Source organism: Geotrypetes seraphini, chromosome 2 (assembly GCF_902459505.1).
Source record: "Geotrypetes seraphini chromosome 2, aGeoSer1.1, whole genome shotgun sequence".
NCBI lineage: Eukaryota > Metazoa > Chordata > Amphibia > Gymnophiona > Dermophiidae > Geotrypetes > Geotrypetes seraphini.
Window position 1 is genome coordinate 284,301,838 of NC_047085.1, and position 144,179 is coordinate 284,446,016.

The window sequence follows — 144,179 nt, forward strand, 5'->3', positions numbered from 1 at the left end:
AGGAAGACAGAAAGAAAGGAAGAAAGACACAGGGGCAGGGAGAGAGACAGCCAGCCAAAGGGGGCCAGGGAGTGAGACAGACAGAAAGAAAGATAGACATATATTCTAGCACCCGTTAATATAACGGGCTTAAAGACTAGTAGTAAATAAATACAAATCCTCTTTAATTGTTAGTGGGAACAATTAGTTTCATGGTCAGACCTCTTTTGCCAAGAGCATTGTAATGCAAAGACACATTCTAATGATCCCAGAATGCCAGAGCAGGGTCCCTCTTAAACCTCCCCTCCCAATACAAGCCCCACTCTCCTTCTTCATGTTCAAACCCCACTCCCCCACCTCACAAGTAGCCCTTGCCCCCTCAAATGGCTACCTTGATATAATTGGTAGTCCAAGAATGCCCAGTATAGCATCTCATCCAAAATGGCATCTCTAATGATACTCATGCATGACTATTGCTAGGGGCGTTGTAATGGGGGAGGCTACAGAGGCCGTGGCCTCCCCAATAATTGCCAGTTTTATGTGCCACTTTTATCCTTGGTAGTCCAGAGGTGCAGCGGGCAGGAGCGAGCTTTTTGCACTCCTGCCCACTGTTAACCTGGTTGGTCGCTGCTGGTTTCTTCTTCCGTTGAGTGCAATGAGCAGGAGTACGCTTTGCTCCTACTTGGTGCTCAACGGCTTCTTTGATTGGCTCCTGTGAATTTTCACGAATCATGAGAATTCGCAGGAGCCAAAGAAACCGCTGAATGCCGAGCATGAGTGGCAAAGCCATAGATTTCTATGGTACTTTGTGAGACTAAGTGTTTTGAAAATACTGTATACAGTATACTCGAATATAAACTGAGATTTTTGGGCCAAAAGATTGCCCAAAAATGGGGGCCTTGGTTTATATTCGAGCCTCCTTCCAATAATGGTTCTTTTTTTCCCCCTCCCCACTCAATGACCAATGCTGTCTTCTACTCCCCCCAGATGTCCAGCACTGCTATCCCCTACCCTCTCCTGATGACTGGCACTGATATCCTCCATCCCCTCCAATGATTGGCACTCCTATCCTCCACTGCACACTCCTTCTTCCCCAGATCAACATTGGACTTACAGTTCTGGTGCTCAGGAAGCTGATGCCAATGTTCTGTGCTGGGCTGGTGAGGGGCCTTGAGTATCTTCACATGCTCAAGGCCTGCTGGCTCCCACCCTTTCCCAGATTCTCGAAGGGAGTCCAGCAAGCCTTGAACATGTCAGACACTCAAGGCCCTGTATCAGCCCAATACAGAACATTGGCATTGGCTTTCTGAGCCTGACCTGTAAGCTATGTTGCGGGGAGACCCATTTCGGGATTTTGAGTTTACTTCCGGAGACGTCTACGACGAATTATCAAGACTCAAGGTGAACAAAGCAATAGGGCCGGACAATCTACATCCCAGGGTGCTCAGTGAGCTCAGGGACATCCTAGCAGAGCCGTTATCAATACTCTTCAATCTGTCCCTGAGCACGGGAATAGTGCCCTTGGACTGGAAAACAGCTAACGTCATTCCTCTGCACAAAAAGGGTTGTAGGACAGAGGCTGCGAATTACAGACCGGTGAGTCTCACATCGGTAGTGAGTAAACTCATGGAACCACTCAAACGCAAATTAGACATGATACTAGACGAGGATGAACTACGCGATCCCCACCAACATGGATTCACCAAGGGTAGGTCCTGTCAATCCAATCTCATCAGTTTCTTTGACTGGGTAACAAGGAAACTAGATATGGGAGAATCCCTGGACATCGTGTACTTGGACTTCAGCAAAGCCTTTGATAGTGTCCCCCACCGCAGACTATTGGGCAAGATGAAATCGATGGGATTAGGTGAAACACTTACAGCATGGGTCCACGATTGGCTGAGTGGAAGAACTCAGAGGGTGGTGGTTACTGGTACCATCTCTAAAACATTGGAGGTGACCAGTGGGGTGCCGCAGGGCTCGGTCTTGGGCCCGATCCTTTTCAACATATTCGTAAGAGACATGACTCAGGGGCTTCAAGGTAAAATAGCATTATTCGCCGATGATGCCAAACTATGTAACATTGTGGGTAACGGCAGCATGACGCAAGACCTGGTTTTATTGGAACTTTGGTCCTCGACCTGGCAGCTTAGCTTCAACGCTAACAAATGCAAGGTCATGCACCTGGGTAACAATAATCCGTGCAGAACGTACACATTAAATGGTGAAATCTTAGCAAGGACTACAGCAGAACGGGATTTGGGGGTGATCATCAGTGAAGACATGAAAGTGGCCAATCAAGTGGAGAAGGCCTCATCCAGGGCTAGGCAAATGCTGGGTTGTATCCGGAGAAGCTTTGTTAGTCGGAAGCCCGACGTCCTAATGCCCTTGTACAGAACCATGGTGAGGCCTCATCTGGAGTACTGCGTACAATTCTGGAGGCCACATTACCGTAAAGATGTACTGAGAGTCGAGTCGGTACAGAGGATGGCCACCAGGATGGTCTCGGGGCTTAAAGATCTATCATACAAAGAAAGACTGAACAAATTGCAGCTATACTCTCTCGAAGAACGCAGGGAGAGAGGAGACATGATTGAGACGTTTAAGTATGTCACTGGTCGTATCGAGGGAGAAGATGATATTTTCCTTCTTAAAGGACCCTCCGCCACAAGAGGACACCCGCTGAAAATAAAGGGCGGGAAGTTTCATGGCGACACCAGGAAATACTTCTTCACCGAAAGAGTGGTTGACAGCTGGAATAAGCATCCAGTGCAGGTGATCGAGGCCAGCAGCGTGCCGGATTTTAAGAACAGATGGGATGCTCATGTCGGATCTCTACGAGGGAAAGGTCATCAGAGAGCGATTAAATAGGGGGGGGGGGTCAGCGGTGTGGGCAGACTCGATGGGCCTCGGCCTTTTTCTGCCGTCACTTTCTATGTTTCTAAGCCACTATTCTTCATTGTAAGGGCCATGAATCAATGACAATCCATGAGGACCTCTTCTCAGCTTGCAGCTCCCCACTAGGTTCCAAAGTTTCCTTCAACTCAAAAACTACAAGGAGGGAGCTGGTGTAGCAATGATTCTCCAGCATTGCCGATAGCCTATTTTGCCCTGTTCTTTTACCATGGTCCACCCCCCAAAGAAATTTCCTGTTTCCGCATGGACATTCCACAGCAAAGGAAGCAGAGGAGGCTGCGGGTAGCACAAGAAAATTGCTTCTGCGCTGTTAACCTCCTTGTACTTTTCATGGTGAAGGGGGCTTTGCAACCGAGTGGGAAAAACATTTTGTGGGACTGGAGGAGGGAAGTGGAAGAAGAAGAAAGAGATAGTGCACATGGATGGATTGAAGTGGAAGGAGAGAAAGGAGATGGTGCACATAGAGGGAGGAAGTGAGAGAGAAAAGAGGGAAGAGATAGAGGAAAGAGGGAGAGATGGAGGAAAGAGGGAGAGAAGAGAGGGAAGAGATGGTGCACTTGGACAAAGGGAAGTGGGAGAGAAGAGAGAGAAAAAGATGTTGCACATGCATGGAGAGGGGAAGAGTTGGAAAGATAGATTTGAGATGGAGGCAGAAAAATGGAAGAAAACTGAATATGAAAATCAGTGCCAAAGATGGATGTAGTACAAAAAGTGAAGGAGACAACGCTGGAAGAGTGGGCCAAAAAGTGGCAAATGAGCTTCAATATAGGGAAATGTAAGGTCATGCATGTTGGGAAAAAGAACCCGATGTTCACTTACAAGATGGGGGGATCACCGCTAGGGGTGAGCAACTTTGAAAGAGACCTGGGAGTGATGGTAAACACAACATTGAAGGCGTCGGCGCAGTGCGCCACAGCCTCAAGGAAAGCGAACAAAATGTTGGGTATCATTAAGAAAGGTATCACGACCAGGACAAAGGAAGTCATCCTGCCACTATATCGTGCAATGGTGCGCCCGCACCTGGAGTACTGTGTCCAGTACTGGTCACCGTACCTCAAGAAGGGCATGGCGGTACTTGAGAGAGTCCAGAGAAGAGCAACTAAGCTAATAAAGGGTATGGGGGACCTCTCATACACTGACAGACTGAAAAAGCTGGGGCTTTTCTCCCTGGAAAAGCGACGACTCAGGAGAGACATGATAGAAACCTTCAAGATCATGAAGGGCATAGAAAAAGTGGACAGGGATAGATTTTTCAAATTATGGGGAACCACAAGTACAAGGGGGCACTCAGAGAAATTGAAAGGGGAAAGGTTTAGAACAAACGCCAGGAAGTTCTTTTTCACCCAGAGGGTGGTGGATACATGGAACGCGCTACCGGAGGATGTGATAGGCAGAAGCATGCTACAGGGCTTCAAAGAAGGTCTGGACAGGTACCTGGAGGACAAAGGGATTGAGGAGTACAGATAGGAGTAGAGGTAGGTTATAGGGATAGGATTAGAGGGCCCATCAGGATTAGAGGGCCCATCAGGCCCATCAGGCAATAGGCCTGATGGGCCGCCATGGGAGTGGACCGCTGGGCAAGATGGACCTCTGGTCTGCCTCAGCAGAGGCAACTTCTTATGTTCTTATGTTCTTATTGCAACGCCAGATCCGCTTGCAACAAGACTCAAATCCTGAAGGACCTACTCGAGGACTCTGACTCGGGATTCCTATGCATCACGGAATCATGGATCACAAAAGATGACACATTTACACAAAATGAACTCGGCTCCCACGGTTACCAAGGTCTCTTCTCTCCCAGAATTAACCGAAAAGGAGGCAGCCTGGCACTACTCTACAAATTATTCCTCGATGTCCAGCTCATCGAAAAGAGCAGCCACCTCTCTCTAGAATACTTGCTAGCCTCGGTCAATGACAACCTCACCCACTGGGTATTCTACTTCTTTATCGCCCACCTACCCCTTGGAACAAATCCTCTGATCTCGTTCTCGAAACCATATCAAACGCCTTCTTCAAATTTCAAAGATTATTGATCATTGGGGATATCAATCTCCACCTTGACGACAACACCAACAAGGATACGATTGAATTGAAGAGCTTCCTCACCTCTCTTGGTTTCCCCCCCCCCCTTCACCATCTCCAACCCACGAATAGGGACACACTCTAGACCTCATTAGCTTCCTGGATCTTACCGCCTACAAAACTTCAGCCGATGACCCTCGCTGGGAACATGTCCCCTGGTCCGACCACTTCCTTGGGACCTTCTGCCTCCCCATTTTCATGTCGCATCTTGGGGCTCCACCCCGCTCCTCTAATTCCATTACCTTTCGCAAAAAAATTTCAAGCGACCTGTTCTGGACAAAATTTCTCCTCTGCCCCTAAGCCTGCAGACTCAGAAACCAACTGGACAACTGGATCACCCTCTCCGAGTCCACCTACCACTCCCTCGCTCCCTGTTCCACCAAATCCATCTCCTACCCTCGCAAAGCCCCTTGGTACCTCCCATATCACAGAGAACTAAAGCAGAAATGTCGAGCCCTGGAGCGCAAATGGAAAAAAATCTAACTCCCCTATAGATAGACAGTCCTGGAAAGCCAATATTAAGCTCTACAATTCAGCACTAAAAAAAGCAAGGAAGAACTTCTACGGTGACAAAATCTCCAGATCCAACAACCAGAGTAGTACACTTTTCAACATCTGGCACTCCCTAACCTCCAAAAAAGACTCCACCTCTCTCCCCTCCTCTCCCTCAGCCAAAGTTCTAGCTAAATTCTTCAATGAAAAGGTCACTACCTTACAATGCTCCTTCCCACCTGCAGTCTCCTACAACTCCCTGGTGCTCACTGACTCCAACCCTACTCTAATGGTCTCTAGCCCTATCCCAGCCGACAGATCCTGGACCGCCTTTGAGCATGTATTTGAATCCCTCATCCTCAAACTCTGCCTCAAACTGAAATCTTGTAACTGTTCTTTAGACCCTTTCCCCTCCTACTTCTACGAGGAAATACCCACTCAGGCCATCTCTTCCATTACCAAACTCTTAAACGCCGCCCTACATTTGGGCCTTTCTCCCTTGAAATGGGCCATATCGCCTTAACCCCTCTACTGAAAAAACCTGACCTCGACCATTCCACACCATCCAGCTATCGCCCAATAGCAAATATCCCTCTCCTAACCAAGATGCTCGAGTCCATCATATCGACCCAACTCTCATCCTATCTATAGAGATTCTCCATCCTCCTACCTTACCAATATGGCTTTCGTCCCAACTTCAGCACCAAATCCCTATTGACCTCCCTAATTTCCAAGGTTCAACAACTTCACTCTCGCAGCAAGTTTACCGTCCTCCTACAATTTGATCTTTCTGCTGCTTTCGACGTTGTCCACCATGATATTCTAATCTACCAACTCTCCGAGATTGGCATCTCCTCCACAGTCCTTGAATGGTTCTCAAAATTTCCTCGCTCTCGATCCTACACTGTCAACATGAATGGCACCTCATCCTCCCCCTGGAAACCAATCTGTGGAGTCCCGCAAGGTTCACCTTTATCTCCTATCCTTTTCAACATCTATATGTCCTCTCTAAAACTCCTCCATCTATCCCCCCTTGAAACAATTTACACTTATGCTGATGACATCCTTGTCCTCCTCAAGACTGACTCGAACCTCACCAATCTCTCAGAGAACATATCCGCTTGTGTCTCGAACCTCCAATCTTGGGCCCACACCGTCCAAATGAAATTGAATGAATCCAAGACAAAACTACTTTGGCTCGGCCCAAAATTAGTTCAGCTACCCACCTCAATTCCACTGTCCTCCAGCTCCACTCTGCAGCTCAAATTCTCCAGCAAGGTCCTGGGCATCATTATTGATTCTATATTGTCCTTCAATGACCACCTCAACAACCTGGAAAAAAATGCTTTTTCAGCCTACACATGCTGAGGAAAGTAAGATCCTGTTTCCATCAAAAACATTTTGCCATTCTCATCCAATCCATCATCCTCTCCAGACTGGATTATTGCAATTCTATCTTCATAAGTCTAACGAAAAAAAACCTTCACAGACTCCAACGGATTCAGAATGCCGTGGTCAAGCTTATCTTTGCAAAAAGTAAATTTGATCATGTCTCACCGCTCCTATCCAAGCTTCATTGGCTTCCGATAATTTCCAGAGTTCACTTCAAATACATCTGCCTAACTTTCAAGATCCTCCATGGCATCCTTCCTCCATTTATTCCACTTTCTTGGAACTCCTCAAATTTTAATACCACCAGATCTACCCAAAAATTGAAACTATCCTTCCCCTCACTAAAAGGCATTTCCCATCCAGGAAAGCTGGGGACTTCCCTCCCCTTCAGATTCACCGAGCTCTGGAACAACCGTACCTCCCCTCTACCTTACCTGTACTTTCTCCAACTTTTCCGTAAACATCTGAAAACCTGGCTTTTCTCAAAAATGTTACACTCCCTCCTCCTCTTCTATCCTAGTCCTCTAAACATTCTTCTTTCCTCCGATCTTCATCCTTTCCTTGGAGTTCCTTTCTCATCCCAATTCCTGTAAACCGTGCCGAGCTCCACGACTATGGAGATGGTGCGGTATACAAACCTAAGGTTTAGTTTAGTTTAGATATTTCTGTTCTGTGCTCACAGCTGAAGTGCTGGGAGCAGGACCACAGAAGACAAATGTGAATAGGGATGGAGGAGTAATAGACCCTGATCGATTTTCAGAGGGTTGTGTTCGTGAGGAGCTAGCTAAAATAAAGATAGACAAAGAAATAGGGCCGGATGGTGTACATTCTAGGGTGCTGAAGGAACTTAGGGAAGTTCTGGTAGCTCCGCTGACTGAACTTTTCAACGAGTCTCAAGTCAGGAGTGGTACCAGAAGACTGGCAAAGGGTGGATGTGGTTCCTCTTCACAAAAGTGGAAGTAAGGAAGAAGTAGGGAATTACAGGCTGGTAAGTCTGAATTCTGTGGTAAGCAAATTTAATGGAAACAGAGAATGGTCAAGTTTCTGGAATCCTGTGGATTACAGGACTGGAAACAGCATGGATTCACTAGAGGTAGGTCTTGTAAGACAAATCTGATCAATTTCTTTGACTGGGTGATCAGAGAACTGGATAGAGGATGTGCGCTAGGTGTGGTGTATTTAGATTTTAGCAAAGCCTTTGACAGTTCGACACAGACATCAAATAAACTGAGTGCCCTTGGGATGGGTCCCAAAGTGACGGACTGGGTCAAGAACTGGTTGAGTGAAATACGACAGAGGGTAGTGATCAATGGAGATCACTCTGAGGAAAGGGATGTTATCAGTGGTGTGCCTCAAGGTTCTGTTCTTGGGCCTATTCTTTTTAACATTTTTATAAACAATATTGCTGAAGGGTTGTCGGGTAAGATTTGTCTCTTTGTGGTGATACGAAAATCTGCAATAGAGTAGACACACCAGATGGTGTAAATAGCATGAAGAAAGACCTGGTGAAGCTTGAAGAATGGTCTGAAATTTGGCAGCTAAGGTCATGCATTTAGGCTGTAAAAACCCAAGGAAATGGTACAGATTAGGAGTGAAGAGCTTATGTGCATAACAGAAGAGCGGGACTTGGGTGTGATTGTATGTAATGATCTTAAGGTGGCCAAACAGGTTGAAAAGGTGACGGCAAAAGCTAGCATGATTTTAGGTTGCATAGGGAGAGGTATGGCTAGTAGGAAAAAGGAGGTATTGATGCTACTTTATAAGACTTTGGTGAGGCCTCATTTAGAATATTGTGTATAATTCTGGAGGTCACACCTTCAAAAAGTAATAAAAAAAGGATGGAGTCGGTCCAGAGGAAGGCTACTAAAATGATATGTGGTCTTCATCGTAAGGCGTATGGGGACAGACTTAAATATCTCAATCTGTATACTTTGGAGGAAAGGTGGGAGAGGGGAGATATGATAGATACGTTTAAATACCTACATAATGTAAATGCGCATGAGTTGAGTCTCTTTAATTTGAAAGGAAACTGCATTGAAAGGGCATAGGATGAAGTTAAGAGGTGATAGGCTCCGGAGTAATCTAAGGAAATATTTTTTACAGAAAGGGTGAAGGACAGCTGCAGTCAGGCAGGCACAGAGGACACAGCAGGCGCAGAGGACAACCACAGCAGACACAGAAGGCATCCACAGCAGACCGGCAAGCAGGCAGCAATGGAAGCAGCAGACGGAAGCAAGATGTTGTGCTACCCAGTTTTCTGTACTGTCTGCCATATGTATGACTACCTCCCCTCTGGGAGGCGGTGTTATGTATGCGCTCGATGTGGAGAACTGGAGAGTCTGAAGAGACAAGCCAGACTCCTGGAGGGTAGAATACTGGAACTGGAGGCACTTCAAGCAATGGAGGAGGGAGACAGAGATGCAGAGAATGTCAAGACAGGGGAAGCAAAGAACAAGACAGAGGACACCATCAAGGAAGAAGTCCGAGAGCTGGAGAAGTTCATAGAGGAGACATACAGAGAGGCCGTGGAAAATCATCAGCAACAGTGGAACTGCTGAAAGACACCTACAGAGAGTGTGGACCACCCGATGGATAACCACCATGAAGAAATGGGTGACACAGCAGTGAGAACGAAGGATACGGATCTGCGGCAAGAGAGATGGACATACACTAGCGACACAGACCTGCGGCTGGAGAATCAAGAGAAGAAAGAGAGGATAGCAATCATTGTGAGGGACTCCTTCATCAGACAAGTTGACAGCCACATAGCGGGAGGAAGACTGGATCAGCTGGTGACCTGCCTACCGGGTGCCAAGGTAGAAGACATAGTGAGCCACATCGACATGATCATCGACAGTATGGAAGAAGAAGATACGGCGGTGGTGATCCATGTGAGGACGAATAATGTGAGCAACAGGGAAGTACTAAAGAACCAGCTCCGGATGCAGGGAAGGAAGCTGAAGACCAGAATGCAGAGGATAGCATTCTCATAGATCCTGCTGTTACCCAGGGCTGATGAGAAGAGGCAGATGGAGCTGCAAGCAGTCAACGTGTAGATGCGGCTCTAGTGTGAGGAAGAAGGATTCCACTTCGTGCGCAACTAGATGACGTTCTGTGGGAAGAGCAAGCTATACAGGAAGAACGGACTCCACCTCAGCAGAGACAGAATGAGGCTACTTGCAAGCAACATCAAGAGTAAAGTTGAGAAGTTTTTAAACTAGGAAGAAAGGGAAATCCGACAGTCGACCAAGAGAGAGAGTCGATGGTTCGGGAACTGATATACCCAGAGGATACCATGCAAAAAGATAAAGGGAAAGACTCACCAGATTACAGGCAAGACAGATCGAAAAGGACACAAGAGGGAAGGAAATGCAAGAAAAGAACCGGCCGCAAACTCAAGTGTATGTACACGAACGCAAGGAGCCTTAGATATAAGATGGGTGAATTAGAAGCTATGGCACAAAAAGATAACGTTGACATCATAGGCATCACGGAAACATGGTGGACTGAGGAAAACATCTGGGACACTGTGCTACTGGGATACAAACTATACCGCAGAGATGGAGTGGCTCAAAAAGGTGTGGGCATTGCCATATACGTCAAAGAGGGAATTGAATCTACTGGAAAGAACACGCCACAACCGATGGATAAGTTAGAGTCTCTAAGGGTCAAATTTCTGGGAACAAATGGCCTGGAAACAAAGATCGGCATCTACTACCGATCCCCAGGGCAGTCCGAAGAAATTGATGGAGTAATGATGGATGAGATTAAATGCAACTGCAAGGGAGGCAACGCAGCTATCATGGATGATTTCAACTATCCGGGAATATACTGGAACCTAGGCACCTCTGGCTGCGTTTGAGAGACCAAGTTCTTGGATGATGTAGGCGATTGCTTCCTGGAACAACTTGTCAAGGAAAACACTTGACGAAATGGAATTCTGGACTTAATTCTAAATGGCCTATGAGGACCAGCACAAGATGTAGAAGTAGAAGAGATGTTGGGAAATAGCAATCACAATATGATCCGCTTCGATCTGGATGCAGGGGAGAAATATCAGTCCAAAACGACAGCCACAGCACTGAACTTCTGAAAAGGGAATTACGAAAGGATGAGATTCATGGTAGGGAAGAAGATTAAGAACATGGCTCACTGTAGAGCTGAAGGAAGTGATAACAGACAAGAAAATTTTGTTTAACGAATGGAAAAGGTCAAAAAAGGACAAAAACTGAAACAAGCACAAACAAGATCAACGCAGGTGCCATAAGGCGGTAAAAGGGGCCAAAAGAGACTATGAGGAAAAAATAGCCAAGGAGGCGAAAAACTTCAAGCCATCATTTCGATATATTAAGGGGAAACGACCTGTGAAGGAAGCGGTGGGACCCTTGGATGACCATGGAATAAAGGGAGCGCAAAAGGAGGAGGACAATACAATCGCTAACAAACTGAACACATTTTTTGCAACTGTATTTACTGAAGATGTACACAGCATACTGGAACCCATCAGGCTATATGCTGGAAATGAAGACGAAAAGCTGACAGGATTGACAGTCAGTCTAGAAGAGGTGTGTAGGCAGATTGATAGGCTTAAGAGCAATAAATCCCCGGGACCAGAGGGCATCCATCCAAGGGTCATCAAGGAACTGAAAGGGACCATAGCTGAACTGCTTCAACTAAAAGCCTATCTGTCGATGAAATCGGGAAAGATTCCGGAAGACTGGAAGGTGGCAAATGTTACGCCGATCTTTAAGAAAGGTTCGAGGGGAGATCCGGGAAACTACAGACCAGTGAGTCTGACCTCAGTACCGGGAAAGATGGTAGAGTCGCTGATAAAGGACCGCATCATTGATCACCTTGACGGACACCGGCTGATGAGGACCAGTCAGCATGGTTTTAGCAAAGGCAGATCATGTTTGACGAACTTGCTGCACTTCTTTCAGGGAGTAAACAGACAGATAGACAAGGGCGACCCGGCCGACATTGTATATCTGGATTTTCAGAAGGCATTTGACAAGGTTCTGCATGAACAACTACTTTGTAAAATCGCAAGCCATGGAATCGAGGGTGAAATATGTGGATTAAAAACTGGCTGGATCATAGGAAACAGAGAAAGGGGGTAAATGGACAATACTTGGACTGGAAGAGCGTCACCAGTGGGGTGCCGCAGGGCTCGGTGCTTGGACCCGTGTCTTCAACATCTTTATAAATGATCTGGACATTGGTACAATGAGTGTGGTGATTAAATTTGCGGACGATACGAAGTTATTCAGAGTAGTTAAGACACAGGGGGATTGTGAAGATCTGCAACATGACATAATCAGACTTGAGGAATAGGCATCAACATGGCAGATGAGGGTCAACGTGGATAAGTGTAAAGTGATGCATGTAGGTAACAAAAATCTCATGCACAAATACATGATGTCCAGGGCGGTACTTTGAGAGACCTCCCAGGAAAGAGACTTGGGAGTTATGATTGACAAGTCGATGAAGCCATCCACGCAATGTGCGGCGGCGGCAAAAAGGGCAAACAGAATGCTAGGAATGATAAAGTAGGTGATCACGAACTGATCAGAAAAGGTTATCATGCCACTGTACCGGGCCATGGTGCGCTGTCATCTGGAGTACTGCATCCAGCACTAGTCGCCGTACATGAAGTACACGAAGTACTACTCGAAAGGGTCCAGAGAAGAACGACTATGATGGTTAAGGGGCTGGAGGAGTTGCCGTACAGTGAAAGATTAGAGAAACTGGGCCTTTTCTCCCTCGAACAGAGGAGATTGAGAAGGGACATGATCGAAACATTCAAGGTACTGAAGGGAATAGACTTAGTAGATAAGGACAGGTTGTTCACCTTCTCCAAGGTAGGGAGAGCGAGAGGGCACTCTCTAAAATTGAAAGGGGATAGATTCCGTACGAACATAAGGAAGTTCTTCTTCACTCAGATAGTGGTAGAAAACTGGAATGCTCTTCCAGAGTCTGTCGGAGGGGAAAACACCCTCCAGGGATTCAAGACAAAGTTAAACAAGTTGCTGCTGAACCAGAACATACGCAGGTAGAGCTAGTCTCAGTTAGGGCGCTGGTCTTTGACCAAGGGGTGCCGCATGAGCAGACTGCTGGGCACGATGGACCACTGGTCTGACCCAACAGCGGCAATTATTATGTACTTATGTTCTTAGATGCATGGAACGGTCTCCAAGAAGAGGTGGTGGAGATAGAGACTGTGCCTGAATTCAAAAGGGACTGGGCTAGGCATGTGGGATCTCTGAGAGAGAAAGAGATAATGGTTACTGCGAATGGGCAGACTAGTTGGGCCATTTGGCCTTTATCTGCCATTATGTTTCTATATTTAGGCAGAAAGATAAGGAATTCAGTTTTATCCATATTCAGTTTTAGATAGTGATACATCCAAGTGGTAATGTCGGACAGGCAGAATGAGATTTGGACCTGAATTCCTGTAGAGATATCTGGTGTGGAGAGGTAGATCTGGGAGTCATAGCATATAGGTGATATTGAAAACCATGGAACGAGATCAGTATGCTGAGAGAGCGGGTATATTGTATATGGAGAAGAGGAGAAAGCCAAAGACAGATCCTTGAGGTACACCGATAAACAGTGAGATAGTAGAAGAGGAGGATCCACCATTGCATACACTGAAAGTATGATGGTAGAAATAGGAAGAAAATAAGAAGAGAACAGAACCCTGGAATTCCAGCGAGGACAGTGTATCGAGGAATAGGTGGTGATCAACATTAACAAAGGCAGCAGACAAATTGAGAAGGATGAGAATAGAGTAGAGGCTAGGAACAGGTTATTAGAGACTTTTTCAAGGGCAGTTTCTGTAACATGGAGGGGTCAAGAATATCTTGAGAAGAAAGGAAGTCCAGGCAACAGTGGTGAATAGCACATTTGAGTTACTTGGATAGGAAGGGGAGGAGGGAGATGGGGCAATAGATGATGGGGGATGTGGGGTCTAATGAGGGTTTTTTGTGGAAAGGTATAATTATAGTATGTTTGAAGTCATCAGAAACTGTTGCAGTGGAATGTGATAGGTTGAGGATATGACAGATGGGAGGGATGACAGTGGGAGTGATAGCTCTGAGTAGGAGGGTGGGAATTGGATCAGAGGAATAGGTGGTGAGTTTGGAAGAGGAGATAAAGTGAGTAGTTTCTTCTTCAGTGACTTCAGAAAAGGTGGCAGGAGTTGAAGGGAGGTTGGCAGAGTGGACAACTGGAAGGGGTGGTGGGGAAGGTGACTTGGTTGAGAATTCAAAGAAGATCTTGTGAATCTTGTCATAAAAGAAGTTTGCCATCATCTGGGGGAAGTGAGGAGGGAATAGAAGGTGGGGGTAGGTGTACTTTGAATGTGGCGAAGAGACAGCAAGGGTTGGCACTAAGAGAGTTAGTTAAATGGTTGTAGTATTCTTGTTTGGCAAGCAAGAGGGTAGATTGGAAGGATGTTGGCATGGATTTGAAGTGTATGAAGTCAGCATGTATTGTCATTGTAGGGGGTCATGGGCTGCGTAGTGCAGACCCTGACTTGTGACAAACAATAGCGCACACTTCCCAATAGGTGGCAAGCCCTATAGACAACTTGCCAGGATGCAGGTGCTAAACCCAATTAAAAGAAGACTCTCAAATTCAACAGTCTTAAGGTTCAACTAATGATATATCTTTATTCCAAGGCATAAGCAGCATTATGGTTAAGAAAAGGAAAGAATCAGTATCACTTTCCTCAAAGGCAAAAAAATGCAATAAGCAAACATCATTAGAAAATAAGTAACAGGCAAAAATGTCCTTGCTTCCAACTCTCAGAGGACAAGCTTTACAAACACAGTCCATTGGCCTTGTCTCCCCAAAGCTCTGGTCTCAAACAGCTGGAGCCTCCAACTTTAAAAGTTGGGCAGGGAGGATTACAGAGTCTGCTTTCAAATGGCTTTTTACAACATCTGGAGGGCATCTGTGCGGATGTGACCAGCTGGGAGTATTTTAAAAGCCAGCAGCGGGAACTTCACCTGCACCGCGATTGCGCCCAGAAATCCTCCAGCTCTGCTTATAGCCCTGCTTCTGCCGGGCGTGTGAGCACCGCTCCGCCCCTTCAGACCAGCTGGGAGTATTTTTAAAAGCCAGCAACGGGAACTTCACCCACACCATGACTGCGCCCAGAAATCCTCCGGCTCTTCTTACAGCCCCGTTCCTGCCGGGCATGCAAGCACCGCTCCACCCATTCAGACCAGCTGGGAGTATTTTAAAAGCCAGCAGCGGGAATGGTGCGTTGCCGTTCGGCATGCCAACTAAGGCGCATGGCAAAGGCGCGTGCCTTTGTGCGCACCTTTGCAAAGAGACTGAGACCAAGGCCACTCAATAAGTACAACCATTTCAACTTTAAAAATCTATCTTGAAGTACTATTAGCAGTGGAATCTACTAGATTAATATTTGAACTTTAAGCTGAACTGTTAATATACTTATGTCTTTAGCTAAAATGGCAGCTTTTAACAAATTCCAACTGTTATTAGGGGTATTTTATTTAATTTGTTTTAGAAGCTGGTGTAATGATGAAAGGTGCCCTGAACCAATTCCTGTTCACCTTTCTTGGCATAGGCCAACTAAGATGAACAAACCAATTGGTTCACACCAATTTTTATATGATTGTTCTGAACTAGGTCCGCTACAAATCCCTATGATAAACACCATTCGTAAACCTTTCAAATTATATAAAAATAAAACCAAGAATAGAAATTTTAAAAAGTTATAATGTATTGAAACTTCTACCCTAACTATGGTAATTTTAAGGGATACTACTGAACACCCGATCTGTGAGAAATAAGGCATGATTGGATCATGCAAATGAACTCTGACTTCCTATTTCTAACAGAAACATGGATGGTCTCGGATACAGATGTTATTATGAAAGAAATGTTACCTCAGGGATATAAAAAAAGGGGTTGGCTTAGTGATAACTTTAAAAGAATCATTTGATTTTAATAGGATAGATTTTAAAACTATGGAAGAACTGGAAATTTTAACTTGTAAGGTCACTAATACCCAATTGGAAGAGCCATTATTTGTGACACTATTTTATATCCCCCCCACCCAAAAAAAAAAATGGACAAGTGCTAAAGAAGAATTTTTTGAGTTTCTCATTGGTAACACCTTAAGGGGATTGTATAACCTGTTGTTGGGCGATATAAATATACATTTAGAACAAGTGGGAAAACCAGAAGTGATTGAAATCAATGCGTTTTTAACAACTCTCGATTTTATAATACCTGATCCGGAGGAAGCACATGATAAAGGACACCAATTAGATATAGTTACTTTTTCACAAAAAAGAAATTCCTGACCCAAAGATTCAATAGAGTATAGGGGCCTAGGAGAAATGCATATGGTCATATCGTTATGTGTAATTTTGATTTACGTTGGCAAAAGAAGAAATCTTTTTCAAAATACTCAAGCAAAAACAGAAAGATGAAAATAATTACTAGCAGAGGCATTATAAATCCAATTGAATTTTGGGCTCATTATGAATTATTTCCCAAAATTGAGAAAGAAAAGGATTCCCCACAAGATGGGGAAAGTTTAGCAAGGAAGGGTTAGACCAAATAGCACCACTCCAAACATACAAAAAAAGAGAGAGTAATAAATGAGTGGTTCATTTCAGAACTATTAGATTTTAAACAGGAACTGAGAAAATTAGAAAGAATTTGGCATAAATCAAATAAAGAGGAAGATAAAATAAACTGGAAACAAAAAAAGAAAAAATATAAAATTTTGATTAAAAAAAAGCATTCAAAACACTATGCACAGAAAATAGGTACATCTAAAATAAATAGCAGAGAACTATTTAAGCTGGTAAATAGGTTTACAGATACAACTCGGGTCTGAGAAAAGGGCAATGAATGCACTCCATTAGTTAAAACCCTTGCCAGTTTCTTCAATAATAAAATTTTAGAATTAAGAATTAGATGTAGGCAACCTTTGCCTACATCTGATTTTGAATTCCAATTCAGATCTCATGAAAAGGAGCCCAGAGTGGACATGGTCTGGGATCATTTCGAGTCCCCAAATTGTCATCAATTTCTAACTCTGTTTAACAAATACACCAAATCAAACTGCTTGTTGGACGAATGCCCTTCTAAGATTATGAAAGTTGCAGCACCAGATTTCAAAAGGGATTTAATTGGTTAACAACTACTCTTATTAGAGGGTTATTCTATGAGGAAATGGGACACATTTTGATTACACCTATCCCTAAAGACCAGAACTCAATTGCCCTGAAGTCCAATTACAGGCCCATAGCGAGTATCCCCTTATTTACCAAACTACTGGAAGGATTGGTCAACTTGGAACTAGTGAATTATTTAAACAATTTTTTTTTAAAATTCTTTATTCATTTTTATAACTTACATCAAGTGTAACAAAAAGTAACATCATTTTAATTTCAATATATCATTTGAAATTCTATAATTAATCATACTCAATATATTTTATCCCATTCCCTCCCAACTCTTTAATATATCATAACACATTTATCTCATAATAAAACCCTAAGCGCGCATGCGCACTCTTACCAGCATGTTCCGTGATCCGTCGGTCCGTGGCCAGCAAGAGTACGCATGCGCACTTTGACTCCTCCCCTCACTCACTAAGCGGCAGCATCCTCGCTTCAGACCCGCTGACCTTCCTATCTCTCCCTCCCATGCGACCCTCCCAGCGATATGACCTTAACAACAAACCTCCCTCCAGCATTGGCAGCCGCAGCACGCTAAACAGGCTGCTTCTCGGCTTTCTCCTGCCGGTGAGTCCCTCTGCCATGTCATTGATGACATCATCAGTGACGCGACAGAGGAACTCACCGGCAGGAGAAATCCACGAAGCAGCCTGTTTAGTGTGCTGCGGCTGCCAACGCTGGAGGGAGATTTGTTGTTAAGGTCACTAGCTGGGAGGGTAGCATGGGAGGGAGAGATAGGAGAGTCAGCGGGGTTTGGGCTGGGAGGGGAGAGAAGTGGTCTGCCTCGGGTGCTTCAAGGCCTGGCTTCTTTGGGCAGCAGCAGCATTTACAATTTGCTGCTGTTGCCGGCTTCAGGCCTTCCTCTCTGGTGGGTCCTGCCTACTTCCTGTTTTCATGAAGACAGGACCCACCAGAGAGGAAGGCCTGAAGCCGGCAACAGCAATGAATTGTGAATGCTGCTGCTGCTGCCCAATGAAGTTCAAGGAGGAAAGGGAGCAGAGGGGGAGAGAATGGCTTGGAGGGAAGAAGAGATGGCAGGGCATGGAGGGAAGGAGGAAAGTATGCCAGACCAAGGGAAAAGGAAGGGGGAAAGGAAGGAGGAGATGCCATATGGAACAGAGAGAGAGAGAGAGAGGGCGGACACTGGATGGAAAGAGAAGAGAGGATAGTGAATTGAAGGGGCAAGACAGAGGGTGAACAGTAGATGGAAAGGGTAGAGAGAGGGAGACAGACACTGAATGGAAGTGTGGAGGGAGAGGAGGGACAGTCGCTGAATGGAAGTCTGAGGGACAGGGGGAGCAGACGGAAGGAAGTGGGAGGAGAAAGAGAAAAGGGCACTTGCAGGATTGAGGGAAGAAGATAGAGTTAGAAATAAATAAAGATAGACAGACAGGGGGGCCAGGGAAAGACACAGACAGAAAGAATGACAGACAGACAGATAGCGTCCAAGGAGAGAGAGACAAATTTTTTTTAAAAACCCAGACAGACAGACATCTACTCTAGCACCCGTTAATGTAATGGGCTAAAACACTAGTCATATAATAAAGACTTTCTTTTCATTCAAAGCACCTAGTGAAAATTCAAAAAATTACACTCCCCCTCCCCATTATTTCATTTGTACTAACCATGGAAATGATATTTATTTATTGTAATAATTTGTTAATGGCCCCCACACATCTTGGAATTTATTAAAATTACCTTTCTGAAGAGCTAATGTTCTTTCCATTTTATAAATATGACACACTGAATTCCACCAAAAACTATAGTTTAATGTACTCCAATTTTTCCAATTGCATGTTATTTGTTGTATGGCAAGTCCTGTTAAAATAAATAAGAGTTTATTATTTTTGGAAACAAATTTAACATTCTTAGTGAACATCAATCAGGATTTAGAAAAAGTTTTAGCACTGAGACAGTTTTAGCTTCAATTCTTAATCACCTTTACTGTCTTTATAGTAAAGGTACCAGTGCTCTGATCTTGCCACTAGATTTTAGCAGTGCTTTTGATCTAGTTGATCATGAAATAGTGCTACATTGCCTAGATGCAATGGGGCTTTTGGGAAAAGTATGGGTCTGGTTTCAGAGTTTTCTAACAAAAAGATCATATCAAGTGGTTTGTGATGGGAAATATTCTAGTTCCTGGAAAAACCCTTTGGCAGTACCTCAAGGTTTCCCATTATCAGGCACTTTATTCAATATTTACATCTTGTCCTTAGGACATTTATTGCAAAAGTTAAATCTTAAATACTATATATATGCTGATGATATTTCTATTTTAATTCCTTTGAATAGCATAGCCAATGAAATTTTAGAGCACATTTCTTACATTATGACTGATATTGAACAATGGACAATCAATTTTAAATTGAAATTAAATACAGAAAAGACAAAAGTTTTCTTAGCAAGCCCAAAGGATAAAATTACTAAAACATCGTTATACTTAAATGGTCATGATTAATTGATTTCTAAAACTATAAAAAATATTAGGAGTCACACTAGACACCCATTTATCCATAGTTGAACACACAAACTTAGTGGTGAAGTGCTTTTTTGCACTATGGAAATTTAAGACCATCAAAAAATATTTTGACCCATTATCTTTTAGATTATTGGTACAGTGATTGGTTTTATCTATATTGGACTACTGTAAGAAAATTAAGAATAGTACAGAATACGGCTGTCCGTTTAATATTTGGACTGAAGAAAAGCGATCATGTTAGCCCCTACTAAAGACTACTGCACTGGTTACCAACGGAGAAATGAATAATATTTAAGTTCTCTTGTATCTGCTTTAAATCTGTTTGGGGAATAGCCGCTACCTATCTATTATCTCATTTTGTGCTATTTAACCCTACTAGGATAACCAGAAATTGTAATTTATTTGCCTACCCAAGGATCACTGGTTGAAAATACAGGTCCTTTTTGGATAGAACATTCATGTTTCAAGCAAGTAAACAGCAGTCTTGGTTAGGCAATTACATCAATGGAGCCAGGTTGACCTGTGGCGCATTTCGAAAATAAATTAAGACTGCATTGTTTGACAGATTTATTTCCTAAACAGAAATCTTACTAAATCTAATAATTCTATACTGACTATCCTTGAGAAACATGTTGTACTTTACTATTTGTATTTTGTAAATCGCTGATTGTCCAGTTCTCTTCAATGTAAACCGCCTAGAAGTCAGATGATTGTGGTGGTTTAGAAGAATAAAGTTATGTTAAGGTGTTAACAGACTCCTTCCAACAATAATCCTCAGCTTCTCACTGAGCCAAAATAAAATATAGCAATAGAAAGTTCAAAACTTTGCAAACACCAACAGCACACTTGAAAACTTGTTCAGCACACTGATGTGCCCATTCCCCACTGTGTGTAACGAACACTGCACCAATGGTTCTTTCCTTCTCACAGTTCAAAACCCATTAACTTCAGTGAGGGAAAAAAAAGAAAAACATTTCACTAAAACAGTCCACACCTATTTGGCCACACAAAAGAAAAATATTCCTTTTAAAACTTTCAGGAAGAACCCTTGTCTCAGGCAAACAGTAAGTTGTCTCACTTTAACTTACTTCAATTTCTTTTAAATCTTTTCCTTCAGTAGCAAGCTGATCAGTCAGCTCCATGGGCTCCTCCAGGTTTAAAGTTTCCTCTTCTGAATATTGAGGAGCTTCTTCAGCTTCCAGTATTTCCTGGTCATTACCTTGTCAGAAGGCTGGGTCCCTCTCTGGGAAGTCAGCTCCCTCTGGCTTCCCTGCCTTCTTCTCCTAAGGAATAAATGTTCCCTGCTTTTCAGTTGTGTATGCCCCACCTAAACCTTTGTGAACCTGACCTGAGACTTAACTCTCTTGGGCTCTCCCTGTGGTCATCCTGCATAGTGCTGGTTTTCTTAAACCTAGTACATGGCTTCTGTTTTCTTACAATAGGTGTGCAAACAATTTCTTTCTCACTGTGCATGGTTTCCAACTCACCATCATACAGGGCATCCTGACTGGGTTCATTCTCAGAAGGTCTTTCTCAGAATAGGCAGCCACCAATATGTGAATGTAAGCTGAGCTTCTGGGGAGCTTTCCTAACCCCAGCACTGCTTTTGATTCTTAAAGGAGTCCGAAGCAGGCAGAGTCTGATTGGTCACAGTGTGTGGGATTTAAGCTGAAGACCAAGTAGCTTGGTCACAGGAGAACAGGTAACAGATGTTAGGGGACAGCCAGGGCTGAGATTTGGCATGTCTTACAGGACATGAAATTGGAGGGGTGAGGGTATCAGTGGCAGAAGAAAGAATGGAGTTATAGGAGAGGACAGCTTTATTGACATAGTAATTGAAAAGAGAGATGAGACAGTGGTAAAGAGTATGTCAGGATCAATAGCCTGAAGGTTCCTATATGCATGGGTAGTGATTGGCCAGGTTTGGGGGAGAGGGTGCAGAGTTGTGAAGGTTAACAGATGATGGTCAGAGAGAGAAAGAGTCAAGGTACAGAATTCAGTGGGAGGAGAAGAAGAGGTCAAGGCAGTGGCCATTCTGGTGTATAGGGGTGGTGGAGCACAGCTGGAGATTATGAGGATATTAGAGTGAGAAACTTGGACATAATGAGTTAGAGAGGTCATTGACATGAATGTTGAAGTCACTGAGGATGAGAGAGGGAGATGAGGGTTCAAGAAAGTAGAGCCAGGAGCCAAAGCCTGTGAGGAAGGAGGAGAAGGACTTATTAGGGGGTTGGTAAATGACTGTTTTTCCTTTGAGGTCCACTCCATCCGTCTATTCTAAACTAACTAAACTAAACTAAACCTTGGGTTTATATACCGCACCATCTCCACGAATGCGGAGCTCGGCACGGTTTACAGGAAGAAGGATGAGAGAGGAACTACAGTGGAGAGATTAAAGAGTTAGGTGTAAAGGGGGAAGGTGAGAGGCCTAAGAGGGGGGAAGTGTTACAGTTTTGAGAATAGCCAGGTTTTTAGGTGTTTGCGGAAGAGTTGGAGGGAGCTTGAGGTTCGGAATGGGGAGGTGAGGTTATTCCAGATCTCAGTGATTCTAAAGGGGAGGTATGACCCAAGTTTGCCTGCATGGGAAATACCTTTTATGGAAGGGAAGGATAGTTTAAAAATTTGGGAGGATCTGGAGGAAGTAGGGGTTGGGGAGTTCCAGATAGAGGGATAACGGCAGGAAGGATGCCATGTAGGATCTTGTAGGCCAGACACGCACATTTGAAGTGGATCCTGGGGATTACTGGGAGCCAATGGAGCTTAGACAGGAGTGGTGAGACGTGATCAAATTTGCTTTTCGCGAAAACAAGCTTAGCTGCGGCGTTCGCGCCTTTACCTGTCAGAGTAGCAGTGGGATTGAGGCAGAAGAAAGGGTTGATATTTACAAGATGGTAAGATTAAGAGTGTGTGTGAGAAAAGGTACCCTCCGTGACAGGGCAGCAGATGAAGCAGATCAGGGCAGATATAGGTCTCAGTTAGTGCTAACAGGTGGAGAGTTCTAGAGATAAAGAGGTCATGGGTGAAGGTACGTTTGTTGGAGATAGAGCGGACATTCCACAGGGCACATGAGAAGGGCAGGGTGGAAGGGGGAGGAGAGGAACAGAAATAAGATTGGTAACATTGTGGTATGGTCCCCATAAGTAGGCTGATTGCGAGGACGGGGATTAGGATTGATGTTCCCTGCAGAGAGCAAGAAAAGGATTAAGAGAAAATGAGTGAGTGTGGGAGAGACATGGGGGCTACATTGTGGTTGAAATACATACAGATAGAGTGGGGATGACTGAACAAGAGGGAGAAAGTGTAGTAGCTGTAGGGCTGAGAAAAGGGTGGGGTATAGAGGGAGGGTGAGGTGGTGAAGTCAAAAGGTGAGTGGTGTGGTGGTGGGGGGTTAAATGGTCTGGGATAAGGAGATGAGATGGAAAAAGTTAGTAGAAGCAAGAGGAATTGAAGTACAGCGGACATCGGGTAGGGGAAGGAGTGAGTAAACTAAACTCAAACTAAACTAAAACTTAGTTTTATAGACTGAGTCATCAACCAAGAGGACCTCGACTCGGTTAACAATAATGTAATATATAATACATAAACTTGACAAGGAAAAGTAGACTGAAATAGTTAATTTCCAAAATGTTTAGCAAACAAAAAAGTTTTCAGAACTTTCCGGAATAAAGCAAAAGAACCTAAACTTCTTAATGTAAGTGGTAAAGCATTCCAGAATTCAGTTAATTTAAAAACCAAAAGAATAAAGGTCTTAAAGGTTCTGTTTCTACCACTGAGAGAGGAAAATTTAAGTTTAATTTTTGAGAACTTCTGGCAAGATGAGATCTATGAACATTCCAGTCTAAAGGAATCAAAGATGCAAAAAAAGCCAAATAGGATCTTAAATGCAATACAAATGCACTTAAATTGAATTCTGAGATACACTGGAAGCCAATGTAATTCTTTGAGCAGAGGGGTTACATGATCAAATTTACTCTTACCGAAAATAAGTTTAGCTGCAGAGTTCTGTATTAATTGAAGTCTCTGCAGACTGACCTTTGAAAGACCCAAATACACTGAATTGCAGTAATCCAACCTTGACAAAATGATTGATTGAACCAATACAAAGAAGTGTTGTTGGTGAAAGTAATTAAGTAAGTAATAGGTACTTCTGAATTGAATAGTGAGAATTGTCCTGGATGCAAAGCAGATTAATGTGGTTTGTGAAATGGTGGCTAGTCTCATAAGATGAAAAGAAGAATAAATTGATAAAGTAAACTCACCAGGGAGAGTCCACGCACAAAGGGCAGGACAATGTGAGTCCCACAGGACAGTAGGGCTAAAAAAAGGGTAAAATGTTCCCCATAGAAAAAGAATGAATGCATTAATCTAGTATGGACCTTTTTAACTGCTTCAATGAATTCAGAGGAGGGACTTTGGCAGAGAATGAGTTGTCACAGGGTAGTGTGGGGCCTGGTTTAGAGGATATCTTGTCAGTCAATCAATTTGTGGAGACAGGAAAGTTGTATTAAATGATTAGCAGAAAAAACAAGATTGAAATTTAAAAGTTACAGAAAAGCAGAGGAACGAGACCACAAAGGCAGTGGGGTTAAGATGGCGACAAGGGGAGAGAGTGGCTTGATTTGGAGTGATGAGAATGAGCGCAGCGCTGGCGGGGGTTTCCAAGCCAGCACCCTACTGGGAAGGAAAAGCAGTTATCAAGGGTGAATTTAAAGAGCTGAAGTTGAGATATTACCTGGGAACATATCTTGTGTTTTTCTTTTACTTTCTTGACTTCACATTTGTGTGTCCAACAGAGCTCATCGCCTTCAGTGACAGGACTGAAGAATTCAACACTATAAACACTGAAGTAATAGCATGTTTGATGAATTCACAGTTTACACACCATGAAAACAATGGGAACTTGGGCCAATGCAGATTCCAATTCTTTCAGTTTTAACATTTTAATGCTATTTTATTGTACACTGCTCAGAAGTATAAATTTTTTTTAAATAAACTTGACATCAGATATCAAAAGATTATGGAGTATACTTGGAAGACCAAGGACATGTACTCAGAGACCTTTTCATTATTGATGATAAAGGAGTTTTATTTATTTAAAAAATTATATACCACATACAACTATGCGGTTTCAATATCACATCCCTCTGATTCTCACATATAATATAGACATGTCAAGACAACATTGTTAATCATCCCTGTTATAATAGGGATAGAGCATAAATTACAATGAACGACCTTCCTGTGGGCCACTTAGTAGACAAAACTTTCCGTCTAGTCCAAGCGCTCCAGTACTCTGACAAGCATGGAGAAGTTTGCCCTGTAGGCTGGAAACCTCTCAGTGAAACAATACTGGATCCAGCTGGAAAACGGAAATATTTTGGCAAACAAAACTGAAAATACACAGATCTTGTACATCATCACTTGTTCAAATGAATTAATTACCAATACATTCATCAATTTTGACATATAGAAAAAAAAATTACAGAAAAGCATGTAAGAAATGTTTTAATGCATTTTCAGAGTACTGAGAGCATATTACCAAAAAGAGACAGATGAGTTCAAAGATAATCCTCACAGAAACAATGAATGAAGCTAGTATTGACCTTTTAACTGCTTCAATGACGTTGGAGGAGGGACTCTGGCAGAGAATGAGTTGTCACAGATTAGTGTGTTTGTGTTTGGGGGGCTGGTTTGGTGGATATTAGAGCATGACACTGGGACCGTTTACTGTAGTGAACCGCAGGTCACCTCAGTAAAATCCGCAGGAATGGAGACATTTGTAACTGGTTTACCGCAGGTATGGGGACAAGACCTTTCACCGCCCCATGGCAGGTGGTAAAAAAAATTGTGCCCGTGTCAGACTCGGCATCTTCTTCCCAGTTCCTCTTGCGCCTATTTTATCTTCAGGAGCCAGCCATGCCACGATGAAGACAGAAGGAACCTAAAACCAAAGCCTTAGACCAATGTGATTTGAAAAATAAAATTACCAGACCGCAAAGTCTAGGCTGTGCACCTTTAGCTTCCAGCTGGCTTAGGGCTCTCTCTCTAACCAGGGGGCAGTTACCTTAGTTTCACTCCCCTAACATTATTCTTGCCATGTGTGACTAAAGTATTCTCTTAGCTTGATTTTTCTATGTAGCATTCTGTAGTAATTTGGTTTGTTCAGTTTTTACAATAGTGAAGGGGATATGGGTTTTGTTGAACCTTGCTCTGTTTTATTTGTGTTTATAAAATGACAATTGTCAGAGGAGAAGCTTCCGCCCACACACACACAACTGTAGGGCAGCACAGGCAGGCTTCATCGGCATCAGTTTCTTTTCTAAAGCACTGCGAAGGTAAGGGGGAGGGAGGGAAGGGGCCGCGTGCATGATCGGTGACCACGTTCCTTCCCTCCCTTAAGGTTCTTTATGCACGAAAGTAAGGGGGAGGGAGGGAGATTCTCAGGCCGCTGAAGGGCAGTGAGGTGGCGAGAGGGAAGGGTGGATGCTGCGGAGATGGGGCTGTGATGGGGACACGGTGGTGAAGGGGATGGTGGTCCGGTGACGGGGGTGACAGATTTTTTCCCCGTGTCATTCTCTAGTGGATATCTTGTCAATTAGTCAGAAAGAAACAGATGTATATATTTAGGGTTACCAGATATCCAGATTTACCTGGATGGCTTTTTAAAACCCATCACTTTTGGTTTTGAAAAGCTTCCAGCTTGGGATGGCATCAGGAGGGTATCTGCACATGAGACGATGCAATGATGTCACATACATGTTCATGCATGTGATATCATCCTGTCACACCTGTGCATGTGCATATACCCTCCCGATGCAGCTCCGAGTATGAGTACAGGTTGAGGGGGTGGGGTGACGTGACTGGGTGGGCCTGGGGTGGGGTTATGGGTCTGAATTTTACAATAGCAATCCCCACAGAAACAGACTTGGAGCACTGGCTGGTGCATTGTGCTTCTGATGGGTATCTCATTGCATAGTCAGACCTCAATCATCCTCTAACTAGCAACATCTGTCCCCTATAGCTCCATTTCCACTGAAGGAGGGCCCACATACAAAAGGTATACAGGCTCAGAATGCAGAGGAGCAGTGCATGGACAGGTTCAGGTTTAATAAAGAGACAGTACACCTGTGCAATCAGCTAAAGGAGAACCTAGGGCCTACTGTTTAGAGAGGACAGGTCCTGCCAATGATTCTAATGGTTATCACAGCTCTCAAACAATCCTTGCTACTGGATCCTATCTGATGGTTCTTAGGACTATATCAGACCACTGGCCAGCCAGCTATCTCATTCTGCAATGCTAAGTAGAAACAAGCTTTTCTCAGAACACTCAGTATATTCTCTTCCCTGAACAAGATCAACAACACCCAACTGAGACAGAATTCTTTAAGATGGCTCACTTCTCTTAGTGCTTGGGGCAGTAGAAAACATCTATACTGATCAGAGACGGATGCTCCAGAGAGTCAGGGGAGAGGTGGTAGTTATGCAGGTTCCAAGAATATTCAGTGCCAGCACCTGCATAGCTAGTTGGTCATATAGGACCACATAAAAAGCATCCCTAAATTTGCCTGGTTAGCTATGTATGCACTGGCATTGAATATTGGCCTGCACCCACATAACTTGTGGTACTATCAGGCACGTTTCCAACATCCTTCCCTCCTACCCCCCTAACAAGGCAAGACCCCACTGCCAACCTCCCTCTGATAGGTTCATACCCCCTCCCACCCCCTGACAAGGTAAGACCCCCTTCAACCTTCCTCCAAGTTACACATTCTCCCCCATCCTAAGATGGCAAATCCACCCTCTCACCTACCTCCCAATCAGAATAAGTATCCCAGGTATACCTTAATATCATTTATAGATTGGTAGAGCAAAGGGCATAAAAGTGAAGCTCACTCGCTCCTGCTTCTAGCAGCTTCACCTTGAAAATGGCCTCCATGCCCTCAAGGGGCAGGAGCAAGTGAGCATTAGCATGGCGAGGGTAAGAGGCGCCCAGGGTGGTGGCATCCTCCTGTGCCTTTTTCTCCACCTCGCACTCCTTCCCTGCCCTCTATGCCACACTTGTGCCCTCCCTTCCCTCCGTACCTCTTTAAATCTTCACCAGCATGAGCAGCTTCTCTGGTATGCTGCTTGCACCAGTATTGGCTTTCCCTCTGTCATTTCCTGGCTCCATGGGATATGATTTCAGAGGGGAGCCAGGCCGGTGTGAGCAGCAGGCAAGAGAAGTTGCTTGTACTGGCAAAGATTTAAAGAGGTATGGGGGAGGAAGGCGGGCATGAGCATAGCATGGGGGGGGGGGGGTGAAGAGGTGCTGGTGACACCTACCAAGACAACACATGGGGCAGTCTACCCTTTGCTACCCTTACTATTTCACTACAGCTGCCCTCATCACCCCACTGGACTGGAGACCTGATATCTTCTTATGTAGGTCCTGACTCAATATTGGCAGGGACAGTATAAATCCCAGCAGTCAGGACAAATCCAGCATTGAATATCTGAGGCTACTTTAGCTAGTCACACTCAGCGTTTTAATAAAACACTGACCACTGCCAGCTGAATATTGACCAGCATATGTTTAGCAGCAAAATTCAACTGCTAAACTTAGGAAGGAGCAGGCAGGGTATAGGCAGGACCAACATATATGTGTAACTAGCATTCTACTTTAAGTTATGCACTAGGCATACACATTTACTCCTGATATGGCATACTGATGCCAACTTATGCTAATATTTCATAACAGAATCTTGTACTGCATCTAGGTACCTAAATTGAGGAACCCATTTAGAATTGCTCCCTATCTGGTGAGTGGTTTTATTTTTTTAAATGCTCACCATCACTGGGAAATTTAGACCTGGATATTCAGTGGTCGGTCATGTGTGGGCATTGGCATTGAATATCCGGGCAGCTGTTGGCATTTTTGTGGGTTCTGGCTGATATTCAGTCAAGAACCACATAAGCTTGGTTAGCTAACTTGGCAAAGAGAATTGGCTTTTATGTGGTCCTATCTGCTCAGTTAGCTATCTTCAGAGTGGCACTGAATATTGTTGATGCCCGAATAAGTGCCAGCTCCACCCAGACTCCACCTATGGATTGTTTCTGTACTACTCGGATAGTATAAGGACAACTGGTGCTGAAATTCAATTGCACTACCTGGTTATGTGCTGCTGAATACCAGCAGGCATCAAGGTACAAGTAATTTAACTGAGATTGAGGCTCTCTGGGCCAGTTAAATTATTTTCAATATTGGTCCCCAAGTGTTTCAGTAATGATATAAAAATAATATTTGTGAATGTTTTGGGGAATTTTCAGTGGTGGCAGTTACAATCCTAAAGCTGCTGAAAAATACATACAACTTTAAACACATTTCTTATCAATTTACAGTTAGATGGCAGTTCTGAAGATTAATATTGACCTAATTGTGCTACAGTGTTAAGTATCTTGATGAAAAACAAAGGGCAAAATATCTTATCACAATCATAATTGAAATAAATGTTTGAAAGGTAGAAAAATAATTTATATTTGTTAAACATTTCCACGTGTGATTTTAAAAAATTAAATATTAGAGTCAAATGTTATTGCCAGCATAAGAAAACAATATCTCATGAAAAGAAAACAATACAAATAAATAATACCAACAAAATAATTTCAAGGGTTTTCATCTAATTTTTTTTTTAAACTGAACAAACTCATTTTGCAAGAAGATTTAGCTTAAGTCTGTAGGGAATAACCATTGACATAAAGTCATATTATGTTAGAGTATAGTCCTAAATTCATACATCAATTATTTACTGCCAAAACAGATTTTATAAGTATAGAAAATTACTAGGAATAATATTTTCTCTTGGTCAGAAAGGACGTGATAGAGCAGATCCAACTCACCTAATATGCTACCCCAATACCCTACTATCTACAGACAAAATTATATATGCATTAGAAAGCAGAGTGTCTGAACACAGAAAAGAGAGGGGGAAAGGGCAGGGGAGACATACACATGATTTTAAACCTTCCATAACACCCATAAATATTTATAACAAATAAATAATGAATGTCAGGCTTCTTTGGAGGATAGATGTAGTTGCATGGTTCAGTGTTTTCAAAGCTCCAAAAACCCCAAGTGTTAAACCCCATTTCATTTTAATCATCTACTTAGAATATTGTGAACATAGAAGCATGCCAGGTAAGTCAAAGGGCTGTAGGTTATGTATGTACATTTCACATTTTCTTTTATTTATATCTGAAAAGGAAACAATGACATTGTTTCTATTTTCTTGCCCTTATAGTCTTCTGCCATTTCAGATTTAAACTAGTATAGCAGTTTTCCTGCTACATTTTATCAAAATATTATTTATTTTAGAAAAGCTTATTATATTCTGCCTATACCTAAGCAGATTTAAAAAAACATACAAAATAATACCCACATTAAATCCAAAAAAACATACTAAAATTACAGATTCTTTCAATATTCATTGTCTATTTCATTTCTTCAAATACTGCTTTGTATTCATTCACTAAAAAGCCTCTACAAAAAGAGCTATTAAAAAATTATAAACTACGGGCTAGAATTTTTAAAAATCTGGATTGTGGATAAACTTAAGTGTTGTTGCTTAACTTTATTCTTGTATTCAGCAGTGTTATCCATTTATTTATTTTCACATTTTTTATTTATTGATAATATCCCAGATTGGTTGTGGTTGGAATGGCGCCTCATGTTTCCTCTGCGATTATGCCATGTACTTAGTGTCAAAATGCCTAGACTATATAAAGAAAATAGATTACTTGTAGACACATGGAAAACAATAAGATATGTAAACAATTTAACACCTAATCCAATTAATAAATCAACAAATCAAACTATATGGCTGAACTCCAAGATTCAAATTGGCGGATATAAAGTCATCTGGAAGCAGGGCCGCCATCAGAAATTTCTGGGCCCCTTACTGAGCAATCCTATTGGGCCTCCCACACACCCCTTCCCCCCCGACCCCCCCTTCTTCCATGGGCCGAATACACACATACTTTTCTCTGTTGCCGCACTCTTTGACCAAAAGATTTGTAAGCCTGCAACCACGTCAAGGAAGACTCTTTCAGCAGGGTCCTAACCTAACCTAAACTAAACTAATCTATACCTATCTATTCTAAACTAACATATGTCTAATACTGAACTAATAACAAACTAACAAACATCTGCATAATAAATAACTAATAAATAATAGTGCATGAGGAGTGTGTGGCGCAGTGGTTGGATCTACAGCCTCAGCACCCTGGGGTTGTGGGTTCAAACCCCGCGCTGCTCCTTGTGACCCTGGGCAAGTCACTTAATCCTCCATAGCCCCAGGTACGCTAGATAGATTGTGAGCCCACCGGGACAGAGAGGGAAAAATGCTTGAGTACCTGATTGTAAAAACCGCTTAGATAACCTTGATAGGCGGTATATAAAATCCTAATAAACTTAACTTAAACTTAAACTAGAAGCTATAATTCACTTTTGAATGTAAAATCTCAGTTAAGGATTTCTTTTGACCTTTGTAGGCCAGAAGTAGATCACAATTGCACAATATTTTTTGTAACAAGTATTAAATGTGTTTTTATAAATACTGTAAGCTTAATAAATATATCAGAAAAAACTACACATCTGAGCGAATATCTGAACATACACATCTGTATGATCCCATCCTCCTCTGCTTGCCTATAGCTGCATCATGCATGTTAAAAATGTTGATATGTGCACCTTCCTTCCTTCCCATCCATCCTCCTCAGCTTGTCCTTACACATCCACAGCTGCATGTTAATGATGATGTATATGTTATGATGATAAATAAGTGCATATGAGCACATCATTAACATGCAGCTATGGATGAATATAAAAAAGAAACAATATTCTGTACAATTGTCAATTTATAAATCACCGTCTTCTCCCCATTCTCTCTTCCCCATTTCCCTTCAGCGTCCTCAGCCCACTCTCTCTCCACTTTCCTTCAGCACATGCACATAAAAACAAGCAAGTAATTTATATCATTTTCATTCTATTCATTCATAGAAATTAAAGTCTAAATAATGCCAGTCACATAACAAAACATGATTTATCAAAAATAATTCCCTGCACAGTCAAGCCTGCAAGGATTACTAGATGTCTTTCAGCAGCTCCCCTCCCTCCCTCCCCCTTACCTTTGTGGCCAAGTCAAAATGATCTACCAACAATAAAATTTTAAAAACACAAAGCACACTGTACGCAGAGAAAATGTTAATTATCATTTATATTCCGCGGGTTTTCAAAGAGGTCAAGGCAGATGACTTTATGCAATGTCACCTCAGTAAAACTATACAAAAATAGGCAAATATTCTCCTTCCCTTTTTACTAAAACGCTCATAGGCTCCCTGCACTAAAAAACGCTATTGCGGTTTAGTAAAAGGGGGCCATAGTGCAAAATATAGACAGCATATATAAATTCTCAAAGCAGACACATTTTGATCACTAAATTGAAAATAAAATCATTTTTCCTACCTTTGGTAATTTCATCAGTCTCTGGTTGCACTTTATTCTTCTGACTGTGCATCCAATATTTCTTCTCTTCTTTCAGCCTCCTGTATGCTTCCTCTCTTCCAGACCTCATTCCCTCCCCAAACTTTTTCTTTGTTTCACTCTGCCCCCTTTCTTTCTTTCTGGCTTCCTGTCCCCCTTCCTTTCTTTCTCCCTGCCCTCCCCTATGCCACCACCATTGGGAAAATGCTGCCACCGCTACTGGGGAATAGGCTGCCACTGCCGCCATCGGGAACAGGCCGGCGCCGAGTTCACCCTGCTTCTCTTCCCCGCGAGGCCGAACAACTCTCGCCACCCGACGTCAATTCTAACGTCGAAGAGGACGTTCTAGGCCAGCCAGGCAGGGAAAAGCAGGGAGAACTTGGCGCCGGCCTGTTCGCGATGGCGGCGGTGGCACTCAAGTGGCTAAAGAGCCGCAGTTTGCCAGCCTAGGGAGAACACTGGAGGGTGGCCAGCTGTGCACCCCCTTGGGACGTAAACCCGGGGCGGGGAGGGGCGGACCGCCCCCCCAACCTGGTATGCCACTATCTGTACCTCACTCCCTCCCTATGACCAAAAATTCTCCTTTCTTCTATTCCCCGTGTACACAACCATCTCTTTCCCTCCCTTCCTCTCTCCCAAGTCCATGCCTTCTGTGTACAAAAACCCATTCCCTCCCCCACCTCAGCTTCTCTTTCCCTCCCTTCCTCTCTCCCAAGTCCATGCCTTCTGTGTCCAAAAACCCAATCCCTCCCCCACCTTAGCATCTCTTTCCCTCCCTTTCTCTCTCCCAAGTCCATGCCTTCTGTGTCCAAAAACCCATTCCATCCCCCACCTCAGCATCTCTTTCCCTCCCTTCCTCTCTCCCAAGTTCATGCCTTGTGTCCAAAATGCACTCTCTCCCCCCTTTTGTGTTCCGCGTTTGCCTCCCAGCCCGTCTTTGCAACTTTCTCAGCAAAACGGAGGAAACAAGCCTCTCGGCTCGAGCTGTTTCCTGCCTGCCCTGCCACGCACAAATAGCCGACCGGAAGTATTCTCCGACTTCAGCGCTGACGTCGGAGGGCAGGCTTTGCTTAAGCCCTCCCTCCGACGTCAGCGCTGACATCGGGGAACACTTCCGATCGGCTACATGTGAGCGGCAGGACAGGTAGGAACAGAAGACGAGCCTCGCGGCTCGAGATGTATTGAACTCCGCGGGTCCCCCGTCCAGCTCTCTCCTGTGCACCTGGGGCGGACCGCCCCCCCCCCTAGGTACGCCACTGGGACCGGCACCGGTCCGCGGACTGGCGGTTGAAGAACTGTGGCCTAGGACCCAGGGGGAGCCCGGGCCCCCTGTCAGCTCCAGGCCCCTGAATGCAGAACTGGTGGTACTGCCCTGATGAAGGCCCTGTCTGGAAGCATTGGATAATGGCAGGAATACGTGTATTTGAAGATGTTATTTCTAATGGTAAACTGCTTGAGTTTTCACAGTTGCAACATAAATATGGTCTTAATAATTCACAAAGGTATAGATGGTTGCAACTGAAGCAGGCTATTCAGGCGGGGTTCCCTGAATGGAAAAATCTCATTAATAAATATAGTTTAGAGTTCTTATGCTTTCAGGTGGACTTCCTGGGACAGCAGGCCGCACAGTGGTTCAAATTAATATCTGGATTTATAAATAAAAAACCAAAAAATGGTCTTCGAGACATTTGGAGCATTGAGATCAAGCATCAAATTACGGTGTCTCAATGGCCACAAATTTGGTCTTGGAGGATGAGATGTACAGTGTCTGCATCTATGAGACAAACTTGGTTTTTTCTGTTACATAGAGTATTTTGAACCCCTGTTCGTTTATATAAATTTGATAGCTCTAAGTCTGATAGATGTTGGCACTGCAATCTCGAAGCTGGGACTCTAGATCATCTATTATTCTATTGTCCATTTATTTTGGATTTCTGGAAATCAATATGGGGCCAAATAAATAGTTTATTTGAAAATCCGATGGCCCTATCATATAGCCCTGTCAATGAGGGCAAAGAGTCAAATATCCTCAAAAAATAATAAGCTCTTGCTAATTATGACTGGAGTTGCCATTCAACAAATTACATTTAATTGGAAGAATTGGAGTAGATTAAACTTTAATTTCTGGTGGAACTCTTTGTGTCATATATATAAGATGGAAAAAATATTAGCCATACAGAAAGGACATTTTAATAAATTCAAGGATGTTTGGGGACCATTAACAGATTATTGTAATGAGTAAATAACACTTTCCCCTTAATTATACAATTGCAAATGAGAGGGTGGGGGTGGGGGGGTTCCGAATGTTTGGATTAGTAGAAAAATATATATTATATGATATACGTGATTACATATGATATGGTAAGGGTGGGAGACAACAGACAGAGAGAGAGAGAGGACACCAGTGCAGAGAGAGAGACAGAGAGGACACCAGCAGCAGAGAGAGTGACAGAGAGGACACCAGCAGCAGAGAGAGAGACAGAGAGGACTCCAGCGCAGAGAGAGAGACAGAGAGGACACCAGCAGCAGGCAGAGAGAGAGGACTCCAGCACAGAGAGAGAGACAGAGAGGACACCAGCAAAGAGAGTGTGAGGACACCAGCCGAGAGAGAGGACACCAGCAACAGAGAGAGAGAGAGAGAGGACACCAGCAGGGAGAGACAGAGAGGACACCAGCAGCAGGCAGAGAAAGAGAGACAGAGAGGACACCAGCAGCAGGCAGAGAGAGAGAGGACACCAGTAGCAGCTAGCTACACGCCGGGCACATTCCAACACACCAAGGAACTTTAGGTACGAGAAAAGAGAAATGGAGACAGCAGAAGCCAAGCGAAGCTTCCCAGTATACTGCATCGAGTGTCATATGTATGACTACCTCCCCTCTGGGAGACAGGCGTACATATGCAGTCGATGTCAGGAACTGGATAGCTTAAAGAAGGAGGTCGGGAGACTGCAGGTCAAGGTCCAGGAGCTGGAGGGACTCCGCACCGTAGAGGAACCGTGGGCAGCTGAGGCAGCTGAGGATACCACCAGAGAGAGCTACATCAATGAGCAGGTTAGAGAGCTCGAGAGATTCATCGAGGAGGCCTGCAAGATGGTAGAGGCACAAGATCACCAGCAATTCAGAAGGGAACCAACAGATGGAGGACAGAACCCACCAGACACCGGGGGGGGGGGGGGAAGGACCTTGCGAGGAACAGAGGAGGCAGAGACCCATCAGAACCAGGAGGATGGATTGGAGGATCGAGTCACTGATACAGACCTGAGACCCAAGAAGAAGCTGAGAAAATGGAAATCTGCAATCGTGGTGGGAGACTCAATCCTGAGAGAGGTGGACAGTCACATAGCAGGAGGCAGAGAAGACCGACTAGTGACATGTCTCCCAGGGGCGAGGACAAAGTACATCTCCGACAGAATCGAGAGAATCCTGAAAGGAGCTGAGATGGAGACAGCAGTGATAATCCACGTTGGAACCAACGACGTCAGCAGAAGGAACTACAACAGGACTACACTGACCGAGCAGTTTAAGATCCTGGGGAGGACACTGAAGCTGAGGACAAGGAAGATAGCCTTCTCAGAGATCCTGCCAGTACCGAGGGTGGATGCAAGGAGGCAGACCGAGCTGCAAGCAATAAACGGTTGGCTGAGGAGATGGTGCGAAGAGGAGGGTTTTCACTTTGTACGGAACTGGACAACCTTCCTGGGGAAAAACAAGTTTTACAGGAGGGACGGACTGCACCTGAGCGCGGCTGGGATGAGGATGCTGGCACGTAACATCCAGACCAGCATAGACATGGCTTTAAACTGAGGACAAGGGGAAAGCCGATAGTCGATCTGACATCGACACATCGGACTACAGTATCAAACAAGGATGCTGAACCAGGAAAAGGCGGTAGAGGGCTCGAGACTGAGTGTTCATTTTTTGAAAAAAATACCATAGACGCAATGCAGGGGCCCAGGGAACTAATGAAGCTAAAGAGCGGGAAAAGGAGGAAACAGCCGGAGCCAGAGGGACATCCAGAAATGGGGATGCAGGTAGAGGATGAGATAGGTACACCGCAGGAGGGGGATGAGGACAAAACAGACACACCATAGGAGGAGGATGAACGGAACGAGGCTCGGGGACTGGCAACCCATGAAGGGGTTGGAAGGAGCACCAAACCATGAGGGAAAACAACAGAGAAGGTTAACAGCTGGGAATTAATTTGCCTACACACAAATGCTAGGAGCCTAAGAACCAAAATGGGAGAGCTAGAATTTATAACCAGTAAGGAGGACCTAGACATAATTGGAGTCACAGAAACATGATGGTCCGAAGACAACAAATGGGATGTGGTCCTAATAGGGTACAACCTCTATAGGAGGGACAGGACACACAAGAAGGGTGGAGGAATAGCGCTATATATAAAGGACTCCATCCCTTCAACCAGGATGGAAACAACAGTAAGGGCGGACGGCTTGGAATCACTATGGGTTAAGCTGACAGGAGGAAATGGAGCAGACATAAAATTGGGACTGTACTATCGCCCACAAGGACAACCGGAAGCAAATGACCAGGACCTGGAGGCTGAACTGAGGCAGGTTTGCAAAAGTGGAAGTGTGATGGTAAGGGGGATTTCAACTACCCTGGAATAGACTGGAGCATTGGACACTCAAATTGCACGAGAGAAAAAAATTCCTGGAGGCGGTGAGGGACTCTTTCATGGAACAGCAGGTCACGGAACCAACACGAGGAGATGCCACTCTTGATCTAATCCTCAATGGGCTAGGGGGACCCGCAAAGGAGGTGGTAGTATTAGCGCCACTAGGAAACAGCGATCACAACATGATCCAGTGCAAGCTAAAAATAAGAACAAATGTGAAAAGAACCACAATGACATCACTCAATTTCAGAAAAGGAAATTACGAGGCCATGAGGAAAATGGTGGGAAAGAAGCTCAGCAACAGCTCAGGGAAGATGGAGACCGTAAAGGAAGCCTGGGCCCTACTCAAGAGCATGGTGCACAAAGCACAAAACCTGTACGTCCCCAGGTTTAGGAAAGGGTGCAAAAAGAATCGAACAAAAAACCCGGCGTGGATAACAAATGCAGTGAAAAAGGCGATATGGGACAAGAAAACATATTTCAGAAAATGGAAAAAGGACCCAACAAAGGACAACCAGAAGGAGCACAAAAGGCAACAAAAAGACTGTCACCGAGTGGTTAGAAAAGCAAAAAGAGAATATGAGGAGAGACTGGCGGGGGAAGCAAGAAACTTTAAACCATTCTTCAGGTATGTGAAGGGGAAACAACCAGCCAAGGAGGAAGTAGGACCATTGGACGATGGAGACAGGAAGGGAATGGTAAAGGAGGAAAAAGAGATAGCTGACAAGTTCTTCTCATCAGTCTTCACGAGAGAGGACACATCCAATATCCCAGAACCCGAGGAGATCATAAACGGAGACCATGATGAAAAGCTGGTCCAACTAGAGGTAAGCCGAGAAGATGTCCTCCGACAGGTAGACAGACTGAAGAGCGACAAATCACCTGGTCCAGACGGCATCCACCCAAGGGTACTAAAAGAACTGAGAAACGAAATAGCGGAAACACTTTGTCAAATATGTAACCTATCCTTAAAAACTGGGGAGATCCCAGAGGACTGGAAAATAGCAAACGTCATGCCCATCTTTAAGAAGGGATCAAGAGGTGACCCGGGAAACTACAGGCCGGTGAGCTTGACCTCGGTCCCAGGAAAGATGATGGAAACACTGGTTAAAGACACAATCTGCGAACACATAGAAAACAATGGTTAACTGAAGGCGAGCCAGCACGGCTTCTGCAAGGGAAGGTCGTGCCTCACAAACCTACTGTATTTCTTTGAGGGAATAAACAGCCAGATGGATAAAGGGGAATCCATAGACATCATTTACCTTGACTTCCAAAAAGCCTTTGACAAGGTACCTCACGAACGACTATTCAAGAAGCTGTGGAACCACGGGGTGCAAGGGGATGTCCACCGATGGATCAAACACTGGCTGGCAGGCAGGAAACAGAGGGTTGGAGTAAAGGGCCATTACTCAGACTGGCAATGGGTCACGAGCGGAGTTCCACAGGGATCGGTGCTGGGACCGCTCCTGTTCAATATATTTATTAACAGAGACGGGGACGGGGACGAAATGTGAGGTTATTAAATTTGCTGATGACACCAAACTCTGCGGCAGGGTTAAAACCACGGAAGACTGTGAAGACCTACAAAGGGACCTAACGAGACTGGAAGAGTGGGCAAAAAAGTGGCAAATGAGTTTTAACATAGAGAAATGCAAGGTCATGCATGTAGGGAATAAGAACCCAATGTTCAGCTACAAAATGGGGGGATCATTGCTAGGGATGAGCAACCTTGAAAGAGACCTGGGGGTGATGGTGGACACAACATTGAAAGCATCGGCACAGTGTGCGATAGCCTCAAAGAAAGCAAACAGAATGTTGGGTATCATTAAAAAGGGTATCACAACCAGGACGAAGGAAGTCATTATGTAATGTAATGTAATGTAATTTATTTCTTATATACCGCTACATCCGTTAGGTTCTAAGCGGTTTACAGAAAATATACATTAAGATTAGAAATAGGAAAGGTACTTGAAAAATTCCCTTACTGTCCCGAAGGCTCACAATCTAACTAAAGTACCTGGAGGGTAATAGAGAAGTGAAAAGTAGAGTTAGAGGAAAAATAAAAATAAAATAAACATTTTAACAAGATTTTAGTTTCCAGAAAAAGGGCTTCTTCAGGGAAGAGACTTGGCCGACAGTCCCAGGATGTCTATGTCTCCTCCCCTGCGATGTTCTCCCATCCATGCATTCCCTCCCAGACACACTGCCCGTGCCCCAGCCGCTCCAAGGAGGCTGCCCCAGATGAGGCCCACGATGAATGCAGGATTCTCTCCTCTGCGGGAAAGCCGCCCAGAGCCGACAGTCGATCTTCATAGCGGATTGCAGGGGGGGAAGTGTTCACACTCTTGGTAGGATCGGGTCTGTGTTCTCTCGGTGGTTGTGGCTGGTCTCGTTGCTGCTTAGGTGTAAAAGCAGTTGATCTCCACTGCTGCTGATATTTAAAAGCAGGCAGATTGATCTCTCCAATGGACTGCAGGGGGAGGAGTTCACAATCCTGGCAGGATCGGGTCTGTGGGCTCTTGGTGGTTGCGGTAGGTCTCGCTGCTGCTTGTATGTAAAAGCAGTTGTTTTTCTACTGCTGCTGATATTTAAAGCAGGTAGATTGATCTCTTAAACGGGATATAAGGGGAGGAGCTCTCGATAGTGGCGGCTGGTCTTGGTGCTGTTTAGGTGTAAAAGCAGTTGATCTCCCAATGCTGCTGATATTTAAAAGCAGGTAGATTGATCTCTACAACGAATTGTATGGTGAAGAGCACACACGCCTGGCAGGATTGGGACAAAGGCTCTCGATAGTGGTGGCTGGTCTTGGTGCTGCTTAGGTGTAAAAGCAGTTGATCTCCTACTTCTGATGATATTTAAAAGCAAGCATATTGATTTTTCCAACGGAATGCTGGGGGAAGAGCTTACTTGTCTGGCTGGATCAGGGCAAAGGGCTCTCGGTAGTGGTGGCTGGTCCTGTTGCTGCTTAGGTGTAAAAAACAGTTGATCTTCCTAGTGGACCGCTGTATCGTGCAATGGTGCGCCCGCACCTGGAGTACTGTGTCCAGTACTGGTCGCCATACCTCAAGAAGGACATGGCAGTACTTGAGGGGGTCCAGAAAAGAGCGACTAAACTGATAAAAGGTATGGAAAACTTTTCATACGCTGACAGGTTGAAAATGCTGGGGCTGTTCTCCCTAGAGAAGAGGAGACATGATAGAAACCTTCAAAATCTGAAGGGCATAGAGAAAGTAGACAGGGACAGATTCTTCAGACAAGTACTAGGGGTCACTCAGAGAAATTGAAAGGGAACAAGTTTAGAACAAACGCTAGGAAGTTCTTTTTTACCCAGAGGGTGGTGGACACATGGAACGCACTTCCAGAGGTTGTGATAGGCCAGAGCACAGTACAGGGGTTCAAGGAAGGTTTAGATAGGTTCCTAAAGGATAAGGGGATTGAGGGGTACAGATAGAAGCAGAGGTAGGTTCTAGAAATGGTCAGGAACCACTTCACAGGTCATAGACCTGATGGGCCGCCGCGGGAGCGGACCACTGGGCGCGATGGACCTCTGGTCTGACCCAGTGGAGGCAACTTCTTATGTTCTTATGATTGTAACAAAAATTCAAGTGATGTTTGTAAGTTTAAATGTTATTTCCGATTACACTTGTTGTAAGTTGTGAAAATGAATAAAGAATTTAGAAATTTGTATACAAGATAAAAGATACAGCACTCTGAAAGCATACACAACCTGAACAGAACTTAAGATAAGATAGTCATCCACGTGGTTTCTTCACGGAGACTAAAAGAACCCAACAAAAACAGATCAAGAACCTTCCCCCCACCCCAATCACCCCCATTCCCACCCTCACCAGCACTCCAGTGTCAAAAATTCAAACGAGTCAAAAATTCAAAAGAGCACTTTGGGCTCCAGGGAACAAGCTATCCCAGACAGGAGTCCAAACTTCCCAGAACTTTCTCCAATGACCAAGGCCACAATACTTAACATCCAAATATTCCTACCTTAACAAGGTAAATAGTTCATTTTTCCACATAGTAATGGTAGGTACCTCTGCCTGCCGACACAATAAAAGTGGTGGGGCTGAGGCTCTAAAATAAAATAATACAACAATAAAGAGTAAAAATTAGTATGATAATTTTCTGGAGGAATCTTTGTAGATGTGGAGGGGCATAATCAAAAAAAAGTCTAAGTACCCTTTTGGCCTGAGGCCCTAAACGTTGAAAATAGAAGCAGGGAAAATGTCCGTTCTCAAAAAAAATCTTCCAAAAGGAGGGTTTTTTGTTTTTTTTATAATGGCCTGCCTCTACGTTCAGCTGTTTAAATGCCCAGACCACCACTATGTCTACACTTAAGACATATAATAAACCAAAAAAAAAAACCTAAGTCTCAAATGACCAAAGCAAGGCCTTTTCGGTGAAGGAGGAGCCAGTCCTTCGCCTAAAAGCTGGGTTCTGCAACCGTTGTCTGTCAAAAATAACACCGGTTACAGAAGCCACCCCCCCCAGCAACAATCTTAGTAGGAGAGATGGCTCATCTCCCCTACCATGCCACCAAATGCGGCACTTGGGATCACTATTGCGTCAGGAGAGATAAGCCATCTCTCCTGCCGCGATCCGGGCAGGAGGGAGCCCAAGCCCTCCTGCCCCAGTGAAACCCCCTATCTCCCACCCCCACTGATACGGGTAGGGGGGATTCCAGGCCCTCCTGCCCTTGGTGTACCCCCCTATGATCACCCCCGAACGCCCTATCGGCCCCCTACCCGCTGACCCTGTGATGCCCCGCTGACCCCTTGACACTACCCCTCACCCTCGACACCCCCCCGTACTTCAAAATAGTTGGACGGATGGATGGGTCCCAAGCCCATCCGTCCGGCAGGCCCACCATCCATCAAATGGTGGGCCTTAGGGCCTGATCGGCACAGGCACCTCAAACCTTGCCTACAGGTGGGGCCTGAGGTGCCTGGGCCAACTGGAATCGGCCCATAGCCTTAGGCTTCTCCTGTGGGCAGAGCCTTAGGCACATGGGCTGGGTTTCTTAAAACCAGCTACACGAATACCACAACCTCTGGCAATGCGTTCCAGAGCTTAACTATTCTCTGAGTGAAAAAAATTTCCTCTTATTGGTTTTAAAAGTATTTCCCTGTAACTTCATCCAGTGGCGTACCTAGGGTATGTGGCACCCGGGGCCCATAATTTTTTGACACCCCCCCCTGTAAAAAAATATTTTTTGTAATGACCATGAAACGGAATAAATGATCAGAATAGAAACAGGCAGTGAAAATTTTCTTATATTCCAAACATAACATAACATAACATAAATTATGTCTGAATTGTCATGACATCAGAAGTACATATGGAGTAGTTGCAGGTGATGCTTGGGACAGTTCTGATTGTGTTAGTTCGGTTTTATGTGTTTTTTGAATAGAAGGGTTTTTATGTCTTTTTGAAGGTTTTGCAGTATGTGGTCGATGTCAATTGGTTGTAGAGTTGGGGGTCGAGTGTTGCAGCTCGAATGGCTAGGAGGTTGTCGAACAGTTTTTTTCTTTTGACGATTTTGGTTGGAGGGTGTGTGAATGGTGCGTGAGTTCTCCTATGTCTGTTTGAAGTGGATTGAATTATTTAGCTGAAGAAATTAGTTACCCCCTCATCCCACACACATTAATTCTCTTCCATTTTTGTTCCCATTATAAAAAATACTGATAACTTCCCAGAAAAAAAATACATTAAAATAAGAAGTGAAAACAAAGGCCCCTACAGATGAGAACATAACATAAGAATAGCCTAACTGGGTCAGACCAATGGTCCATCATGCCCAGTAGCCCATTCTCATGGTAGCCAATCCAGGACACTAATACTTGATCAAAACCCAAAGAGTAGCAACATTCCATGCTACCGATCCAGGGCAAGCAGACACTTCCCCCATGTCTTAATAACAGATTATGGACTTTTCCTCCAGGAATTTGTCCAAATCTTTCTTAAAACCAGCTACACTATCTGCTTTTACCATAACTTCTGGCCACTTCATTTTTAAGTTTAGATCTTTCCTTTCAAACAGAGACCTTGCTAGATGTCAAATACAGCACAAGGTAACTTCACATGGACTTAGCTGTGCAGGAAATGTGAATCTCCTCATACACCCACCATATAGTGCAAAAATGTGCAAAGGTCTGTTTTTTTCTTTCGATCACTACATAGCCTAATGCCACACAAGCAGCGCTGTTACAAACATATTCTGTAGGTCAATGCTAAGGATAACAAAGTTTCCTTCCTTGGACCAGAAGGAGATACTGATAAACCACTGGAAGAGATCCCAACACAACACCCAATGACCCACTCAGTGTGTGAACCAGTTGAGTGGAGTGGACTAACTGGGGGGTGGAAATGGGCCCGGAGTTTGCTCAGCAGAATTCCCAGACCACCTCTTCCTCTCAACACATTGACACGCTGCCACCACCACCACTAGAAACACCTCACTGGGTAGGCCAGCTATGCTATAAACTTTATAAAACACATTATTATATTTTCATATAAAGCACATATTTTAACTGAACTCTCTGACATCCTCAGCCTTTCCATTCACAAAAATAGAAGGAAGAAAAGTTCCCATTTCCTGCTGTTTCATGTCCCCGGCCTATACAATATTTTTTTTCTGCAGACCCTTCAAAAGTCTGACCAAATCCTCGTTTCACTTGCATTATAAAGTACTGAGGATGCCATCTCTCCCCAATCCCAGGTCCTAAAGTCTAAGACAGTAGCGCAAACTAATGCTGCCAGATTCAGGAAAAAAAATTTCGATTCGATTCAGCCTATTGAATTGGTTTTTCAATTCGATTTTCCTGCCCAGTTGGGTGATTTTTTTCAAAACTCCTGGTGGGTTTTATAGCTTTTTCACCCCCTTTGGCTTCTCCTAACCACACTGGCGCTGTGGTGTAAATAAAATAAAGAAACAAAAAGGACTTTTCCTCTCTCTGTTAAATCCTAGCTCACGTTTGCAGTCCAACACCAGCTCTGTCAGGATATACATTTCAAATCTGACATATTATAATCACAAAACAGAAAATAAAATTAATTTTTCTACCTTTTGTTGTCTGGTTATATTTCAAATCTTGTTGGTCCAAGGCTCTGGTTTTCTTCTGATAACTTGCTTGCCAGGGTCTCCTTCTTTCTTCTTTCTGCGTGCTAACCATCCATCTGCCAACTCTGTCCTCCCTTTCCATTTCCCTTCCCTCCCCAGGAAGTCTGGTATCTTTCCTTTTTTTCATCTCCCTCCACAGATCCACCTTTTCTTAACTACCCTTTCATCCGGCATCTCTCCCTCCTTCCCCACCACCCCAGAGTCCACCATCTCTCCCTTTCTTTTCCCAATTACCCTCCTATCCAGTATCTCTATCCCTCCTCCACACCATCCCTTGTGTCCAATTTCTCTCCCTTTCAGTTCCTTCCCTCCCTAAATCCCATGGTCCATCATTTCTCTCCCTCTCCTCTATTTTCAGACCCATTATTTCTTCATCCCCCCCCCCAAAGTTTGGCATATGCACGTCTCTTTGAACACCCCCTTCCCTCTGTGTACTTCTAAACCAGGGTCCCCCCCAAAGGCCTGTCCCCCCTTGAAGGCCTGCACCCCCCTTGAAGGCATGTCCCACCCCCTTGTAGGCCTGTCCCCCCCCTTGAAGGCCTGTCCCTCCCCCTTGTAGGCCTGTTCCCCCACCTTGAAGACCTGACTGCCTGTCCCCCCCTTGAAGGTCTGCACCCCCCCGAAGGCCTGCACCCCCCCGAAGGCCTGTCCCCCCCTTGAAGGCCTGTCCCACCCCCTTGTAGGCCTGTCCCCCCCTTGTAGGCCTGTCTCCCCCCTTGAAGGCCTGTCCCCCCCTTGAAGGCCTGCACCCCCCCAAAGTCCTGCACCCCCCTGAAGGCCTGCACCCCCCCAAAGTCCTGTCCCACCCCCTTGTAGGCCTGCCCACCCTCTTGAAGGCCTGTCCCTCCCCCTTGTAGGCCTGTCCCCCCACCTTGAAGACCTGCCTGCCTGTCCCCCCCTTGAAGGCCTGTCCCCCCCCGAAGGCCTGCACCCCCCTGAAGGCCTGTCCCCCCCTTGAAGGCCTGTCCCACCCCCTTGTAGGCCTGTTCCCCCCTTGTAGGCCTGCCTGCCTGTCCCCCCCTTGAAGGCCTGTCCCCCCTTGAAGGCCTGTCCCCCCCTTGAAGGCCTGCACCCCCCCTGAAGTCCTGCACCCCCCCTGAAGTCCTGTCCCACCCCCTTGTAGACCTGCCCACCCCCTTGTAGGTCTGTCCCCCCTTGTAGACCTGTCCCCCCTTGAAGGCCTGCCTGCCCCCCCCCTTGAAGGCCTGTCCCTCCCCCTTGAAGGTCTGCACACACACCCCCCGAAGGCCTGTCCCCCCCCTTGAAGGCCTGCCTGCCTGCCTGTCACCCCCCTCCCCCTTGAATGCCTGCCTGCCTGCCCACCCGCCCCACCCCGAAGGACCGCTCGCCCCCCTGGCCTCCCTGCACCACCTATGAAGCAGCACTACCTATGCTCCCGGCCTTGCCGTTCAGTCCCCACCACCACCACCACCCCCGAAGGCCCGCTCGCCCCACTGACCTTCCTGCACCACCTATGAAGCAGCCGCAGCAGGATCGCGACGTCAGCTATCCCTGCGCTGCTTCCTGCGCCGTGTTCCCGCCCCTCCTCTGATGTCAGAGGAGGGGCGGGACCGCGGCGCAGGAAGCAGCGCCCAAGCAGCTCAGGGATAGCTGACCTCGCGATCCTGCTGCTTGCTGCTTCACAGGTGGTGCAGGAAGGTCAGTGGGGCGAGCGGTCCTTCGGGGGGGTGGGGGGACTGAACGGCAAGGCCGGGAGCACCCCTTCAGGGCTGGCACCCGGGGCGGACCGCCCCTCCCGCCCCCCCCCCCTTGGTACGCCACTGACTTCATCGAGTGTCCCCTAGTCTTTGTAATTTTTGGCAGTGAAAAATCGATCCACTTGTACCTGTTCTATTCCACTCAGGATTTTGTAGACTTCAATCATATCTCCCCTCCCATGTAAATATTCCTAAGTAGCAATATAATCCAATATAATTTAATAATTTGTAATGAAGACATGTACTTTCTTTAAATTATTTGCCCATTGATATTTACTCTTGTTGTGAGTCATGCACAAATGTTAGCTGATTGCCCAGTTGGACTTAGAGAGTTATTGAGGGGCTATTTTGCTTATTTTTCTAGTATTTAAAACACCTGAAAAAGCTAAAAATTAGGATGGTTCATCTAATTTTGAAAAATTCTGCATTTACACTTGTAAATTGCAAGATCCAGTTACATGTGCAAGTGCCATTACTTATATATTCAGAGTAAGGCCATGGGAACCCAGTCATATTACCACTGCATCTCCTTGTGCTTTTGGCCAAATCACTTAATCCTTTATTGCCTCAGATAAAACGCAGATTGTAAACCCTCCAGAGACAAAAAAATAGCTATTATACCTTTTAGGTTTACAGACAGTATATAAAAAATTAAATTATGTGCTGCTGTTCAACGATCCTTTTGTAAAATTTATAATTTGTAGAATATTTTATAAAAGGATGTCCAAATTTGGAAATTCCTTTTCCTATCTAGAGAACCCATGCAAAAACAGGCTTCACAGGTATACGAAAAGGATTCACATTAATAGGTGAGTTTTGTTTATATATAGGAGTATTAATATAAACATCGGGATATGTTTACTAAAGGACATTAAGGGGGAAATTCATCAAGGGGAAGCATACATAATGGAGTTAGCATACACTAACAGATTTAGACTGCTAACGATTAATGCACTAAATCCTAAGATGTCCATCTCCTATATAATAAAATGCTAGCCGTGCATGTACACTCCTATTGGCGTGCTTCCATGATCAGTAGGTCTGTGGCCACAGGAGTGCGCATGCGCGAATCCCCAGCACCTACCTACGCTCGCCGGAAGGACTGGACCCCAGCGCTGGACATCCTGCTCTCCTGTCGGCTCCTCTCACGAGCCGCACCAGCGTCGGAGAAGGCTTCCAACGCTGGCGGTGATCGAGAGGAGCCGTGGCGACACCTCAAGGGGCGGGAAGGGAAGCGCCGAAAAAAGACTCCAGCCTCTACTTTCTTTGCGGTCTCGACTCCAAACGCCGATTCAAGCAGCGTGTGCAGCAATCTACACACACTGCTTCGGGGCCTTCTACTGCCCTGATTTGCTCAGGGACGTGCCAGAGTAAATCAGGGCAGTAGAAGGCCCTGAAGCAGCTTGTGTAGAGTGCTGCACATGCTGCTTGAGTCGCAGGTTTGTCGGGAAAGGGGAGCAGGAGAGAAGACATGCACAGCCACTTGCAGCAGGGGCTTAGAGGGCAAGAGAGCTGCAATTGGACAGGCTGAGGAAGGAAATGTTCAGATAAAGAAGAGCTGAGACTGAAGAAGAAAAGAAAATTGGAGAGACTGAGGTAGGAAATGTTCAGAGAAAGAAGAGCTGAGACTGAAGAAGGAAAAAAAAATAGGAATGAATACCTACAGGGAAACACAAGATCAGGAGCATACAGAGAAAAAAAATACAGCATAGAGGTTTGCAGGAATAAGGAACACATAGAGAAAGTAAAGCAGAGACCCCTGCAAGAAGAGAAAAAGAGCAAAGAGACTGGGGATGAGAAAGAGAGCAGACATGCTTGCAGGAGAAAAAGCGAGGCAGTAATGTTACAGCTGGAGAGTGCAAAGTGAGGAAGAAAGCAGAGACAGCGCTACACAGGGAAATGGAGGGGGAGAGAGACAGAAACAAACAAACAAAAATACAGACATATATTCTAGCACCCGTTAATGTAACGGGCTTAAAGACTAGTAGGAATATAATGAGCGTCTTAGCATGCTAACTCTGTTAGTGCTCCTTAGTGCTCCTTAAAGTGCAGTTAGTGTATGCTAACAGGCTATAGAAGAATGCATTAAAGCATTCCATGTGCATTGCCAATTTTTTAAGATTTGTTTTGGAGGAAAAAAAAAATTCTAAATCTAATAGATGCTAGCACTATCATTTAGACATTGGGACACTGGATCATCTGTTGTTTTATTGTCCTTTGATACTCAACTTTTGGAAGTCAATATGGGGTAGAATTTATAACATTTTAGAATCATCAATTCCTCTAACGTATGATGCAGTCATTTGTGGTACAATATTACATGTTAAGCCCCTTATAGATCAATATAAAGGTCGTCTTTTCCTTATAATGATGGGGATAGCCATCCAGATGATCACTCGAAATTGGAAGAACTGTGATCATTTAAATTTTTTGTTCTGATGGGCAAGTCTTTCCTCTAGTTATAGATTTGAAAGAATAAATGCTGAAAATTTGGGGCATTGTAATATATCTAAATTGATATGCGGCCCATTGGCATCTTATGTTACCTCATTATAATTGATTGTTGACTGTGAGTCAGTTTGTTGTTTACTTTGGTACATATCCAGGGCAGGGTGGTAGGGGGTTCTTTATGTCATAAATTGAGTTTTGAATATTCACACTTGGGATGGTTGGGAAGATATCATTATTCAGAATAGGATAAGATATTTATAGTAATATATGTTTTGTGTTTTATTGAATGATTATTGGTTGGGTGGATTGGGGAAAATGGTTGATTATGAACATGTGAAAGATGAATGTGCTCTTATTGTATTGTTACACGTTGCATTTGTTGTATTGCACTGTTATAGTTTTGAAAATTAATAAAGAATTTAAAAAAAAATTAGTTTGGAGGGGGCGTGACATGAGCAGAGGGTATTTCCGTCTTAACCAGGTTGTGCACTAGGATTAATGTATGCTAATCAGATAACACAATTAGTGCTCCAATGTTTTTTGTGCATGCTAATAGAACATTAGAAAAAGGAATAAAAGAAGAATAGAGGCAGACCAGACAAATTCCAGTGCATGGGTTTTATTTAGAAAAGATTTGATCAAGATCTATGTTTTGGCATAGAAGAGCCTGCCTCAGGAAGCAACAATTTACTGTAAACTTGTATAGATGCATACAATATTCATACAGATGAACTGCAGAAACAATAACAAGCTGTTTCTATAATAGTGCATCTATTTAGCATGCAGGGTCATTATTATACATGCAGTGAAGAATATTATACATTGTAACCCGCACCCTCCAGGCAGAGGGCCTGGGAATACTGGCCACAATTAAACTCTTGTGAGTTGCTGCATGTCTCACAAGGATGACTTGTTTTCACGTTTCAGAAAAAGGGACAGCTTTCAAACAATAATTCAGGTTTGTATTTAATTATTCAAAACAAAGAAAAAGAATAATTTGCTTGTCAGGATTACAAAATTCTCATATCCTCGAGCACAAAGTTCCCAAGAATAGTCTTTGGTTGAGAACTCAAAAAGAGTTCAACTTAAACAAACTCTCATTCAAATTATAGTCTCAATAGAGTTCAAAAGCAAAGAAGAAAAAAAAAACTTTTCCTCCCAAAACTCAAAATAACCAGACAATATAGAAGTACTGGCTTCTTCAGCCACTTGAGGCTGGAAGGACAGTGTGCGCCGTGTGGTCTTATTCTTGCCTGAACTTAGGCCCGCTATCCCACCACGTAACACGGGGCTTACCCCACTGTCTCCGCACAGCAAGGAGGCTTCATTTAAAAAAAAAGAAAAAAACACCATTTCCTTTCAAGGAAGAAAACTACAAACTTCCAAAAAGAAAAAGTCCTTGCTTAACTTAGCATAGTCCAATCCACTCTTTAACTTGAGTAAGATTATTTCAGACAGCAAAAACCCAAAGAAAAAGTCTCAAAACAAACTCCAGCAAAAATTCAAATAGTACTTGCTTTTGTGGTGCAAACTTCCATGGGAGTATAATCAGGAGTCATTTCAACACAGGCTTCAGGGCTTGTTTCTAATTCCATAGCCAACGGTTCCTCACTCAGGCTGATAGGCAATTCTCCTTCAGCCTCAGTAATCTCCATGTCCTCTGGAGCTGGTCTGCCATCAGGAGCTCTCAACCCTGAGCCTTGCAACCTTCCCTCTTGCTGTTCCTCTCCCTTCTGTCTCTCTAGGAGCCTAGCCTTCAGAGAAAATAGCTTGCAGCCCCGCCCCCAATCCTCAGGTGAAAAGGATTTCCTGAGATTCATCTTGTGATTCAGAGGGGGATGGGAATTCAGTACTGCTGCTTTCTTACTCCCTCTACTGGCCCTAGTAGGAAATTCAGACAGAGTGGCAGAATATGGGGAAAAAGGCAGATTCTGGACTGTGGCAGGACTTAACCTAGAATCTGAGCTAGGGACACTCCTAGCAGGCATAGTCCGCTTATCACATACCTCCCCCCTTAACTGTCTGCTAGGGGTGGACCTGGTTCTGCCCAAATCTTCTTCCCCAACCCTAGATAAAGCATCAGCGTTAGTATGGAGATGCCCCGGTCTATGTATGATTTTGTACCGGAACGTTTGCAGAGCTAAATACCATCTCGTAAGACGGGCATTATTGTTTCTCATGGAATTGAGCCAGCTCAACGCCGCGTGGTCCGTGACTAGAGTAAATTCACGGCCTTCCAAGTAATGCTCTAAACTTTGCATAGCCCACTTGGCAGCTAGGCATTCCAATTCCACAGTGGCATAATGTTTCTCATTATCATGCAGCTTCCTACTCAGGTAAAGGACTGGATGTTCCAATCCTTCCACCTCCTGACTTAGAACTGCCCCTAACCCCGTTTGAGAGGCATCTGTTTGAAGTACAAATGGACGCTGAAAATTAACTGCTGCTAACACAGGTTCTGAGCACAAACTGGACTTGAGATCCTCTAGTGCTTTGATACTTTCAGGGTCCCAGCGTACTTTGTCCGGTTTATTCTTTTTAAGCATCTCAGTCAGCAAAGTTGCCCGGGTAGCAAAATGTGGAATAAACCGCCGGTAATACCCCATCAGCCCCAAGAAGCTTCGTATCTGCTTTTTAGATTCTGGGACAGGGTACTCTCGAATACATTGTACTTTATCAAGTAAAGGTTTCACCATTCCCCTTCCCACCAGGTATCCTAAATACCTGACTTCCTTCTTGCCCACGCAGCATTTCTTAGGGTTAACCCTGCCCTAACTTGTTCTATGTGTTGAGTCCATGATTGAGAGTGGATGATAATATCATCCAGATAGGCCGCAGCGTACTCTTGATGCCCCCTTAGCACTTGGTCCATTAGGCGCTTGCATGAAGCAGCAGCGCCATGCAATCCAAAAGGCATTTTGACAAACTGGAACAAGCCCAAAGGGGTACCAAAAGCAGTCTTAGGCCTCGCCGCAGGTGTCAAGGGTATTTGCCAATAACCTTTTGTCAGATCCAAAGTAGTGAGATACTGAGCTTGGCCTAACTTGTCTAATAGCTCTTCCACCCTGGGCATAGGAAAAGCATCAAACTGAGAAATAGCGTTTAGTTGGCGGAAATCGATGCAGAATCGGGGTGAACCATCTGCTTTGGGCACAATCACAATAGGGCTGGTCCATGGACTTTGAGAGGGTTCTATTACCCCTAGGGTCAACATCTCTTCCACCAATTCCTGCACCAGGACCTTCTTTTCTTCCGATAGACGGTATGGTTTCATTCTCACTACCTGTCCTGGAAGAGTCTGGATGTCATGATTCACTAACATGGTACTACCAGGAATGGGAGAGAACACATCCTCAAACTCTTTCAATAGACCCCCCAATCGCCTTCTTCTGTGTCTGAGTAAGTTCTTCCCCCATAGTCACTTGCTCACTTAATGTAAATTCTCCTATCTGGGGACCAAATTCATCTTCCTCACAAGCCTGAGCAATAAGGGCTAAGGTCTGCCGTTCCCTCCATGGCTTCAGGAGATTTATATGATAGATTTGTTCTCTACCCTTTTTATCTTTGACCTTATAATCAACCTCATTAACTCTCTGGCTTATGGTAACTGGCCCTCTCCATTGTGCTAGGAACTTGTGGGGATCCGTGGGAATTAAGACCAGGACCTGTTCTCCCACCTGCAACTGACGGTTCTGAGAACCTTTGTCATAATAGGTTTTTTGTTTCTGTTGACTTTTCCCCATCTGGACCTTACCCTTCTCCCCCAAACTCTTTAAGCGTTGTTTAAGGTCTCCCAGGTAAGATATTATATTTACTCGACACTCTGGAGGAGGGTCCCATTTGTCTTTAAGGATATCTAGTAGGCCTCTAGGTTTTCTCCCAAACAACATTTCATAGGGACTTATCCCCAGCGAAACCTGTACCTTTTCCCTACTAGCGTATAATACCCAAGGGATCATCAGATCCCAATCAGTCAATTCTTTACTGGCTACCTTCTTGAGCATCAGTTTCAGTGTTTGATTAAATCGTTCTACTAAACCATTTCCCTGCGGATGGTAGGCAGCAGTCCTAATATGCCTTATATTAAACCTTTGCCAAAATGCCCCCATCTCTCGGGAAACGAAATTACTTCCTTGGTCTGTGAGTACCTCCTTAGGGAACCCTACAGAACAAAATAAACTGACTAACTCCTTAGTGATATTTTGCGTAGATGTTCTTCTTAAGGGAAATGCCCATGGGAAACGGGTGGCAATATCCATTATCACCAAAATGTACTGAAACCCCCGAGGAGTTCTCTGAAGGGGCCCTATAATATCCATGGCCCATCTTCCCAAAGGTTCCTCTACCCACGGAATGGGGATTAATGGGGCCTTACGGGGTTTTTGAATGGCTAATTTTTGGCACGTGGGACAAGAGGCACAGAAATGCACCAACTCCTGACGTAAGCCAGGCCAGAAAAATCTTTGCAGAATCTGTGTCTCAGTAGCGTCCACCCCCTTATGCCCAGCCAAAGGGTGATCATGCGCCATCTGCAATACAAGGGACCTAAAACCTTGTGTTACTACTAATTGTTCCACCTTATTGTCCAGTCCTCTTGCAGTACTAATTCTATACAATAATCCCCGTTTCACTGTCATATTAAATGTACCCTTGCCACTATTCCCGACCTGCTGCCAGGCGGCCCGTAAAGAGGGATCTGCCTTCTGTTCGGCCTGAAAGGTAGGAAAGGTAGCTAATACTTTTTCAGGAATGGATGAAACTTCCTGCTGTTGAGAGGTGCGGGTAAGAGCCTGTTTCCTCTGCCATTTCTGGCGTTTCCCTTGAGCCTTGGTGAGACGGGGTCCTTTCCTTATTTTCTCCTGGAACAGCTCCCCCTGGAAAGGGAATGTCTCCCCTAGGGTCTCCTCAGAAGTGGTTGCTTGTTCACATTGGGCCCGTGTACTGACCAAAGCCTGCCCTGGGTCCCAATCATTCGGCCAACCCTTCCAATCTCGACCCAAAATCATTTCATAAGGTGCTTTGGGAACTACCGCTATTAATAGCTTGTCCTCCCTGTTCCCATACTGCACCTTCATCCACTGAGTTTTATACTCTTGAACATCTCCATGAATACATTTAATTGAGACTTTAGGACCTTCAAAGCACACCATAGTCTCCTTCGTCCGGATAGCGTCCCAGACTTGCTCCCTCATCATCGAATGGGAGGCCCCACTATCCAAAAAGGCCACCAAAGGATAACCCTCCACTCTCACAGTAACGTAATATCCGTCTGGAGAGGAGTCAGTTGGTATCTGAAGGCCTAACCAACTTATTCCCTTGGCCCCCTTCCTCTGGAGCCCTAACTGACAGGTTTTAGAAAGAGTCTTGTTCCCCACCCAAGAAGTAGTCAGTGCCAGTTTCACCCTACACTGTTTTTGTAGATGTCCCGACTTACCACACCTAAAACAGGTCACAGGGTTTTTTCTGGGGCCTCCTACCTCCTGGGCTTTCTTTGAGGTCTCAGGACTATTTCCCTGGGGCTTAGAATATCCTTCTCCCACCCGAGTGATGGGTCCCTTTCGGACGAAAGTATCCCCTTGTGTGACCCCACCAGACCCTGAGGAGGTGTTAGAGTCAATGTATGCCTCGGCCAATTCAATCACTTGCCCTAATGGGCGACTTCCCTGTCTCTGGATCCATGCCTTGAGGTTTTTTGGCAGAGCTTCAAGAAATTGCTCCAATAAGATCTCTGCGAGCATGGCTTGAGGATCTAAAAGACAGGGTTGTAGCCATCGCTCCACTAACTTCCTCAGTCTGTGCAACAAAGCTTTGGGTCTTTCTTTATCCCCTAATTGGGCACTCCTGAACTCTTGCCTATAATGTTCCCTCGTGTAACCTAGGTAATCCAGGATGTGGTTTTTAATGGCCCTATAATTGTTAGCAAGCTCAGGGCTGAGAGACTGATACGCTGTCAGTGCAACTCCAGCAAGACATGGTATTAGCCTCATGGCCCATTGTTGCTCCGGCCAGCCAGCCGCGACTGCCATCCGTTCAAAGGCCATTAGAAAATCATCGGGTGCATCGGTAGGTCCCATCTTACACAGCTGCATGGAGTTAAGAAAGTTTGGTCCTACCGTAGCCCCGGTTGTTGGCAATCCTCCTGTGCCTGCACCACTAGTCATAGTTCCTTGCAGGACTTGAGCAAATGTCCTGGTCTGTTCGCCCATGGCGTTCACCAGCTCCTCATGCCTGCGACCCGACTCCACCTGACTCGCCCGCCAGAGATCCTGGTTCGCTTGCAGCACGACCTTCAAGTCCTCGGTCTGTTTCTGACGCTCTGATGCCAATAGGGTAAACAGCTGCTGCAGATCCATGTTGCAACCTGTGAAGTAAACACAGACAAGGAAACCCAAGTGCGGATTTTTTTTTTTTTTTTTCCCCACTCTAGAGAGAGCTAGTCCCAGCTCCCGCCCAAGCTACCAACCCAGAATCCTCAATCAGCTGTCCCCAAGGTACCCTTACCGGACAGACTGACGAGTCTGAGCATTTGGGTTGTTAACCGGCACGGCTTTCAGGCACACAGCTGGGCTCTCTCGGTTCCGGTTCCTGGTTCCACTTCCACAGATTCTCGCTGTCACGATCTCCTCAGCAGTTCCCACAGTTCTTGGCTTGCTGCTTTAATCTTCCCAGCATAGTTCATCAAAGGGCTCCAAAATTAGAAAACAAATACTGTCCCTTATCACAGTCTCATATGAAGGCAGTAAAAATAAATCCCAAAACTGATACCACTTATGTAACCCGCACACTCCAGGCAGAGGGCCTGGGAATACTGGCCACAATTAAACTCTTGTGAGTTGCTGCATGTCTCACAAGGATGACTTGTTTTCATGTTTCAGAAAAAGGGACAGCTTTCAAACAATAATTCAGGTTTGTATTTAATTGTTCAAAACAAAGAAAAAGAATAATTTGCTTGTCAGGATTACAAAATTCTCATATCCTCGAGCACAAAGTTCCCAAGAATAGTCTTTGGTTGAGAACTCAAAAAGAGTTCAACTTAAACAAACTCTCATTCAAATTATAGTCTCAATAGAGTTCAAAAGCAAAGAAGAAAAAAAAAACTTTTCCTCCCAAAACTCAAAATAACCAGACAATATAGAAGTACTGGCTTCTTCAGCCACTTGAGGCTGGAAGGACAGTGTGCGCCGTGTGGTCTTATTCTTGCCTGAACTTAGGCCCGCTATCCCACCACGTAACACGGGGCTTACCCCACTGTCTCCGCACAGCAAGGAGGCTTCATTTAAAAAAAAAGAAAAAAACACCATTTCCTTTCAAGGAAGAAAACTACAAACTTCCAAAAAGAAAAAGTCCTTGCTTAACTTAGCATAGTCCAATCCACTCTTTAACTTGAGTAAGATTATTTCAGACAGCAAAAACCCAAAGAAAAAGTCTCAAAACAAACTCCAGCAAAAATTCAAATAGTACTTGCTTTTGTGGTGCAAACTTCCATGGGAGTATAATCAGGAGTCATTTCAACACAGGCTTCAGGGCTTGTTTCTAATTCCATAGCCAACGGTTCGTCACTCAGGCTGATAGGCAATTCTCCTTCAGCCTCAGTAATCTCCATGTCCTCTGGAGCTGGTCTGCCATCAGGAGCTCTCAACCCTGAGCCTTGCGACCTTCCCTCTTGCTGTTCCTCTCCCTTCTGTCTCTCTAGGAGCCTAGCCTTCAGAGAAAATAGCTTGCAGCCCCGCCCCCAACCCTCAGGTGAAAAGGATTTCCTGAGATTCATCTTGTGATTCAGAGGGGGATGGGAATTCAGCACTGCTGCTTTCTTACTCCCTCTACTGGCCCTAGTAGGAAATTCAGACAGAGTGGCAGAATATGGGGAAAAAGGCAGATTCTGGACTGTGGCAGGACTTAACCTAGAATCTGAGCTAGGGACACTCCTAGCAGGCATAGTCCGCTTATCACAACATGCAGCAAAAACTTCTCTACTGACCTGCTGTTTTTTGCTTTCTTGTCTTTCTTTTTTCTTTGCTTTCCCTCACTCATCTCTTCCCTCTTCTTGTCCACATTCCCCAAGTTTTCCTCCATCCTTGACCTCTCATTTCAGTTGGAAAGAAATGCATACATATATCATTTTCACATTATACATTCTATATTTTCTCTTTGACATTTAGATATTCTTGAAGATTGGAAAACTATTTTTAAAGCTTTTTAAAAGCTTCACACATTTAAATAAATACAATTTTGAAAATATATGACATAGGTTTGATTCCAATTTATATAAACTCTGGCCATTCCAGGGATCAACCACTCTCACCATGAAAAATCATTTCCTAACACTTCAGCTGAGTGACCAGCTCATTCTTAGGCCCTCTTTTACAAAGGTGCACTAAGGGCTCCTTTTACTAAGGTGCGCTAGCGGTTTTAGTGCACGCGCAAGATGCTAACGCTTCCATAGAGCTTGCGCGAGGTTTGCGCATGCTAATCTTTAGCACGTGCTAAAAACGCTAGCGCACCTTAGTATAAGGAGCCCTAAGCGTTTTTATTTTTGTAATATCATGTTTATTGAGACAAAAGGCAACCGGCAAACAAGTACAAAAAATACACAGGTAACAAAGCAAGCAAGGCAACCAAAGATAACAGCTGGGAACACAAAAGAAGATAACTCGCAAAGTTACACAGCACAGCTGCATCAAAACCACAGCAGAATTAATGTAAAATTATGAAAAACAACCTGCCAGCTAGGAACCCTTGTCCATTTTACTGAAAGAGAAAACAGCCTGTAACCCCAAATAATTCAAAACAGCCTCATATCACCCAAACAAACAGCCATAAACCATACGAAACACACCCACACAACCCAGAACACAGCCACACACGCAAGCACGCCCATACACATACATACAGTCACACTCTCTCCGCCAGGGAATGCCGTACCTCGCCAAAGAACAAAGAAGTAGGAGAAGTAGGAAAAATATTATCATTATAATTATAATTGCAATTAAAACCATAACTACAATTATTGGGCCCTTTAAATATCCAGTGGATATGCGGCCTGAGACTGAGAAAGAGAAAAAACACCGATCCACAGGCCGCATAAAAGAGGACAACAAAGGGTTGAGAACCCACTCCCACAGTAACCAGTTAAAAGAGGAGACAAAAATATCACAAGCCCAACTGGAACAGCTGGGAAACTAAATAGGTTATCATGTAAAAGTGGTTAAATATGCATGCCCAAGAATTTCTGACACAGGGTACAGTATAGCTGCCAGTGGACCTGGGGGCACGAAGAATATGTGTCCAACTCAAAGCATGCCAGCTGCTTCATAGAGGCTATCCACAGGTGATATGGGGGAGCCTCTTCAGAGATCCAATATTTCAGTACAAGTTTTTTCCCAACCAGAATGGTGTGTAAAACAAATTTCTGGGAAGAGAAGTCAAGTTCATGGTGTTGAAGATCTTGGACATCCCCCAAAAGCAAAGCAGGTAAATTCCAGGGCACCATTCTGTGCAGGAGAGCAGCAAGACAACGCTGTAGAGTCCCGTAGAGTCAATTTCAGGCAAGCAAAGAAAGAATGAATAAAAGTACCCCTGTGGGCGGTTCATTTAATACATGTATCGTCTGGCCATAACCCCATGACATGCCCCCGAACCCGTGTAATATAAGAGCGGTGCAGAAGTTTGTATTGGGTCTCCTGCAGGGTCACTGCCTTTACATGAAGGTAAAGAGTTTGGAAGAGGAGCCTAATATCATGGACGGATACATCCATCTGCAGTTCGCGAGTCCACTCTCCCACTAAAATGGTTAGGCACCCTTCCCCAGCTGTATCCCTTCCTTCACCGTACCATGTGGAGATTTTATTAGCCTCAGTCGAGGTGGAAAGGAAAATGGAGTCCAAGGAGCCATAACCCCAGGCCTCCCCATGGGCATGCACCAGTGAATGATAATAGTGATGGATCTGGAGGTATGTGAAGATATTGGCGGGAGGCAGATGCCATGCTGTCTGCAGTTGTGCAAAGGAGGGGAATAAGCTGCCCCCCAGGGTCAGCAAAGCCCCCAGAGTCACATCACGCCCCGCGTGCCCTCCTAGACCCGCAAGGCCCCCCACTCCCGGAGCGATATCAGGGTTATGCAGAAGGGAAAGAAAAGGGGAAATAGAGGGAAGCCTACCCTGCCTCGTGCGCCACCAACGCCAGGCTCTATGAAAAGGGATAAGAAACGGGAAAACAGGGGTACACGGCCCCCCGCTCCCACCTCCAACCCCATGAAGGAAGGATGAAAAAGATCAGGGTGAGCAGCAGTCTTAGAGCAAAGCCTCAGGGGAGTAGCGACGCGAAGATACCAGTTGTTCATGAATCCATCGAAGAAGCGCAGCTATATTATAGATACGGAGATTGGGTAAGCCTAAACCTCCCCTATCTCTACTCTGGGATAACTTAAGAGCGTTAATACGAGCCACTTTACCCCGCCAGATGAAAGAACAAACAAGAGATTGGTAGGAACGCTCGTCCATGCGCGATATCCAGACAGGAATCGTTTGAAGCGGATAGAGCAATTTGGGAAATAACACCATTTTCACTAATGCCACTCGACCCATCAAGGAAAGAGGGAGCATTTGCCATTTAAGGCATAGGGCCTTAATCTTCCCAATAGTAGCAGTGATATTAGCGGTGTTCAACTTTTTGGGGTCTCTATAGAACATTATACCTAAATATTTCAACTTCCCCGGCGCAATACCTATGCCCAAATCCTTACATCAAGAGTCCGCGACAGAGGCCCCCAACAAAAGGGCCTCCGTTTTATCAAAGTTAATTTTGAGACCGGAAAAAACACCATAGGATCAAATGATTGACATTAAGATGGGCATGGTCTGATCAGCATGGTTAACATACAACAGCATGTCATCAGCAAACAGGCTTACGCAAAATTCCCGGCTGCCCACCTGGAGCCCCTCCAGCCCGGGATCCTACTAAATCTGTGTAGCTAAGGGCTCCAAGGAGAGAAGGAAAAGAAGTAGCGAAAGTGGGCAACCTTGCTGAGTGCCCTTCCCGAGAGGGAAAGGGTCCAACACCCCTCCGTTTACCAATAACTGGGAATGGGGGTTATGATACAACGCAGACAGCCAGTCAATGAAGTCACCTCAGATGCCGAAGCGATCAAGTGTTCCAAATAGATGGGGGCCACGAGACCATGTCAAATGTTTTCTCGACATCTAGACTGGTAATGAGCGCCCGTTCAGTGGAGGCGCGGGGAGATTGCAACACAGCAAGGACCTTCAAAAGATTCATAGAAGCATGCTGGCCCGGTACAAAACCTACCTGGTCTTCATGAATAAGAGAGGGAAGAAATTTGTTAAGTCTCACCGCAAGGATACTAGCCAGAATTTTGATATCCTGATTTAACAGGGAAATAGGACGGTAAGATCCCAGGGCATCAAACGGACGCCCAGGCTTAGAAGAATGATAATGTGAGGTCTGTTGTGGGAATCCCCTGGAGGGGTAGCGATGCACAGTCCCATAAAGAAATCTCGCAAAAACAGGAGGGCCGTCGGGTCCAAAAGTTTATAAAATTCAGGCCCAAGGCCATCCAGTCCCGGTGTCTTAGCCAGTTTAAGTTTTTTGATGGCTGTATGGGGTTCCACTCCGGTAATGGGGCCGTTAAGGATGGCTCTATGAGCGTCAGTTAAGGTAGGGAGATCAAGACCCTGGAAAAACTGAGCACTTGCGGCCGTGTCGTAGGGTTGAGCGGAGTAAAGATCAGTGTAAAATTGCACAAGTTGTTTCATAATAGCTTGATGAGTATTGTGGGTCGCTCCCTGCTTGTCTTTGATAAAAGTGATAATATGCCTCGCTTTATGAAGGTGCACTAAGTTAGCCAGCAACCGGCCCGATTTATCGCCTCAGCAATGAAGTCTATATCTATAACAGTATATATTTCGACTGGCCCTCTGATCTAAGAGATGGTTGATTTTAAGTTTAAGATCACCCACGGCCTTTCTGGTGACATCATCGAGATGAGAAATATGAAGAGCCCGATAAGCAGCAAGCAGCTCCCCATCACGGTACTTTTTTAAGGAGGCAGAGTAAGCTAGAATGTGCCCCCGCATGACTGCCTTAGCGGCATCCCAATATGTAACCAGTCCCACATCCTCCACAGAATTTGTTTGGGCAAAAGCGTCCCATTTTTGCTGAAAGAACTCCCTAAACGAAGCATCCGCAAAGAGGTGGGGGGACATACGCCAAACGCGACCCACAGATGGGGAGCCAAACCATAAAGTGAGGCCCAAGAGAGCATGATCAGAAACTAGGGGTGCCGAGATGCTGGCATCCATCATGTAAAGAAAGAGGGAAGCGGATATAAGAACATAATCAATACGAGAGTAGGACGAGTGAGGGTGGGAATAAAAGGAGAAATCACGCTCATCCGGGTGCACCACGTGTCCAGCAGATCTAGTTCCTTCATGAGAAAATGCACCCCTTTAGTAAAGTGACCCTTCGGTACTGGTTTAGCTGGTTTATGGTCCCGCTGGGGGTGAGCTACGAAATTATTGGTTGGGGTAACAGCGGGGCCAAGTGACCCACCAAAGAAAAGAATGCAGGGGTATAGATGTTAGGAGCATAGATATTACACAACACTAAAGGTTTCCCCCAGAGTTCCCCAACCATTATAATGTACCGCCCGTTAGGGTCATTGATTTGGCTATGAAGATGAAAGGGCATATTTTTGTGTATAAGTATGGCCACCCCACATTTCCTAACTGTGAAGGAAGCATAACTCACCAGACCCACCCACTCCCTGCGGAGTTTATCATGTTCTAGAGGGGTCAAATGTGTCTCCTGCAGAAAGGCTATGTCAGTGCGTTCCCTTTTCAGATAGGCTAGTAACTTGGTACGTTTGATGGAGGAGTGGATCCTATCCACGTTAAGGGATTTCACATTTAATTGAGCCATAGCATAGAATTAACACAGAGCATGAGCAACCAGATATGTAGCAAACAACAAGACAAGGGCAGGACGTCCTTGCCATATCCCGTCCTTGGTGATATACACAGCAACAGAATGTAAAGCAACCTGGATGAAAGATCACAAACTGAAATTGAACCCAGATAAAATGAAATTCATCCTCCTAGAAAACAACAAAATACCAACCATAACCAACATTGAAATCAACGCAATCAACTACCCCATACAAACCACCCTAAAACTGCTAGGAATAACTATCGACAGATGCTGCACCATGCAATCGCAAATCAATAAAACAATACAAAAGTCATTCTTAGTCATGAGAAACTTAAGACAAGTTCGGAAATTCTTTGAGAAAACTCAATTCCAGCTCATAGTTCAGTCCTTAATACTAGGCCTACTTGACTACTGTAATATCCTCTACCTCCCATGCCCTACAACCATAACAAAACAACTACAAACATAAGAACATAAGAACATAAGAACATAAGTGTTGCCTCTGCCGGGTCAGACCAGGGGTCCATCGTGCCCGGCAGTCCGCTCCCGCGGCGGCCCCCCAGGTCCATGACCTGAAAGTGTTCCCTACCTAAACCTAAAATATCCATACCCTATTCGCTCAATGTACGGTAAACCTCTATCTGTACCCTGTTATCCCCTTTGCTTCCAGGAAGTCATCCAGTCCCTTTTTGAACCCCAGAATTGTACTCTGTCTTATTACCTCTCCGGGAAGCGCGTTCCAGGTGTCCACCACCCTCTGAGTGAAGAAGAACCGCCTTGCATTCGTTATGAATCTGTCTCCTCTCAGTTTTTCTGAATGACCTCTTGTTTTAGTTGTCCCTGCTAGTCTAAAGAATCTGTCCCTCTCCACCTTCTCTATATCTTTCATGATTTTATAAGTTTCTATCATGTCCCCTCTCAGTCTCCGCTTCTCCAGGGTAAAGAGCCCCAGCCTGTCTAACCGTTCGGCATATGAAAGGTTCTCCATACCCTTTATCATCCTCGTTGCCCTCCTCTGGACCCTTTCGAGTATTGCCATGTCCTTCTTGAGGTATGGCGACCAGTATTGGACGCAGTATTCCAGATGTGGGCGCACCATTGCTCGATACAGTGGCAGGATAACTTCTTTTGTTCTGGTAGTGATACCTTTTTTGATAATGCCCAACATTCTGTTCGCTTTTTTTGAGGCCGCTGCACATTGTGCCGCCGGCTTCATTGTGTTATCTACCAATACCCCCAGATCTTTTTCTTGGCTGCCTTCCCCGAGTACCCTCCCTCCCATCGTATAGCTGTACATGGAGTTCCCCTTCCCTATGTGCAAGACCTTACATTGAAGCTCATCTGCCATTTTTTTGCCCACTCACTCAGTTTGTTCAGGTCGTTTTGCAATTCTTTGCATTCTTCAACAGTTCTGGCCCTGCTGGAGAGTTTTGTGTCATCCGCGAACTTGATAACTTCGCACTTTGTCCCCGTTTCTAGATCATTAATAAATATATTGAACAGCAATGGTCCCAGCACTGACCCTTGCGGAACACCACTTGTGACCCCTATCCAGTCAGAGTAGTGCCCCTTTACTCCTACCCTCTATCCAAAACACAGCACTAAGACTCATCTATTCATTAAAGAAAAATGATCACATTACAGAAGCATACCTCCAATCGCACTGGCTTCCGATCCCAGCAAGAATACAATTTAAATTCTACTACCTACTATTTAAGACTTTATACGGAGACAGTCCAAACTACCTGAATAACCGCCTCATCCACAACACCGCAACCAGACATAGGAAAACTCACACCCCATTCTCATACCCCCCAATTAAGGAGGTCAAACGGAAAAAACTATATGATGGCCTCCTGGCCACTCAAGCAGCCAAACTAAACAACCAAATCGCCAATCTACTGACGGCATCCCTCAACTACAAGACTTTTAGAAAAGAAATAAATACCATACTCTTCAAGAAAACTCTGAAAAAAGAAATACTGCAAGTCTCAAACTCCACCTCTCACTAAAGTCAACTACCCCAAACAAATAACCTTACCCATTTCTTACTCTTTTTGAAAATGACCAATTTTTTTTTTTTTTTGTAAGTTCTTGTTGTAATACATCTTGGATAATTCTTTTGTAATCCGCCTTGAACTGCAAGGTAATGGCAGAATAGAAATCCCTAATGTAATGTAATGTAACCATTGAAGAACCCCAGCTCCTGGCGTCCCTCTGGCATAAGAAACAAACATGCAAACTCAAGCATACAACCACATACACCACAAACATACAGCTCCCTCCTCCCTCCCTCCCAATCAAACTCAAAACCCAGTCGTAGCATGGAAAAAAACCCCTGCTAATCCCCAACCCCTAGAACAAGGCAAGCGTGCAGCCCTGGGCCGCACCACAGCGTGCAGTGGTCCAACCCGCCACAGCTTTGCCCCCCCCCCCGTGCACAGGGAAGGGCCGAAGCTCAGACAGCGTGTTCGAAAACTGTATGCCATAATTATGCAATTAGTCTAGAAAAAGAAATTGTCAATAGAAGATGATCATCATCTGCAGCAGGCAGCAAAATGAAATAGGGGACAGAAAATGGCTGCCAAAAGCAAGGAAAACAATGTAGCCCCAACAGTCCAAACAGAAACTGCCACAGGTAGCCCGTCCAAGAGCTAGAAGTCTAAAGACAGGGTTCCAGGCCTACTGAACAAGGAAACCAGCATAACAGAGTCGGGCACAGTCAGGGAGCAGCCTCCGGAGGCAGGCAGACATGCTGAAAATACGGCTGCTCACCCCACAAGAATAAAACTGCTACATCCGTAGGGGAGCAGGCCACGTTGGTTCACACACCGCAGAGGAAGCGCAAGTAGCTGCTCCATCAGCCTGCACCCAGTAAGACAAGGGCCAAACCAGGCTGTCACAACAGCCCCCCAGTGGCCAACAGAGCCGAATTGAGAACAAAACAAGTTAACAGAAGAGGGGCTTGCCCAAATGCCGGTACATATCCAAATCAGGAGGCGCCACGGTCCCCGTTTGCCATGGCAGGTAGCGATTTGATGAATCCCTCCAACTCTGCAGGTGTATTGTAAAATGTGGTGGAGTTATTATAGGTCACCCGGGCTCTCGCAGGGTACAAAAGCGAGAATCAGATATTGCGCTTAAATAACTCACTACAGTGGGGCACCATAGCCCGACGCCTCGACGAGACCTGAGGCGAGAAGTCTTGGAAGATAAGCACCTTGTGACTCTCCAGTTGCAAGTGTAGATCTTTTCCACGGTGACAGTGGGCCAGCACTCTTCTTTAAAAGCAAAATTAAGGAACTTGGCAATCACTGGCCGAGGCCGAGACTCTTCATCCCGGCGGGATCCCAATCGGTGAGCACGTTCGATGGAGAAAGGCGCCAGCGGGTTAGGTAGGGCAACAGCCTTAGGTAGCCAGTCCTCCAGCCACTGATGAAGGTCAACATCACAAATGGTGTTAGGGATCCCCACAAACCGCAGGTTATTACGGCAGCCTCTGTTCTCATGATCTTCGATGCGTTCCATCATGGCCTTGTTTTCCGATTCTAGCTGCGATGACTTCCTGATGGGCTATGCGATCCTCAGCTCGCTGGAGCCAACCAGCCTGCGAATCCAAACTTTCTTTAATACCTTCCATAAAGGTATATATGGTGGCCAGCTTGTCCTCCATGACTAAAGTGAGGGAGCGAGTAAGCTCCTGAACCGCCACCGCCTCCAGTGTGAATACAGGCGCCTCGTGGTGCTCTGCCATTTTGCCGTCCAGTTCCCTTGGTCGGTCCTTCGCGTTTCTTGTAGTTTTCACTGCCATCAACCCTTCCCGAGCTCAGGTAAATGGTAGGGCAAGAACAACGAAAGAAGACCTTTCAAAGCCGCAGTTTATAGTGCTGCGTCGACCGAAGAAAAACAGGTTAAAAAGTGAGATATGTCGGCGCAGCCCGGAGCTACACAGAGGCACGTCCGTTCACCCACCCAGCATCACGTGTCCCCCCAAAACTGCCATTTTGAATCTCCAGCCCTAAACGTTTTAGTACAGATTTAGCATGTGCTGAATCAACGCATGCATTAACCACTAACGTGACCATAGGATAACATGTTAGAGTTTAGCACATGTTTAGCGTGCAATAATATTTAGCACATGCTAAAAAGCATAGCACACCTTTGTAAAAGAGGGAGTTAGTCTGAGTGCCAGGCTGTGGTGAATCAGAATTCAGATAAACCTGAGGATTGCTGCATCACTTTGGAGCCTTTAGAAAAATAGCCTAAGTTAACTGCAGGTGTTCTCCTCAGTACGCTATAGCACCTGCTGTCATCTGACTCTGTCCCCTTGCTTATAACATAACATAACTTTATTCTTCTATACCGCCATAATCAAACAATTTCTAGGCGGTTTACACAGAAGGGAACATGTCCCCTGGTCTGACCACTTCCTAGGGGCTTTCAGTCTCCCCATCTTTATGTCGCACCTTGGGGCTCCACCCCGTACTTCCAACCCCATTACCTTCCACAAAAAAATCACAAGCGACCTGTTCTGGTCTAAATTTCTCAATCTATTCTCCTCTGCCCCTAAGCCTGCAGATTCAGGTACTAATTGGCATAACTGGGCCACTCTCTCCAAATCCACCTATCTTTCCCTCGCCCCCCTTTCCACTAAATCCATCTCCTATCCCCGCAAGGCCCCTTGGTTCCTCCCATATCACAGAGAGTTAAACTGAAATGTCGAGCTCTGGAGCGCATATGGAAAAAATCAAAATGTCCTATAGACAGACAGTCCTGGAGAGTCAATATCAAGCTGTACAATACAGCACTAAAAAAAGCAAGAAAGAACTTCTATGGTGACAAAATCTCCATGTCCAACAATCAAAGCAGTACTCTATTCAACATCTGGCGCTCCCTAACCTCCAAAAGAGACCCCACCTTGCTCCCCTCCTCTTCCTCAGCCGATGTTCTAGCAAAATTCTTCAACGATAAGGTTTCTTCCTTGAGATGCTCTTTCCCTCCTTCAGTCTCTTACAACTCCCTAGTGCCCACCGATTCCACTCCCACCCTAATGGTCTCCAACCCTATCCCAGCCGACAGATCCTGGACCACCTTTGAGTGCGTATCTGAATCCCTGGTCCTCAATCTCTGCCTCAAACTGAAATCCTGTAATTGCTCCTTGGACCCATTCCCCTCCTACCTATATGAGAACATTCCCACTCAGGCTATTTCTTCTATCACCATTCTCATAAACTCCGCCCTTCAATCGGACCATTTCTCCCCAGAAATGGGTCATATCGCCTTGACCCCACTACTGAAAAAATCTGACCTTGATCCTTCCATACCATCCAGCTATCGCCCAATTGCAAATATCCCTCTCCTAACCAAGATGCTAGAGTCCATCATTTCTTCCCAACTCTCATCATACTTAGAGAGATTTTCTATTCTTTTACCCTATCAATATGGCTTTCGTCCTAACTTCAGCACCGAATCCCTACTGTCTTCCCTGATTTCAAGGGTTCAACAACTTCACTCTCGGAACAAGTTCGCCGTCCTCCTACAATTTGGCCTTTCCACTGCTTTCGACGTTGTTCACCATGATATTCTTGTTTACCAACTCTCTGAGATAGGTATCAACTCCACAGTCCTAGGTTGGTTCTCTAAATTCCTCCGCTCTTGTTCTTACATTTTTAACATGAATGGCACCTCATCCTCCCCCTGGAAACCGAATTGTGGAGTCCCGCAAGGCTCTCCACTATCCCCTATCTTTTCAACATCTATATGTCCTCCCTATATGTCCTCCCTAAAACTCCTCCACCTATCCCCCCTTGAAACAATTTACACTTATGCAGACGACATCCTCGTCCTCCTCGAGACCGATTTGAACCTCACCGACCTGTCTAAGAACATATCCTCTTGTATAATGAACCTACAATCCTGGGCCCACACTGTGTAAATGAAATTGAATGTGTCCAAAACAAGACTTCTTTGGCTCGGTCCAAAACTAGATCACCTACCCACCTCCATCCCACTACCCTCCGGCTCATCTCTGCAGCTTGAGTTCTCGAGCAAGGTCTTGGGCATCATCATTGATTCCACATTGTCCTTCAATGACCACCTCCAATCCTTGGTAAAAAAAAATGCTTTTTCATCCTACACATGCTGAGGAAAGTTAGATCCTGCTTCCATCAAAAACATTTTACGCTCCTTGTCCAATCCATCATCCTCTCCAGATTGGACTATTGCAACTCTATCTATTTAAGCCTAACTAAGAAAAACCTTCACAGACTCCAACGGATTCAGAATGCCGTGGCCAAGCTCATCTTCGCTAAAAGTAAATTTGACCATGTCTCCCCGCTCCTGGCCAAGCTCCACTGGCTTCCGATAATCGCCAGGGTCCACTATAAATGCGCCTGTTTAACTTTCAAAATCCTATATGGTATCCTCCCTCCCTTTATCCCTCTTTCTTGGAATTCCTCAAACCCTAATACCACCAGATCCTCCCACAAATTAAAACTATCCTTCCCCTCGCTAAAAGGCATTTCTCACACAGGAAAGCTAGGGACCTCCCTCCACTTCAAAATCACTGAGCTCTGGAACAACCTTACCTCCCCTCTTCGGAACTTGAGCTCTCTCCAAGTTTTCTGCAAACATCTGAAAACCTGGCTTTTCTCAAAAAATGTAAGTCTCCCTCCAACTTAGGAATCAAGGAAACTCTTAAATCTTGGCATCCCAAGTCCTCTAAATTTTCTTCACACTTCTACCTCTAACCCTCTGTTGTAGTTCCTTCCTATTTCTCCTACTGTAAACCGCGTCGAGCTCTACGAACGTGGAGATGATGCGGTATACAAACCTAAGGATTAGATTAGATTAGATTAGATTAGAAGAGAACTGGACAATCAGCGAAATACAAAATATTAGTAGTAAAAGTACGTTACCTAGAGTATAGATAATGTAAAATTTTAGAATTAACATTGAGCAATTAAATGGGTATGTAATTTTGTACTAATCTGGTATATTTATTGAATTTCAGGGAAATTGTAATAACATCTGTAAACCTGTTATTTTCTGTTTATTCAAATTCCTTAAAAAGGGAGAGTAGATAAGGAGAGAGTTCAATTTTAAATAATTTATAATATTTGCTTGGGATTCCATCAGGGCCAGGAACTTTCTTAATGTTTGAGTAAATGTTTCTCTTTTTTGAAGGGTTTTCAGAATATCTGAAGTATTGGCTGTTAACATATTATCATTTTGATTTACATACTTAAATTAGAATTTTGAACTTTATTTTCTTTTAAGTAGTTCTACTGTATGAATCGAGAGAGACCTTGGGGTGATGATGTCAGAAGATCTCAAGGTGGTTAAACAATGTGACAAGGTGGTGACTGTTGCCCAAAGAATTCTAGGCTGCATAGAGGTGTAACCAGCAGAAGAAAGTGGGTGTTGATACCCCTGTACAAGTCATTGGTAAGGTCTCACATGGAGAATTGTGTCCAGTTTTGGAGGTCGTATCTCTACAAGGATGTAAAAAGACTTGAGGTGGTTCAGAGAAAGGCAACAAAAATGGTGCAGGGTTTGTAATGTAAGACATATGAGAAGAGATTGGAGGACTTGAATATGTATATGCTGGAAAAAGAAGAGAGAGAGGTGATTTAATAAAGACTTTTAAGTACTTGAAAGGTATTAATATTTAAACAAACCTCTTTCAGAGACATAGAGGTGGTAGGACTAGAGGACATGAATGGAGGTTGCAGGGAGGTAGACTTAGGAATAATGCCAGGAATTTTTTTTCACAGAGAGGGTGGTGGATGCTTAGAACATCCTCCCAAGAGAAGTGGTAGAGTCCAAAACTCTGAACAAATTCAAAAACGTGTGGGATAGACACAGGGGATGCTTAAATAGAAAGAAGATGCATTTTGTAATTGTACTGTCCTCGAACTATTGTGAATGTTTTACCTGTTAACCGCTTAGGTATAGGTGGTCTAGAACTATTAGAAATAAATAAATAAATAGAGGTGTTACCTTGGGCAAGGATAGTGAGAGTTGAGCCTGATGTTGGACAGACTTGTGCAGTCTGGCCCTGATTCTGTATAGGACGTCCTATACAGAATCGGGCCTACACTAACCCTGATTCTGTAACCGGCGTCCATGTTACAGACGCCGGTTAGAGAATCGGGTTAGAGTAGACGCAGTCGCTATACTTATCGTGATAAGGGATCTCCCTGCCGCGATAAGTATAGCGGCCGCCTGTCCGATCAACGGCAGGAGGGTACCGAACCCCTCCTGCCGGAAGGCTGCCCCCCCCGACACTCCCGATCGCTGTCAGGAGGGTGCCCAACCCCTCCTGCCGGAACGCCGACCCCCTGAAACTCTTGATCACCGGCAGGAGGGTGCCCAACTCCTCCTGCTGGAATGCCGCTCCCCAAAAACTTCCGATCGATGACAGGAGGGTGCCCAACCCCTCCTGCCAGAAAGCCGCACTCCCTCCGGACCCCCCACGCTAACGATATATATTATCAACCACCTTCGTTAGGGTAGCTGTAGTGCCATGGCAGGTGATTTTACCTAGACAAGCATGCCTCTCAAAAGGGTGGGGCACAAGGGCCGTGGTCTCCCCAAAATTTCACACTGGCTCTGCTCCCTGCCCTGCCATACCTCCTCCTCTGATGCCCCGCTGCTAACCCAGTTAGTGGCGACTTCACGGGATTGTATTTCTTCTACCACTCAGCGTCAACAAGCAGTAGCACACTTTGGTGCTCCTTCTCGGTGCTGAATGGCAGAAGAAACACAATTCCACACAGCCACCACCAACAGGGTTACCAGTGGGGAAGGTGCATGGAAAGCTCACTCCTGCCCTCTGGACCACCAGGGCTCATCAGAGGAGGTAGGAGGACAGGGCAGAGAGGGGGCAGGGTGCTGAGCCTGACAGGGAGGGAGGGAAGGAGGCTGGGTGCAGTACCTGACAGGGGAGGGAGGGAAGGGGGCTGGGTGCAGAGCCTGACAGCAGAGGGAGGGGGCCTGAGTGCAGAGCCTGACAGGGGAGGGAGGGGGCCTGGGTACAGAGCCTGACGGGGGAGGGAGGGGGCCTGGGTGCAGAGCCTGACAAGGGGAGGGAAGAGGGCAGGGTGCAGTACCTGACAGGGAGGAGGGAAGGAAAGAGGGCTGGGTGCAGTGCCTGACAGGGGAAGGAGGGGAGAGGGTTTGGTGTAGTGCCTGACAGGGGGAAGGGAAGAGGGCTGTGTAAGCCCGCCGGTACCGGCCTTTGGGGTTGGCTACCGAACAGGGCTCAACAAAAACAGTTCTTGGCGTGCCTTCAAAAAAGGTTGAAAGTCCTGCTGGGTTCTATAATCAATGTAACACAAAAATGTCAGGAAAATAAAGTGTTGTCAAAACATGAGTCCAACTTTAATTCTTAGCACAGTTCTAAATAGCAAAGCTGCCACAGCTCAAGTTTTGAACTCAAATGAAACATAAACAGAAAACTGGGGTCTTGCAAAAAGACAGCCCACACCTTTCTTGCAGGTAAGTGTCCAACAGTTCTGTTGCAGCTCTCTTACCGTCCCCACACTCAAAAGGGAAAAATAAGAGCTACAAAAACTTGCACAGTCTTGTCTTAGGCTTCAGTAGAGTTCATAAGCCCTAGTTTAACATACTGAATATGCCTGGCTTCTGACAGGCCTTCCCAACCACCTTAACAAGATGGTGGGGGAGGGGAGTAGCTGAATCCACAATTTAATACTTTGCCAAAACTGGTCCCACGATCCCAACCAGAGAAGATCTTCAGTGGATTCTCCCCACTACTACCCCTCTCACACATTCAGCAACAGTCTCATACAAGCAGCAAAAGTTAAAAGAAAAAATGCAAAACAAACTTCATTCAGAGTCCCAAAAATAAGGCGCCATTTCCAGCAGTGAGCCTAGCAATGCTCACTCTGCCAGCACTAGTCCCATCCTTCCAGACAGCAAAAAGATTCAAGAAAAAAACAGTAAGGAAACCAAACTTAACTTTCATCCATGTAAACTTCTGAAGAATCCATGGAAGTGTCCATGTCCTCTACTGCTTCAGTGCTGGCTGGCTGGTTTGCCTCAGGGAAAGTTTCTACATCCAACATGTCCACCTCACTACCCTGCTTGCATTCAGGAGCACTGTCCTTGGAGACTCCTTCCTCTGCTGCCTCAGGACAGACTGCCCTCCACTTCCTGAGCTCTGCTTCTTTAGTTCTGGGCTGGACACGCCCTAACCTGTGTGGGGGAAGGGCAAACTGCTGCTTTTGCTGAGCTTTTTCTTGTGACTTAATTAGCCTCAGCAGCTGTGCACTCCCAGAGTTAAGAGCCCACCTCTTAGGCTGTTCCTTTTCCAAGGTTACTCCAGGTTCCTCAAAGCTGTTCTCCAGGTGTTCCTCCTCCCCCCAGAGTTCCTGTTCCTGAGCACTCATTCTGAACTCAGAGCCTGACTACCTTCCTCAGTTAGAGCTGGTACATTGATCAGCCCTTTTCAGTTTCAGACTAGAGTTCTGAGGAGTTCTATTGGGCACAAGCCTAGCTCTAAGGCTGGGCTGGTGACAGCTGGGTGCAGTGCGTGACAGGGGAGGGAGGGAAGAGGGTTACATTACATTAGTGTCTTCTATCCCACCAATAACTTTCAGTTCTAGGCTCTTTACAACAAGAGTTGGCCTGGGCATTTCCAGGGAGAATACATGGTTAATAGATGTAGCATGCGTTGGGGTCTGTGGAGGGTTGATCTGGTTTAGTTAGATCATTTGCCAAATTTCTTGAATAGAAAAGTTTTAAGTTCTTTTTTGAATGTTTTGTAGTTGGGCGTCATAGTCAGCAGATTGGAGATGTGGCGGTCTAGTTTCGCTGCTTTGGTGGCAATAGTCTGTCATATATTTTTTTGCTTTGTATACCTTTGATTGGGGGGGGGGGTGAAAAGTGCATGAGTTCTCCTTGGTCTGGATGTGTTTTTCCTGATTAGATGGTTGCTCAGATAGCTTGGTCCATTTCCATTTAGTACTTTGAATAGGGTACAGCAGAATTTGTATTGTATGCGTGCTTGTACTGGGAGCCAGTGTGAATCTCGGAAAGTGGTGGTGATGTGGTCATATTTTTCAGCAAATAAATCAGTCTAAGAGCTGTATTTTGGACTGTTTGTAATTGTTTTAGCATGTTGGTTGGGCATGACAGGTATAGGATGTTACACTAGTCTAGGAGTCCCAGGATTAGCGCTTGTACCAAGAGTTTGAATTGTTCGTTGTTGAAGTATTTTCGGATTTGCCTTAGGTTGCGCATGGTTGTGAATGCCTTCTGGATCATTTTGCTGATTTGAAGTTGCATGGTGCAGCCTTTGTCTTTATTCCCAGCAGTCATTATTTGTTATTATTCCCACCAGTTTTAGATTGTGTTGCATGTATGTAATGGAGTCTATTTCTAGGTTTGTTATGGTTGGGGTTTTGTTTTTTTTCTAGAAGTGAGAAATTGGTTTTGTCTTGATTCAGCTTTAATTTGTGGTCTCTCATCCATTTTGACACAGTTTCTAGTGCAGTGTGTAGTTTGTTCGTTGTGTTGTGTTGGTTTGATTGAAAGGCAGGAGAATGGTGATGTCATCTGCATAGCTGTATGAAGTTATGCCTATTTCATCTAAGTGTGTGCCAAGTGTGGCTATGTAAAGGTTGAAGAGTGTTGGAGATAGTGGGGAGCCTTGGAGGACTCCACAGGGTTGTTCCAGGATTCTGACTGTTCCTTGTTTGCTTTAAATCTCTATTTTCTTGAGCGGAGGAATCCTTCAAACCAATTGTGGACTTTGCCTGTGATTCCTATTGCCTCCAGTGTTTGTAGTAGGATGCTGTGATCTACTAGGTCAAATGCCGCTGTGAGATCGAGTTGTATGAGTAGTATTTTTTTTGCCTTTACATAGGTGTTGTTTGGCTGTGTCTAGGAGGGAGACTAGTAGTGTTTCTATGCTGTAGTTGCCTCTGAAGCCTGATTGTGAAGGGTGGAGTATGTTGTGGTTTTCTAAGTATTCAGTGAGAAGTTTTGCTACGAGGCTTTCTATTAACTTGATGTACAGCGGTATGGAGGCTATAGGTCCATAATTGGATGGCTGATCTGTAGCTCCCTTTGGGTCTTTCAGGATAGGGGTTATGATGATTTTGGATAGGTCATTGGAAATTGCCCCTCTGTTAGCATGTAACTGATCTACCGCATGAGGTGGATGCGGAATTTAGTGCTGGCTGCTTTTAACAGATATGGGGGGCAATGGTTGAGCTCGCAGGTTGCATAATTGTATTTATTGTAGAGTCTTTCTAGGTCAGGCCATTGTAAGTTTGGGAAGTCTGACCAGTTTCTGTCTGCTGTCTAGGCCTCAGTTTCTGTCTGCTGCCTAGGCCAGCTTCCTGCACTTCCATTCCTTCCAACAGCTCTGGAAAATAACTGGTAGAAGTGGAAAGGCTTTCTTCTACCTCCTGTATGGGCAAATCTGGGACGTCAGCCACTGCTTCCTTGTCCCAAGGCTCTCGCACGACTCTGGGTTGCTGGAGTGACTCACCCTCGTCACTCTCTCCTCTCCTTACTGTTTGCTTCAGCCTGCTTTTAATCAGCCCACAGTCAATCACCTTCAGCCTGTAGAGGGGGATGGGCTTTGGTTCTACTGCAGGCTTTCCTTGCTTGTTCTGCCTGGGTTTTCTAGGCTCAGCTAGTTTCTCTTTGCCTGCCCTAGCTGACTTATAGCCAGGATGCCAATGTTGCTAGATTGCCTGCCCTTGATCTGGATCACCACTGCTGTGATCATATGGGCAAGGGAGGTCCTCACATTGTTCACCAGAACTAATCTGGTCAGCTCTTCTGCACCGGATCCTATTAGAGGCAAAACTAGTACTGGTGCTAGGTTTGTCACAGGACACGCCCATCGCACACTGTTTAGCCATGGGCTAATTTGACCATTATTATATGACTTTTTCCGGCTATGTGCTAAATGTTTTAGCACACCTTAGTTAAACGACTCCTGTATTATATTATTATGCTATTATTAACATTGTTATTATTATTCACTTTAAATCTGGTTGATAGAAGCAGGTTATAAAATTTATTTTAATTTAAATTAAACAGGGGTTGAATAGATTGAAGACCACAGTAACAGAGCTGCAAAGTTACACAGATGCAGGAAGGAAATTTTTGGTAGTACTGAATTTCTGACACTCCCCATTCTGGTGCATTGTGGAGCCTGCATCGCTAATTTTAATGGGTAGAATCAAGGGCTACAAATATTACTAATACTAAAACTACTGCTTATTATTTCTATAGTGCTGCCAGACATATGCAGCGCTGTATATTAAACGTATAAGAGACAATCCTGCTCTGGGATATAAGCCTAAACTCAGGCCTAGTCAGAAACTAGGTAACTTGGAAGGTCTGCATTAATTCTACCAAGGAACATAAATCTGCCAATATCATCTCAAGGACAAACCTGAAAATCATCTACAGTTAATTTCCATTATTCGTGCGTTCACATTGCACAATTTTGTTTATCTGTGGTTGCATCGATTGCAACCAATATTCACTATTTGTGCTAATGTATACATGTATTTGCTTAAAAAACTGTTGCTTTTACTTTCGCCTCGTGGTCAGGCTTTGCTTCCAAATATGGCCCCCAGGCATCCAGAGAGAGAATTACAAGTACTTCAAGTCAAGAACCTAACCTTATTTTTTCCAATAGGATCCACTGTTCACTTTCTGTAGTTTTGACATGGAACATGTACTGCTGGAACCTAACCTCTATTTTCCCACAGACTCATTTTGTTATTCACAAAGAATGAACAAAAATTGCTCAAAGACTGTGTGAGAAATTTATCAACAGTTATAGGAAACTTTTAATTGAAGTTATTGCTTCTCAAGGAGGTACAACTAGTTACTGAATAAAGAGTTCACATACTTTTTCACTCAAGTTTCAAGTTTATTGAGTTTTAATATACCGACCATCAGCAAGTATCTGGCCGGTTTACAATAAAAATTTAAAAAGATAAATAATAAGTAAATAGTTAGAAAATAATAAAGGTGCACACCAAGGACATAAACAGGACAGACATGAAAGTGAGGGAAAAAGGGAAATGGGAGGGGAAAGTTACATGTTAAAAGAAGAAAGGAGAGAGAGGGGAGAGGGTAAAACGTTTGGGGCGGGATCGCTTTATAAAAGCGGTTTGCTGAATAAGGAAAGAGAAAAAATAAAAAATAAAATAAAATTTGAAAAGAATAAGAAGATAAAGAAATAGAGATAAAGAGAAAAAGAAAAAAAGAGAAAAAAAAATAAAATAAAGGATCTCTAAATGCAGGAGAAGGCATCGCTGAATAAGAAAGTCTTCAGGCTTATCTTGAATTTATCAAGTTGATGTTCGAATTGGAGTTGTTGTGGCAGTGCATTCCACAGAGTTGGAGCTACTACTGCAAAATTTATTTTTCTAGTGTAGAAGTCTTTTATGGAAGGGATTAACAAAAGGTTCTGATCTGCTGACCTCAGTAGGCATGTCGGGCATTGTGGGATAAGAAGCTTATCAAGATATAAAGGCTGGTGGGAATGTCTTATTTTAAAGGTGAGCAGAATGGTTTTATAAGTGATCCGGTGTGTAATAGGGAGCCAGTGTGCTTCCTTCATAAGTGGAGTAACATGGTCAAATTTGCTAGTTTTATTGCTGTATTTTGAATTATTTGTAAGCGTCGGAGTTCTTTTTGGGGAAGTCCATTGAAAAGAGAGTTACAAAAGTCGAGGTGGGAGATAACTAGAAAGTGAATTAAAATCTTAATTGAATCCGTATCTAGAATTGAAATGAGGGAACGGATAAGGTGAAGTTTAAAAAAACAAATTTTTGCTACCGAACTGATGTGGTCATGGAAAGTGAGGTCTTTGTCAATGATGACTCCTAGAAGTTTTATTTTTGATTCCATTTTTATAGGGATGGATTTGATAAAAATTTTACCGGATAAAGTCTCACTGTTTTTGATTGGGAGTAGAAGACCGCAGGATTTGTCAATATTGAGGGAGAGTTTATTTGTGTAAAGCCAGTCATTTATTGCGTCCAATTTATTGTTGATGTCGTTTATTTCCAAAGTGTTTGAGGTATTGATAGGGTGAAGTAGTTGTATGTCATCTGCATAGGCAAAGATTGTGAATCCGATAGATTGTGCTAATGTAAGAAGAGGAGAGAGAAAAATGTTGAATAAGAGTGGAGATAAAATGGAGCCTTGCGGAACACCATAGGTTTGTGAAATAGGGGAAGAAATTTCATTCTTTATATGAACTTTGAAACAACGTTCGTTAAAGTATGAAACAAACCAAGAAAGAACCTGGTCTGTGATGCCACAGTCTTTAAGTCTGTTGATAAGGAGGGAGTGGTCGATGGTGTCGAAGGCTGCAGACAGGTCAAGAGAGACAAGGAGAACAGATTTTTGGTGATCATGATAATAGTGTATAGTTGAGACTAGGCCTAGCAGTGACAGTTCAGTGGAGTGTGAAGAGCGGAAACCAGTTTGACATGGGTGTAAGGCATGAGTATTATCGATGAATTCTGTAAGTTGCTTGTTGCTGAACCTATTTATGGAATATATAATTAAAATATATCTTTTTTGTGTAAGTTTGTATTCAATGATGTTATCCTTTTTTATATAATTACTTTTTTATTGGGATTTATTAACCACATTTTCATGAAGAGATTCACCCACAGCAGTTCACCCTAAGTATTTTCCCTATCTGTCCTGGCAGTCTCACAATCTATCTGTGGTACCTAGGATAATGGAGGGATAAATGACTTATCCAGATTCACAAGGAGTGCAGTCCCGCATACCCCCAACAAGCGGCTCACATACCCCCTAAGGGTACACATACTGCATATTGAAAAACTCTGCTGTACAGGATCCGAGTTACATACAAATTCAACTTAAGAACGGTTTAAAAAATGGAACCCGGGGACTGCCTGTACTGGCAATGGGAGAGAAACTACTGTCCTTAGTTAATCCCTAAATCTTGAGGCATGCCGCTCCCTTTTCCCTTCAGAATTCCTACCTTTTACATAAATGCACTCTTTATAGCAGTCCAGCACTAAACTGGGGATCTGAAATGGAGGGGAGGCATTCATTATGTTTTCTACTTCATAGCTGTTTGAGACTCTGGTTTTAATTGCCATTAACATAAGAACATAAGAACATAAGAAATGCCTCTGCTGGGTCAGACCCGAGGTCCATCGTGCCCAGCAGTCCGCTCACGCGGCGGCCCAACAGGTCCAGGACCTGTGCAGTAATCTTCTATCTATACCCCTCTATCCCCATTTCCAGTAGAAATTTGTCCAATCCTTTCTTGAACCCCAGTACCGTACTCTGCCTTATAACGTCCTCTGGAAGCGCATTCCAGGTGTCCACCACACGTTGGGTAAAGAAGAACTTCCTAGCATTTGTTTTGAATCTGTCCCCTTTCAACTTTTCCGAATGCCCTCTTGTTCTCTTATTTTTCGAAAGTTCGAAGAATCTGTCCCTCTCTACTCTCTCTATGCCCTTCATGATCTTATAAGTCTCTATCATATCCCCTCTAAGTCTCCTCTTCTCCAGGGAAAAGAGACCCAGCTTCTCCAATCTCTCAGAATATGACAGGTTTTCCATACCTATTATCAGACGTGTTGCTCTCCTTTGAACCCTCTCGACTAATGCCATATCCTTCTTAAGATACGGCGACCAATATTGGACGCAGTACTCCAAATGCGGGCGCACCATCGCCCGATACAACGGCAGGATAACTTCTTTCGTTCTGGCTGTAATACCCTTTTTGATTATACCAAGCATTCTATTCGCTCTCTTAGCAGCCGCTGCACACTGTACCGACGGCTTCATTGTCATGTCCACCATTACCCCCAAGTCCCTTTCCTGGGTACTCTTATTCAATAACATCCCTCCCATTGTATAGTTGTACCTCGAGTTTCTGCTCCCCACATGTAATACTTTACATTTTTCAATGTTGAACTTCATCTGCCATTTCGCCGCCCATTCTTCTAATTTGTTCAAGTCCCTTTGCAACTTTTCGCAGTCCTCTGTAGTCCGAGCTCCATTAAATAGTTTGGTGTCGTCCGCAAATTTTATTATCTCGCACTTCGTTCCTGTTTCTAGATCATTTATGAAGATATTAAATAGCAGCGGCCCGAGCACCGAGCCCTGCGGGACACCACTCGTGACCCTCCTCCAGTCGGAGTAGTGACCCTTCACTCCTACCCTTTGTTTTCTACCCTCCAACCAGTTTCTGATCCATCTATGTACGTCTCCTTCCACCCCATGGTTCTTCAGTTTCCGGAGTAGACGTTCATGGGGCACCTTGTCAAAGGCTTTTTGGAAATCTAGATATATGATGTCTATGGGGTCTCCTTTGTCCATCCGTTTGTTGATCCCTTAATTGGCATTTGGCACCATTGTCAACCTTGCTGATCTGGGACATTTTGCTCAGATCATCTAGTACACAGAAGCTCCTTCTAGCTGTGATGCAGGGACAAAGATTCATCTCTGTACCCTCACCATCCCTGTATTTTCATCCTCATCCCCTCACCAAAGCACATTTTTCATCCCCATTCCTTCACCATACCTGCAGTCTTAGTTTTCTTTCCTGTCTCTCCCCGCTCAAAGCAGAAGGATAATTTTATGGGCCTAAATACAGAACATAGGTAGACAAAAATTGAACTGCAAACTCCAGAAAGTTAAACACAGTAAGTTACATTTCCTTTTCTGTTGAACACAATACAAAGATATCTGCGATACACATATCTCAAAACTAATGTACTATATTTCAGTCAGTAAATTTTATTTTATTTTTTTTACCTTTTTTGTCTGAAGATTTATTTTTCCATCATGTTAGTCACAGTCTGTCATTTCTGTTTTCCTGTCTTCTTCTCTCTCCTCCAATCTCATTTGCAACATATCTCCCTCTCTTTCTCTCACTGTTCACTATCTCTCTCTCTCATTCCTTCTCTTGCTGCAAAGAGAGTGGAAAAAGAGATTAAGGGTACATCTCTCCCACCTTCTCTACTGCCAAGTCCAACATTTCTCCCTCTTTTATCCTCTGGCCTCTGTATAGCATTTTTTGCCCTTCCCCACCAGCCCCATGCTCAACATTTCTCCTTCTATCAACCCTTTCCAACACCATGCTGCATCTTTTTCTCCCTTCTCTTCACCACCACATCTAAAATTCCTCTCTTGAATCCCTTTTCATCTGCCCCACCATTCCCTCTCTATCACAACATCCAATACTTCTCCATCCCTTTTCTCCACCACTATTATGTCCAACAATTCTTTCTCTTTCTTCCTTTCCCCATGTGCACCATTTCTTTTCCCTCCTGCTCCACTCACCTATGTCCAACCATTCTCCATTTCTCCTCATTCCCCCACCAACAGCATCTCTCTTTCCCTCTCTTATCAACCCCCAGCCCATGTAGCATCTGTCCTTGAATGTACCAGTTTGGTCCTGATTTTTTTTTTCATAAAGCTTGTGTCAAGGCTAATGCTAAAGTGTTATAATAGCCTAAAGCAGTGTTTCCGGCACACTAAATGGAGCAAATGTTTTTTGTGGTAGATTATAATTGTAATTATAAAATCACAAAATCAATAAAAAATTAAATTTCAGAGTTATTTATTTAAAGTTTTTAAAGCTATGTATGGGTAATTGTAACAACGGTAAAACTAAACTAGATAGAATTGCTAATCAATGTGATGGATGTGCTTGTTTTTTTTTTTTAAAAGCAAATTAACTTAACATGTGGCTCGATAGTCGATACGCAAACACACATTTTTCATCATCCACCATCTGTGATCTTTCTCTTTTTTTCAATTTAATTTCTGTCAGAGCTGAAAATCCAAGTTCACAAAGGTAAGAAGATCCAAATAGTAACAAAGCCATGATTGTTTTGTTGCTTAAGTTAGGATAACTACCGCATAACAAATAAAAATAAAATTACTTGCCATTTGGTCCTTGAAAACTATCATGTCAAAGAATGATGCTTGTCTGGGTGGTTATATCCTTACACACATAGACATTCATTGACAGACTCTTGCTTACGTGATGTACATGTAATCTATTCTCATGAAGGGAATTTTAAAAATTAAAGTAAAATTCTGAATCTCTTCGGGGCACACCTGGAATCTCTTCAGGTCATGCCACTGTGCCTTGGCCCACAGTTTGATAGACACTGGCCTAAAGCAAACTGCTTTAAGTTTGTTAGACAATTTATTTTAAAGTACTGTTTGGTAAGCTTAGGTATTGGGAGAAGAATCATAAACTGGTAATCTTTAAGGTAAGAGGAGAACCAATTCAAGACTCTTCCTCCAATACCTAAGTTTACCAGCCAGTACTTTAAAATAAATTGTCTAACAAACTAAAAGTACTTTGCTTTAGTCTATTATAATACTTTAGCATTAGCCTTGACACAAGCTATATTAAAAAAAAAAAAGCTACCTCAAGACCAAACTGGTGCATTGAATTTTTTGTTCTGGATTGATCCTTTGAAGTGAGTATTTCCAAAAACTCTATAGTGCAGCGAAAATATTTGTGAACCTTCTAAGATTATTCCTATGCAAGACTTTTACCTGGTAGATATAGAACATCCTGTGGGGTTCCCTAGGAACAGAGCCATATTTACATATAAGCTAGACAATCTACAGCATAGGGAGTAATGCTTTACTAGCATTGAAAACTATTAAGCATAAAATTTATTCCTACGTAATTTAGTGGGAGAGACTCTTAAATGTTACAGATTAGTGGCTATAATATGCATAAATACAACCTTGCCCAGGGTTAGTAGTATTGTCAGTGCTAATAGTTTTCTTTCTCTGTTGGCACTATTAATTCAATGATTAGGTGTAAGTGACCACATTTATGTTGATTGACATACAGCTCATTGCCTTTACTGATCCTTGTAAGCCTAGATCTTAGGCTGTTAAATCACTGTCTTAATGCAGTCATTGAAACATTTTCTATGAATAGATTTAAATTAAACTCTTTAAAATATGACTACATTTAGATTTAAAAGAAATCTCCATTGATGGATTTGGACCTAAAGATTCTTATTAATTCAATTGTATATAAAAAATAATAATCAAGGACTGAGATCTATGCAGGTTTATCTGCTTCTAACCTTAAATGCTTGCAGACCTTGCAGAATGCAGCAACCAGAGTAGTAGGAAATATTCTTAAATTGATCATTCAACCCTGTTTATCTTTCATTGTCATTGATTACTTATCCCTTAATAGATTAAGTTCAAATTATTAGTATTAACACATAGAACTCTATGTAAAAAGGTGCCTTCATACTTAGGATCACTGGATATCCCTAATAAACTAGCTAAGGCCTTGAGATCAATGTCACAATACAGGGTAGCTGTTTCATCCATGAGAGAAGATTTCTTTTGGAATCAACTCCCAATTTGATTTTATGCAGAGGAATCTTTGAATTTTTTTTTTTAATTACTGAAAACACATTTTTTTAATTCATGCATTTGGGGTTTCTGGTTTCCCAGGAGTCTCCCACTCACCATGGGGCATCTGTCTGATGGATTACATAAATCAGTATTTTATTTGCTGTTTGTTGTATTATTCTAGTCTGAGCGATGTAGGTCTGTCCTTTTATAAACAATGTTCTTTTATTGACATTTTTAAAAACTTTTGAAAACATCTGCAGTCACCTAAAGCCAAATGAAAAAATAAATCAGGCTGACCTCTTGGATTTTTTTTTGTATTGCTAAAACCTTTGCTTTTTTTGTGCATAGCCAAGTGATGTTAGTGCATCAATCGCTTGGCTAGTTTGCATAGGGTTTTAGCTAATTTGCATGGCTGGATTGGGAAATGAGTGATTGAGGGGAAAAACACGCAGTGAGCTGTTTTGGACATCGGGTCAGCAAATGCAATTATCGCTAAAACTGTCAAAACATGTTTAGCAACGATCACTGACTTTACTGCATCTGGGCTTCAGTGTTCTCAGTGCATCAAACTTTTTCAAATTTTGGTGCCTTCCCTTCATTATTTTCCTTCATTTTTGTCATCATTCTTTATTTTGATCAAGTTCCTTCATTCCTACCAAGTTTGGTTCATTTTTCACAATTCTTTCTTATGTTTGGTCTTTGGGCCACTTCAATACTAAAGAGGTTAGGGCCCTTCAGCTTGGAAAAGAGATAGCTGAGGGGAGATATGATTAAAGTCTACAAATCCTGAGTGGTGCAGAATGGGTACAAGTGGATTCATTTTTTACTCCATCAAAAATCACAAAAATTAGGGGACACTCAATGAAGTTACAGGGAGACAGTAGCATAGTAAGATGGGTGGGGACGGACCTCCCTGGGCATTTTTCCCTGCTCCTCTGCTGCATGCATTTTCCCTTCACCCCCCATGCCTCTAACTCTTCACCGACATGAGCAGCAGCTCAAACCTGCTGCTTGTGCCAGCCTTGGCTCTCCTTCTTAAGTCACTTCCTGGTTATGTGATGATACTATGACAACTCTTTCTAAAGATCAGATCTCTCAATCTTCCACATTATCTTGGAGATATTCTAATTCCAGACATTTTATTGACTTACAAGTGTATTCATTTCACAGCTCCTCAATATCTCCCCCCCAGGCAGTCTGTTCATTGGATAAGTCTTTCTTATCTGTACCTTTGCAGCCCCCCTTATAGGTCCAACAACCCCCCTCCCCCTCCTCTCTATCACAGGTCCATCATGGGTGGAACCCCCCAAAACAAACAAACAAACAAACCTGTGATGTTCCAGAGTCGTCCTCTTCACGCCTCCTAGGGTAGGCCTAACAGTCATTTAGAAGCTTCCTGCATGCAAGGCTGCTCCAACTGGACCCTTCTTGCCACCAAGTCCCTCCATCTGAAGTAACTTCTGACCGGAAGTTAAATCAGAAGGAAGAACTCGATGGCAAGAAGGTTCTGGAGCCCTATGTGCAGAAAGTTTCTAAGAGGTTGGTAGGCCCGCCCAGGTGTGACCGACCCAGGAACATCACAGGTTTGTTGTCTTGATTTTGTTTTGTTTTTTTGCCGCCCACGATCTGGAGTGAGGGAGGGTGCGAGGGTGGGGGTCTGTTGGACCCATGATAGGAAGGGAGGGAAGGGGTCTGCTGGACTCGTGAGGCTTCTGCTGTATCCGCAAAGGGGAGAGGGAGTTGCTTGGGCTGCTAGACTGGCTGGAGCTGAAGGGAAGAGAGACAGTTGCTGGATCTGGTCTGGGAAATGGGGGGAAGGGAAACAGGTGCTGGGCCCATGTTTATGTTTATTCAAATTTGATATACCACTGAATCTTTCTTAGAGTTCTCAGCAGTTTACATAAATACTAAATAGGTGTATTAAAATAAAAAAGGAACACCATTTAAAATAGGAAATCACACAAGAAACAACAGATAATAATAGAAATTCCAAATTTAAATTACAAGTACATTGTGTTTTTTCAAGGATGATCCGCTGGAATCTTCACTAGATATGACCTACCACTAGGGAATCTGCCCTGAAAGCTTGCTGGAAGAAATGTGTTTTAAGAAGTGTTTTAAAGGCTTTAATTTTCATCTCTGCCCTAATATTTCTGGGGAGGCAGTTCCAAAGACTGGATGCTAGATAAAAAAAGACTTTAGCATGAATCGATTCCCATTTTGTTCTATTTACTATTGGGTGAACAAGTCTTATATTGATCTTGTATTGATAGTCAGGAACCAACAGGTAGAAGGACTTGTGAGTGAGTAACTATTTTAAATTGTATTCGGTATATAAATGGGAGCCAGTGATATTGTTTATGATTGTACTTACCTTGTATCCCAATAACTTTATAGCCATATTCTGTAATGTTAGTATATGCCTAATATAAAATTTCATAAGGCCTGCATACACTAAAATACAATAATCATCCTGGATATCAGGAACGCATGAATGAGTGTATGAAAGTTATTGTTGTCAAAGAGATGCCAAACCGATCTCAATGTTCTTAGCACATACAAACCCTTTTTTACTACCTCCGAGACTTGGGAGTCTATGTGAATTCCAAAGTATCTAAATTTTTGGAACAACATATTTGGGGCTGTCAAATGCCCTGTTAACCAGCATCCATAGATCTTCTTGAGGTTCACCTTTAATTTATTCTTTATTAGCTATGTTTGAATGCTTTGAAGACAATTGATAATTTAATCAAAAACAGAGAAATTTGGTCTATTTATGCTAAGAGCAGAATATAATCTGCATAGCAGTACACCCTGATTCCATATTTTTCTATGAGTAGAAGTAATGGTGCTAGAAAGATATTGAACAGTATCGGTGACAGTGCTAAACCCTGAGGGACTCCACACTGTAAATTTAAGATATCTGAATGTCCTTCATTAGTAGTTACTGAATATGATCTTTCCTTCAAAACAAACTAAACCATTCAAAAACTGCATCACCCAGTCCTATTGTCTTTAATCTGTCGAGAAGCAGACCATAATCTACTAAGTCAAAAGTCGCTGTAAGGTCTAAGGTCACAGCAAATACAAAGAAACCACTTTCAAGCGTTTCATAGATATCACTCAGAAATCTACACACAATGATTTCTGTGCTATGTCCTGATCTAAAACCTGCTTGTTTAGAATGTAAAACATTTGTATTTTCAATGAAATCCATTGGTTACCCTAACACAATCTGTTCAACTATTTTTGTCATTAGAAAAAGATTAGAGATAGGTTTATAGCTTTCTACTATAGTGGGATCAAGTTTAGCTTTGGTCATGCACGTCCAGGGTGGGTGGGTGGGAGGGAAGGTTGGAAAATATTTTTTAATTCTTTAATTTGAGTGCAATTTTTGAATATAAGTATGGCGGGTGATATATCTATTTGTCATGGATTACATTTTGATTGATTTTAAGTGCTTTTATAGTGTAATATGATTTTATAATATGTTGCACTTATGTATGGCTTAAAAATGAATAAAGATATTTAGAAAAAAAAAGATTGGTGTAATAAACGCATGTTTCCAAGTAATGGGTAGTGATCCTTAGTGTTTATCCAGCATTAACCAGTCCTTTTAAGATCTAAACTGTTTATTGAAGGGAGCCTACAACTAAGATTTTCTCCCCAAACCTATCAAGGCTCAGAGCAAATTTTTTGTTTCCTTGAAAGTGTGAAGAGTATTAGTTTATGGTCAGTCAACGATGTTAGCATCCTGGCTAATAGAAACTAACAGGGCCAGAATTTCTCCTGAAACCTGGTCATCTAATGTCAACTGAAGAGAACCCTTTTACATTACATTACATTTGTGATTTCTATTCCGCCTGTGCCTTGCGGTTCTAAGCGGATTACAGTTAAAAGAGATCAGGACATTACCGAGAGAATTACATTACAACGATTTAAGTAAATTACATGTTGTGGTATAGAAATACAAGTATAAGATATCTGGATTTATCGATAGAATAACTTGACAGGGTTCAAGTAGTTACAAGGTTCAGTGGGGAAAACAATATAGGCAACTGAAGAAAGATACCTAACTTTGAAGGAATCAGTTAAGTGGATACCTAAGGGAGATCCTTATTTAGGAGAAGGTTAAATGGATACCTAAGGGAGATGCTTATTTAGGAGTTTGGATATTTTTCGTAAATGAGGTTCAAGGAGATGACTAGTGTGTTATTTGCTGGGGAGAGTGCATATGCGATTGGGGAGGGGAATATTAAGTAAGGACGTGTTTTTTGAAAAGAAATGTTTTGATTTCTTTCCGAAACACTTTGATGTCTGTTGTTTTGATCATCCTTTTGAGCTCATAGACTCTGAGTCTGATGCAGAGATATGTTCAGATAGGACTGTTCATGCCACAAGGATTGCAACTGAATAATTTAGGAGCTTAACGGTTTTCTCATGTTTCAAGCTGGTCATCACTTAGAAGGGCCATAGCATGTTTGATCCACATTATAACTTCAATGTATCATCCAGTTGATAAAACTCCTGATATGTGCAGTGGCGTACCTAGCATATGTGACACCTGGGCCCATCATTTTTTGACACCCCCCCATCTATATGAAAAATATGATTTTTAGTAATAATCCACATATCGCACAACAAGAGTGTACCTAGGAAAAGGCAGCATCTTAAACACTGCAGTGAGCACTAGAACACCAACACATACATTGTAAAATTAAACAAACCAGATCCTGCACAGTCAATTGATCCTGTACAGTCGATGCTATCAGAAAGCCATGTCCCTTTCATACACACAGACAGATACACCCTTGCCCAATATGGAATAATCACAAACTAAAAATAGAAATATGTAGACAAAAGTTAAACTGAACTGCCAAGAATACAACACCACAAAAACAGTAATACATGTCCTCTAATACTGTGCAAAATATAAAGACAGTAGATGTAAATTTGAAAAAACTGATACATAACAATCACCACTTTACAAATTAACAAATAAAAATAAAGCAAATAATGAGAAATAAGAAAATACCATTTTATTGGACTAATCCCCGTAAGCTCGGTCCTCATCCCCACAAACCACCTGATTCCATCCACACAAGCCTTGAATTGTTTTATATTGAACTTATATTAAAGTATAAAAAGAAACAATATTCTGTACAATTGTCAATTTATAAATCAGCATCTTTTCCCTACTCTCTGTTCCCCATTTCCCTTCAGCGTCCTCAGCCCACTCTCTCTCCACTTTCCTTCAGTGCACGCACATAAAAACAAGCAAGTAATTTTATAGACGCAACACTGAAGGCATCGGCGCAATGCGCCACGGCCTCAAGGAAAGCAAACAGAATGTTGGGTATCATTAAGAAGGGTATTACGACAAGGACAAAGGAAGTCATCATGCCGCTGTATCGTGCAATGGTACGGCCGCATCTGGAGTACTGTGTCCAGTACTGGTCACCGTATCTCAAGAAAGACATGGCGGTACTTGAGGGAGTACAAAGAAGAGCAACTAAACTGATAAAGGGAATGGAAAATCTCCCATACACCAAAAGATTGAAGCAGTTGGGACTTTTCTCCCTGGAGAAGCGAAGACTTAGATATAAACCTTCAAGATAGAAACCTTCAAGATCCTGAAGGGCATAGAAAAAGTAGACAGGGACAGATTTTTCAAATTAAGGGGCACCACAAGTACAAGGGGGCACTCGGAGAAATTGAAAGGGGACAGGTTTAGAACAAACGCTAGGAAGTTCTTTTTCACTCAGAGGGTGGTGGATACATGGAACGCGCTTCCAGAGGCTGTTGTAGACAAGAAAACATTAAATGGTTTCAAAGAAGGTTTGGATAGATTCCTAGAAGAAAAAGGGATTGAGGGGTATAGATAGGTATAGACCATTGCTCAGGCAATGGGCCTGAAGGGCCACCGCGGGAGCGGAACGCTGGGCAGGATGGACCTATGGTCTGCCTCAGCGGAGGCAACTTCTTATGTTCTTATATCATTTTCATTCTATTCATTCATAGAAATTAAAATCTAAATAATGCTAGTCACATAACAAAACATGATTTTATAAAAATAATTCCCTGCACAGTCAAGCCTGCAAGGATTACTAGATGTCTTTCAGCAGCTCCCCTCCCCCCCCCCCTTACCTTCGTGGCCAAGTCAAAATGATCTACCAACAATAACATTTTAAAAACACAAAGCACACTGTACGCAGAGAAATGTTAATTATCATTTATATTCTGCGGGTTTTCAAAGAGGTCAAGGCAGATGACTTTATGCAATGTCACCTCAGTAAAAACTATACAAAAATAGACAAATATACTCCCTCCCTTTTTACTAAACCGCGATAGCGTTTTTTAGCGCAGGAAGCTGCGCTGAATGCCCCACGCTGCTCTTGACGCTCATAGGCTCCCTGCGCTAAAAACTGCTATTGCAGTTTAGTAAAAGGGGCCCATAGTGCAAAATATAGATAGCATATATAAATTCTCAAAACGAACACATTTTGATCACTAAATTGAAAATAAAATCATTTTTCCTACCTTTGTTTGGTAATTTCATCAGTCTCTGGTTGCACTTTATTCTTCTGACTGTGCATCCAATATTTCTTCCCTTCTTTCAGCCTCCTGTATGCTTCCTCTCCTCCAGACCTCTTTCCCTCCCCCAACTTTTTCTTTGTTTCATCCTGTCCCCTTCTTTCTTTCTCTCTCCATGCCCCCTTTCTTTCTCTATGTCTGTCTTTCTCTCTCTCTCCCCATGCCCCATTTTTTTCTTTCACCCTGCCCCCTTTCTTTCTGTATCCCTGTCCTCCCCCCTTTCTTTCTTTCTCGCTCCATGTCTCCCCCCCTTTCTTTCTTTCTCCCTGCCCTCTCCATACCACCGCCGCCACCACCACCATGCTGCCACCACCGCCAGGGAAAGGCTGCCACTGGGCATCGGAAACAGGCCGGCGCCGAATTCGCCCTGCTTCGTTTCCCGCGGGCCGACCAATTTTGGCTGTCCGACGTCAATTCTAACGTCGGAGAGGACATTTCGGGCCAGCCAGACAGTGATTGACTGGCCCAGAACGTCCTCTCCGATGTCAGAATTGACGTCGGACAGCTATAGTTGGTCGGCCCGTAGGAAACGAAGCAGGGCGAATTCGGAGGGAGGGAGAACTGGCGCCGGCTTCTTTCTGATGATGGCAATGGCAGACCAGCTGTGCACCCCCTTGGGCCCGTGCACCCAGGGCGGACCTCCCCCCCCTAGGTACGCCACTGGATATGTGTCATCACTGATACATTGCACAAAACCTCTATCAGTAAATGAGATCATTCAAGCAGAGAGCACCATTATACAATGTATACAGCAAGAAATGTAAGCAAAAGAGATCACTTGCATCAGGAAGGGATAGAACCTTCTAAGAAACAGCCCTCTTCTAAAATTGAACCCTTTAATTGATAAAGAAGGACTTCTGAGAGATGGAGGTTGCCTCACTCAAACTGAGATAGAAAGGGGTGAAAGAATCCACTAATTGTTTTGGGTTGATATTGCATTGCAATTTTGCTTGTGCGATACTATCATGAGCAAGTTAAACACCAAGGCAGATACTTTACAGAAGGAGGTATGAGAACAACAGGATTGTGGAATGTGGAAGCAAAACACAGCATTGCTTCTATAATTCACTGCTGTGTAAAGTGTTGCAGACTGAGGGAAAAGCTCCAAGAATAAAAGATGGTGGATTTGCTAGCAGATCAACTCAGCACTGAACCACCATTTACGTATGTGGGTCTAGATGTTTTTGGACCATGGACAATAATAACAAGATGTACAAGAGGTGGGTGGTCCAGTAACAAATGCTGGGCCATGATTTTTATGTGTATGAGTATTTGAGCGGTCCATATTGTCACACCCCTAGCCTTAAAGCTCGGTTTGTGCCAGGCAGGGGTTTGTCTAAACCTATTACAACTGTCAGAAGGGCTGATCAATGTAGCAAGCCAGAGGGAAAGAATAGGGAAGATGGTTCATTTCCCTTTAAATCTCAGGTAGCTGAGCTCCAGGGTGTGAAAGACGCTGAATGTAACAGCCTGGAACAGCCTGAGAACACTCCCTCCTCTCCTGCCAAATCTCAGCTGCAAAAGCTGATTGCTGCTCCTGAGAGAGTTAGGAAAAAGCTGCAGGCTGGCCCTCCCCCTCAGAGAACTGGGCGTGCCCGGCTGAACGTAATAGAAGCTGCTCTGAGGGGAAGGAAGTCAGTCTGCCCTGAGCCTGCTCAGGAAGGAGGTATCCAGGACAATGCTCCTGATCCTCATAGCTCTGCTGATGTGGAAATGCTAGAGTTTGATACTGACCCTGAGACTAACCAGCCAGCAGAGCTTGAATTTATGGATTGCCAGGAATCTGCAGTTTGTCCTGAAGGTATGCCTATGGAAGAATAATAGGATACATGTTTGTGAAACTTTTGAGTTTTTTCTTCCAGCTCAGGTGAGCAAATTGTTTGGATTGCTTCACAGCAGCTGTTGGTACTTGAGGGAAGAAAGAGAGCAGTGCTGCACTTCTCCCTTTAGGGGAACTTTTGAAAAGAAAAAACGTTTTTCTTTAATTGAAAGAATCTGCTCTGTTAAGTTTACTTTTGTGTTTGAATGCTGAAGAATGAGGAAGTAAGAGTGGGGAGAATCCACTGTACAACTGGATGGGATTGTGGGGCCATTTGGGCATTCTGTGTTAACAGATATTTTTGGTGGATTCGCTTACTCCCCTCCCCCACCAACTCCTTTGGAGCTGGCTGGGGCCAAGCCTATTTTACTCTCAGGCTTGGACACAGCACTACAGGCAGTGCTAATAGCAACCTTGCTAACTGCCTCTCTCTTTTTGAAGATAACAGTATTGTTTTGAAGATTATCTTGGCCACTGATGACAAACGTTTGTGTAAAGTGTTTTGGTTACTTACCTATATGGAGATGAGAGCTGAGACATACTGTTTTTCATCAACTCTGGTTTTGGTTTTTGAGATACTGGTATGGGTGACTTGGAGTACAGACTGAATGGAAGTTGGCTCCCAATATAAGTCCAATAAAAGTGACTTGTAGCATGAACTATAAAACTGACTCTTTTGAATTTTTGTTTTCATGCTTTACCAATGAACATTGAGCCCAGCAGGACTTCCAACTTTATGGAAGCACGTCAAGTGTGAGTATTTGTGTGTTTGGACCGGAGCCTACCTTATCTACAGGCGCCGGCTGGACCACAATTGGTATCAGGAGTGGGATAGTGTGCCTCCTGCTGGACATTTGGAGAATTGTTGGGAAAAAAAAAAAAAAAAAAAAAAAATTTTTTTGATATTATTGGAGGAAAAAAAAAAAAAAAAAAGGTTTTTGGAGAAAAAAAAAAAAAAAAAAGTTTTTGGACTGTGGCTAATTTGTTGTGTTAGCTTGTTGTTTTAGTTTATTGTTTTGGTTCCTGTTCGAGTGTGCCCAGTATCCAGAGTCGTACGACGGGAAGTACAGAGGGAACACGCGACCAGAAGGATCCAAGTGTACTGGTGGTAAACCTGAGTCGGAGGAGGACCTCAGCACTGATAAGAGGACAAAAACGCAGTAAGCGACTGGGGGCCAAGGAGGCCTAAAAACAAAAGGCGTAGACTCACCTTTCTCTCTGGTAAGGTACTTGACCAGGGGGGGGTGAGGGAGATTGGCTACCTCAGTAAAAAGTATCGCACTTGGGTTGGTCTTTCTCTTTGTTTCTGTTTCAGGCCGGTGAGAAGATGGACCAGCAACAACTGATGGCGTTCCTGGCAGCGGAGAGACAGAAACAAAGCGAGGACTTGCAGGCTGTCTTGAAAACCAATCAAGAACTATGGTACCGGTCCCAGGAGATGTCTCGCCGTCAACATGATGAGATGGTACTGGCAATGGGGGAGCAAACCAAGGTACTTTCTCAAATTTTGCAAAGACCCCCGCCAGCTACGGGTAGTGACTCAGGACTGAGTGCCATTCATCAAACCACAGGAGCAGATACCCCTCTCTCGTTGGTAAATCTGTGTAAGATAACTCCAGCCGATGCGCCTGATGAATTCCTGGTCGCATTCGAGAGGGTAGCTACTGCTGCTGGTTGGCCTCAGGGTCAGTGGGCTGTTAGGCTTCTACCCTGTTTAGCGGGAGAAACTCTGTCTGCTTTTCAGACATTAGCCCCTGAATTGGCGAATGACTACCAGGCAGTAAAAAATCATATATTGGAATATCTGGGGTATACGCCTGAACATTACCGTCAGCGTTTTAGGGCGACGGTAATGCAGGAGAAAGAAAGGCCTAAGGCAGTGGTACAGAAATTAACCAAACTGGCAGAGCGGTGGCTTGGCCCATGGTTGGGGAACCCCAGAGCATTAGTGTTGGAGGTGATACGTGAGCAGTTTCTGCAGTCCGCCCCGAAGAACCTGCGAGGGTGGGTGCAAAGACAGGGCTGTAAAACTCTAGGCCAAACCCTCGAGGTGGCAGAGGCCTATATTGATGCTCAGGGTGCCTATGAGGAGGAACGTATTACTGTGCCTCTGATGCGTGGAAAGGGGAAGGTTGACAGGGAACAAGGCTTCCAAAGTAGAACCACAGAACTCCCTAAGGCCAAGGAACCCCAGCAGAAAGAAGCACTTAGGTGTTACCGCTGCGGGAAAGCAGGCCATATCCAAAGGGCCTGTAAGGTGCTAAGGGACCTCGTAGTTACTCAGGGAAAGGACGCCCCTATTATCCCTGAGGCATATAAGGTGTTAGTATGTGTGTCAGGAAGGGAGGTGTCGGCCTTGGTTGACACTGGGGCCGATCAATCGATGATGTCCACCCGGTGTTTTCAACATCTATTCCCTGAGGGGAAGAGACATGAGAGGAGAGATACGGTCACTATTAAGTGCGTTCATGGAGATAGTGTGCAATACCCTCTCCGGGATATCACTGTCTTGAGCGCAGATAGAGTATACAAGGTAAAGATTGCTATCGTTCCGGGTGCTCCCTATGATCTGATACTGGGCAGGGATTGGAAAGGCCTGGAGGAATGTCTCCAACCCAAGCAAGGTTTGGTGGGAACTCGCTCTCAGGGCCCTGTAGTCTCACTTGAGGAGGAAGAGCTAGGGACCATCTTTCCCTTTGAGGAAGGGGTGGTGGAAGAGAATACCCGGGCTCCAAATCCCCATTCCCGTGCTCAAAATCAGAGACAGAAACGTCAGAGAAGCCAAGCATTAATGCAGGCTAGTGGGGCTAAGGACATCCCTTGGCTTCCAAAGGAGCTGGTGAAGCTATTTCCCACCTTCCCTGACGAACAGAGAGCAGATGCATCCTTGTTAGAACTTTGGAAGCAGGCAGCTGTCCCTACGAATAACCCGAATTATTTTAAAGTAAAACAGGGGTTATTATATAGATGTGTGACAGGTAAAGACCCGCGAGATAACAGAGAACAACTAGTGATTCCCCGGGGTTTTAGAAAAGTAGTCTTACAGACAGCACATGATCACCCCCTCTCAGGACATAAGGGAGCGGCAGCTACGGAGATTCAGGTACTGCGTAGATTTTTTTGGCCAGGGGTATCTAGAGATGTTGCAGATTTCTGTAAGTCCTGCTCTACTTGTCAGAAGCTTTCATTGAGTAGGCCAGCCAGAGCCCCGCTTATTCCCATTCCTAAAGTAGGGGAGCCCCTTACACGATTAGCTATTGATATTGTGGGACCACTAGAAAGGACTCCCCGAGGGTTTACCTTTATATTGGTAATAATAGATGTCGCCACTAGGTACCCTTGGGCTTTTCCTTTGAGGAAAACGACCTCGGCGGCCCTCATGAAAGAATTAATGGGGCTTTTTTGCATGGTGGGTTTCCCTCGCGAAGTCTTGACCGATCAGGGAAGCAATTTTCTCTCGAGGGAAATGGGGAAATTCTGGCAAGGCTTTGGGATCCGTCACCTAAAAACTTCAGCATACCACCCCCAGGCTAATGGGTTGGTGGAACGGTTTAATCAGACGTTAAAACAAATGCTGAAGAAGGTGGGGAGCCAAGAGAAAAAAGAATGGGACTTGTATATCCCCTTGGTACTGTTCGCGGCACGTGAGAAAATACAAGATTCTCTAGGGGTAAGTCCCTTTGAGATGCTGTTTGGCAGGGTTCCTCGGGGAATATTAGATATTGTCAAGGAACATTGGGGGTCCCAAGAGGGAGAAGAGACTAATGTTATATCCTATTTGGCCCAGTTAAGGAAGAGACTAGGCCAAGTGGCCCACTTAGGAAAGCGTAATCTAGAGTGGAGTCAGGAGAAACAGAAATATTATTATGATAAGAAAACCCAGGAACGCCATTTAAAGGTGGGAGACAAGGTGCTCATATTAGTGCCCTCAGACCCCCATAAGTTCCTAGCGGAATGGAAGGGACCTGCCACTATTGTAAAAAAATTGAATCAAGTGGATTATCAGGTCAAGGACGGGAAGAACAGGATACAGACCTATCATATCAATTTGCTAAAGCCATGGCGGGATAGGGAAATATTAGCCCTGTGGGCTGATCAGACCCCTGACGATGATCTGGGCCCACAAATTGCCGATATGGACCAAGCCGAGGGGGTCAATATAGGGACCCAGCTTTCCAGTGAGCAAGCGGAGCAAGTACGATCCCTAGTACAGGAGTTTGAAGATGTGTTTTCCCCCATACCTGGGCGTACAGAGGTGGTGACTCACGATATTGTGACCACCCCGGGGAAAGTGGTGAGGGTCAAACCTTATAGGCTTACTGAGGGGAAGAGGGAGTTGGTACAGAATCTGGTGGAGGAGATGCTGACACTAGGGGTTATCGAACCATCGCAGAGCCCCTGGTGCAGCCCCATTGTCATTGTTCCGAAGGCTGATGGAACCCCCAGATTCTGTATCGATTTTCGGCAACTTAATGAAGTATCTCAGTTTGATGCCTTCCCTATGCCCCGGGTTGATGACCTGTTAGATCGGCTGGGTCAGGCGCAATACCTCTCAACCTTGGACTTAACAAAAGGGTACTGGCAGATTCCTCTAACGTCCCAGGCCAGGCCTAAAACTGCCTTCAGCACTCCCCATGGGCTATACCAATTTAAGAGAATGCCCTTCGGACTTCATGGTGCTGCCGCGTCATGTCAAAGAGGAATTACAGAGGTTCTACGTGGGCATCACCATTATGCGGAAGCCTACTTGGACGATATTGTTATCTTCTCCTCTGACTGGGCGCAACACATGAAGCACGTAAGGGCAGTTCTGAATTCCTTGAGAAAGGCGGGTTTTACAATCAATCCCAAAAAGTGCTATCTAGGGCAGAAAGAAGTGAAGTACCTGGGGTATGTAGTGGGGAGAGGGCAAGTTAGACCCCTTGTTGATAAGGTGAGATGCGTAAAGGAATATCCTTTACCCCAGTCCAAAAAACAGTTGAGAGGCTTTCTCGGGCTTCTCGGCTATTATAGGCGTTTCATTCCTGCATTTTCCACAAGGGCCGCGGTGTTAACAGATATGTTAAAGAAAAACAGGCCCGACAAGCTTCGATGGGAGAATAGCGGGAGACAGGCTATCGAGGACCTTAAAGCAGCCTTATGTACTAACCCGGTGCTGGTATCCATTGATTTTACTAAACCCTTGGTCTTACAGACAGACGCGTCAGGGACAGGGTTAGGGGCAATACTAAGCCAGGAGGTCCAGGGGATAGAGCATCCGGTTTTGTTTCTGAGCCGCAAACTTTATCCCAATGAAAGGAATTATGCCACAGTTGAATTGGAATGCTTGGCAGCCAAATGGGCGATGCAGACCCTGGAGCATTACCTGCAGGAGCGGGAGTTCACTCTGGTAACGGACCATGTGGCGCTGAAATGGCTCAACACCATGAGGAACAACAACGCCCGTCTAACACGATGGTATCTGGCCATGCAGACATTTAGATTCAGGGTAGTGCACCGCCCGGGCAAACTAAGCACAAACGTTGACACCCTATCCAGGATGCAAGAGGAGAGCCATACGCTCCTGGAGGTTAGGGAAGGTCAGAAGCAAAGGGTGAGGGTATGTCACACCCCTAGCCTTAAAGCTCGGTTTGTGCCAGGCAGGGGTTGTAAACCTATTACAACTGTCAGAAGGGCTGATCAATGTAGCAAGCCAGAGGGAAAGAATAGGGAAGATGGTTCATTTCCCTTTAAATCTCAGGTAGCTGAGCTCCAGGGTGTGAAAGACGCTGAATGTAACAGCCTGGAACAGCCTGAGAACACTCCCTCCTCTCCTGCCAAATCTCAGCTGCAAAAGCTGATTGCTGCTCCTGAGAGAGTTAGGAAAAAGCTGCAGGCTGGCCCTCCCCCTCAGAGAACTGGGCGTGCCCGGCTGAACGTAATAGAAGCTGCTCTGAGGGGAAGGAAGTCAGTCTGCCCTGAGCCTGCTCAGGAAGGAGGTATCCAGGACAATGCTCCTGATCCTCATAGCTCTGCTGATGTGGAAATGCTAGAGTTTGATACTGACCCTGAGACTAACCAGCCAGCAGAGCTTGAATTTATGGATTGCCAGGAATCTGCAGTTTGTCCTGAAGGTATGCCTATGGAAGAATAATAGGATACATGTTTGTGAAACTTTTGAGTTTTTTCTTCCAGCTCAGGTGAGCAAATTGTTTGGATTGCTTCACAGCAGCTGTTGGTACTTGAGGGAAGAAAGAGAGCAGTGCTGCACTTCTCCCTTTAGGGGAACTTTTGAAAAGAAAAAACGTTTTTCTTTAATTGAAAGAATCTGCTCTGTTAAGTTTACTTTTGTGTTTGAATGCTGAAGAATGAGGAAGTAAGAGTGGGGAGAATCCACTGTACAACTGGATGGGATTGTGGGGCCATTTGGGCATTCTGTGTTAACAGATATTTTTGGTGGATTCGCTTACTCCCCTCCCCCACCAACTCCTTTGGAGCTGGCTGGGGCCAAGCCTATTTTACTCTCAGGCTTGGACACAGCACTACAGGCAGTGCTAATAGCAACCTTGCTAACTGCCTCTCTCTTTTTGAAGATAACAGTATTGTTTTGAAGATTATCTTGGCCACTGATGACAAACGTTTGTGTAAAGTGTTTTGGTTACTTACCTATATGGAGATGAGAGCTGAGACATACTGTTTTTCATCAACTCTGGTTTTGGTTTTTGAGATACTGGTATGGGTGACTTGGAGTACAGACTGAATGGAAGTTGGCTCCCAATATAAGTCCAATAAAAGTGACTTGTAGCATGAACTATAAAACTGACTCTTTTGAATTTTTGTTTTCATGCTTTACCAATGAACATTGAGCCCAGCAGGACTTCCAACTTTATGGAAGCACGTCAAGTGTGAGTATTTGTGTGTTTGGACCGGAGCCTACCTTATCTACAGGCGCCGGCTAGACCACAATATCGAGGTCATTGAATCAATGGACACTTCAAGCTTTATTAATGCTTTACAGAGATTCCTTGCCATCAGAGGACCAGTCAAGCAGATTCCTTCTTTGTAGGAGCTTGCAAAGAATTGGACATTCCATCTGTCAAGTTGGACCAATCAGCTATAGAAAAGTATCTATGAGAGCAGAGGTGTTCTTGGGACTTCAACCCTCCTACCTCATCATTTATGGGAGGAGCATGGGAGGACATGATTGGTATAGCACATTGGATTTTGAATGCCATGGTACTAGAGACTGATTATCAGAGACACATGAAGCATTAACCACCTTTCTAGCAGAGGTGGCAGCTATTATGAATGCCAGATACTTAGTACTAGTGTCATCTGATCCAGAGTCACCATTGATTTTGACCCCAGCTATATAGGGGTTTTCTTACACAGAAAACCAACCTCAGTGCCACTCAACTAGGAGACTTTAAGGGTGGCATAATTTGCCAGTGGAAGCAAATGAAGCATCTTGCTGATATTTTCTGGAAACAATGGAAGAGGGAATACCTTACTACTCTTCAACCATGGAATTAGTGGCAATACAAAGAAGGATATAAAACTGCTGGAGAGGGTGCAGAGACGAGCAACAAAACTGGTGAAGGGTATGGAGAAACTGGAATACGAGGACAGACTTATAACACTAGGATTGTTCTCCCTTGAGAAAAGGAGACTGCGTGGGGATATGATCGAGACCTTCAAAATACTGAAAGGAATCGACAAAATAGAGCAGAGAAGATTATTTACATTGTCCAATTTGACACGGACTAGAGGACATGTAATGAAGCTAAGGGGGGACAGGTTCAGGACTAATGTCAGGAAGTTCTGCTTCACTCAGAGAGTGGTTGACACCTGGAATGCCCTCCCAGAGGAGATTATTGCGGAATCGACCGTCCTAGGCTTCAAGAGCAAACTAGATGCATATCTCCTTAAGAGAGGCATATAAGGATATGGTGGACTATAAATTACGCCAGGTGTACACCTGGCAGGGCCTCCGCGTGTGCGGATCGCCGGACTTGATGGACCGAAGGTCTGATCCGGAGATGGCAGTTCTTATGTTCTTATGTTCTTATGTTCTTACAACTGGCTGAACTTACAAGAAGGAAATCTTATACTGTTGATGGACAGCCAAGTGCAGCTGGCCTCTGGGCCTCATAAGCAAAATCTTCCCCAGTGAGGATGGGAAAGTTTGAAAGCTGGAGATCAAGACTATGAACTAAGGAACAATGAAGACCTTCATACGACCAGTTACAGAAGTGATCTTCCTGCATTATTAAGGAGCATGAAATGAGGACGTCATGGACTGTTGTCCTTCCAAAAGTCTCAAGAACTCTTTCTTTTTTTCTCTTTTATGTTGTTTGTCTGTGTTGTAAGTCTTTCGTTACAGCTCCTACGAGACTTCCAGAGACAGTTCTGCTATGCATCAGAGATGACAAGCCAAGCCAAAAGTCAAGTCAAGTTTCAGTGACTTGTGGACTTTGACAGGACTGTGTGGTATTATTAAGTTTAAATAGTAATAGTGGTATCTACTGATAACAGGCAGGGAATGTTCTGACCACATTTTATGTGGGCATTTGCTCAGTTTCTTGTATAAGAACAAGTTTAAGTGTTTATGCTAAGATATATAAGTAAAGTGTGCTCTGTGGACTTAAATCCCCAGAAAGCTTTGCTTCTCCCAGAGAGCTAGGTTGCAGCCATAGAGCTTAAGTCCTTCTTCTTCTTCTTCAGTGTGAGAGAGAACAGTGGCCATATTTGTAGACCACATGGCTGTATGAAAATCTGAATCTAGCATTGTTCCCCCACCATGTTTTCACCATTTATTTCTAACAATCTAATACAGCTTAGGTTACAATATCTAAGTCTAGAGCACAGTGTTATTTTCCACAAGGTGTGGACACACTCCCAGCTTCTTTTGGATAGCATAAGCTGGCAGAGTGAGAATATTCTGTGACAGAGTTGAATTGTCTTGAAAATATCAATTGTAAGTGCTTATTTACTTCATGTTATTAGAGAAAGTTGTTCTAGAACTACAGAGTAGAGAGTTGCATGGGGACAGAGATCAAACCTGTCCCCGCCCATCCCCGGTAGAATCAAACCCATCCCTGCCCATCCCCACTAGGAGTCAAACCCGCACCCACCTGTCCCCATTGAAATCAAATCCATCCCTGCCCGTCCCCACAAATAATTGAATCCATCTCCGCCTGTTCCTATAAACTTCAGAAGTAGTTAGTTCATTTAATTATGCTACTGAATTAAAGGCTTTGGTAGAGACCCATTTACAAATAAGCAAAGACACTTTATTTTATTTTTATAATTCTTTATTGATTTTCAATTTGAGTACAAAGTGCAAAAAATTTTACAAACAAGAAATACATTGAACAGCACTTACATCCAATCTAATAATAATACAAAATATATTTCCCCCCTCCCTCCCACTACCTCCAATCAAATAATAATTCAAAATATATTCCCCCTTCTCTCCCACCCTCCATAGATGTGTGAAAATCAAATAGGAACTGAAGGCTTATACAATTAATCAGATTTAACAAATTCCATTAACCCCATGTTGCTTTAAATATTTTATTATGTCCCAATATTTCCGTATTCATTTTTTCATATCTTTAACATTGACACAAAGTTTCCCACCAAAAGGAAAAGTTTAGCCTGTCCCAGTTTTTCAAATTCCTGGTGATCATTTGCATGGCAATCCCTGTCATAAGAAGTCTGCTGTTATACCTGTCTAATGGATTTTTAACTTTCAGCAATGTCCCACATATGACCACATCATAGACACTTTATTAATTTGGAAATATTAATTAGGAAGAATACATACTTTGTAAACGGGTTTCTACCAGAGCCTCTAATGTAAATATAAAATATAAATACTCAGCTGATGAGGATCCCCAAGCTATGTCAGCTGAGGACTTCCTCTGCAGATGGCCGGGGGTCCCTTTGCCAAGCATGGCAAGCAGCAGTAGCATCCATGAGTCACAGATGCTGGCACCTCAGTGGCTCATGGATGTTGCCAGCGACTGCCGCACTTGGTGGATGTGAGTTCTGGCCATCTCTAGAGGAGGTCCTCTGCATGGCGGTGCTTGCCACAGCAAGTGTCAGCAAGTACATCAATGTTCTGCCCCCATTTTATGTGGGCATTTGCTCAGTTTCAACACTGTAGAAATAAAACCAGAAATGCATTTCCTTTTCTTTTGAACACAATACAAAGACATCTACTATATACATTTCCCAAAGCTAAAATATTTAAGAAAATAAATTCCATTTTTATCTTTGTTTTCTGGAGACTTATTTTTCCATAAAGTTAGTATCATGTTTTTTTTCCACTTTCCCATATTCTGCAAATACTTCTGTTGCTGTCCATTGGCTCCTCCTACCATGGTCCAGCATTTATCCCTTTCTCATCTTTTGCCCCTGCCCACCAGCCCCATGCTCAACATTTCTCCTTCTATCACCCTTCTTCAGCACCATGCCACATATCTCCCTCCATTCCCTTCACCACTATGTCCAGCATTCCTCCCTATTGGGTTGCTTTCAATCTGTGCCACTGTTCCCTATCCACCACAACATTTCTCTATCTCATCTTTCTTTTCCCTATCATCAGTACCTAACTCCTACCCTATGACCAAAAATTCTTCTCTTTCTCCCATTCCCTGTGTATATCATCTCTCTTTCCCTCTCACTGACACACTCACAACCAGTTCTCCCTTTCTATTCCCTTCCCCACCTCACCATCTCTTTCCCTCCTTTCCTCCATCCTCTCTCCCAAGTTTATGCCTCTGTGTCCAAACGCACTCCCTCCCTTCTATATCCCGCGTTTGGGCCCTTCCCATGTCCCAATGCATGCGTGCCCGCTCCCTCCCTCCCTCCTTTTCTTCCTTCCTACCGCAAGACTTTACCCACCCAATGTCAGAGCTGCACTTCTTTGCAGGGCAGAAGGCCCTGCACACTGCACGTGGCTGATGCGAAGCCTTCCCTCTGATGTCAAATCTGACATCTGGGGAAGACTTCTGGGTTGGTTATGTGTGGCATGCTGCATGATGCATAGCGGATTCACAGCAGGAAAGAGACATGCACAAAGATATTTGAGCCCCTTGGCTTGAGCTGCCTCTAATCACGCAGGATCCCTAAGACTACAAGGGGGGTTCCCATGGGATCCCCATGACCAAAGGAGGCATCCACATAACATAATATAACTTTATTTTTGTATACCGCCACAATCAAAAGAATTCTAGGCAGTTTACACAAAAGAGTATAAACTGGACAATCAGTGAAGTACAAAATATTAAAATCAGAATGCAGCATATTAGCTAAAAAAGAATACAGCATATTAATTAAAAGACAATTAAAATTTAAATTTACGCAGTAAAATTATTATGTTGAAGATAAAAAGATCAAGTTACAAGATAAATTTATCAAATAATATTGTCTTAATTTCTTTTCGGAAGGTGCTGTAAGATAACATGGCTCCGCTGATATAGTGACCCATCCAAGACTGTTGTTTACTTGCTTGAAATGCTAGCATCTTGTCTAAGAAGGACTTAACTTTACAGCCTAAAATCTTCGGGTATGCAAATAAGTTACAATTCCTGGTAACCTTCATGGGGTTGTATAGCACGAAATGAGATAACAGGTAGGTAGAGGCCAATCCCCAAACCAACTTGAAACATAAACATGCAAATTTAAACATTACTCATGCTTCCACTGGTAACCAATGTAATAATCAATAATAAGGGCTAATATGATCACTTTTCTTCAGTCCAAATATCAGGCGAACAGCTGTATTCTGTACTATTCTTAGTTTTCTCACTACTTTCTTTGGTGCGCCAAAGTAAACAATATTACAGTAGTCCAATATAGATAATACCAAAGCCTGCACCAATAATCTAAAAGATAAAGGGTCCCTGTGAACTGAAGGGGAAACCCAAGGGATCCCGGTGGGTCATATGGGATTCCCGTCATCCCCATTACCGTACAGAGCCTGGCTGATAACACTAAGATTACAGAAGTAAGAGTTAACTGAATAGGAGCCTTATACAATTGCCAGAGTAAGTTTAACAGTGTTTGGCCAGAGGAGTCCTTGTTTTTCAGTGGTGTCAAGCAAGGATGCATCTTATCATCTTACCTGTTCAACCTTTATGGTGAAGCCATTTTCAGAAAAGTAAATTTGGAAGAAGAGAGCATTGACTTCAAGGTTGGTGGCCAAAATATAAACAACCTACTCTATAATAATGTAAGAATTTCCATACTGGGATAGACCGAAGATCCATCAAGTCCAATATTCTGTCTCCAACATTGGCTAACCGTAGTGCCTAGCTAGTCCCAAGTACCTAGCTAGATACCAAGTAGTAAAACAGCTTTTAAGCTGCTTATCCTAGGTTAAGCAGTGGATTTCCCCAAGCCATCTCAATAATGTCTTATGGACTTCTCTTTTAAGAAATTGTTTCCGGAACTTGGAGGTGCAGCTGTATGGATGTGTAACTGTTGAGCTCCCACTCCTAGGCAATTTCAGAGCATTTTTAAAGTGATTTAAATTTTTCCCTCAGAAGCTGATACACCTAATTCTACTCAACAATGACTTCTATCAAGCAAACCAAAATTGAGGCAACTTCAAACCCTGGAGGAAAAGCTAAAAGACAAAAGGCAGATCCAACCACACTTTCTAAGGCCATTTTACCGTTAGATGCCTTGAACAAGATTGAGATCTTAGAGGAACTAAGAAGTATTAAAGCAATGATTGCAACAAATACTGAACAGCTGACCTACCTAACACAAAAGATGGAAGTGGTAAGCAGCAGTGTGGGGCAACTAGAAACAAGGATTGAGAAAATTGAAATGGAGTAGATACAATTTAAAAATGATCATAAAGCTATTCATGATTTGGAGAAAAGGATGGTGGATATGGAAAACAGGTCAAGAAGAAATAATTTAAGAATATTGGGTTTGGCTGAGGGAATTGAAGGAAAGAATGTGGTAACTTTTGTGGAGGAAAATATACCAAAGATACTCCCCATTAAACTAAAAGAGCCACTGGAAATTGAAAGGGCATACAGAATACTAGATAGAAGGGCTAATGGACAGTCAGGACTTAGACCACTAATTTTTCATGTACTGTGTTTTCAACATGTCTTGGAAATATTAAGGGGTCCTTTTACAAAGCCGCGCTAGCAGGGTTAGTGTGTCGGACATTTCATCACGCGCTAACCCTCGTGGCCAGCTAAAAAACTAATGCCTGCTCAATGCAGGCATTAGCAGCAAGCGCAGCAGGAGGTTTAATGCACGGTATTACATGCATTGAACCCCTACCACAGCTTGGTAAAAGGACCCCTAAAAGTCATAAAGGAAAATAGAAACCTAATTTATGAAGATTCAAAGATCGTTTTTGTTCCGGACTTTGCAAGGGAAACAGAAAATAAATGCAGACAATTTTTGACAATGAGATCAAAATTACAGGAGATTGGTGCAAGATATGGCCTCTATTATCCTGATGTAATGCGGATCACATACAAAGGTAAAATTATTAAATTTGAAGACCTTGACAAACTACAAGAATTTCTGGGACAGCAAGAAACACCAATGCAGACTTAACTATCCTGTGAGTTGTGGGGTGGCATTGGAGAAGTGTATGGTATGTCTGAACAAAATCGGTTTTATTTTTTGTTTTATTTGTGTGAGTTGTGGACAAGGGTAGCTTTAATTTATCGTCTATATGTTTTGATCTGATTCAATGGTTATGGCTAACGGACACTTTGGACTTTCAACTGTCATGGAACAGAAGATCCAAAGGATATTATAATTACCTGTGAATAAGCAGCGTGATTGGACAAAAATCGATCTGTGTTTCATTCTTAGCGAATGACAGGTTAGAATTTGCTTGTTCCCTCCTACTGGAGCATTCTCCAGAGTGCACCTTTCAGAAGCTGGAGACTTCAGAGGAAGAAAAGGAGAGATTTTCAGCCATTACAAATGGAACGTGAGAGGTCAGCCACTATATATCGAGTGAAGAAAGTATGGATTGAACTGGTGGACTAAGTACAGGAGACGGAGGCTGAATATAAATATAAAATGTAGGGAGAACAAGAGGGCACTCTCTAAAGTTAAAAGGGGATAGATTCTGTACAAACGTAAGGAAGTTTTTTTTCACCCAGAGAGTGGTGGAAAACTGGAACACTCTTCCGGAGGCTGTCGTAGAGGAAAACAACATCCAGGGAATCAAGACAAAGTTAAACAAGTTCCTGTGTAACTAGAACATTCGCAGGTAGGGCTGGTCTCGGTTAGGTAACTGGTCAAAGACCTGTCTTTGACCTGGGGGCCACTGCGGGAGCAAATGGCTGGGCACGATGAACCACTGGTCTGACCCAGCATTGGCAGTTCTTATGTTCTTATGAATATGATAAGATTCAGAAGGGAGACAATTGTGGGTCACTTTTGGAAATGGCTGTTGCGCTGAGGCCTCAATGTTAAATTTTTAAAGTGGTCTCAGTTTGTGAGGGGTGACCGCGAAGGAACTGGCATAGACATGGACTTTCCTGATGTCACAGATCCCATCGTGAACCAGGCGGGAGGCGTTGATAAACTTATTTTCTTTAAAGGGATGTGGGATATTTGTGCTCAGGGCTTCAGTGGCAACTTTGACTAGTTTGGCAGAACGTGGCATAACTGTGTTGCAAAAGATGAAAAGAAATAAGATTATTCACCTGTATGCTTCTTTATGCCCCTGGGCATGACAAATTTACAGCGGGCACTGCTTTCACAGTTCCAGGACATGAGACGAGTGACTGATTGGCTGTGTGCCGTCATCTTTTAACAGTGGCCTTGTCACTCATACTTTTACTTCCTTTGTTGTGGCGGTGGCATGTGGGGTGCTTCCATTATCCCTGAGAGCTTGACACGCTCCACTGCCCCTGGCCCAGCTTGGCAGCTCAGGTGGCCGTTCTGTGGAGAGATGCGATGGTCTAAGGCCAGGAAAAGAGCAAAACAAAAGAAACACCTAGACGAGCAACTGGCTAATGTGTGCAATGGACCACTTCCATGCTGGGCACATAAAAATGTAGGAATAGCCATCAAAGCCCATCCTGTTTCCAAATAGGAGACTGGCTGTAAATCATTAAAATAAGTGTGCAGCTCCACATTCCTTGAGCATTTTACTTTACAAAGATTCCTTAGGGATATAATTATCTGATACGATGAACATGTTCCGCTATATGTCATTATAACCTATTCAGTGCATGACTAAATCGAATAGGTTGGACACAGTTCCACATTGTGCTCTATAGAATATACTGATGTATGCTCCAGGAATCATAACGTCTACACAACAAATCCACATCTTAATACCTACAAGTATTTTGCAGCTTTAAAAGTCATTCTGTTCAGTTGAGAGATCAAGGGCTAGATTTTATAACAGGATTGGCACGCCTAAGACTAACAATATATTTTAGCGGACTGTGCTCACTTCAGTTTGAAATTAAAGATCAATGGTGATGTCAGGCTAGTGATGTCAGAGGGATCACTTTATTAAAAAAAAAAAAAACAGTCGTTGCGCTGAGGCCTCTCTACTGAAAGAAACTTTTCGGGGAACTCATGTTCTGGAGGGATTCAGATGCAAATGTGCTAAGAGTAATTTTTAGAGTAACTGGAGCTGGCAGAGTTTGCTTAATGGGATTAAAAGTATATTTAAATGTCTTACAGAATACAAATTTATTTATTTATTCTTTTCTTTCTTTCATTAAATTTTTGTCTAAGCTATTTAATTAATGTTTATATTTTTAGGTTGATTATTATTGACTTCTTAAAATTTTTCTCTAAAGCTTGATTGAAGATACACTAGAGATGTAATTGGTTAGATTTAAAACATATATGTTTTAAGGAATGAAATTTGTCCCAAAATTGGTTTTAGTTTAATTAGGATAATATATGTTATGTGCTAAATACTTATAATAGCAAATGGAGAAAGGTTTTTTATGTTTATAATAAGTGATATGTGAGGAGTTTAATAAATTGTTCACTTTATTAAAGGAATATTTATGTTTCAGTGGAGGTTAGGAAATTTCAACATTAGTCTTTGATTTCTTAGGTTCTTTTACTATTATTACATGAATATTGGTTGGACAAGGGAGTCATGAAATTATAGCTATTAGATAGTTCTATAAATTTCTTCTATTTATGAAATTCATTATAATATTAATATTAATCATTAGTCTTTATTCTGATAATTTTAGAATCCTTTTTTATTATTTAGATGTAATATTCAATTTTTTTATTGTATTGATATTATTATTATTATTATTATTTTATTTCTTATATACCGCCAAAGCCGTAGTAGTTCGAGGCGGTTTACAATAAAGAAGGGCTGGACAATCAGCAAATAGTTACAATCAGTGAATACAGATACAGATACGCGAATAGATACAGTCAGTGAATACAGATACAACAAAGAATCAGTGAATACGGTTTACAATAGAGAAGGGCAGGTCAATCAGCAAGATGTTACAGTCAGCGAATACAGATACGATAAATATGCGTGTGCGGGGAACAGGCAAAATATGAGGGGCAAAAGTAAGGTGGGCAGGGCGAAGGGTAGGGAAAGAAAACTTGGGGAGCAGGGGAGGGAGAGAGGGCTAGGTTATAGTTCGGTTGAATAGGCTATTAAATGATGGATGTTAATGATAATTTTCAGGGGAAAATACTTAGGATGCCTGGGAGGGTTGGGTTGCTTGTCTATATTGTGAGCCTGCCGGTGCCGGGTTTTACAACTGGCCACCGACCAGGGCTCAGCAAAGACCGAACTTGATGTGCTTTCAAAGGAAGTTGAAGGTCCTGCTGGTTCTTATGAGTATAATTTAAAAAAAATGTCAGGAACAATAAAGTTTTTCAAAAGAACTTGAGTCCAACTTTATTTCCTAAATAGCAAACTGCCAGAGTTTAGGCTTTGCACTCAAAACATGAACATAAAATTCAGGCTTACAAAAACACAGCCCACACCTTTCTTGCAGGTAAGTGTCCAAATGATTCTATTGTAGCATTGCCCTATCAGTCCCACAGTCAAAAGGGCAAAATAAGGCTACAAAAACTATCCAGTCTTTATACTGGTTATTCACTATGTTTTAAACATGTTGCCTAGGCCCGGTTTTTAACAGGCCTTCCCCAGCCAACTTAACAAGCTGGTGGGGGAGGGGAGTAGCTGAATCCACTATATTTAAACTTGCCAAAAATTGGCCTCACAATTCCACCCGAGGATCTTCAGTGGATTCTCCCCGCTCTACTACCCCTTCACACAATCAGCACTCCAATCCCAAATAAGCAGCAAAAAGGCAAAAAGTAAAAATTGCCAAACCAAACTATAGTTCACTTTAATGTCCCACAAATCAGGCCCCCTGCAGCTGTGAGCTCAGCACAGCTTACTTGGCTCCAGGCCTGTGCTTGCAGACAGTCCAAAACAAAAATCTCAAAATCCAAAACATAGAAAAAAGGTCAAGCGATTACACTTAGCTTTCATCCATGTATGATTCTTCAGGTTCCATGGCAGTGTCCATAAACTCCATGGCCTCTGGGCTGGTTGTCTGGTTTGCCTTAGGGACAGAAGTTGCATCCAGAATTTCAATGTCCTGGTTCTGTTGGAGTTCAGGAGCCCACTCCTTCGAGCCTCCTTCCTGGGCTGGCCCAGGGTAGACTGATTTGGTCTTTCTCAGCTCAGCTTCTAAAGCACTGAGCTGGCCATGCCCTAACCTGTGAGGGGGAAGGCAACCTGCTGCTTCTGCTGAGTTCTCCTTTGGGCCTTAATTGGACCCAGCAGTTGTGCATTACCTGAGCTCTGAGCCTGCCTCTTAAGCTGTTCTTTTTTGTAAGGCACCTCCTGCTACTCCAGGCTGTTCTCCCATTCATCTTCCCCTCCCCAGGGTTCTGTACCATGGTGGTTTAATTGGAACTCAGACCCTATCTGTCTGTCTGAGTTTAACCTGTCACACTGGTTAGTCCTTTTCAAGGTAAGTCTTGGGTTAAAAGGAGATTTACCTGGCACCAGCTTAGACTTAAGGCTGGGGTTGTGACAATATGTTAGCTTTCAAGTTGCCAAATGTATTTGGGGAGGGGGAGGTGAGGGGGCAGGGTGATTTTATGGTATGGGTATGGATGTGTTGTTAGATATAAATGGAAATAAAGGGTATGTTTTGAGGTTCCATTTCCTTTTTATAGTAGTAAAAAACACATTTAAATGCCATGGAAGCTAAAAAGCTAGAGGGTGGATGGGTTAAGCATTGTTTTTTTGTTCCCGCCGTAGAGAAAAAAGCTGGGGTGGCCATCTTAGTTAATGGAAAGTGTTCATCTACATTCAAATTGAGTTCTGCAGATCCCACAGGGAGATGGGTACTGGTGGATATGAGCTTGGGGAAAGATACTCTGAGGCTTGTTAACATCTATGCACCTAATTCAAATCAGAATATATTTTTTAAATCTCAACAGTTGATTTTGTCACTGGCTGCTTCTAATTTAGTGGTGGCAGGGGACTTCAATGCAGTTATGGATCCGATATTGGATTTAAAAAAACCTAGTAAAATACTAAAATCATTAGGATTAGATAACTTGGTACAATCTTGTGGTTTAAAAGATATTTGGTGGATTCTTCATTTTAATGATTGAGAATTTTCTTTTTGCTCCCAGGTACATAAATCATTTTCTAGAATAGATTATATATTTGTATCAGATCAATTAATGCAGCAGGTTACAAAGGCCGCCGTAGATCCAATCATTTTGTCAGATCATGGTGGAATTTGGATAGAACTGAAAATGGATAGACAAGATTACAGTAGACCTGTCTGGAGATTCAATAATACTTTGCTTGCAGATTCCAATTTTATTAGGAATTTCAATTAAAAATTACTGAATATTTTCAACTCAATGCCTCAAATGAAATTTCATTAGAAACACTATGGAATGCTTTAAAAGCTACCATGAGAGGGCAAATAATCTCATATTCGGCACACATTAGGAAACAACTTAAAAAGGAGTTTTCTTATTTGGAGCAAAATATTAAAGTTTTGGAGTCACAATTGGCTTTGAATTGGGAACAAAATATTTTGCAGGCCCTCTTAAAAGCTAAGTATAAATACAATGAGATTTCATCACAGATGGCTAGGAAAGAGTTGTTTTCTCAGCAGGCTCTGTATTATGGAAACTCAAATTCAATTATGGGGTGGGAGGGAGGGTATTTTTATTGTTACATGTTGTATAAGTATTGATTATATGATAGATAAGGGTGGGGAGGGGGGAGATAAGAGAATATTATACGTATCATTGTTGATTATTAAGTGATATATTTATGGTTATTTGTATAGATATGTTATCACACTTATTATAAGTTTAAAAATGAATAAAGATTTTTTTTTAAAAAAAAGAAACTCAAATAAAGCGGGAATTACTAGCTAATTTTTTTAAAGCTAAAAAGAGAAAAGTAAAAATTGTGGCTGTCACAGATGAGATGGGGGAAACTCGTTCTCAAATTGGAAATATTTTAAAACAATTTTGAAATATTATAAAGCTTTGCATTCTTCCAAGCTTTATTCAAATAAAGAAATTGAGGGTTTAAAGTTCTTGGAGTTAATTAAGGGGCCTATAATTCCCGAGCATATAAAAGGGACTCTTGATGCGCCTATATCAATGAAAGAGTTGCAAACAGCGTTGAAGTCCCTTAGAGTTAGATCCACTCCAGGTGGTGATGGGTTCACTGTAGAGTTTTACAAATCATTTCAAAATTCCCTATTACCTCATCTGTTAAATTTATATCAGGTTCAACTGACTAGAGGTTGCATTACAGGTACTATGACAGAATCTTTAACTATTGTCTTGCCAAAGCCAAATAAAGATCCCATGTTGGTTTCAAACTACAGGCCTATTTCTTTGATTAATGTAGATGGGAAACTTCTGGCTAAGTTATTGGCTTTACGCTTGGCTAAGACTCTCCCTTATATTGTTGGAATGCACCAAACAGGGTTTGTTGCTCAAAGACATTCTTCAAACAATACCAGGCTGGCTTTTCACATGTTAAATTTAACAAAAGCTATGGATGATCCGGCCTTCTCTGTATCTTTGGATGCAGAGAAGGCCTTTGATCGGGTGGAATGGACCTTCATGTATCAAGCAATGGATTGGTTTGGTATAGGTTTATACAAATGATTCAAACCTTGTATAGTTCCCCTTCTGCCAGATTATATATTAATAATACTGTTTCAGAATGTTTTCATCTGGAGAGGGGAATTAGGCAAGGGTGTCCATTATCTCCTTTGCTTTTTGATATTGTTTTGGAACCCTTATTATTGGCTATTCAACAGGCAAAGGAGATACAGGGTATTCCTTACGCAGATCGGGAATATAAAGTCTCTGCATATGCAGATGACATTTTGCTTCTTTTGAAAAATCCTGGAACTACCATTCCATATCTACTAGATTTGATTGAAAGATTTGGAAAATTTTCAGGGTATAAAATATATTGGAGGTTCTTTTGCTAAATGTGCATTGTCTAAAAGGATTTTTTTATTCATTTCCCCTTTATTTTGAAGGAAGAGTGCATAAGAACATAAGAACATAAGCAATGCCCCTGCTGGGTCAGACCTGAGGTCCATCATGCCCAGCAGTCCGCTCACGCGGCGGCCCAACAGGTCCAGGACATGTGCAGTAATCCTCTATTTATACCCTTCTATCCCCTTTTTCCAGGAGGAAACTGTCCAATCCTTTCTTGAACCCCAGTACTGTACTCTGCCCTATTACGTCCTCTGGAAGTGCATTCCAGGTGTCCACCACACTGTTGGGTAAAGAATAACTTCCTAGCATTTGTTTTGAATCTGTCCCCTTTCAACTTTTCCGAATGCCCTCAAGTTATTTTATTATTTGAAAGTTTGAAGAATCTTTCCTTCTCTACTCTCTCTATGCCCTTCAAGATCTTATAAGTCTCTATCATATTCCCTCTAAGTCTCCTCTTCTCCAGGGAAAAGAGACCCAGTTTCTCCAATCTCTCAGCGTATGAAAGGTTTTCCATCCCTTTTATCAGACGTGTCGCTCTCCTCTGAACCCTCTCGAGTAATGCCATATCCTTCTTAAGGTACGGCGACCAATATTGGACGCAGTATTCCAGATGCGTGCGCACCATCGCCCGATACAACGGCAGGATAACTTCTTTCGTCCTGGCTGTAATACCCTTCTTGATTATACCTAGCATTGTATTCGCTTTCTTAGCGGCCGCTTCGCACTGTGCCGTCAGCTTCATTGTCATGTCCATCATTACCCCAAGTCCCTTTCTTGGGTACTCTCAATAATATCCCTCCCATCGTATAGTTGTACATCGGGTTTCTGCTTCCCACATGCAATACTTTACATTTCTCAACGTTGAACTTCATCTGCCATCTCGTCGCCCATTCCCCTAGTTTGTTCAGGGCCCTTTGCAATTCTTCGCAGTCATCTTTAGTCCGAGCTCCATTAAATAGTTTGGTGACATCCGCAAATTTTATTATCTCACACGTCGTCCCTGTTTCTAGATCATTTATGAATATATTAAATAGTAGCGGCCCGAGCACCGAGCCCTGCGGAACACCACTCGTGACCCTCCTCCAGTCCGAGTAGTGGCCCTTCAACCCTACCCTCTGTTTCCTACCCGCCAACCAGTTTCTGATCCATCTATGTATGTCTCCATCCACCAGTGGCATACCAAGGGGGGGCGGGGAGGCGGTCTGCCCTGGGTGCACGGCCCCCTTGTACCCGGGGCGGACAGCCGACCAGGTCCTCCAGCCCTTCCTTCCCCCAGCTGCGCCGCTACAATTCTACATCCCCCGCCGACAAGAAGTCTTTCCGACGTCAATTCCGACATCGGAGAGGACGTTCCGGGCCAGCCAGGCAGTGATTGGATGGCCCAGAACATCCTCTCCGATGTAAGATTGCAGGCGCGGCTGAGAAAAGGAAAGGAAGAGGCGCTTTTTTTTTTCTTTCCGCGGTAGGTAGTGCAGAATGTAGGCAGGCAAGCTGACTGGCTTTAGCACAGCAGGAAGGGAGGGAGATAGGTAGGCAGACAGGCAGACTGGCTTTGGGGGTGGAGAAAATCTGGAAGGCAGTATGGGGGTACATAAGGAGGCACGGGGGCACTAAGGACATGGGAAGGAGGCACTGGGGGCACTAAGGACACAAGACGGGGCACTGGGGGCACTATGGACACAGAAAGGAGGCACTGGGGACACTATGGACACACGAAGGAGGCACTGGGGACACTAAGGACATGGGAAGGAAGGAGGGAGGGAATAGAAAGGGACAATTCTTGGGCCTGAGTGCAGAAAGAAAGAAATGAAAGAAAGGATACACAGTCAATTAATAGATGTCCCCTTTTGATGAAAAAAATAAATGGTCACGTTACTCTTTCTGCAGCAGAGTCGGCAGCTGCGCTGAGGTGAAGGAAGGTCCCATGATGACTCATCTGCTGGCTCTGCTCCGGAAGAAGTAAGTTACGTTGGAAGGGGTGGACCCGGTAGACGCAGTCATTGTGGGACTTTACCACAACTCCCTGCATCTGCCGGGTCCACCCCCTCTGATGTAACTTACTTCTTCCAGAGCAGAGCCAGCAGACGGGTCATCGCGGGACCTTCCAGCATGTGGCTGCTGAGTCCACTCCAGAGAAACTACGTCAGAGTGGGGTGGACTGGCAGCCGGCAGCTACAGTCATCATGGGACCTTGCTGAATGAAGAGAGAGAAAGGAGCAAGATTGCTGGAATGGAAGAGTGGTGGAAGGAAAGAAAGGGGGCAGGGTGGTATGGAAGGGTGGTGCTGATAGAATTGTACAGAAAAATGGGAGAGACATAAAGGGGAAGGATATTGGAGGGAAAGAAAGGGGGCAGATGCTGATTGAAGAGGGGTGGATGGCGAGAGAAAGGGCAGACATTGGATGGTAGTGGGGAGCCTATGCTGGATGGAAGTGCAGATGGGAGAGATAAGGAAGCAAATGCAGAAAGGAAATGGGAGGAGAGAAAGAGGGGAGCAGACGCTGGATGGAAGTGGACAGAGAGAGAAGGTACTAGATGGAAGGGTTGGAGAAAGAGGGTACACGATGGAAGGAGTGGATAAATGATGGGGCACATGATGGGGAAAAAAGGATTGAGTTAGGGAAACACTGGAGAGGTGAGGGAAAGAGGTGGCAAGCTTTAGGTAGACAGTAAAAAAGGACATTGATGAGAGGGTAGTAAGAACATAATCTAGACAGATGCAGAAAATAAATTGAAAAGGAAAATGAGGGGAAAAAAGGAAAGGAATTGCAGAGGAGAGGTGTAGGAGAGGGAAGGAGAGGAGAGAGATGCCAGACCAATGGGGGTGAAAGGAGAGATGGAAGGGGGAGGCATACAGTTTCTGGAAGGGGCATAGAAGGAGAGAAGATGCCATATAGGGGAAGAGAGACGGCAGACAGTGGATGGAAGGAAGAGAGTTACAAGAAGATAAGGAAAGCAGAAACCACAGAAGACAAAGGTGGAAAAAAATTTTCTATTTATTTATTGCTTGTGTCACTGTTTCTGTGGTGCACTGTATGCAGAGTCCAGCTTCTTACTGGTTAAATTTAACCTTTGTCTATGTATTTCTATTTTATCCCCCCCTTTTACAAAACTGTGGAGCGATTTTTAGTGCCAGCCATGATGGTAGCAGCTCTGATGCTCAGAATTCTATGAGCGTCAGAGCTGTTACCACCGTGACTAAAATCCACACTACAGTTTTGTAAAAGAGGGAGGGGTTAGTTTGTGATTACATATTCCATACTAGGTGAAGGCGTTTTCTGTGTTCTGTGTGTTCGAAAGACATGTTTTTTTGTTGGGATTGACTGCAGGATTGATCTGTACTAGTCTGGCTTGTTTAGTTTTACAATGGGTGTATTGATGTTGTACTGTTCACTGCAGTATGTAAGATGCTGCCTTTTCCTAGGTACTCATGTGTGACATGTGGCTTGTTACTAAAAATCATGTTTTTCATACAGATGGGGAGGGTGTCAAAAAATGATGGGCCCCGGGTGTCACATATGCTACGTACGCCACTGCCGTCCACCCCATGGTTCTTCAGTTTCCGGAGTAGACGCTCGTGAGGCACCTTTTCAAAGGCTTTTTGGAAATCAAGGTATATGATGTCTATGGGGGTCTCCTTTGTCCATCCGTTTGTTGATTCCTTTAAAGAAGTGCAATAAGTTAGTTAAGCATGATCTTCCCTTGCAGAAACCATGTTGGCTTGGTATCAGAAGTTCGTTTCTTTCCAAATGTTTATCGATATTTTCTTTTATCAGTGCTTCCGCCATTTTCCCCGGAACCGAGGTCAGACTCACCAGTCTGTAGTTTCCCGGGTCACCTCTTGATCCCTTTTTAAAGATGGGCGTGATGTTGGCTATATTCCAATCCTCCGGTATCACGCCTGTTTTCAGGGATAGGTTGCAAACTTGCTGCAATAATTCCACTATCTCCTTCTTTAATTCCTTTAGAACCCTTGGATGGATTTCGTCCGGACCCGGGGATTTTTCAGTTTTTAGTTTTTCTATCTGCCTGCGCACATCTTCAAGGCTCACTTCCATGGATGTTAATTTTTCTGCTTGATTTCCATTGAAGAATTGCTCAGGTTCCGGTATGTTGGTTTTGTCTTCGTTCGTAAATACAGACGAAAAGAACATGTTAAGTCTTTCTGCAAATTCTTTCTCCTCCTTCACTACTCCCTTCCTGTCTCCGTTTCCTCCCTAGCTGGCTGTTTCCCTTTGACATATCTGAAGAACGGTTTAAAATTTCGTGCCTCCCTGGCTAGCCTCTCTTCATACTCTCTTTTGGCTTTTCGAACAACACGGTGACATTCTTTTTGATACTTCCTGTGCTCCTTCCAGTTCCCATCAGTTTTGTCCTTTTTCCATTTCCTGAATGAATTTTTCTTATTGCCTATCGCTTCCTTCACTATTTTAGTCAGCCATACCGGGTCTTTTGTTTGACTCTTTTTGCTCCCCTTTCTGAATCTGGGGATGTACAGATTTTGCGCCCCGCTCACCATGTCCTTGAAAAAAGACCAGGCATGGTTAACCATTTGCCATTTCTTGAAAGTGTTCCTAAGTTTCTTCCTTACCATTTCCCTCATTGCTTCGTAGTTTCCTTTCCTGAAGTTGAAAGTTCTCGCTATGGTTCTTTCCTTTCGGTATTCCTATTTCAACTTTGAACTTGATCATATTATGATCGCTGTTTCCCAATGGTCCCACTACTTCCACTTCCTTTGCAGGGCCCATTAACCCATTTAGAATTAGATCCAGAGTGGCATTTCCTCTCGTTGGTTCTCTAACAAGCTGTTCCATGAAGCAATCTTGTGTAGCCTCCAGGAATTCTGTCTCCCTAGCGCATCTTGAGCTTCCAAGATTCCAGTCTATCCAGGGGTAGTTGAAGTCTCCCACAATAACTGTGTAACCGCTTTTGCATTCTTGCTTCATCTTGGCTTCCATTTCTCTATCGATATCTCCGGTTTGCCCTGGTGGACAATAGTATAGGCCCATCTTTATTTCATGTCCTTTCCTACCCGGTATTTTAACCCATAGAGATTCCAGCTTGTTGGTCGTCTCCGCTGTGTCCATTCATGTTGATTGTATGCTTTCTTTTATGTATAGGGCTATTCCACCTCCTTTCTGTCCTGACCTGTCCTGGCGATAAAGCTTGTACCCCGGCAGTGCTGTATCCCATTTGCTTTCCTCATTCCACCAAGTTTCAGAGATTCCAATGGTGTCTATGTCCTCTGCATTGGCCACAGCTTCTAGTTCCCCCATTTTGTTTCTTAGGCTCCTTGCATTAGTATATATGCAATTTAGGTACTGGCATTTTGTTGTCTTCACTTTCTTTCCCTGTGCTTCGGTCTTTAGTGTCTTCTCTTTTGCCACACTCTTTCTAACCTCCTCTTCTGGGTTAGTCGACTCCTGTAATTTGTCCCTTGTTTCTTCCCAGCCTTTTTTCCCCTTGGTATCTTCACGGGATACCTTCTTCCGAATCGTCGACACTAGGTCGACTGTCGGCTTTCCCCTTCCTTTTAGTTTAAAGCCTGTTCTATCCTCTCCTGACATTGTTTGCTAGAAGTCTTGTTCCCGCTGCGCTCAGATGCAGTCCATCTCTCCTGTAGAGCTTGCTCTTGCCCCAGAATGTTGTCCAGTTCCTCACGAAGTGGAATCCTTCTTCCTCACACCATTTCCTCATCCACACATTTATTGATTGTAGTTCCTCCTGCCTTTTCACATCTGCCCTCGGTACCGGTAGGATCTCTGAAAATGCTATCTTCTAGGTCCTCATCTTCAGCTTCCTTCTCAGAATCTTGAACTGTTCTACGAGTGTGCTTCTTCTGTAGTCTCTCCTGCTGACATCATTCGTCCCGATGTGAATCATTACTGCGGTCTTTTCCTTCTCCGCTCCTTCCAGGATCTTCCCAATTTTGTCCATGTTGTCCTTGGTTCTCGCTCCTGGGAGGCAGGTCACCAGTCGATCCTCTCTTCCTCCTGCTATGTGGCTGTCCACATGCATCAGGATCGAGTCTCCCACTAGGATCGCTGACTTTCCCTTCTTCAGTTTTCGCTCCGGTCTCAGGTCAATGTCCTCGGTGTGTTTCGCTCTCTCTTCTGGGAATCGACTAGCCAATTCCTCCCCCTCTTGTGGTATTCCTCTGTGGTTGTCTTCTTTGAGGTCATCTGCTTCTTGCTCCCCCTTCCATGTTGGTGTTGGTGTAACTTCATCCTTCATCTGGTGTTCGTTCTCTGCCACCCTCCTCCTGTATGCTTCCTCAATGAATTCCTCGAGTTCCCTGACTTCCTTCTCGATGTGTCTCTCACTCCTGAAGTCTTCAAATGCCTTGATAGGGTCCTCCATGGTATAAAGTCCTTCTAGCTCCTGTATCTTGTCCTCAAGTCGCTTGACTTCTTTCTTCAAGCTTTTCGGCTCCTGGGATTTGGATTTATAAAACGCTGGAAGAAACGATGAGAATAAATGAAAAATGTCTATTGCTAAAGGTCACAGAAATGTTTGAGCAATGGAACCCCCTACAATTGTCTTGGTGGGGGAGAGCCAGACGGTTAAAATGATGATTTTGCCTGTGATTTGCTACCAAATGGGTATGTTACCAGTATTTTTTCAGAGGTCCTTTTACAAAAAATTAAACAGTATTCTGACAAAATTTATTTGACTGGGGAAAGCAGCAAGAATTGCCTTAGCATCCTTACAAAAGCCAATTGTGGAGGTAGGGTAAATTTTCTAAATTTTTATAGGTATCATCAAGCCTATATTATGCGTCAGGGTATGTACTGGATCCTCTCCGAGCTCATGGAAAATCTTCCAGATTGGTTATGGTTGGAATGGCAACTCCTGTCTCCACTGAGATTGTGTCACGTTTTGAGTATCAAGATACCTAGGTTGTATAAGGGCAATAAAATCTTATTGGACACTTGGAAGACATTAAAATTTATTAATAATTTAACATTTATTCCGATTCATAAATCCACTTGTCAGTCCCTTTGGCTGAACTCCAAGATTTAAATTAGCAGGTTTAAGATCATCTGGAAGCACTGGATGAAGGCGGGTAAACGTACTCTAGATGATGTAATTTATGAAGGAAAGCTGCTTGATTTTTCACAACTACAACAAAAATTTGGTATTGCTAAAACTCAAAGTTATAGGTGGTTGCAGTTGAAGCAGGCCATTCAGGAGGGGTTCCCTGATTGGAAAAATCTTAAAAATCAGTATAGTTTGCCATTCCTGTGCTTCCAGACGGATTTCCTGTGTCACCAGGCCACTCAGTGGTATAAATTAATATCTGGATTTTTGAATAAGAAACAAAAAACTGGTGTTCGTGACATTTGGAACATTGAGATAAAGCATCAGATTACTGAGTCACAATGGCCATGAATCTGGACTTGTAGGATGAGATGTACGGTGTCTGCATCTAAGAGACAAACATGGCTTTTCTTGTTACATAGAGTATTTTGGACTCCGGTTAGATTACAGAAATTAGATAGTTCCAAGTCTAATAGATGCTGGCACTGCCATCTTGAACCTGGGGCGTTAGATCATCTATTATATTATTGTCCTTTGATACTTTAATTTTGGAGATCCATTTGGGATCAGGTGAACAAAGTACTGGAAAATCCAGTGGCACTAACATATGAAACTGTGCTATTTGGCACTTTAATGAGAGCTAAAAGTCAAATATCGTCTCACAATAACAAACTTCTCTTTATTATGACAGGGGTTGCTATACAGCTTATTTTAAGGAACTGGAAAAACTGGGATCGATTAAACTATATCTTTTGGTGGGAATCTCTGTGTCACGTCTTTAAAATGGAATGCATTATGGCTATACAACAGGGATATTATAAGAAGTTTCTGGATATTTGGGAGCCATTGACAAAATTTGGCAGAGTGATTGTTGATTTTGCCCCTTGATCATGCACATCCAGAGTGGGTGGATGGGTGGGAAGGGGGGTTGGAAAATATTTTTTTTAATTTTTAATTTGAGTGCAATTTTTGAATAGGAAGAAGGGGGATATATGTATTTGTCATAGATTACAATTTTGATTGAATTTTTAGGTGCTATTGTAGTGTAATATGATTATATAATATGTTGCACTTATTTTTGGCTTCAAAATGAATAAAGATATTTTTTAAAAAAAGAAATTATCCAAGCGTTTTTAAAATCCCACTAAGCAAACTGATTTTCACCACATTCTTCAGCAATGTTATCCAGAGTTTAATTACACACTAAAGAAATATTTTCTCTGGTTTGTTTTAAATCTACTACTTAGTAGCTTCATTGCATGCCCCTCTAGTATTTTTGAAAAGAGTGAACAAGCGATTTACCACTCAGTATTTTACACCTTTCCACTCAGTATTTTATAGACCTCTATCATATTATCCCTGAGCTATCTCTTCTCCAAGCTGAAGAAGCTAGGGGATCATAATCAAACCAAAATTATGTCTATAAACCCGCCCAAGTCAGCACTTGGACAACTTAAGAGACAAGTTGTCCAAGTGCTGATAATCAAAATGGGTTTTTAGATGTATTCAGAGAATTTTTAGGCCTCTGAATCCTGCTGTGTGCCCAGAGCTCAAAGGGGCATTTTTGAAGGAGTGGGGAAAGTGGGATGTTGGCAAACCTATACTTAGTCATACTTCAGGGATAATCAAAAGTTTTACAAGGCTGCCTGGACAGAACTTATACATTCTGACTTAGGCAATCTAAAAACAGGTCTAAGGGCTGGACTCCAAAGTGGCTTTTGAGATTCACAAGTGGGTGTCCTATATAGAATCATGTAACACCATAGTAGTATAATGAGTACACATCATGTCAAAATGATTGACAGCTGTCAGAGATAAGGATCGACCAATCAGCGTTCACTTCTGGGTTAAGTCCGGCCCACACCACGCCCCATCTGCCAATTGCCCCACCCCACTCTCCGCCCATGCCCTGCCCCTCCCATAGGAATGAATGGTGGTAGCCCCACCTGTGTCCCACCCCCCTGCATATGGCCCTGCCCCTACCATAGGAATGAATGGTGGTAGCCATGCCTATGCCCCACCCCCTGCCCATGGCCCTGCCCCTCATGCCCCGCCCCTCCCATTGTCCCACCCCCTCATGTCCCGCCCCAGAAATGCACTTTTTGATGACATCACTGGAAATGGGGGCGTGTTTGACCCCGGAAATACGCTTTCTAATGACTTCACCGGAAATGGGAGTGCCTGCCCCTACCGGAAATGTGCTTTTCTGATGACGTAGGCGGAAATAGGGTAAATGAAGCAACGGAAATGCGCTTTTCTGACCACGTAGGCGGAAATAGGGGAAACAGACTTAGTCAAAACCCTCCCGGAAATGATGTGGCCAGAAAAAGAAGCGTCTTTATTTTAACAGTTTTTAATTAAAAGACAGGGTTTAAGAGCTCATGGATAGAGCAGATCACAAAACAAAAGACATTCACAAAATCTTTCCTGGTTTTAAAACAGATCAGGGGCAGAAACAATTGAGAAAAGGTTGCATTTATTTATTTATTTTCTTTTCTGGTTTTAACACACTTTCAGTAGGAATTCTGAGCTAATGGTTAATGGGCTAGCTCCCCTATTGTCATGGTAACAGCTGATGAGCCCCTTGCAGCCCCCCTCCCCTGATAAAGCCAAGGGGGGAGAGGTGGAGGTGTGTTTAAACATGTCTGAACTTATCCCGGCCCCCTACTGTTGTCTTAACAATCTGAAAAAAACAAAACAAAAGCAGCTGTCACCTAACAGGGCTCTGTTAAAAAAAGGCAGAGCTATGAAAGAATCTTTATTGAAGTAAATTTATTATGATCCATACTCGGCAGGAAGCTATGGAGGCATTAACCCTCTACTTCAAGCGGCTAAAAAGAATGATATAACAGTCCGGAGAAAAGATGTAGTGGTCACCGGTCAAAACGCATACAATTTACACAGACCGGCTAGAATCCATTTTAAAAGAAATAAAACAATTGTGTCGGAAGTTGACAGACAGTGGCAAAGTGACTTAGTCGACATGTCAGCCTTTGCCCGTTATAACAACAGTTACAAATACATCTTAACGGTAATAGAAATCCTGTCAAAATATGCATGGGTCATGAGTTTAAAAACAAAAACCGGTCACGAAGTTACCAAAGCCTTTGAAACAATATTTAATTTAGGGCATACACCTGAAAAACTTCAAACAGACAAGGGTAAAGAATTTTTAAATAATTCTCTGAAGAATTTATTAAAACAAAAAGGTGTTAGCCATTTTGTGACCCATAATGATGTTAAAGCAGCTGTAGTGAAAAGATTTAACAGGACTTTAAAATCCAAAATGTGGAGATATTTTACAGTCCATAATGATGTTAAAGCAGCTGTAGTGGAAAGATTTAACAGGACTTTACAGCTCATTGGTTCATCCTTCTTGATAAAGTCAAGGGGGAGAGGGAGGAGGTGTGTTTAAACCTGTCCCGGCCCCCCTGGTGTTATCATAATGACGTATGTCTTAGATCTTTAACAGCTGTTAACATTAGAAATAAAAAGTTCTCACAGCTGTTAGCAACAGAAATAAAGGTTCTCAAGCCGTCAAACAAAATGACTGTCACGAAGGTTCGTAGATTGAGTTACTTTCTTAAAGATCGTGATGTAGAAAAAGAGGGTTACCCGAAGACAGAAAAACTGTACGAATCAGACAAAGAAAACATGGACCCCTTTAACACGCAGGTAACTGAAAAATGGCCTACCAAGAGACCTCGTAACTTTCTTAAAGACTGTAATGCGGAGAAAGAGGGTTACCCACTGGCTGAAAAACCGATTGACGCGACGGCAGATACCAGGGAGCATATGCACGAATTAACAGATTCTGAAATACAAGAGTTTCCAGATGCTCAAAAGCTATATGATTCGGACACAGAAAATGAAGATGTAGGCTATGAACTACCAGAGGATAATACTTCAGATATTGAATTTTATGAAGCTGACGCTGACGCCGAAGCAACAGACATGTTGGAAAAGCCAGGATCTTCCACGGTAAGAGAGAGACACACACGCACTTTTTATTACAAGGTGTCGTTGAAGGGTTTATGAAGCTGAATGTGTTTATTTGTTTTAAAAAGGAAAATTTATTTCTGTATGTTTGTTTTTTTGTAGGGAAGTGGCGGATCTTCATGATCACAGAAACCTGTGGACAAGGTGTACATACCGATGATAAATCTATCATGTTTGTGTTTTTTCTGCTTGTTTCAAAGAGAACCAGGGGTGAATGAGCGTAAACCTGAAGATTCTTGTGATTATGGTCTGTGGACCGGCATAGGCCTTTCCAAAACACCAACAGAACTTAAATCAGTTATAAAGGTAGCTGTAAACTGCATTCTAAATAAATGTCTGCAAGGCGTGAAGGATGAAGATTGTGGAGCCTGCTTAATACATGCTGGTGGGCAAAAACACCACGATTGCTTGATATGGAGACATAAGGAAATACGGCAGAAACTCAAAAAAACTTGTGACATGCTATGTCTAGGACGTGTGGTAAATGTAGTCACTTTTGTAGGCTATAAAATGAAAATATTGATGCTTTGTAATGAAAGCATTAATATAATCATTGATTTAATCAGAGATATTAAGACCTCTATAAATGGGCCACGACTACTCAATAGATTGGTCAATTTCATGAGAGATGGTGAATATGTAGAGATTGTAAATGATTTAATCCGTGACACCGATTATAAATCATTCTTCAAAAGAAATGCTTTTTAAAACATGTTTTTTATTCTCAGGATTGTGGGAAATACAGTGTGTGTAACGGCATGCTTGTTTGTATAAAAGTTTAAACATTTTATTGTAAAATAAAGATTTTTTTAAAAATTACAAAATGTGTGGTGTGTTTTAGAAATGCTAGCCACATGTATTATCAGCCCAAACTAAAACAATAGAAGGTGTGACAGGTTATAAGGAAATAGGCTCTAGACACGTAGGGGTCATTTTGATATCTAAAATGACTAACCAAGACAAACATGCTCTAGCAGAGGCCTTAGACATACAATAAAACCTTTGTGAATGGATAGCCTCTATAGAGGGGGTGTAAGTGTATAAAATAAGCTGTGAGAAGACCAGCAAGCGTTTTGGTTTTTGTGGGTGTTACACTGGACCCCGGATCAACCGCTAACATGGTGAGTAGAAAAGGGGCTTTTATTTTTGGTTTTAGGGATATCATTTTTTCTTTCTCTGAATCTATCATTGCATTTAAAAACAGGAACGGGGATCTGAAGGTAGAAATAAACTATCTCTTACCAGAAAAAGACAACAGATATTAAACAGTAAGTGACACATGTATTATCTGGCACATATGTTGGTTTTTAAAAACAGCATCTACAAAACATTCTTTTTTACGTTATGATTAGACCAAGAAACGGCTGGAGAGCCGACACCTTCTACATCGACAAGTTCTAACCAACAACCGGCTCCTTACCGGAAGCCAAAAGATAAACGAAATAGTAGGTATCCTGGTTTTGTAAGGAGACTAGGGTTAAAAGAAAATGTCATTACTTTTATAATGGTTGATCAAGAAAATATTAGGCAGTCAGATCCTCAAGGGTGGGGAAAAAGTATTAACGGTTATGCTATGTTATAAATTGTAGATTGGGAAAATGTTAGAAAGTCGCAAGCAGATACCATGAACCTGACGGAAAAGTATAACAGGAAAAGATCGCATAGTAAAAGCTTCTTAGACGGGGAACCAGAGCCCAAAGGTGCTTACAGGAAACCAAAAGATAAACAAAATAGTAAGTATTCTGATTTTGTAAGGAGACTACTGTAAAAGAAAATGTCATTACTTTTATAATGGTTGATGAAGAAAATATTAAGCACAAACAGATCTTCAAAGGGGAAAAAGTATTAACGGTCATGCTATGTTATAAATTGTAGATCAAGAAAATGTTAGAAAGTCACAAGCAGATACCGTGAAGCCGACAGAAAAGTTTAACAGCACAGAAGCACAGCCGGACAGCACAGAAGGAGAATGTTATGAAGTTAATAATTATTCTGATAGCAGCAAAGTGTCAGAGGATGGTTCAAATAAGGGTGCATCTGGTCCTTCTGAAGATTCAGAACCAATCAGCTATGGCCAGTTTGTGAAAAGATGGGATCGTAAACTAGACAAGTTTCATGGTGTACTTTATTCAGAAGAATTTCGTTTCATTAATTTAGACAGGATAACATCATTACGTGATGCTCAAAATGCTATACGCCAAGGCATTCAACATATCCTGGACGATGTTAGCAACAGAATATCGCCCGGTGACTACATACAAGTGCATCTACATTCGTCACTTTTTCACAACTCCTTGTTTTCTGGTAAATTAAATCCCGAATCGCTAGATGCTGATGATTTCTTAGACCAGGTTGCTAAACTCCTTCAAAGTCACAGAGAAATACAGGTCTGTGATTTATTCCGTGTTGTTGTATTTGCAATAAGAAACAAGGGTGGTGGGGGTCATGGGGTGTTAAAATCTATACTGTTTAGCCAGATTTTGCAGAAAAAAAGGATGTATTTAATAGATTTGAATAACACAGGCTTTGCCGGTAGCCTTACAGCACTTATGTCCCCTGTAAAACTCACAGATGCTGAACTGTTAATAGGTGCTGAAAAGCTACATAATGATTTGGGGTGGTCAGTACATAAAAAAGTCATGCTCGATGATGTAGCAACCATAGAACAACATTTAAAGATAAATATAAGAGTTGTGTTTTATACAAACTCGTGGTGTTGCTTTAAAACATCAGATCAACTCGTTTATTCAAAAATGGTTTTCTTATTGCTACATGACGATCATTTCTACGGCATAACCGATGTCAAAAAATTCTACGGGGAGCGTAATTTCTGTACTTTTTGCCAGAAGCCATAGGCCACTCCTGTACGTTATGGTGTCGTCTTTGTTCGACACAGACGTGTTTGAATAATGACGGTATACAGCAGAGGTGTCCTAATTGCAAGATGTGTTGTCGCTCTAAAGACTGTTTAGATAGACATATGCAGCTGGCACAGAAAAAAGAAGTGGAGTGTTTATCTAAAACACTGTGTCTGAAATGTGAGTCCTATGTGAACGAAAAACATAAATGTAAGGGTAGAATGTGTAAGCTATGCCGTGAACCCTTAAGCGGTGATGACATACACTTATGTTTTATGACACCCATCGATAAACTCAAAACATCTGAAAAGTATATTATTTACGATTGCGAATGTATGCAGGAAACGGGCTGGCACGTTCCTAATTACATATATGCCGAGGACTTGTACGAAACAAGAAAATGGGAATTCAAGGGTCTTGAGTGTATTTTTGCTTTTATACAGGTTTTTTTGTGACAAAAAATTTAAAGACTATACCTTCATAGCCCATAATGCCAAAGGCTATGACGGGTATTTTGTTCTTAGCCAACTGTTAAAGGAAAAGATGGACACAGATCTGTTGGTTCAAGGTGATAAGTTTATACAAATCACAGTAGAACCTTTAGCTATTCATTTCATAGACTCTCTAAATTTCCTACCTATGAAACTTAGCAAACTTCCAAAGGCCTTAGGTTTTCCATGCTGTAAGGGTTATTTCCTGCATTTTTTTAATACTCAGGAAAATCAAAACTCTGTGGGGCGTTTGCCGGATATGGAGCATTATGGTGTGGGAAACATGATGCCTGAAGAAAAAGAGGAATTTTTAAAATGGTACAAGGACAACCAGCACAAGATGTTTGATTTGCAAAAAGAGCTAGCTTATTACTGTCAACAGGATGTGGCTATTTTGTGACAGGTATGTGTTCTCTACAGAGCAGAAATCATGAAAATGACACAGAAAGATGTGGTTGTAGAACGTGAGGGTACTTCAGAAATTCTAATGAATTGTTTAGATCCTTTCCAATATATAACCCTAGCCTCTGTATGTATGGCCATGTTCAGATTTATGTTTTTAGAACCCAAGACCGTGGCGCTCATCCCCCCGGATAACTATCACAGACACAAAAAGAGATATTCATCCCCCTCTATTCAATGGTTGCTGTATCAAGAGGCTGCACAAAATATACAGATCATGCATGCTCTGAACGGGGGTGAAAGAAAGGTGGGGTCTTATTTTCTTGACGGTTACGCTGTCATTGATGGGGTAGAAACAGCTTTTGAATTTAATAGTTGCTTTTATCACGGCTGTTCGGTCTGTTATAATGATAAAGACCAGAATCCTGTAGCAGCCACGACCTATGGCTCTCTTTATTACAAAAAGCAGCTAAAGACAGCCTACCTGGAAAGCCTGGGCTTCAAGGTTGTAAGTCTGTGGGAGCATGAGTGGAAGCAGATGGTCAAAGAAAATGATAGGGGCTGTGCAGACTTCCTGGCTAGCGCTGCATTACCGCAACCCTTGGTCCCACGAGATGCCCTTTTTGGGGGTAGAACAAATGCTGTTTCTCTATACTACAAAACAAAACCTGGGGAAAAAATACACTATTACGATTTTACCAGCCTATACCCATTTGTCAATAAAACAAAGGAATATCCAACAGGCCATCCGCAAATCATTTATGACAACTTTGGTCCACCCACAAATTACTTTGGTTTTATAAAAGCAAAAGTATATCCTCCAAGAAAGCTCTTTTTCCCGGTGTTACCCATCAGGGTGGGCGGTAAGCTTATGTTTCCTTTGTGCCGTATGTGTGTCGACGCACGGCAACAGGAAACATGTGCCCATACGGATGAGGAGAGAGCTTTCGTGGGGATTTGGTGCACGGTGGAGATGGATGTTGCCATTGCAAAAGGTTATGTGGTTGTTGAAATCTATGAAATCTGGCATTTCGAGCAAAAATCTGACAGTCTCTTTTCTGAATACATCAAAATACACCTCCGTCAAAAACAAGAGGCTTCTGACTACCCCCGGTGGTGCAATGATACAGAAAAACAAAACATGTACATCTCTGATTTCTATAGAAAAGAAGGTGTACTTTTGCGGGCAGACCATATTCAGTTAAACCCTGCTAAACGCCAAATAGCAAAACTTTTCTTAAATTCTCTGTGGGGGAAATTTGGTCAAAGGACAAACCTGCCTACCGTTAGCATTGTCAGAGAGCCTGATGATCTCTTTAAATATCTGTTTTCCCCTGAATTTGAGGTTTCATCGTGTGACTTTATCGATGATGAAACAGCCTGCGTGTCTTGGAAGCACTCAAAAGACCGCACTACTTTGCCCGGTAACACTAATGTTTTCATAGCCTGTTTTACAACAGCCTATGCGCGTTTAGAGTTGTACAAACTTCTAGACAATATACAAGAACGTTGTCTGTACCACGATACAGATTTTGTGATATTTGTGAGCCGCGAGGGTGACTGGAACCCCCCTCTGGGTGATTATTTAGGGGAGCTCACCAGTGAGATACCTGCCGATGAACATATAACTGAGTATAAATCAGCGGGTCCTAAAACATATGATTACAAACTGACAAGTGGAAAGACCTGTATGAAAGTGAAAGGGATAATGTTAAATGTAGAAAACAGCCAGAAAATCAATTTTACTAGTTTAAAAGATCTAGTTTTTGACTACAAATCGGGTGCAGAGGGTTTACCCCAGAAAAAGATAGGGGTGCAACAAACCGGTATTATAAGAAACAAAAAGAGGTGGGCTATAGAGACCGGTGTGATTAAAAACACACAGCAAGTTGTGTATGACAAAAGAGTGAAGGAGGAGGATGGGTTCAGCACACTACCCTACGGATACTAGCAAGGTGGATGCCCGCTGGTCGCACCCTTTCTCTTGTATATTAGCAGGACCGTCCAATTCAGGCAAGAGCTTCTTTGTTAAAAAACTGGTAGAACACGCTGGCCGTGTATTGTCTGTCATACCTGACAATATTGTTTGGTGCTATAGTTGTTGGCAACCTTTATATAAAGAAATGTTAAATAAATACCCTTTTATTACTTTTACGGACATTTTGCCTGATACTTTTAACGATGACCGAATGTTTCCAACCCATAAAGTAAACTTGGTTATTATAGATGATCTAATGGATTCTGCCTGTAAAAGCGGCGAAATAGAGAATGCCTTTACTAAGTACGTACATCACAAAAACTTGAGCATCATATATATAGTTCAGAATGTTTTCTGCCAGGGTAAAACAAGCCGGACTATAACTTTAAACACCAAATACATGGTTCTCTTTAAGAATCCTAGAGATAAGTTACAGATAGCCATTCTGGCTAGGCAGATGTACCCTGGAAAATCGCAATTCTTTTTAGAGGCCTTCGAGGATGCCACCAGAAAGCCGTATGGCTATCTCTGTGTGGACTTATATACCACAACGCCTGAGGCTTACAGATTGAGAACGGATATTTTCCCGCCAGACTGGATAACGGTATATTGTGTAAAACCACAATCAACCCGTAAAAGGCTGTGAATACATAACCAGATCCCTTCATATACGCTGGGGCATGTCTCAGGTAACATGTCTAGCCGTGTAAAGAGAAACCTGCCCCTTTTAAAACTTTTAGTCCAAGCCTCGCCGCAGCACAGAAAAGCCATCCTGAATACAGCCTCTGATGATTTGGTGGCTGCTATAGCTGAAATCGTTCTCAACACCCTAAAAGGTAACATCCCGCTTTCACAAAACCAGATAAAGGTTTTAAAAGGGAAGCGTCACGCTATAAAAAGACTGTGTGATAAAAGATTAACCCTTAAGAAAAAAAAGAAGCAGTTGGTGAAACAATCGGGCGGATTTATAGGGCCCTTGTTAAGTTTTGCTATACTGTTGATAACGGGTCTTCTGACAAACCGCTGATGCATCACGCTGAAAAAATGTATCTGGTCCCTAGTCAACAACTCGAGCATTTGAGAAACCCCATAGACTGGGAAGAAAATATTAGAACCTCAACCATAATTAGGTTAGAAGAGGAAATAAAAAACATACTGCAGAGCCCTGGTATGTCTGACCATGAAAAGTTAAACGTTATCCAGAAGTGTTACAACGTTATCTCGTGTTGAACAGACAAAGGGATATGGAAAAAGAAAAGCTAAATGTGTATCTACAGGGACCGGTTGATGCTTCAACAACCTCCGCTCCAGAAAATAGTATACCTCCCGACTCTGTGGTTCAAGAAGTGTTAAGCAGCATCAATACGCATTATAGGAAAAATGCCGAAGTCCTGCTTAACAAACTGTCAAAAAACAAAAGTGTTGCACCCTGGGAGGGAGATGGTACATTTGTATATCAGTGGTTCTAACCTGCTCGACCTCGTTCGCAGTGTTACGCAGACCCATGCTATTTCAGAGCAAAGAAGGCCCCTAGGCTGGGGGGAGTTCATGCAAACCTTAGCTCAATTAAATATGCCTTCCTCGGTTGTGGGTAACGCAGCCAACAGAGAGGCACTGTTACGCCTCAAGGAGAGCTCAGCTATGAAGGTTCCTGAACTATATACAAAACCTGCCAAGACCAAAGAACTTCTTCCTCATAAAAGACGTAAATTATTACCCAGTTACCGGTGGCTGAGTGTATAAAAACATATCTTCAATAAAATAATGTTTTTTAAAAATGAAAATAAAAGACTGCAGACATTTTGATTTTAAGGTTTACTTTTTTTAATTTAGAAACAGCATGACATTCATGGTAGGAAACACAGCCCTGGGGTGTATGAAACGGGTTTTGAAAAGGTCTACACAAGACTTGTTTTTTATTTTTTACAAATTTCAGTACCATTTCATCATTTTGCATTAAAACTTCAGAATACATTTCTAAAATATTTTCAAAAGGTTGCCCTTTACAGCGATGATGTAAAAAAAACCACACAGTGATAGCCACAGGCCTCAGACAGCGGGTGCTGTAACTGTCTGTTATGATATAATACGGCTTTACATTGTTTATTGAAAAAGTTCATAATGCTGTTAGGAAAGAATAAACTATCCGGTGGTTGTCCGTAAGAATCAAAAAATTCTCCTGTCCTGTCCCCGGTCACATAGAGGGCCAACCAGTGTTCACCTGGTAGGTTGTGTGGGTGGGTGTTCATGACAATTCCCACAGGTTTCCTTGGTATTTCTAATCCTGTTAACCAGTCACTGGGCAGTACATCTAAAAAAGATTCTGCAACACAGGAGTCCTTCTTTAAAACACGGAAGATCTGTACGGTGTTCATGTTCAAGAATGGTCAAAAAGAACATTCCTTCTATGATTAACTTCTATCACGTTGTCGAAAACCCCATACACAATCATGTTCACAGTGTGAGGTAAAGCTCTGGCAAAACGTATTTCAGCCTGCAGGTTACCGGTTTTGATCAGCGAGTAGTGGTCAGCGCACTCCTGGTCCGGCGATAGGTCAAAGGCTAGCAGCATATAACCTTTGTAAAACTCCTGACGATCAACCAGGAGGGCGTTGTCTTTCAGGTGTTTACCGGTCGCTTGAATAAGCTGCATATATTCTCTCACACAATTTCCATTTTCAAAGTCGGATTGTAGAGGTTTTCCGGGTACTTATTCACCATCTATATACAGAGCTGCAAAATTAATATCGTAATGTTTAAAATTTAAAGGTTTTTAGCGTAATTACCACTGAAAGCGTCGTTATCCACAAAGCCCAACACGATGAGCTTTGGTAACTGCCTCAAAAAGAGATTTTCCTGATTAGTCACACGGGCACCGGCCAGTATGCTAAACACCTTCAACCCCACACGGCGTTAGCTTTCAGTGGAGCTTCAGCTGCAGCGTTTAAGATAAGGAGTTTATAGTTTTGGTCAGCATCACCGCTCATTAAACAGAAAGAGTTTTTGTTAAGTGACAGTTTTATTTTAAGATCTACGCTGTTGATGAGCAGCTTTTCTTGAAAAAATAGATCGCTGTGTAAATGTCCCAACAGTTCTACCTTGTGGCTAGATGCTGTAAAGTGAGCCCTTTCGGTAAAACCCACATTACGTGCACCTATATCTCTAATGTCGTGATGTTCGGCTGTATCCTTATAAAACAGGCCGCTTGTGAACTGTGATTTGAGGGCTCCTTCACCATAATTGAGGATCAGCTCTATGAGGGCTCTGTAGGGGTAACAGTTATTACTCTGACTATTCAGCTGGTCTCCCAGGGTAACATCCAATTGGCTAAAAATAGATGCAATCGGGTAGTTTACCAGGGCTACTTTGGTGGCTGCGTCAATGTCTGAACCGTCTTTTTTCACAATTTTACAGGTCAGATGCAGGAGAGTGTTGTTTAAATCAATGTAATCTTCACCGTGCCCCGCTATGTAGAAGTCCAAAGGTGCTGTTTCCGATAAAGCTGATAATGGTGGTATTTCCACATAGATGCTTTTTTCGATACTGGTTTGGGTTGGGGATAGCTCAAACAGATCTAGTTCTGATTTAACGCATTCTTTAGAGCCGTTGTGTACAAAAGCCATGGTTTTTTAGAATATATCACGTTTCGTAGAACAGGGTCCTTCTCTTCTTGGATCCGCTGGATAGCTTCTGTGATTTGTTACCTTGAGGTTTCTTTCTTTTAAAAGGTTTTGGAGGCCCTTGCAGAATCTCTTGAGGATGGGTCCTCTTTCTTTTAATAGCCCGTCTAACCACAGCCAGTCCCGACCCCGCCTGCTCTGCGGAATGGTTTATTTTATTTAGAACGGTTGTTGCGACATGGCCCATGACATCTTTAGCTATGTTTTTTGCGGCTCCTTTCACATGTGGTTTAATAATTTCAAAACCACTTCTCAAAAGTGGTATTGCTTTTCTAAAGAGACTATGAAATATGCCACCTACACCGGCACCGTACATGACAGGGGAACCGTGATATCCTGAAAGTCCATAACCGGCTTGTGCTGTGTAATAATTTTTGTATGCTTTGGGGTCTCCATAATCTTTAGACACCAACATTTTAAAACACAACAGTCTTCCTGGGCCGCAGGTGAAGCTTAAGGATCACCTTTCCGTAACGAAATGAGACGTTCCTGTTCTGATCCGTCTTTATTTCAAATGTGATGGTATCAATGTGCTGCTTGTTCACAGGTACATAGTGCGGTTTATTGTACATGAGGGTGATAAACTTATCCGCTGACCCTAGAGCTGGAACACAACGCAACAGTTGTACAAAATGGTCACCTACTAACTGGTGCTCTACAATATCGGTGTACACGTAGAGGGTATTAAAGCCGGCCTCAATATTTGCTGGGAAATGAGAATGCCTTGTATTAACGTTAGCCTTTACCCCCAAAATGGTTGCAAAATCACCCCCTGCAGAAATAACAGACTTATCCTCTGATTTTACATGAATTCTTCGCGTATTGGGGTCATATATGATTCTCGGCGGTCTCTCAGACTCATAGGCACTTCTAATGTCATGATTCATGGTTTCCAATAACCTCCCCATGGTCGCATAATATCCTCTCTGGATTGTAAATTGGCGTGCATTTCCTTATCCAGAGGTGACAACGTACTTTATGTTTTCCTTAATATTTTCCCAAGTATGTGGGTATTGTATTTCCACCAGCCCCATTTCCCACGGACCCTGTAAGTCCAAAGGCCTAGCTATTTGTATGGTGAAATTAGAGCTGGTATTATGGGGAAACATAGCTGCCGAAGCATTGCTAGGCAATGTGATATAAAAGCCACCATCATTCATTTTGTTTTTTTCTCTCTCTGTGCTGCTTCAAAAGACAAAATCAGATGTCTTGAATCTCTGAGGCCTTCACCCAACTGCTAAATTTATCAGGCCACCCCTTCCATTTCACGAGACAAATTTTGTTCTTATCCCCTCCTTTTACCTTTAGAACCTTTTCGATATGGTATATTCTGTCCTCTAGAGGCTTGACTTTTAGTAATTCTTCAGGATAAAAAGAACCTTGTATAGCTTCGCTATCGTAATCCTGTATCTTGTATATTGTTCTCTGACCCCTGTTTAAAACATCTTTTATTATAAATATCTCATCCGTCCATGTCTGCTCGTAACCTTTCTGAAATTTTCCTTTAAGTTTTGATAGCCTTACATGGTCTCCTTTCATTAAGAGATCCTTGGTGGGATCGCGTTCGATGTTACTGCCGTAGGGTGTTTTCCAAATCTGCAAAGAGTTTGAGGGTGTCACATCTACAGGCCTCGCCTGTATCGTTCTGTGAAAACTATAATTATAGCTGTGCAATTATAGCTGTGCACAGCCTGTAGGACGTCTTGATAAGTAAAGGTATTATGGGCTGTAAAATATCTCCACATTTTGGATTTTAAAGTCCTGTTAAATCTTTCCACTACAGCTGCTTTAACATCATTATGGGTCACAAAATGGCTAACACCTTTTTGTTTTAATAAATTCTTCAGAGACTTATTTAAAAATTCTTTACCCTTGTCTGTTTGAAGTTTTTCAGGTGTACGCCCTAAATTAAATATTGTTTCAAAGGCTTTGGTAAATTCGTGACCGGTTTTTGTTTTTAAACTCACGACCCATGCATATTTTGACAGGATATCTATTACCGTTATGATGTATTTGTAACCGTTGTTATAACGGGCAAAGGCTGACATGTCGACTAAGTCACTTTGCCACTGTCTGTCAACTTCCGACACAATTGTTTTATTTCTTTTAAAATGGATTCTAGCCGTTTTGTATAGATTGTATGCGTTTGTATGGATTGTATGCGTTTTGACCGGTGATCCAATCCACTACATCTTTTCTCCGGACTGTTATATCACTCTTTTTAGCCGCTTGAAGTAGAGGGTTAATGCCTCCATAGCTTCCTGCCGCGTATGGATCATAATAAATTTGCTTCAATAAAGATTCTTTCATAGCTCTGCCTTTTTTTAACAGGTGACAGCTGCTTTTGGGTTTTTTTCTTCAGATTGTTAAGACAATAGTAGGGGGCCGGGATAAGTTCAGACATGTTTAAACACACCTCAATCTCTCCCCCCCTTGGCTTTATCAGGGGAGGGGGCTGCAAGGGGATTATCAGCTGTTACCATGACAATAGGGGAGCTGGCCCATTAACCATTAGCTCGGAATTCCTACTGAAAGTGTGTTAAAAGCAAAAATAAATAAATGCAACCTTTTCTCAATTGTTTCTGCCCCTGACCTGTTTTAAAAACAGGAAAGATTTTGTGAATGTCTTTTGTTTTGTGATCTGCTCTATCCATGAGCTCTTAAACCCTGTCTTTTAACTAAAAACTGTTAAAATAAAGACGCTTCTTTTTCTGGCCACATCATTTCCGGGAGGGTTTTGACTAAGTCTGTTTCCCCTATTTCCACCTACGTGGTCAGAAAAGCGCATTTCCGTGGCTTCATTTACCCTATTTCCGCCTATGTGGTCAGAAAAGCGCATTTCTGTCACTTAATTTACCCTATTTCCGCCTACGTCATCAGAAAAGCGCATTTCCGGTAGGGGCAGGCACTCCCATTTCCGGTAATGTCATTAGAAAGCGTATTTCTGGGGTCAAACACGCTCCCATTTCCGGTGATGTCATCAAAAAGTGCATTTCCAGGGCGGGAGATGAGGGGGTGGGGCAATGGGAGGGGCAGGGCCATGGGCGGGGGGCGGAGCATAGGCATGGCTACCACCATTCATTCCTATGGGAGGGGTGGGGCGTGAGGGGTGGGGTCATGGGTGGGGGTGGGACATGGCGGTGCTACCACCATTCATTCCTATGGGAGGGGCGGGGCATGGGCGGAAAGTGGGGTGGGGCAATGGGCGGGCAGGGGCGTGGTGTGGGCTGGGGCGTTGTGTGGGCAGGGCTTAACCCGGAAGTGAACGCTGATTGGTCGATCCTTATCTCTGACAGCTGTCAATCATTTTGACATGAGGTGTACCAATTATACTACTCACCATGATTCTCTATCCTGCATCTGTGTCATTAGCGCTGGTTAGAGACTTGGGTTGCCACTTAGCTGATTTCAGCAAGGGAATCTCCCTGCCATGATTAGTTTAGCGGCTGCAGCAGGAATGCCCAGTCCCCCCCTTACCCCTGAATATCCGCAGCAGGAGGAGTGTCCAATTCCTCCTGCCACTACTGTCAAGATATCCCATGGCAGTAGGGATGCCTGATCCCTCCTACTGTAACCCCTCCCCCACAAAGATCATCAACAGGAGGGATGCCCAGACTCTCCTGCTGTTCCCCCCAAAGGGCATGCCCCTTGAATCCCCCCAAGCCCACCCAGACCCCAAAGTACCTTGTGTTAAGTTAGATGGATGGATGGATGCTTTCTCTAGCCGACCAGCAGGTCCACTGAATGGCTGACCAACAGATCACTGAATGGTGGACCTGCCCCTTCCCGGTGCATCATGGGATGCACTGTGGAGGGTCCTAAGGCCCTGACTGGCCCTGGTGCTTAAAGCCCCTTGCATAGTTGGAAACAGAGACTGTGTCTGAATTCAAGAGGGCCTGGGATAAGCATGTGGGATCTCTCGGAGAGAGAATGAGATAATGGTTACTGCGGATGGGCAGACTGGATGGGCCATTTGACCTTTATCTGCCGTCATGTTTCTATGTTTTATGTTCTTAGGCATCTGGGCCAACTAGAATCTTAGGTCTCTCTCTCAGTGCATACTGAGATACACTGGGAGTAACCTAAGATTCTAATTGGACAGATCCCTTAGGCACCTGAGTAGGGGGGGTCCGGGGTACATGCCCTTCAGGGGAGTTCTGCAGGAGGGAATGGGCATCCCTCCTGCCAATGATCTTTGTGAGGTGGGGGGTCTGGCAGGAGAGATTGAGCATCCCTCCTGCCGGTGGATATCTTGAGGGGAGGCAGCAGGACAGATTGGGCACTCCTCTTGCCACAGACATTGGGGGCTTCTAGCATGAAGGACTGGCCTCACCCACGTCTAAAAGGTCTTGTTCTGGTCATTTGGGACTTGTACAAATTGTTGGTCAGGAATGTGGTATAAAGATAGATGTAGAGGCAGTTTGGGCGATTAAATGCCTGTACATACAGGTAGATGATTTTAGAAAAGAAACCCATTTTGGACGTGCTTTTCGAGAATGGTCATCTTCCTGCTGCCAACTTTGGGCGACTAGCGCCTTAGGCCAAAAATGGACTTAGATTTTTTTTTAATTATAACCCCCCACCTGTTATAGAGAAGTCATCACAAACCTTTTAGCATTTTTGTTGTCCTTCTCTGTAACTTTTCTTATTCTGCTACATCTTTTTAGAGATATGGTGACCAGAACTGCACAGAGCATTCAAGTTGTGAACATAAGAACATAAGAATTGCCGCTGCTGGGTCAGGCCAGTAGTCTATCGTGCCCAGCAGTCCGCTCATACGGCGGCCCAGCGCCCCAACTGAGACTAGCCCTACCTGCGTACGTTCTGGTTCAGCAGGAACTTGTCTAACTTTGTCTTGAATCCATGGAGGGTGTTTTCCCCTATGACAGACTCCGGAAGAGCATTCCAGTTTTCTACCATTTTCTGAATGAAGAAAAACTTCCTTACGTTCGTACGGAATCTATCCCCTTTCAGTTTTAGAGAGTGCCCTCTCATTCTCTCTACCTTGGAGAGGGTGAACAACCTGTCCTTATCTACTAAGTCAATTCCCTTCATTACCATAGAGTACCGCCCGACGCCGCACAAGCAGGAAGGACAGGCTCTACCCCATTGAGGGCCGCCAAAAGTTTTGTCTCCCAGCGATTCTTTGGGGCAGAGGAAGGAGGAAGGTCCCCTCCATCTTGTCCCTCCTTCCTCCGCCCGACGCCGCACAAGCAGGAAGGACCGGTTCTGCCCCTGCTTCTCTTCAGCCCATCATGGGCCGCCAAAAGCTGCTCTTCAGCCCATTGAGGGCCGCTGAAAGTTTTGTCTCCCAGCGATTCTTTGGGGCAGAGGAAGGAGAAAGTTTCCCTTCATCTTGTCCCTCCTTCCTACGCCCAGCGCCGCACGAGCAGGAAGGACTGGCTCTGCCCCTGCTTCTCTTCAACCCATTCAAGGGCCGCCGGAACGATCGGGCTTAACTAAAACAACTTTAGCACCCTGCCCACTTTAGCATCCTCACCATGAAGCTACCTCCGTGGCTCCTTCTTCTCCTGCTCTGCTCATCCTTCAACACCACCCTCTGCTTGAAACTTCCCTCTCCTAACTTACTTGACTCCACAAATGGCAGTAACATCTGCCCCGGCCTCAGAATCCCCATGCTAATATGTACCAGAAACCATCCCTCCAAAAAAAACCCTTGAAGAGTCAATCACGCCTCCTTAAAGCCTGTCCCCCCTGCCAACCTTCCCAACCATGCCTCTGACTCACCCCAGTCCCGACCCTTTACTGCAATGCCAGATCCGCATGCAACAAGATTCAAATCTTAAAGGACTTATTTGAGGATCTTAACCCTGGATTCCTGTGCATCACGGAATCATGGATTGAAAAAGACGACTTATTTACACAAAGTGATCTCTGCCCCCACGGTTACCAAGGCCTCTTCTCCCCCAGAATTAACCGAAAAGGAGGTGGCCTGGCACTCCTCTGCAAATCATTCTTCGATGTCCAGCTCCTCGAAAAGAGTAGCCACACCTCACTAGAATATATGCTAGCTTCAGTCAACAATGAACTCCACCCTCACCCACTGGGCATCCTGCTACTATATCGTCCACCAACCCCTTAGAACAAATCTTCTGAGCTAGTCCTCGAGACCATAACAAACACCTCCCTTAAATTTCAAAGATTACTGATCATAGGAGATATTAATCTCCACCTAGACGACATCACCAACAAGGATACGACTGAATTCAATAACTTCCTCACCTCTCTAGGTTCCCCCCTGCTTCCTTTCAAACCCATGAAAAGGGACATACACTAGATATCATCAGCTTCCTTGATCTTACCGATTACAAAACTTCAGTCGACGACACCCTCTGGGAACACGTCCCTTGGTCCGACCACTTCTTAGGGGCTTTTTGTCTCCCCATTTTCATGTCACACCTTGAGGCCCCACGTACCTCAAATTCTATTACTTTCCGCAAAAAAATTCTGAGCGAACTGTTCTGGACCAATTTTCTCAATCAATTCTCCTCCACTCCTATGCTTGCATATCCAGAAACCAATTGGCACAACTGGGTCACCCTCTCAGAGACCACCTACCACTCCCTTGCCCCACTATCCACTAAAACTGTCTCCTACTCCCATAAAACACCTTGGTACCTTCCATATCACAGAGAACTGAAGCAGAAATGTCGAGCACTAGAGCGCAAATGGAAAAAATTTAAATCCCCTACAGATAAACAGTCCTGGAGGGTCAATATTAAGTTCTATAATACAGTATTAAAAAAAGCAAGAAAAAACTTCTACGGTGATAAAATCTCCAGATCCAACAACCAGAGTAATGCATTGTTTAACATCTGGCGCTCCATAACTTTTAAAATTACTCCATCATGCCTTTCTCCTCTCTATCAGCCAACGATCTAGCAAAATTCTTTAATGAAAAAGTCACTACCTTAAGATGCTCCTTCCCACCAGCAGTCTCTTACAACTCCCTGGTGCCCTCCGACTCCAACCCTACCCTATGTCCAACCCTATCCCAGTTGACAGATCATGGACTGCCTTTGAGCATGTATCTGAATCCCAGGTATCTAAACTCTGCCTCAAACTAAAAGCCTGCAGTTGCTCCTTGTACCCATTCCCCTCCTAGCTTTATGAGAAAATTCTCACACAGGCCATCTCAACCCTTACAAAATTTATAAACTCTGCGCTACTTTTAGGCCTATTTTCTGCAGAAATGGGTCATATTGCCCTGTCCCCACTACTGAAAAAAGCTGATCTAGACCCCTCCTCACTTTCCAACTACCGCCCAATAGCGAATATTCCCCTCCTGACCAAAATGCTTAAGTCCATCATATATACCCAACTCTCATCCTACTTAGAGAGATTCTCCATTCTTCTTCCCTACCAACACGGCTTTAGACCCAACTTCAGCACGAAACCCTATTAGTCTCATTAATCTCAAAGGTTCAACAACTTCATTCTCATAATAAGTTTGCCGTTCTTCAATTCGACCTCTGCAGCATTTGACATTGCCCATCATGATATTCTTATTTTCCAATTTTCTGAGATTGGCATTAACTCTACAGTCCTAGACTGATTCTCGAAATTCTTACGCTCCCGCTCTTACACTGTCAATATGAATGGCACCTCATCCTCTCCTTGGAAACTGACTTGTGGAGTCCCGCAGGGCTCACCTCTATCCCCTATTCTCTTCAACATCTATATGTCCTCTCTGAAACTCCTCCATCTTTCCCCCCTGGAAACACTTTACACCTATGCTGATGACATCCTTGTTCTCCTCGAGACCGACTCGAACCTCACTAACCTTTCTGAGAACATATCCTCATGTATAACAAACCTCCAATCCTGGGCCCTCACTGTACAAATGAAATTGAATGAGTCCAAAACAAAACTACTTTGGCTAGGCCCAAAATTAGATCAGCTACCCACCCTAATCCCACAGTCCTCTGGCACCACATTGCAGCTTGAGTTCTCTAGCAAAGTTCTGGGCATCATCATTGACTCTACACTATCCTTCCACGATCATCTTAATTTCTTGGTAAAAAAATGCTTTTTCAACCTTCACATGCTGAGGAAAACGAGATCCTGCTTCCATCAACAACACTTTGTTGTCCTCGTACAATCCATCATCCTTTCCAGACTAGACTATTGTAATTCCATCTACTTATGCCTAAGAAAGAAAAGCCTTCAAAGACTTCAGCGGATTCAGAATACCGCAAATAAATTAACCTTTGCAAAAAGTAAATTCGACCATGTCTCCCCACTCATGTCCAAACTTCACTGGCTTCCAGTAGTCCACTTTAAATGCGCCTTTCTAACTTTCAAGATCCTTCATGGCATTCTTTCATCCCTCTTCCCACTATCTTAGAATTCCTCGAATCCTAGCAGCACCAGATCCACCCAAAAATTCAAATTATCCTTCCCCTCATTAAAAGGCATATTCCATCCAGGAAAACTAGGGACATCCCTCTCCTTCAGAATTATAGAGCTCTGGAATAACCTTTCTACCCCACTTCGGAATCTGGGCACCCTCCAAATTTTCCAAAAACATCTAAAAACTTGACTATTCTCAAAAATGTAATATTTACTCCCCTTTATCATACTAAACCCCTCTAAACTTTTTCTATACTGTCCTGTATCCCTCTTTGGAGTTCCTTCTCCGTACCATTCCCTGTAAACCGTGCCGAGCTCTACGAGTGTGGAGATGATTTGGTATACAAACTTAAGGTTTAGTTTAGTTTAGTTTAGTGATACAAGGGCATTATAATATTTTCATTTTTGTTCTCCATTCCTTTCATGATCATTCCTAACATTCTATTTGCTTTCTTAGCCGCTGGCACACATTAAGCTGAGGGTTTCAATGCATCCTCAACAATGACACTAGATCTTTTTCCTGGGCAGTGACTCCTAACATACAACCCAACATCACTTAGCTATAGTTTGGGTTCCTCTTCCCCACATGCATCACTTTGCACTTGCTCACATTAAACGTCATCTGCCATTTGCGAGTCTCACAAGGTTCTCTTGCAATTTTTCACAATCCTCTTGTGATTTAACAACTTTGAACAGCTTTGTGTCATCAGCAAATTTATTATCTCACTAGTGTTTAAGCCCGTTAGATTAACGGGTGCTAGATGTCTCCTGCTTTTGAACCTGGGCAGGGGCAGAGGCAGAGATGGGGCGGGAGGGAGTGACGGTGGGAGAGCAATTTCAAAGCCGCGGCGGCTCCTTGACCAATCCGCGCTTACAACGTCCCCACACTCGCGGTCTGGCTGGCTCCCCCTCCAAAGCCCTTTGCAGCGGCAGCCCCTCCGCAATCCGTCCCCGCGTCCCATGCCTCTCCGAAGGCCGGCTCCCACGAAAATGGTGCCCCTCTGTGCAAAGCCGCAGCGGCAGCCTCCCTCAAGACACATTTAAAATCTGACATATTGTAATCACAAAACAGAAAATAAAATTATTTTTCTTACCTTTTGTTGTCTGGTCATTATTCATATCATGTAGGGGTCCCAGGCTATGGTTGGCTTTTGATAACTGGCTTGCCAGGGCCCCTTCTTTCTTCTTCCCTCCCTCCATCCCTGCAGCTGAAGACAGGCACCTCCCCCCAGTGGTCTGAGACAGGAGGGAGCAGTTAGGAGAGGGTCTGAGGGCAAAGAGGGGCTCAACAGCACACAACCACCTTTCCTTCCCTCCCTCCATCAGGTGCTCCAGTGGTCTGAGACAGGAGGGAGCAGTTAGGAGAGGGTCTGAGGCTAAAGAGGGGCTCAACAGCGTCCAACCACCTTTCCTTCCCTCCCTCCATCAGGTGCAGTGAATCCACCAATGTTAAAAGGAGCCGCGTCGAAATCGGAGGCCTGCCACTGCCGTAGCACGTTCCCCTCTGCCTTGGTCCCGCCCCTTCTCTGACATATGGGACCGCGGCAGAGGGAACGTGTTACGGTGGCGGCAGGGCTCCAATTTCAAAGCAGCTCCTTTTAACATAGGCGGAGATGAACTGTACCTGATGGAGGAAGGGAAGGAACGGTGGGGTAAATTTCGGGAACGGCAGGAATTGTTTTGCGGGCCAAGCACCGTGAAAGTTTGTTTCTTTAGGCAGCCCCGGTTGTTTATTTGGATTAAATGTGAGCCGGGTGAGGAAGGCCGCCGCAGCCTCGCTATGGTTGTTTCGGCCTTAGTCGCGCACAGTCATGTTTGGAAGTTGATTTTTCACCCTCCTCGTCTTTCGGGAGTGCAGTTGGTTACTCCGTTCCCTCCCTTCTTCCCTGTCTTTGGATTTGGGTGGGGGTTGTGTTTTGGAGTGGAGTGCTGCCATTAGTGACACGGTAGGGGTTTTGTGATGCTGCAGCAGTCCGGGTTGGCCGTGACGGTATGGGAGAGTGTGATGTCATGGCGGCTGTGCTTTGCTGGAGTACACTGGTTGCAGCTATGTTGGGCAGGTAGGGGACAACAATGGCGCTTATGCTCAAGTCCCCGCCGCAGCTCCTCTCTCGATCCTGGTGCGGTTCGAGAGAGGAGTCGTGGCGGCGGCTTGAACATAAGCGCGATTGTTGTCCCCCTACTTAGCCGCGAGGCTGCGGCAGGGTTTCCATGGCAACCCTGATCGCGGATCTCAGTGTAGGGCCTGGTCTGGCGGCGCCGTGTAGGGCGGAAGCGGGAGGCGGGACCTCAGCACAGCACCGGCGGCCCCCAGGAGTTTGAGGTCGGCGGCGGACATGCCTGGCGTGGCATGGTGCAGGAGGAACAGTGATCGGTGGCGCGAGCTGGAGAGCAGGTGGTGACAGTGATCGGTGGCGCGAGGTGGAGAGTAGGTGATGACGTAAAACGTGCGCATGCGCACTCGTGTTTTCGGGACGGATCAGGGAACACGTTTTTTTTAGTGCGCATGCGCGGCCTAGCATTTTATTATATTAGACTAGTTATTCCCATTTCTAGATCATTTCTAGATATGTTAAAATGCAGTGGTCCCAGCACAGACCCCTGGGGTATCCCACTATTTACCATCCACCATTGAGAATATTGACCATTTAAACCTACTTTCTGTTTTCTGTCTTGCAACCTCCCATCCCATGACTTTCTAATTTCCTCAAAGTTTTTCATGAGGTACTTTGTCAAGTGTCTTTTCAAAATCCAAATACTTGTGTATCAACTGGTTCACCTTTATCCACATTTATCTACTTCAAAGAATTGCAGTAGATTGGTTGAGGCAAGATTTTCCTTGACTAAATCCAGGTTGGCTTTGTCTCATTAATCCACACTTATGTATATGTTCTGTCATATTGGAGTCCTTTTATTAAGGCGTGCTAACCAATTTGGCGCACGCTAAATGCTAAGGCATCCATTATATTCTATAGGCGCCTTAGCACTTAGTGTATACTAAATCAGTTAGCACATGTGATGGAGTGTATGTCCCATCAAGTGAGAGAGTGCTGCCCCGAGGGAAGGCTACATCAGAGTCGACCTCTCCCCAGAGTACCCCAGGGTTAAACAGGGAATAGCTGGGTTCAACTAGTCCCTAATAGGGTGGTTCTAGTCATAGTGAAAGACTAGGTGGGTGGTGTTAGGAACCACCTACCCCTATTGTTCCGGAGTATTCTGTTGATCAATAGTAAAGACTTGAATAACTAATTTGCATCCTAATTTGCATAAGAATCAAGTGGCAGAGAAAAGTGGTGATTTGTAAAGAAAAGAGACTCCTAGAACCTGAAACTGTACTCCTGATAGGGAGAGGAGCTCTGGCTTGGACTCCTCAATCCTTGGGGGGACATTTTGAGAGGTCAAGAGGGACCTCACCCTAAACTGACAAGGGGGGTTCATTAATGGACTCCCAGCAGAAAGGAGCATTCTCTTGAGGGGAGGAATGTGGGCCTAGGGCCTAACTCTTGGTAAGCCCAAAACCTGCTCTGAGCAGAAGAGCTCCAGTGACCAGATACTCAGCCTATTTCCTGATAGGTGATGAATGGACACTTGATCTATACTGTGGTGGGTGGACACTCAGCCTAACCCTTTGGGTAGGTGGTGCCAGGATTGTGACAGTACACAATTTATTTATAAATTTATATATATATATATAAAATAATATATAATATAATAAATAAAAATTTATAAAAATTTATAAATAAAAATCTTCTTTATTAATTTCCAGGTACTTTAGTTAGATTGTGAGCCTTTGGGACAGTAAGGGAATTTTTTAAGTACCTTCTTACTTCTCATTTATAATCTTAATGTATATTTTCTTCAAACCGCTTAGAACCTAACGGATGTAGCGGTATATAAGAAATAAATTACATTACATTAATAAAAGGACCTGGTCTATAATTTCCTAGATTGCATATGGAGCCCTTTTTAAAAATTGATTTTATATTGATCACCCTTCAATCTTCTTGTACTATACTGGATTTTAAAGAAAAATTACAAATTATTAATAATAGCTCTGCAAGTTCATTTTTCAATTCTATCAGTACTCTGGTATGTATACCATCCGGTCCAGTCAATTTGCTACTGTTCAATTTGTCAAACTGACCCATGATATCATCCAGGGTTACAGAGATTTGTATGAGTTTCCCTGATTCATCAGAATTGAATATCATTTCTGGCACCAGTAATTCCCACACGTCTTCCTCAGTGAAGACCAAAGCAAAGAATTAATTTAATCTCTCCACTATGACCTTGTCTACCCTGAGAGCCCCTTTTATCTCTCAGTTGTCTAGTGGTCTAACCAATTCTCTTCCCAGCTTCTTGCTTTTAATATACCTAAAAAAAGTTTACCATGTGTTTTTGCTTCCAGTGCAATCTTCTTTTCAATGTCTTTCTTCGCCTACCTTATTAGCACCTTGCATTTGACGACATTCCGTGTGCTTTTTACAATTATTTTCAGTCAGATCCTTTTTTCACTTTAACATAACATAACATAACATGACATTAATTTGTATTTATATACCGCAAAAACTTTTCGGTTCAAACTTCTATATGGCATATTCTCATCTTTGGTTCCACTGACTCTGACTCAATAAACTTACACAGGTATAAACTCTCTTTTCCTTCAACTATTTCACAAATCTATGAAAACATTACTATTCCAACAATATTCCAGTTTAGGTTGTCAAAATAATCTTCATGTATTAATAGTTCTTTTTTTAGATTGGTTATACGTTTTAATCTGAGTTTTTTTTACTTTTCACTTTTCATGATTCCTTTATGTTACAGCTACTTTGTTAACAGAGTCAAGCTCCTTTTAGGTGATGACCCGGTATACAAATCCAACCCCCCTCTTCTACGAAACCACGCTATGAGTATCAAGAGCAACGTGGGCCATTCAACGCAGTTCTCTGTGCTAAACAAAATGCTAGCGCAGTTTCGTAGAAGAGGGGGCAAGTTTTTGATTATTTCAGTTCTATGCGGTTTACAAAAGAGATGGGCTGACTATTGTCAGGGAGCT

At 43.6% G+C, this 144,179-nt stretch overlaps 1 pseudogene; it reads left to right on the forward strand.

Moving 5' to 3' along the window:
* The first annotated feature begins 24,202 nt into the window (after positions 1–24,202).
* LOC117355769 lies at positions 24,203–24,963 on the forward strand (annotated as a pseudogene).
* The last annotated feature ends 119,216 nt before the right edge of the window (positions 24,964–144,179 follow it).